Source organism: Aulostomus chinensis, chromosome 16 (assembly GCF_037954235.1).
Source record: "Aulostomus chinensis isolate RoL2024-O1b breed Wild chromosome 16, RoL_Achi_v1.0, whole genome shotgun sequence".
Lineage (NCBI taxonomy): Eukaryota > Metazoa > Chordata > Actinopteri > Syngnathiformes > Aulostomidae > Aulostomus > Aulostomus chinensis.
Window position 1 is genome coordinate 1,282,903 of NC_141335.1, and position 117,500 is coordinate 1,400,402.

Genomic DNA, 117,500 nt, shown 5'->3' on the forward strand with positions numbered 1-117,500 from the left:
ACAGCCCCTGATCAAGCCAACCATCCTGGAAGTACTGGTCCTGGAAGTACTGGTGCTGGGACTATTGGTGCTGGGACTCCTGGTCCTGGGACTCCTGGTGCTGGGACTCCTGGTGCTGGGACTATTGGTGGTGGGACTCCTGGTCCTGGAACTACTGGTGCTGGGACTATTGGTGCTGGGACTCCTGGGGCTGGGACTATTGGTGCTGGGACTATTGGTGCTGGGACTCCTGGTCCTGGGACTCCTGGTGCTGGAACTACTGGTGCTGGGACTACTGGTGCTGGGACTACTGGTGCTGGGACTATTGGTGCTGGGACTCCTGGTGCTGGGACTCCTGGTGCTGGGACTCCCGGTGCTGGGACTATTGGGCCTTGAACTATTGGGCCTGGACTACTGGTTGACTTGTTGCTCTAATTCCAATGAAAAGTGATCCAGTATTTTTCAGGATTCACCAGTTGTGAACCAGTAACCAGGAACCAGAAGTGAGATGCTGGGAGGTGAATCTGTTGTTCTGGTGACAGGAGCGCAGGATGTTGAGCGCGACATTGAGACATTGGGAGCTTTTATTTTCCTGCCTGACTAACCAGGCCTTAACCGCAGCGTTGTCAGAACCATCTCCAAATATTCACAAAGAAGAAAAGGAACGTCCAGTGTTGAGCGCCAGGTTCTCGCTGCAGGGACCAGAACACTCCTGCTGCTCGTATCAGGACGATTCTGCTGAAATGTTTTTTTTGCAAGATACAAATGTTTCAAGATGTTGAGTTTGGACTTGTTTGGTTGGGGATGAAAGTACATTTCTTTATCATACTTGCTTTTCAGTTAGTGTGTGCGTGCGTGCGTGTGTGTGTGTGTGTGCGTGCGTGTGTTTGTGCGCGTGTGTGTGTGCGTGTGTGTGCGCTGAGAGAACCTGCCTGAGGGCAGCACTCTCAGCCCTCCATCTCCACCTTGCTCTTTCTCTACAAGAATAAAAGGAATGTAAAGCAGGTTGGTGTTCAGCGGCCGTGAGAGGAATCTAAAGCAGAGAGGAGCAGGCAGTGATGCGCGACGGATCTCCACCATCACAATCACGGTGAGGAGTTGTTACTGACGGCCGGTCAATTATGATCAGGAGCATCATGTCGTTGTGTGTGTTTCAGGATCCATGTGGGAAAAATAGATCCTCACACCTCACACAACCTAAATACATCTTTTGTTTCCAGCAGACAAGCTCAGGTAACACAGAGACACCAAGACAAACGCTGAAGTGCTGGTTGTTTCACGCGAGTGTTTGCTTAGACATTTTGATGGAGCTCCATGCCTCAGGTGAACAGACACACAACCCCAGGTAACACAGGTAAAAGACACTTTCGGACCCTTAAGTCCCCGGAACCAGAGCGGGCGATCTAGCGCACAGTCACATGCCCATTTTGGAAGGTAATTTGGCCAAACAACTGCAAGAAAATCGGAGTGAACTGAATCTCGGTGCTCCAGCGGGCACAGCGAAGTTCGCCCTTAATCAGTCGAACATGTAAAGGTTCAGTTCTCGTGCCGAGGGTTGTGGGTGTTAGAATCATTTTAAAAGAGCTGTCAGTCTCTTCTAATCTTCTCCCAGCACAACACAACATTAATGGAGGATTATTCTGTTAGCATCCTGGATGCACGCGTCAGTTAAAGGCTGCTGATGCTCTTATTTGATTCCCTGAGCGTCGCCTTTCTTTGGTTAATGATTACATTTGTACATCTCAGGGGAGGACGGAGGAGGCGCTGATAAACAGGAGGTGGGGGGGGCCGGGGGTGTCCTGCTCACACAACTGAAGACATTTTAATATTAATTGTTTACTTATTTCTTCCTTCTCAACCGGCAGAACGTGTCAGCGGTGCCAACACCTCAGAACCAAGCTACAAAGTTGGAGTAACTCAACCAAGAGTAGGAGTGTCGCTGGTGAGTCCATTCAAAGACGGCACAGAAGAGAAACGAAGAGATCATGTCATGAACAGAACAGAGGAGAAAACAGACTTGAAATTGAATCACAGCCTGAAGAAGACAACAAATTCAGCCGTCTGAGTCCCAGCAGCGACGACGAGGTCGAGTCAGTGTTGACTTCGACCTCCGTCACTGTCCCTCACGCTGCTGCTGCGACAGCCACCAAGGCTCCTTCTCCAGCTCAAGATCCTGCGCTCTGATGCTCTCGTTCTCTGGTGTGATTGAGTTCATGACGTCACAAACTCAGTCTCTCTACCAGGAGAGGACAGAGGAGGGGAGCAGCTTCTTTATGGGGTCAGTAAACACAGGTGACCGTGGCTCATGGGGTGAGGGAGAGGTGTCACGTGAGCTTCAGCTCTCATCCAGCAAATTAATAGAGAGATTTCAGGTCCTGACCCGATGTGGAACCAGAACAAAAACCAGTCTGTGGCTTCACATACAACTACCTGTCTCTTCTTTCCTTTTCTGTCTTCCGCCTGAGACAAGAAAGCGGTGGCCAGAGCAGGGTGACGACAAAAACCAGGAACCAGGCCAGGAAAGAACAGTGGGACACAAGACGAGACAAGAGGAGAGCAAAGAAGGAGCGATGAGCAAGAAGGGAAGGAGCCGGGAAGTGGGAGGAAATGAGTGGGTGAGAGATGCCTTCTGGTAGCCTATTTTCTCACCCAGCAGGAGAAAGACAGCAATTAGGATCACTGTGTGTGTGTGTGAGTGTGTGTGAGTGTGTGAGTGTGTGTGTGCGTGTGAGTGAGTGTGTGTGTGAGTGTGTGTGTGTGTGAGTGAGTGTGTGAGTGAGTGTGTGTGTGTACCTTGTCACAGAGGCGGGGTTTTTTTGAGTTGTGAAAAGGTAGGGAGCAGCACCCTACCTGTGTTTTATCATCATTTAACACACACACACACACACCTGCACAGCTGGGTTTGTTGCCCAGCCGTGTTGCTGTTATTGTTGCTGTTATTGTTAGATGAGCTGCTTTAGCAGCCTGCTGCTCCGCTGCCGTCTGACCCTCAACGACACATCAGCACACACACCTGCAGTCCTACCTGCTGCAGGAACAGGCCCATTCTTCCTCTCCATCTTCCGTCAGTGTGACGGGAAGGTGGTGCTGCTGGAAGAGAGATACAGAGAGGGGGGGGGACAGCATCCACCCATCAGCTACAACATTAAAATCACTGACAACTCCAGTTGCAGTGGTGGGTGCTACTGGTACTGGTCCTGCTGGTCGTACTGGTCCCACTGCTTCCCGCGTATGTGTTTGGTGTGATATTGCCATCATACTCAGATGTTGATCCAGTGATTATTGTACCTGCAGCTGAACTTTTGCATGTTAGGCATGACTCATCACTTCCACGCTTGATTGAAATCTCATGAATGTACCAATAAAAGCGCCTGTCAGGGGAAGCCGACTGGTAAACTGCAGAACCTAAGAATGTGAGTGAGTTTGAGCTTCATAACCAACATGAAGAATAAAAACCTTTCATTGGTTGAGAGTAAAATAAAACCTGGCCTTCCATTCGAGGTGACACACAACGACAGGAGTGGACGAGCAGGACCCCTCTTACATCAGGACATGAACCAGGATGTGACTTTGTGGTCACAACACTGGCGTGACACCAACCTACAGGGAGAAACACACGAGTGGCGCCGGCCAATCAGGAGGAACAGAGCCTCAACTCTTATCCAAGATGTCATGGAGGAGACAAAAATAAGAACACTGATAAAACAGAGAAAAGAAACACTGACTTTTAAAGTACTGGCCTTTTAAAATGTCATCCTCAGCCACCCCAGTCACAGCAGCGAAGCGCTGGCATTTTACTCTTCAACCTCAGATCCAGCCAACATCGCCTCTGACAACCAAGCTCGTTGCAACAAAATCCATCAAACCAAGTCACTCCCAAATACGACGCGTCAGAGCCACGGTTGACGTGAAGTTCTGCTGTTTTCCAACTTGGACCGATTTTCTTTCACGATGTCTTTGGGTTGAAATCATGACCAAAGGAACCAAAAGCTGAGAAAAAGGCTGCAACCAGCAAATTAGAACCCTTCTGGTTCTGAGCAGAACCAGAAGGGTTCTAATTTGCTGGTTTACCTCCAGTCAAAGTGTTGGTGGATCACCGAGTACACGTGTGGATTAAGAAGACCTGGATTCTACCATTTTATGAGCTCAAGACTCCCATGAGTGAGGACCTGGAAGGAACAGTTGGGCTCATCTGCTACTGGACTGAGGAGGGAGAGCCTGAACTCAACTGATAGGGTCCAACAGTTTCCTTCCCATTCAGAGGACGTGTGATCAGTGGATCAGCCGCGTCACGCCGGACCCCCGCACACTGGCGTCCCTCGTCAGCACGCGTCCCCTCTTCTCCAGGTCTGCTGTGTCATGTTTTTGCTCTCTGTAATGCATCTGGGTGAAGATGAAACCAGAGGAACGTTCTCCTGCCAGAGCGGATCCGTCACAGAACATCAGCTTTGCTCCTGCGTGCTGCAGCGACCTCGTGTGGACGCCGCCTCCACCGCGCGCTGATGATGAATATAAGATGAACACTGATGTAACTGGCGGTCACTCACTACTTGACATTCATCACCGCTCCTCGCCGCCTCTCAGACTGCCGACTCACTGCTTTCTCTTATCTGATCCTCCACTTGAAGAGATTCAAACATTAGAAATGAGTTTAAACAAAGAGGGCATATTGTTCTGTACGTGGCGCTAACTGGCGCCTCTCAGAGCGGGATCAGCAGATTGAAGGTTATCTCAGGATAGCATGTTGGCCTTGAGTCACCTCAGCGAGGAGCGTGCAGCTACATGCATGATGCATGCGTGTACTCAGATCTTCTCCCCACGGATGCCGAGCAGAGAGGACGCCAGATGAGAGGTAAATAGGACAGGAAGTCAGAAACCACAGAGATGAGCTTCTCCTTGTTTTCTTTTCGGCGGTTGTTGTTTTGCTAAGCTGAACTTCTCTGTGTCTCTGAAACTCCGATCAGACGTGTTTGAAGGGAAAACCGTTAATCTCTCTTTTATCTCCAGAATCAGCAGCCAGCCTGCCTCACAGCCTCACCTGTCTGGAGCAGCAGCCACACACCAGAATCTTCACATAATTGCCTCATGATTTATTTATGTCTTTGTATGACGACCTGCAGCAAGCGTGCATAATTCAACAAACACACACACCCTCATGACTGCTGAGGCAACGTTACACTCGCCGCCCAGAAGCTGTCACGCAGCGCGGCGAGCTCGCGCTATTCTTAAACTTTGGACAACATCACATGAAACCTCAGGACGGCTGTGAAAGACAGACCACAAAGAACCGCCAGAGTCTGAGGGACGGAAACAAACGGCAAGAGCAAAATAATGGAACACGCAGGGTTCACCTGGACATCCAATAATAATCACAGACAGTAAAAGTGTCCTGCTGTGGGCTTGAAGTCCTCCAGGAAGCAGCAGGGTGAGAGGGATGTGATGTCATGATTTCTTCCTCCTCTCATCTGCTTCTTTCTTCTTTCTGTTGTTTTTCTTGTGTGTGTGTGTGTGTGTGTGTGTGTTGAATAATGCAGTGTGTATGAAAAGATAAGGCAACATGAGTTTGTTCAAGGGTTAAAGGAGGTGATGTCACTACAGTCACCTGCTACCCTCACGCCAGGGGGAGAAGATGAAGAGAAGAAGAGGGGACATGTCTGTCAGACACAGAGAGACAGAAAGAGAGAGAGAGACAGAGACAGAGAGAGAGGGAGACAGAGAGAGAGAGGGAGACAGAGAGAGAGAGGGAGACAGAGAGAGGGAGACAGAGAGAGAGAGGGAGACAGAGAGAGAGATGCAGACAGAGAGAGAGAGGGAGACAGGGAGAGAGGGAGACAGAGAGAGAGAGAGGGAGACAGAGAGAGAGAGAGACGCAGACAGAGAGAGAGAGAGAGAGACAGAGAGGGGGGGGTGCTGAGAAGCTGCTGCTCCTCTCCTGTTTTGCTTACATACATTATCCTACGTTACACTTCACACCCACAGCAGGCGGCTGCTCTGACCTTCCTCACAGGGACAGCGTGTGTGTGTGTGTGTGTGCGTGTGTGTGTACAGTCCTCAGCACTGCTTAAGTCGTTGTGAACCCTTCTACCAATGTTCATCCTCTAATATCAAAGCGTCATGTGACCCGGTGGCTGCGAGGGTTTGGTTTCTGTCGTGTTTCTCACTTGTTTTTTTTTTTCCGAGTACAAAAAGCACCAAAAGCGTGGCTGACAGCCGAACCTGGACACACAGACGCTCAGCTGACATGGAGCACTGATAGAAATCCACATGGGAGCTGCTGGGTTTCGTATTCGGCTGCTCGGAAGCTCGACCTGTCCACCTCCTGAGCTGCTCACAGGAGATTCCCACAAAGGAACAGACCTTTCCTTTCCAAATGTAAACTGAACCTGGGTTCGGTTCTGCATCCCTGATTCAAGTAATTACAGTTATTTCCCATGTTGCATTGCTTCTCTCCCAACATTTGTCACAACACCAACAACATTACATGGAATATAAAGATACATGGAATTGAATCTTGCTCAGGCTCGACGTTGATGCGAGTGTTTTACTCCTGTCATTGTAAAATGTAGAAAAGTGATTGAAGTCACATTTGCATTTAGGAAAACCTCCAGCCGACCCAAACTCCCTCCAGGGAACAAGAAGTTCCACGCTAGTTTGTTCGTCGACTTGTGGGAAGACAAAACGTAGCAGGAATTCCTCCCTTGAAGGAACCATCGTCCTGATGTTGTCACTTCAAGCCGTTTATCAGCGCTGAGTCCCACTGAACTCCAGTGGAGGCAGCAGGAGCAGCAGACTTGGTGCTGGAGGTCAGGATGGACCAGCGCTAACAGGTGGAGCGCGGCCTTGAACGGGCCGGCGCTCCCTAACTTCCTGTCAGATATGAAGGAATGAGTGTACAGATTCTCTCTTATCTTTCATCTCGTCAGTCTGTTAGCTTCCTCTTGTTCTTCCTCTGCAACAAATTGAGTCTGAACGAGCTCCAAATCATGTTCCGTCTCCTTCATTCTGCCTGGTAAACGATCATCAGCACAGATGCCCACGGCGCCGTCTGGCACTCGATCAAGAACTGTTGGCACTTCGTCTGCAGTGCTGTCATTATCCTGCGATGAAGAAGCTCTCCGTCACAACAGAACCGAGCCGGGGCGTTAGAGACAGAGGCGGTGATGTCACTCAGCAGGTCTCGAGTGAGTCTGAGAGGCTGCGACGCCTCTGAAGGCAACTTGAACTTGAGCTGCGTGATATCAGACACAGAAATCTAAATATAAGCCAAGAATGAGGTCACCCTCCTCACAGGGTTCCGTGGTGAGACGTTACTGCACCTTCAGACTCGTCACGCAGCGTTTAACCTGCTGTCACCGCGACACTCTTCAAACTCAAGAAAGCAAAAAGACGTAACAAAGACACTGACAGTCAGGTGCTCAGTGCTCCAGGGTCCCAGGAAACGAGGCACTCACAGAGACACCCCCTGGCTGTGCAGCACGGACGCCTGCTCAGAAGCTACGCTGCAGGCGGCCCACAGCACACCTGAACCAGCCACTTAGAGACAGCCCTCCTGGCTGGCCAGCAGCATTCCTCAGCCACACCTCCTCGCTCACGGTGACGCACACAAACACAAAACATACTTCATCTATCAAGTACAAGAAGTACCTGAGAGAGGCCAAATGGGCCGAACCATACCAGAGCTGTGGGGGGCGGCTCTGGTTCCCCAGGCCACCATCAGGGAGGAGTCCACCTCTCGGTGCAGCAGGTTTTTGTTGGCGGTGAACTGTGACGTCTCCGTTGATCCTGACACTGCAGCTCGCAGGTGCTTCTCTCACTTGGAGGCTGAGCTTGCGGAAGAGGACAGAGACTCTGACGAGGCAGAAACACCGAAGAGGTGAAAGAGAAAGAGAAGAAGCCAGTATGGCCGCCGAAGGAAGAGCACGTCTGTCTTGCTGACCTAGATGGTCTGTTTGTTCAGGTCATGTGACAGTTACCACCAATTGTACACAAGAGGAAGTAACTTTCTGATTTTCTGTGCTGTTTGAAGTACTTTCACTCCAATAAGACAGTAAACATGCAGAACCACACAGCAGTGGAACCACAAGAGGAACAGAGGACAGCTCTAAGAGGACACACGTCTGGAGGCGAGTGGCGTGTTTGTGCGGCTCACTGTGACGGATGGCGCCCACCATCACTCTGAGGCAGTGAAACGCCAAATGTCATGTTTGTCTGATTGTTTTGTGGGTTGTTGGGCAGATTTGACACTTGGAGATTGTAAACAGCTTCCAGAGACTTAATCTGCTGTTCGCCGTCAGGCTCCGTTAGCGTCTAGCTAAATGTACGTGGCTGGCTCTTTCTGCATTCGGGTCACAAAGAAGTGATGCAGGAGGGAAAATCGTCTTTCTAAGTACTTGAAAACACAATACATGCATGGTGAAGTACTGCTGAAGTACTAGGACCCAGTTAACCAACGACTTTAAATCAGTATTTGCTTTTGGAGGTTCTTTCGGAGGCTTGGTCGTCATATTTTCCTGTCCAAGTTTTACTGAGGGTAAATTCCAGTTTTCATTTCTTTGAGTGCAGACAGACAGACTAGAGAGAGACGTCCCAATAAAGGTTAGAGAGCCAGATTCAGAGACAGAAGCCGCTGGCCTTTTCATAAAACAGAGATATCAAACCACAGACGGAGAAACTCTGACACCCTCGGCTACATCATTAAATCTGAGTTATAAAAAGTTGATAATTAAAGACAGGTCTCGGAGGAAGGCGGGAGATAATTGGCTTCCTCTGCCACGACACTTCGACCCACTTAACTACCAATAACTTCATAAGGCAGCGAGTCATATGGAGAAATCACCGTTAACATCTTTGTCTTGTCATTTTCTGGAGTGTGTGTGTGTGTGTGAGAGAGAGAGAGAGAGAGAGATCGCCCGCTAAAACTGGCTTCACACACCATCCAGATCTCCACCTGCAGCAGAAACAGGTGGTGCTCTTAATAAAGCCGTCCCACGGCCTAATCTGCTGCTAAATTATGACTCAAGGGTTCCTTTCCTTTTTACTGAAGAGAGATTATTTAAGAGCCGAACTCTGAATCAATAGAGGGTGATCACGGGAAAACTAATAGCCCTTTTTTTTCCTAAATTATGAGTCATTTAAAATTTAAATGAAATTGGCAGCAACGATGCTGATTTCATTCTGAATTTGCTTTACGGCCACCAGTCTCTTTCCAGGTATGCATTTAAGTGTCAGAGCTGAGGAAGCTGAGGAGATACTAGTGTGTGTGTGTGTGTTTGGCACTGAAGCTTAACAACTGCCTGTAAAACACAGGAGAGATAAAACCAGCAGCTGGAGGCTTCACTCAGTCTGGGATTAATGCAGGAACAAAAAGGAGAAAATGGAGGCGCAAACACAGGGAAGAGGAGGGTGACGGAGGAAGGTCGCGGAGTCACGGACCAGCCGGAATCTGATGTGAACTCTTGTTATTAACAGTCAGAGTTCAGCGAACCCGTCGACGGTTCAGCAGCCCACCTCTGCTCCCCGGGCGCGCACGTGTGTGTGTGTGTGTGTGTGTGTGACAGAGATTACTGGTGTTTTTGTCTCTGTAAATCTCTGTAAATGAGCCTGTGCACTGTGTGGCTGTCTGTGTGGGGGGGCAAGGTCACTTTGGGGTGCTGTTATTGTCTTTTCTTGACACACACACACACACACACACACACTTTTCAGTCACATAACATTTGAGTGAGAGTCACATTTAATCCGTTCTTGTCAGCATCTCACTGTATCATGATGCTGCCGACTGTCACAGGAAGCAGCCTCGGATGTGTCCGGACTTCTGGGTAATGGAGTTTGGGGATTAATTTGTGTTTTTCCACGAGCAGAAATACTTTATTAAAATGTTACTACGTCATGTACTAGGGACGGGTTTTAGACACTAGGATACTTGCATCGGATGGCTGTTCTCAGCATGTCTATGGATACTGCAGCGTCCCTGTCCGAGAAACCATGAATAAATACAAATACATACAAATACAACACATGGAAGTATAAATACACAAAGGGAAAAGAACACGATTGTAGGTCAATCTGCATAAATGTACATTTGTTACTACAGGTGGATGAATATTGTCATCGTGGGTCAAACGCTGCACTGACATATTTGGGTCGGTGTGTGTGAGGGAATTCAGTTCAAACAACTTCAGTTCATCACAGGAACGTCTAGACTTGGAGATGAGGGAACCGCACGTTCTACCCTGAGACCTTATTTTGGGGTTCTAGCATTCATCCCATGAAGTACTAGCTTGTTGGGATCGGCTTGTACCTTCAAGGAAGTAATAATCATATATTTGTACCTCAGCAAGTTACTTCAGCAACAAACCAAGAGTTTAATTAAATGTCAAAGTTGGTGTTGAACTTTGGAGCACACACACACACACACACACACACACACACACACACACACACACACGAGCTTCCACTCACTCTGCCAGGAATCCTCCATTGTTCAGCTCTCTATTATTTATCTTTACAAATGAAAGTTCTTAACTTGAACAATTTACTGTCCACTGATGTGATGTCCTTCACGTCCTGTTGTCTGAATGTGGATTCGTTCCAGCCTCCCAGGGCAGCTGTCGCTCCTCCCCCTGCTCCTCCTCATGCTCCTCTTCACACTGCTCCTCCCCCTGCTCCTCCTCCCTCTGCTCCTCCTCATGCTCCTCCTCATGCTCCTCTTCACACTGCTCCTCCTCCCTCTGCTCCTCCTCATGCTCCTCTTCACACTGCTCCTCCTCCCTCTGCTCCTCCTCATGCTCCTCCTCCCTCTGCCTTGATCCATTTCTACTCCATCGGGATTGCTTACATCTATTTTCATCTCATCACTTTTCTTTAAAACAACAAAGGCTGGGATACCTGAAACAGCTCTTAGTATACTGCAGTCCAGTACTACACCGGGTACTTGAGTACTTCCTCAATGAGGAGGGGAAGTCTGAATTCTGTCACCCTGATACGACCCAGCCAGGCGGAGCCGTGGGAGCGGGGCCAAGACCTTACCTGAAACAGCTGAGAAGGAGATTTCAGTGTGTGCGTGTGTGCGTGTGTGTGTGCGTGCGTGCGTGCGTGCGTGCCTGCATGCATGCGCTTGGGTCAGTGCTGCTGTGTATTTTTAGAGCTGGCGGGCAACCATCAATAACCCCGACATTTTAAATCAGTCCTCAGCCATCGATCAGGCTTGCGTGCTGCCCAGGGCTCCAACCCACCATCCCCTCATTCGTCTTGCCACATTTCTCTGCTCTGACAGTCTGCCAACCTCCACTTACACACACACACACACACACACACGGGTTAAAGTTTACTGACCACAGGAAGCAGCAGGTGATTCACCCCAATGATCAAGTATTTTTCAGCCGTGTGACCGTCGAGAAGCGACTCGAGTGACTCGTTGAACCGACCCGTTACTTATCGATGCAACTGAATCCTGGTTTTCGACGCCACCTGCGCTTGAATCTTTGTCTGCAAAACCACTGTCAGTTTCTGATGAGGAGTTCAGACGAGTTTTCCAGTTGGACTTTTGCAAGCCTCCCACCTGGAGGTGAAGGTTCAGGCTTGTGCGTCTCCACCGCAGCAGCAGGGATGCTGACATGTGGGACTCATCGTCTTCCTTCTACTTTCCCTGACGAAGTTTTCATCTTCGATATTTAAAGCCAATTGTTTTACTTTGTAACCTGATTTCTTTCCAATGTTATAATTTTACATGATCAATTTATCTTCCATCTCAAGTTTTCCTTCAACACAGAATCTTTAATTTACTCTTTTCAAAACATTTAAATGTATTTCATGATGTCGGTCTTTTACTCCCTGCCACTGTTGCCTCTTTGTAGATAATGACTGTTATCAGAGTGTGTGTGTGTGTGTGTGTGTGTGAAGCACTTTATATTACATTGTATTTGTATTAGCGATGCAAATATTTGACTAAATGTTGTGAAATATTATGATGGAACACTTTTTGTTCAGTTCTTTGTATTAAAAGTGTTCATTTCAGTTTAATTAGTGTATCAGCAGTTAAAAATGCAGTTTTATGGAGTAAATCAGCGACAGCAGCTTGATCACGAGTGCATGAGCTCAACTTCAGGGACAAAACTTTCTTTTATCAACAAAAAATGAAGATTTCTGCGTTTGTCTACATATCAAGTGGCTTGAAATTCCATTAGCACCCCACATTTTATTTTGAAATTGCTTCAAGAAGGAACATTTTGTACAATGGCCTCTCCTGAGAGCATCATCATTAAACCGAGAGCGCTCGCAGTAATGAAAACTGCAGTTTCTCTTGTGTGTTGCAAGCGTGTCAGAGTGATCGAGGTCGTCCATGTCTTCTGTCTTTTGGTTTTTGTCGGACACTTTGAGGCAACTGTTGTACTCTGGAATGATCGCGATCGTACCGACACGTGACCATCCAGTGACCTGCTCAGAGAGGAACCTTTTTTCATGCAGATCAACAACCACGTTCTGACAGACTCACTTCAAACGTGCACTCACAAACTCACGTCTGGCCTTTTACAACGACAACAACAAACTTTAAGAATTGGCCCTTTTTCCCAAAAGATCTTTCGATGGTTTTCCACGTCCTGCCTCGATCGAAAAGAGCAGTTTTACGACCGGGATTCACTCAATAACGACCGCTGCTCCTCCTTCTCCTCTGCTCTTAGTGACATAAACAGGAACTAGAAATGAAAGTGACTTTGAACACTCACTCTCACACACACAAACTCACACTCACTCACACACACACACACACACACTCTCTCACTCACACACTCACAATCACACTCACTCACACACACACACACAATCACACTCACTCACTCTCTCACTCACAAACTCACACTCACTCTCACAATCACACACACACTCACACTCTCACAATCACACTCTCACTCACTCTCACACACACAAACTCACACACACACACTCACAATCACACTCACTCTCACACACACAAACTCACACTCACACACACAAACTCACACTCACACACACAAACTCACACTCACTCACACACACTCTCTCACACACACACACTCACACTCTCACAATCACACTCTCACTCACTCTCTCACACACAAACTCACACTCACTCACACACACTCACAATCACTCTCTCACTCACACACACTCACAATCACACTCTCACTCACTCTCTCACACACACAAACTCACACTCACTCACACACACACACACTCACAATCACACTCACTCACACACACACTCACTCTCACTCTCACAATCACACTCACTCACACACACACTCACTCTCACTCTCACAATCACACTCACTCACACACTCACTCTCACTCTCACTCACACACACACACACACACACACACACCCCTCGATCACAGCAGGGGTCACCACGTTCCTCGGGATATCAACCCTGAAACACACATCCAGTGAAAATGTAAATTCAGAGGCTCGTGGAAGGACGGCTCACATTTATCACAATTAAATGAAACGGTTGCAAAGTGAATTAATGTCTGTGCTCACATTTCCATTCCTCCTGAAAGAGAATTTAATCATCAGAGCAGGGGAGCCGTCGAGCGCTCAGTCGCTAAATAAAGAGTAAATTTCAAAGTGAATTTCAAATTTTCTTCAGCAATGATAGATGTTCTTTTAAAATGCATCACCACCTAAATCTCTCTCTCTCTCTCTCACACACCTGCCTGTGTTTGACATTTGAAGACGCAGGAGCTGTCAGACCCGGGACATTCACTGAAACTTTCATTCTGCTGTTTGTTTTCGGGCGTTTGCTAAAACCAAAGAACAATAATTCATCTTAATTTCCAATTCAGCTTCCCAGCATCACATGAAGCTCAACCACGACTCCAAGCAGACGAATCGGAGCCGTACGTCAGTGTGGCAGCTCGTTTCTGACCAGCAGGTTGTCACTGCAGCCATGCGGCTCGCCATGAATACCAACTGCTGAAGAGGTGTCGGACATTAAATTTTTAAGTGCCCCTGAGAGAGATTGCCCACTGATTTGAGTTCGTCTGGAAATAATGTGAAAAACTATATATTTTTTCTTTTAATTGATCCCAGAAGTGAGAGTCCGTAGCAGAGCTGGAGCTGATGCATGCAGATCAGCTCTCACCTGGTCCCGCTGAACCAAGTCCCAGGCGCAGCTTCTGAAATCCAAACTCAGTGCAGGGAAGAGCCTCAGATTGAAAAATTCATTCTGAGGGAATAAATTACAAATGCAAAAGAAGTCAAGAGGGTTTTAGCGTGCAGGCATCAGCCGATGCTGATGAACGAAGGAACTCAATCTCACCGACGCGATTCTGATCAGGGAAGAGAGGTGATGTCACTGCAGTGGCTAGCAGGGGTCACATGGCATTGGTGCGCCAGCGTTGAACTCGTGACCTCAGGACGCCAACACGCTAGTGAGCAGGCTAAACACCAGCGGCTAGCTAGCGTCCCACAGTTGGTGAGGGAGGCAGCACAGTTCCAATCAGACCTGTTATCAGGTGACAGGAGTTCTGGGTAACGGAGTTTGTATTCACAAGCAGAAATACTTCACTGATACCTTAAATCCACATACATTGAAATACAACACATGTAAATGTACTTCGATATCACAGCACAAAACTTGAAATACTTTCAAGTTAAACAGCGATTCAAGACATCTTCGTAGGAAAAGAGTTGCCATAAATGAGGTCGTCAGCCACACACTTCCCTTCTTTCACCACCAGGACTCACTTCTGCAGTTGTTCTGGGGACAGTAACACAAAATTAGAATAACGAGTTCAAATCTAATTTATTCTGAAAGTAACTTGTCCATCCAGTAACTCATCCCGCAGGTCTAATTCACTGGTCTTGCCAGGCTCAGACCCATCGGGTATTTAATGCTGTGTTGGTTGTTTATTACTTCAATCAGTTCATTTATTTGCAGGTAAGCAGCAGCAGAGAAGACGGATGGAACAATGGAGACCTGCGAACAATAGAAACAAACCCTCCTCATAAATTCCAATGCATTACAAATGTTTGGTAGACGAAGCTGGCTGCCTGAGCAAAGGTGTGTCAGAATACTAAACTGATCACCGCAACATCACCTGCAGCACACACACACACACACACACACACACACACACACACACAGGTGCAACACAAATCAATTAAATGAAAGCAACAACAGCAGCGGCACATCTTCTCCACACAAACACACGCAGACACACAAAAGGCCTCCATACGTCAGAGCGCTACCCTGTTAATGAATCACTGGAGGCTCCATGCCGGCACGTGGGAGCGTTGATCAATGGATCGATTCAGAAGGGAGGAGAGGAGAGACAGAGAGAGAGAGAGAGAGGGAGGGGAGAGAGAGAGATACTCATTCTCCAGGTATAATCCAGGTCTTCTTAATCCAGATGTGTGCTCAGTAATCCACCAACACTTTTAGTTTTGGACTAAAATCAAACCAGCAAGAATCCAACTAATTAGCTGGCACCATGGAGTGAGAGGCTTCATCGGAATGCTCAGCTGATCCAGACCGGCACTGCCGCAAGTGTTCTAGTTGGTTCCATCTCCAATCCAAGTGTGAGTGGGTTACTGGTCATTTGTGTGGTTAAAGTCGGGTTAGGTTTAGGTTTAGGTTTAGGCTTAAAACCACCCGGTGAGGGTTTAGGAAAGTTCATAGTTTGGGTTAAAATAAAACTAAATGATTAACGAGGGAGGCGATGTCCCGAGGAGTCGCTGACACCTGGTTACTGACTTCCTTCCTCTGTGCTGTGACATCATCAAAGTCTATGGAGACTCAATGGCCTTGGAAGCAAAAAAATGGATTGTGATGATTTGATGAATTTCTCATTCCCAGCGTCGGAGGAACCCCGAGTGGCGGAAGGTCTGACGGAGAGGTAAACAGGACACGAGGTTCTCCTGGAAGTTTTGCGTTTCAGTTTGCTGGTATCCAGGCCACACATATCCCAGAAATCTCTTCCACCACCTTGAATTCCAGTTACCTGGAAACAAACATTCACAATTTATCAAAATGTTTTTCGCTCCCTGTCACCCTCTCACTCGCTGCTGGCTTCTTTTCTTCTCTTCTGTCTTTATCCCACTTTATTGCTCCTTTCTCCACCTTGAGGTTGTTGAAGGGTTTGACGCTAAGAGGGATCAGGCTGCCAGAGGAATATGTGCCCTCTTAACTAAATCCCCAAAACATGGCGTCTGTGCTGCAGGAGAGCTCCGAATGAACGCTGTGAATGGCGAGTGTGGAAAAGGCAAAGTAACAAAAGGCACATTGTTGCTCCGCTAAATTGCCGGTGTCAAAGACCCACAGTTTTTATCTGGTAAAGAGAAGTTTTCCACGTCTGATCTTTCATCTCTTTGCTCCCGCTTGCATCATCGGGTGCAGGATTTCATGCACGACAACCAACCTCGGACGGATGCCGGCGCAGCCACGATAGCCATCGGATCAGGTTTGAACGAGTGTTAAGTGTTTCTGGGGTGTAATAAATGAGCCTGTCGCAGGTTAGAGACTCCGACTGAGGCTCCGTGAGCTTTTGTCAAATGAGCTGTTTCAGTGACAGGTGTTACGCTCTGATGCGTCATCCATCAGAATAATCCTGGCTGAGGCGCCGGGAAATGCGGCATCAAGCCAGAGAGAAATGCTACTTAAAATAGAGATTAAGGCAGAAAAACATTAACAATCATGCCCTTATTTCTTCCCTCTCCTCCCACCGCGCCTCCCTCATTGTTCCCTGCTCCTGTTGCTTCTATAATCCAGTGAGGATCAAGAAAACATGTATTTCTATGAATTATGGAGCATCTTCCATCTTTCATGCTTCCTCCCGTCACTGCTGTCCTCCCCAGTCTTCCACTCCTTAAGGAGGACGAATCGCGTTTCCTTCTGCTGCTTTTCCTCTGGTTGTGTCACAGAAACAGAAGCTCATTTGTGCCACAGGGGTTCCTTTGTCACTTACCTCCTCCGTCTCCTCTCCACTGCAACATCATCGCCGCCATCATCTAACAAGGTGAGAAATGATGACTGGAGCTCTGTAACAAACGGAGAGAAGTTTCAGGAGAGGAATGTCCGTCATTAAGACTTTAACCTCCTGCTGCCTCAGAGGCCCCACACTGCTGACCCAGCACTGTGGGAGTGTGTGTGTGTGTGTGTGTGTGTGTGTGTGTGTGTTTTGGATGATGCCCTACTGTCCGCCGCCATCCTCATATATCACTCAGTCTGATGCAACTCACACACACTTTTTGCGTACAAGATCAAACAGTCTTATCCTCACACACATCTCTTGCTCTCTCTCTCTCTCTCACACACACAGACACACACACACACACACTGATGCCAGGCAGTAAGTCAGGAATCATGTGGTTTAATTAATTACCGTCTAAAAGTGACCAAGGTCAGAGTGCTGCTCAGCTGGACGGCGTTCCACAGGTTATGGCCTTCCCGTCCGATGCCTCGGAAGCTGTCAGCTGTCGGGGAAGGTAAAGAAAGAGCACCTTAAGCCCCCAAGTACATATGGAGCCAACTGTTGAACCACTGTCACTTTGGAAAAGCCAGCAGTGAATGTGGCCGATCACGGTGGAGTTTGTTTGTGTTGAAATAAAAGCAGGAGTCACATAATGACACTGGCGCACAAAGACACGTCGCGTCGATCCTTTACAGGAGGCTCCTCTGTGCCTGCGTGCGTATTCCACTTCCTGGTCCCTTGGAGCCAGGTACTATGCTGACGACACGCTGCTCTACCTCCCTGTGAGACCCAGCAGCTCCAGAGGGTCGACTACCTGAGCGGCGTGACGCTAACAGCTCGTTGTGGGGCTGCAGGAAGAGCTGCTGATCATCTTCATCACAGCCACAAACACACTCTTCCTCAGACGTCTGCAGTGCTGTCATGTGCTCTGCTGCTGTCACGTTTCATAGCCTTCTGGTCTACTGATTGTGATCTGACTGTTTGTGCTCTATGCAGGACTGGCGGGCTAAACGTGGGTGGGGAGTGTGCAGACTGCTGAGGCGCCCTTGAGCAAGGCCCTTAACCACGACCGCTGCAGTGGAGCTGCTGAGTGGCAGCAGATCAGACTGAAGTTGCTGAGCAGCCTGGGGGCGAGCGACGGTGTTCCTCTCAGTCACAGCCCTGAATAACTAACGTCTGAATAGCTTTTCTTCCTGAACACAGCTGTGAGTCGCGAACGCCAGTGACACGAGCTTGAGGTTAATCCCTCGGTGAAACATTAATTTAGGATTTACCTGTGAGGGAAAAAACTGTAAAAGTTGATTTTACTTTTGGCTTCATGACACTGGTCATTGCGAGAGATGCATGAGTTTGGAGAATATCTGATTGTGAATGTTTTCGCTGGTGTCCAGTATGATTTCTGTTAATGTTAATGTTTACGTGATTGCACTCGTTCTCACTGGGACGATAATCGTGTGATTCACGGAGCTCCGTATCAAACAAAGATGCTGTATTAAGTGTAGTCGTAGGTGAGTACATTCTGCTGCACTTGCCTGGTAGAACGATGGTATTCTGACACAAAGTTGGGTTCTGGCAAATATTCCTGTGATTCGGACTGAGCAGAGGACCGTCATGTGACACTGAGGGAGGAGAGAGAAATCTGAGGCTTGCGACCCCTGAAGGGTTAATTTGCTGTTGTACACTTTGTTTTAAATTCAATTCAAAGTGGCTATAAAAAGTCTTCAACTGAAGGAACCTCGTCTCCACGTTTGTCTGTCCTGACGCCTGCTCGCTGATCCGTTCTCTTGTTTTTGGAGTGGAAGAAGTCAGTTGATTAATTATCATCAATCCAGCCAATCAAAGAGTCTCTGTTCAATCAAGATGGATGATTTCTCTAACGGCAGCCTGAAAGCTCACCAGTCAGGGTTCAAGTGTTTGAGATGCATGAGAGACAAATCCCGGCTGTCGTGGACGAGTGCAGCCAGACGGGCAGCGAGGCTTTAATTAGTTCAACTGTCACAAAGCCATTCGGGCCACAAAGTTCACGTAGAGGCCCACAAAGCAGAGAACCTCTTTGAGGGTCGTTAACAGCGACTCTCAGACGGAGAGAACGTTACCTTTTGACATCGGTTAGAACGAAACGGAAAAGTTCTAATTGGTTTGGATTACATCTCGAGTTCAGTGGGTCAGTTTTATTCATTTGTGCCCTTTAAGAGGAACATTTACTTCAGTTTGTCGTTCTGCGTGTACATCGCCATCCTTTCTGAAACCCGATCGTTTCGATACTTTCATCTGTACATTTATGTACGTAGATCTCTGGCACGGTCGCGCCCACCGGAGCCCCCGAATCAGGGATGTTCTGAACGGTTAAACTCTGATTGAGCTCGGTTGAGCTCTGGTACACAAAGCAGCCGTCAAGCGGTCCCCTGCTCTGACTCAGCAGTGACAGCCCCCTGCAGGTCGGCCAAAGGAGCTTCAGAATTTCTTCCTGAAGTTGAATGTCTTCAACCGGTGCAAAAAATGCAGGGAAATGAAAATCTAATTAAATTGCACAAACAACTTGCTTCATGTTGTGAACACGACTTTGGACTCGGATATTTAACAGGAGATGCTGAAACGAGACGGAGCGCCAGGGATCAAGAGCCCTGAGCTCAGGAGGAGAGACGGGGGAGCAAAGCAGCTCCTCATTTCACATTTAGAGTTTGTAAGAGCAGAGCTGTCGGTGGAGCCAACTGGAATATTTCTGCTGTTCCTCAGTTGGAGGCTTCTGAATGCCTTGGGAGTTTAAATAAAGCTGACCTCAGAGGATCCTGTGTCTCCGTGTCTTGGGTTTTTTAAAGAGGGTGCCAGGCAGTGGAATCTAATTAATATCAGCAGTTTAACAAGGTCACGCCACTATTCTGGGTATGAAAGAGTCGGAAAAGTCAAACATTGTGTGGCCAGGGGGCTTTCATTCAGATGGGCTCTACTGTGCTGCCTTTGTCAACTGTTCCAAAGTGACTATGAATATCTGCAGTATATCAAATTAATGTAATTACTGTTGAACATCTGAGCCAAAACAAACGCCCGTCAGAGGTGATCGCTGGAAGCAGGCCTCAAGCGGAGAAACATGGAGAGCTTTTCAACACATTCAATAGACTCAGGATGTCTAACAGAGAACGGCTCATGAAATGTGGCCCTCGTGCTCCGTGCAGGGGAGTTCTGGGGTCAGCGTCAGCAGACGGACCGGCCCACGAGAGCCCCTCCGCTGGGTTCTCCCTCCACAGAGGCAGAGGCCTGCTGTGAGTAAATGTAGGAAAGACACAATGGAAGCTGCTGCAGGAGTTGGAAATATTGAAAAACTTAAGCAGTGCCCAGAAACCATGAAGGAATATCAGGGCAGGCTCTCCGCCCCCGGACCCGAAGGCTCCAGGCTGAGCTGGATCCAGCCGCAGTGACCAACAGGTCTCGTACAGATTCTGCTCACATGCAGTAATTGTAAAGTTTTTATGGCCACTATTCAAAATGTCACTCAGAGAAAAGACACAGATGAGGCCGCTGGATCAAAGAAACACCCTGTCTATCGAGGGTAGACGAGGGCGTGTCCTAAAAAGTGCATTTGCTCTTCTTTTTTTTTTTGAAAAAGTAAAAACCGCCTGAAGCAAACGTAAAACTTTTTGGCAAAGAAAGAAATCGGTTTCTTCTCTTCAGCTTGCGCGTGGAACAGGCTTCCTCGTTCTGGCAGAGTAAGTTTGGTTTGGAACTTTTCATTTTTCCTGCAACTCTCCCCAGTTCCCCTCCGCCAGGAGGCAGCCTGAATGACCAGAGGAGGCGCTAGCACCAGCGCAGGACGCGGGGAACCCACACAGCGTTCTGCGTTGGTCGAGAACACGACAGACTGTTGCAGACCAGATTGGTGACATGCGCTGTTGTAGGAGGCGTGGCCGTAGCCTCCCCTGGCTGTAACACATGACTCATTCCACAGTCTGAATTCAGTATGAGAACATTTGGAAAGTCTGGACGTGTCACATGACAAAATGACTCACCCACATTCAAGTTAGCAGAGGGCTAACAGGAAGTAGGCGGCTCCACCAGTGGAGGCAGTGGGGCCAGTGCGTGTCCTCGCCACGGCACCAACGCCATCAGCTTTTACCGCTTGACTTCATTCGTGTCCTGTTTCTTCTGCGATGGTTCGGCGTGCGTTTGTCTCCAGGTCTGTGACATTTTACTGATTTCAGACTCCTCAGTTTATTCAGCCTCTTGTAAAGCACTTTGAATTTGAAAGGCTTTGTCTGAAAGGTGCTGTGTGAATGAAGCTCGACCGATTGATCCAGGAGCCACTGGAGCTTCCTCCAACATGGCCATGTTTGTCACCGCAGGAAGAGAGGGGCTGACGCCGCGACTCCACTAACTAACAAACAAAGTGTCACCGCATGTGAGCTTTGATGAGAGTGACACTGGAGTGACTGGAGTCAGACTGGAGCATCACTCCACCAGCGCGTTGGCTGTTTGATGATTGTGTACGTGACCTTTCAGAGAACTCCTCAGGGGCCAGACTGCTGCCTCATGCTGCTAAAACCCACTTTGCTGCTGTAAGATGAAAGTGCTGCTTGTTCAAAGCTGCATGAGGCGCTGCTGAAGCTGATTAAAGAACCGCAAGAACACAACAGAACCTTTGTCTACAATGTGGACATGATGGCTGGGACAGAGAGAAAGACAGACGTGTGTAGGTATGTGTGTCGATGTATAGACAGAAGAGTGGATGTAGACAGAACAGGTAGACGACATATCGAGGGCTGCTGGAGGCGGGATCGTGGTGGATCCCACCGGGGGGGCATGGCCCCGGGTCGAGGTGCTGCTCTGCTCTCAGGTTTTATCCCGGTTGCTTCATTACTCGTCTGTCTGCTCAGCAGCAGCGCGACAGAGATTCCCCAGTCAACAGCAGCAGACGTGGACTCCTCATTTCGTCACAACTGAAATCCTGCACAGCATCAACAGGAAGCTCAAGCTCAGGACAGCAACTGGTTTGAGTCCTGACAGAGTGATGACTCTGACGTACCATCGCAAAATGATGAATGCACCCGCGTCAACACAAAACTACAGTTGATTTCCTGCTGCTGGGGCTTCTTTACAGGCTGGGATTCCAAACGAAAGGACGACCACGGAGCTGACGGCGGACCGGCCGCTCCTGAGCGAACACGGAGCCACGACTTGCTCTTAAAGCTCCTAAATACTCAACAAATCCCCACCAGTCGTCCTCCGACCTTATAAAGCTGCACACACTCAGGCAGACATGAGCAAGTTGACACAAATCAATTCACGTCACAGATTTGAGAAAAATACAAACTTCTCCAATCAAACTGCAGGGCCATCTGTCAATCATCTCAACTTCACTCTCCTGTTCGCTTGAGGAGAACTCAGCAGTGGGAAAGACAAACAAGAACACTGTTGTCCTGTGGGATCCAGGTCCAGGTCAGTGTGTGTGTGTGTGTGTGTGTGTGTGTGTAGGATTCTGCATCACTGTACATGTGTGAAGAGTAAAAAGTCATCCAATATTTATGCTTTTGTGAGATCAGAGCTTGCTGAGTGTCACATTGGAATGTTTGCAACTGTGTGTTTGTAGAAGACATCTATGAGTGTGTGTGTGTGTGTGTGTGTGTGTGTGTGTGTGTGTGTGTGTGAGGTCAGTATAAGGCTGACAGGTTGTGCACTGTTGCAAGGTCACAGAGGAAATACAGCTGGGAATCAGTGGATGGATGAAGGAAGCTCAGGAGGCAGTCGTGTGTGTGTGTGTGTGTGTGTATGTGTGTGTGTGTGTGTGTGTAGAACCTCGCTGTGGACGAGGACACTTTGAAAGACGTGCAGTCACAGCAGTCGGTTGCTGCCAAAGAGGAGAGGTGCCATGTTGTTTTACATCAGCAGAACCGCGGGTGTGGAGGGAGAACGGCTGGACAAGAACATTTTATATTTCTCTCTTTGCATCGATACACATATTTTTTCTAACCATGTTTTGTTGTGAATAATACACACGTCCTGACCTGACGGCACCATATTAGATGTTTGATAATGAGTCAGATCCAGTCAGGATGGAGCCTGATGTTGTGCATCCTTGAGAAACCAGCAGAACTTTATCGGTCCCGCTGAGGACATCAGAGCTCATCCTCATCGACCACAAATCACAACAGGACCAACTGCAATTCTCAAGTCACAGGAAAGGGCCTGTGTGTGTGTGTGTGTGTGTGTGTTGAAGGCAAATTGTTGCATTGCTTTGTGCCGCAGAGACGCCAACCAGCCATCGAGAGACTTAAGACATCTATACTTGATTCACATCCACATAAACCATGAAGATGTAAAATTTAGCATTCACTCCAAGATCAGGAATCGTAGCGCAGCCTCAGTCCAGCTGAATCCCATCAGCAGGCTACAGTCCCTCACTGATGCTGCATTAGTGGGGGAGTAATCGGATTACTATTGGCTGTAATTAGTAATGTAATGTGCAAGGATTGAAAGTCCTTTAATAACGAGTTCCTCCAGAACATCAAGACCTGCTGCTTGCATGAAACCAGGCTGATTCCAGGCATCCCAGAACAGAAGCTCGCGCCACCATCGCGGCGCCAGAGTACCAGTATGTTGAACTTTGTTCATGCAGGTGATCGGGAGAGGGAGGTAATGTCGGGTGTTAGGTAGGTTGAAGACCAGCTGGCAGTGGTGCTACGGTTGTGCCGCAAATGCCTGATGGCTGTGGCGTCCAGCCAGGAGGACGCCACAGTGGTCCAGACGGGTCACGAGCACCATGTGACCCAGAGACGACAAGGGGGACGTAAGCAAAAGGAACATACTGGGTCTGTCCTTCAATGTACTTCATTGTGTGTGTGTGTGTGTGTGTGTGTGTTTGGCCTCCCTCAGGCTGTATCCATCACCTGTACAGAGAAAAAGCCTTGTCAACATGATTTATTTTTATTTGTCAAAGGTGAAACTGCCCTGTGCAGTGCCTGCGTGTGTGTGTGTGTGCCTGCGTGTGTGTGTGTGTGTGTGTGCGTGCATGCGCGCCTGTGGGTGCTTGTGCGTGTGTGTGTGGGTAAACATGTAAACATTTCGGATGCTGGAACTCTTGGTTTCTTGACTGTTTTCCCGCTCTGCTACTTTGACAGTCGTATTCTTCGGCGTCCTGACAGCTAATTTAACTGGACATAAATCCACGCCGTGATATTCTGCTGACACTGTTCTTCCAGCGGATTCTCGCCCTTTTAATCAGAAGTGAGATACATGACTTTTAATGCAGCGAAGCTGGTGACCTTTTGTTTACAGAGCGTTGTTCTCGCCACTCAGCCGTCTGGCGAGTGGCAGCGCGCTGCAGACACAAACAGGTTTTTAATTGACTTCCATGTTATCAGGACCTGAAGAAAAGCTGGTGTTTGTTCTTGTTAACGATGTAAGAATGCAATGTTTTCTTGGCTCTGAGCTCAAGACTGTTATTTCTGATGTCAAAAAGACTGAAGCTGTGAGCCTGATCCTGTAATCACACATCCTGACTGTCGTTGACTGAGCGATCGCATCAAGAAGAACGTGTTTCACTGCAGTGTCAAATCAGTTCATACTTGGATCATCAAATGATCACATCAGAGCCTTCGCCGCGCTGGCCCAGCGTCTCTACTTGGGTTCACTCTCAAACTCCACATCCGTTAACAGCACCTATGTGGGCATGTGGTCAAACACTATTTGAGCACGAGCAAATCTCAAAAATGCATTTTAGTGGCAGAATGAAAAAGGACCTTTGTCTCTGTGGTACGTGAGCAGCACGATAATGGAAGATTCTGAAACAAAGTCGGTCTCATTCAGGACGAGGTCAGTCGCCAGCATCCACGCTCACAGACGACGGCTGAGGGGAAAATCACCTCCAACAGACCAGAAAGTTCATGTAAAACTCCACTAACTTGGTCGCAGTCCCTCAAACACGACTGTGCAGGCACCTTCCTTTTTGGAGGATATTGATAATGTGCTCAAAAACGGCAGGATATTGTTTATGTGCAGGAATGTGCCTGCAGGTTATCACAAAGGCAGCATCCTGACTGTAGGTTTGCTGCATATTCAGAGCTCACGGACTTGAGAGGAAGCAGAGAATGAAAGCGGCGGTGTGGGATGAACAAAAAAGGGGGAAATGGAAAATGCAGGTGTTTGTTGCATCTGGCTCATTTCACCTCAAATGCATCAATATAACATGGACGAGTCCTCAGCTGTGAGAGACAAAGAGGGTTTACGTGAGAGGAAGTAAAAAGCGTCTGAGGCACAGCAACGTAGCTTGACAGGATTCTCGGTTTGTTGCAGCTTCGCTTTCATGCCACAGGAAAGAGACGAGGTAGTGATGTTGCTTTTCACACCACTGTTTGTTGGCAAATTATTATTTTATATATGTGGCTTGTGTGTTTTAACATTTTCCGTCTCACATTCTCTCTGCAGGCTGAAAAAATAATGATTTGATGGAGTGCAGGAGAAGCAGAAAGATGCTGTGCAAACACAAAAGAGATGTAAGACAGCTGAAGAGAAGATGGAGTTTCTGAGGGGAAGTGCTGAAACGCCCCCAGGCAAAACTTCTCCGCGCCGTCTCTCCATTCTGTCCTCTGCATCCTACATAACTTAAAAGTCATCACTCGGCGTCCGAGGCTTCGCTGTGACGACAATGTGACGAACAGCGACGACGGCCGCCGAGAGAAACCAGCGTGTGCCAGAGCTTCTGACTGGCAACAAATATCGTCACCTATCTCACACAAGGAGGATTTCTATAAAAACTTCTGTACGCTTCAAGTTTGGTTCAAAACCACGATGTTTCCCTCACCAGGGCTTCAGCCACTTCAGCTGAACAAACTGGAAAATGAACCCCTGAAATCTTGAGGCACGTTCACTGAGAACCCCTAGACAGTCAAAGTAAAGCTGTTCTGGGCCTCAAGGCATGATCAGTCCCCACTGAACGGAGGAGCAGCTGGACCACAGGGGGCGCCGCAGCATCAAGACTGGGCTGATCCAGGTTCAGGTTTCACCACAGTAACAGAGGCGATGAGTATTTGACTTGTGTGTTTTCCCATTTTGGGACTGGTTTGGAAAGTTAGGACACAGAATAAATTAAAACACAAATACATCGGTGGAAGCGTGACGGAGGCGAAGCACACGGGCAGATCAACACGGTGACACCAGGAGGTCAGACAGGATGGAAGGCAGATGGTCTTCTGTCATGTGGTTGATGTGGTTTGGAGCGCCACCTGGTGGCAGCTCCCGCAGAATGATGCAAACACACTGAAAGAAGAGAAATGAACCTCCAAGCAAGAAACTGTCTCAGGACAAAAGTGTTCACCTGCAGCTACTGTTCAGTCCTGGAAAACTACAGTACAAGAAGCAACAAGCGTGTGTGTGTGTGTGTGTGTGTGTGTGTGTGTGTGTGTGTGTGTGAGAGGGATTTAGGGTAAGTAGAGAGAGAGAGAGAAAAAATGCCAGTTTGCATGGTTGAAGGTGACTGAGACAGTTTTAGCCTCAGGACATAATTTCCCTGACGCAAAGTCTGTCCACTGCTGTGTAGAAGGTTGATGTGTTTAGTTGTAGAAGTAAACACACACACACACACACACACACACACACACACACACACACACACAGCTTTCTCTAGGGTTGTTTAAAAAGTATGAAATCAGTGTTGTCTTACACCGCTTCTGTCAAATGTCACAGGAGTCTTGTCAGTGCTGAACAGTGCATATATGTACACACACACACACACACACCAAATCAGGGTAAAACTGATGCAGAGAAGACACACCATTTCTTACGAGCGAACAATCTCATGATCAGCCACACACACACACACACACACACACACACACACACACACACGCGCGCACACACACTCTCAGCTGTGATGTGTCCCACTTTTTAGTTTAACGCTGGCGTCTCTCCAACAGACAGGAAACACACGACAGTTGCCCATGAACATGAAAGCGCTCTTCATCAAAGACACACACGACATCTTAAAGTGATACTTCACCCAGAAAGAGTATTTTTACTTCCAAGTACTCAGTAAAAGGACTCTTGAGCTCACAAAGATGTTTTTTCCCTCCTGTCACTTCGTAGTGACTCAAGAGTCACTGACGAACAACAACAGCCAAACTGTCCCAATCAGCTGCTGACAAACTCTCGTCCTCTTCATCGTCCACGAATCCACAACCTGGTTCGCTTCACGGTGAACAGAAGCTTCGCCACTCGTGTTTTACCTTCAACCGTCACTGCTGAGTCCATCCCCACCTGAGGGACACCTGGTGGCTCCACGGGTCTCCCTCCTGAGAACAGAACCATTCTTGTCTACTTTCCTCTCTCTTTTCTCTTCAGTCTTTTTGTTGTATTTTGTGTCTCCATTTGTGTCTCTCTCTCTCTCACACACACACACACACACACACTCTTGTAATTATTTCCACTACAATGATTGAGCCAGTTGATTAAAAAGGGTCATGTGGGAGCCGTTTCCCTGCTAACAGCGTCTCAGTTCTCCGCGACGAGTAAACACACACTCAGAGGCATCGCCACGCTCCTCAGACTGCTGAGAAGATCCAGCAAATTTTTGAGGAATGTCAGACATCTTTGTTCACGTAGTCTCATGACATGTGGACGTGACCTCGGCGCTGCTTCTTGTTCTGGCTTCAGACAGTTGGACGAAAGTGCCGGACGGCCGCTGAGCCTGCGAAACTGCGAGGCGAAGCTGCAGGCGACGACGCGCAACGCCTGGCAAACACAGCAGATGATCGCACCGATCCAGGGTTTTGATTCTGTGTTTTTGTGTGTAGCCTGATTATTAAGAGAGTTTATATATCTATATATATCTATATATCTAGATATATCTATATATATCTAGATATATATATCTAGATATATATATATATATCTAGATATATATATATATATATATCTACACATGCCATAGCGCCTCCTGGAGGCTCCGCTGCTGCTCAGCGATGGTGCCTCCTGATACACAAAATACTTTCGAGATATCATCAGTGCAGGCTGTTACTTCACTAGAGTACTTTTGCAGTGTGGTACTGTTACTTCAGTACAGACCCAGCCACACTGCTGGGGGTGGGGGGTTCGTTGCCAGAGCAGCGCTGATCTCAAGCATGAACAGTTCCATGCAAGTGGCGACAGCGGAGCTGAACAGCAGCAGCCTGCTCACTGACTCAGAGTCAGTTTTTCTTTACATGAGTTTCATTACATCAGTGTTTGTCTAATGCAAATTAAGCAGCATCATTTTCTCCTCCGCTGCCTTCAACTGCCGTTACACTGGTTTGGTTATTAAAACCTTTATGATTATCATGTGATCGCTGATGCAACCACACAAAGGAACCTGATGTGCAGCTGATGAGGAGATTCAGACTATGCTGCCGGGCCCGGGATCACCTGAAGACCGTGTGAGAACATCAAGATTCGGGTTCTCTTTCCCCTGCGTTGACATTTTAAAACAGGAGTCTCAGTCACAGCCCCTCCAACAACGACGTACCACAGAAAACTGGGGCTGTTCTCAAAATTCAAATCAACTTCAGTCCCGTAAAACCAAAATAACCAATATAAAGTTCTTACCAACCACTTTCAGCCAATGAGGTCCTGACTTCCGCCTGTCAATCATCTTCGGCTGTGTCAGAACAAGACTAGAGAGGAGTGTTTCTGGGGGCGGGGCCTCACTGTTTCCTGCATGGAAACACAGTGATTCAGGTTCAAATTGATCATGTCTACCAAAGCAGAACGAGGTGTCAGGCACACGCTGTGGTTGTTCTGTTGATTCTTGCCGTTGTTTGTTGTCCATGTTTTAACTTTCAAACGCGACGGTGGATGATGTTTGTGTCTGGTCATCGGTGATGTGGCACATGTTGTTCTGTCCGGCAACACAATTAAAAAAAAGGATCATATTTTACGGAGACAATACGACGATATCAGTTACAGTCAAAGTTAGACACTGTGGAAACCCTGCTGGAGGCGGCTGTAGCTCCGCTGTGGGAGCGTCACCGTAGCTCTGGCTCCCAACCAAACGCAGACTCAAGAGTATTTCCAGACTCTGTGGTGGGCTGCTGAGAACAGTCCTATGTCATTGATTGTAATATTAATACATAAGCGACCACACAGTATGAGTCAAACTGTGGTGCAATACTGTGTTAATTATATAAGCCTGCAGTAACACGCTGGGCTCAGCTCCCTGTCGCTGAGCATGTGTTGCATCTTGAATGGAGCCTCTTGCTGCTAATATTTCCACCCACTGACTGGAATATTTCAAGAGGCAGGGACTGAAGTACCATAAATAATGTACTGTGAACAACAGAAACAGGGAGCCAGGATGAAGACCGACAGAACAACAGAAGAAGAGAGACTGCCGTCAGATTCTTGTGTCCTGATGAGTGACAGTATTTGGAAGTACACAGTACCAGGAACAGCAGATGAAATGAGTTTGAAGTAGTTTTCCTGCTGTGAGTCCAAAACAGTACCACACTGATACAGACACTCGAAATATATAAGCACAGACACGCACACACTCACACACAAACCCAGAGACACATAAATTAACACACACATTAACAGAGAAACACAAACACACATTAACACACACACACACATATATTTACCACAAGAGCTGACAGCACAAAGAGAGAGGATAAGGGCTGCTGGGGAATGGACTTGGTACAATTAACAGTGTTGAATGTACTCCTACTCCTACTACTACTACTACTACTACTACTACTCAGAGTGTAAAGACTTGTGGATGATCCATGTATGTGTGATGTAACGTGGAAGACAGTCGACTCTGTCCAGAAAACTCCTGTCAGTCAAAAAACTGGACGTTAATAAAAACGAGTTTATTCATTGGAGAATGAATTCGTTGGACAGGTCGAGTGTTCTGTTGTTCTTGAGCAGAAAACAAAAGCTCGGGATGAAATCAGTCCAGGAAATTCAAATGAAATATAGAAGTTGCATTCAATTAAACATAAATAATTGATTGTTATCGATTCAGAAATCGGTTTCATTTTTAAATGAATGCTTCATAAATTCAGGGTGTATTGATTTGTAGAAGTTTGATTTGTAGAAGTTTGATTTGTAGAAGTTAGATTTTCTTTGTAGATGTACATCAGGGGCTGATTTACATAACGATCACAACAGAAATCGATGGATGCATTGCGTCTCTGACACCGAGGAGCGGCCCTCCTGCTCGGCTCGCTCTCTGACGCCAGACTGGCTCCCGTCAGCGCAAGAACGCTGCCGCCATTTTATATTTCAACCTATCTATGAGTATGATGTCACTGTTTCCCAGGAAGAATGTGATACATGACAACATGTCTGCTAGGAGCAAAGGCAGTCATACCTGTTGCGTGTCTAAACAGAGATGAAGGCCAAGCTAAGAGGCGAGCTGGAGACCGACGAGACGGCGTTTTGAGTCCTGCTAAACATTAAAACATCAACTTTGATCCACGCAGGATGTAATTAAGGTTGTTTTCCACCTAAATTTTACAAGAACTGTTGTCAAAGTATGACACATACCCGACAAGTAAATGCTAACTTTGCATCCTGGCAACTGGAGTTTTTCTCCATCAAATGTTGGAGGAAAGCAAATTAAAAGCGTCTGTGGTGAGTTTGGCTCTAAATTTGAGCACCAGCATTTTACGGCCTAGCAAATACAATCAATACAAATGTTTCCCCTGGACCTAAAAAACAGGATCTGGGTGGCATTTAATTCTGACCAAAACACATTTGCAGTCTCCAATGAGTCATAACGTGATCACGAGGAGACAGATGGTTCATCTTTCAGGCTCTCTCATTTTAGCACCCAGCAAGTGAGGCGGTGAGGATGTGAGAAGATGATGCGTCTCCCTGGCTGAGCTCACCGACTTCCCACACATCAGTGACACCAATATCATGAACTAGCTTCGCCCCCTCGGACCGCTTTGCCTCCAAACGGCGGCAATGAACAGCAGATCCTCGAGATGATGCAGCAGCCGATGCCAGTAAAAACTGAGTACTGAGTAAAGACATATCATCGAGGTAGAACTGCAATCAACTTGTATCAAGTCAACTTATAATACTTCCCCAAAAGTGTATTTTACCTTTCAAGCACTACTTAGTAGGAGTCTTGAGCTCAAAAAGATATTTTTTCCCCTCCTTCATTACTTTTAGGTGACTCCAGAATGCAGGAAGAGCCAACCACGTATATTTAGCTTGATGCTAACAGAGACTGATGGCTAACAACACTACACTGTCCAAAACAATGTCACTGAAGACACAAGGAAGTCATGCAGACAACATGTGTTTTTTGGGTAAAGTACTGCTTCAAGGTTGAGAATGTCTGAGAAAAGTTCTGGTTGAGTAGGCGTCACATGACACGACAATCTAAAAGTGAATGGAGCAGGTTATGTAGTGTGTGGTTCCGTCAGTAGGTGGCAGTATAAACAACATTATGACGTCTGTGACAGACAGAGTAGAAGAAGAAAACCAGGGCCCACAGCAGGTGGGTCTGTTCTGGTCTGCAGACGTCGAGCAGGTGAGTATGGAGGGGGTTCTGGAGGAGGGACTGTCAGTGGGACCAGTTCTCTGGTACCAGCTGGTGTTGGACGTGCTGCTCCACTGAGAGAACAACCAGGAAGAAAGGAGGTGTCTCCATCTCTGGTTTAATGATGTCGTCTTTCAAAAGGAAATAAAAACACCTCAAGTGAGTACAAAAACTTAGCTGTGAATTTGAAGAAGTTTTTGTTTCCATAAAAAACAAAATGTGCTTCAGAATCCAGATTCTATCTTGTAGCGTGTAGAGAGCTGGACGGGGGGGGGGGGGGGGGGTTGGAGTTGCATTCATCAGGAATAGAGAGTTGAGAGATGGGGGTCTGGCTTCCATCAGGGATGAAACCCTGCTGTTGACTGGGAGAGTCCTTGAGAGTCGGAGCGTGACAGAGACGGTCGGATTGCAATCGAATCCTGGTTTGACATTAACTGAATCTCTAATGAAGGAGAGAGGAGATGATTCCAGAGAGCTGTGCCATGGCGATAGTTGCCGGGGTGACCTCGGTCTCCAGAGGACAGGCTCCAACTCATCTGGCATCTCTAATTGGCTACATGGAGGGCAGCCAGATACTGTTGCCCTTATATGGATGTGACACCATACGGCGTGCACCAGGGTTAAAAGGACAAGGAATGCGGGGGGGGGTGGGGTGGGGGGGTATTTAGGAAGGCAGAGACATTCAGGTGGCAGAGAGGAAGTTAGAAAGGAAAATGCTTATTAAGATAGGAGTGAGGAAGAGAAAGGCGATGAGCTGCACTTCAGTCACAGCGAGCACGCGTTTGAACATCCTCACCTCCTTCCTTGGGTTCTTCTGTTGTTCCAAAGAGAAAAAAACTTAATTGACACCTGCACTAAAACCTTAAACAACCTTGATTTTGCTGGAATGGTGAATGACAACCATCATTTCTGCTGCAGTAGCAAATTAAAACTTCAGCAGCACTGAAGAGCCAACATCTGATGAGCTGTGCGTTCAGCTTGACGCCCTCCTGAGGACCTGGCTGTCAGCTCACTGTTGACACGACTTCCTGTCAACTTACTCTGGTATTTGCAGCCAGCCAGCCAGCCAGTCAGTCAGCCAGCCAGCCAGCCAGCCAGTCAGCCAGCCAGCCATTCATTCCTCAGACTCGTTTCTATCGCTGACGCTCCCACCCAAAATCTCATTACCAGAAGAAAAAGGATTCAATCCAGGACAACGAAGCGGCGCAGGAACGAGCGCTAAACCCTGGAAAGAAGAACGCAGAACGTTCCGTTCCCTTGTCTCCAAGCCAGTGACCTGAGACAGTGTGGAAGTCCAGATGTTCTCTGTCTGTCTCAAATGAGGTCTTGGTTTTTCTGGTTATTCTTCATTTTGCTGGCATCAGAGACTGAGAACTCTTACTGGTGTATTTGTTTGTCCCTTTTCTCTGAGGTGATGTTTCATGTTGTCTTTGTCTCCAGGAGGACGAGCCGCCAGCCTCGGCGTCGGCCCACAGACAAACTCACAATAACCCAACTACACCTTTGAGGTCACGATATCCTCGTGTAGTGGAAAGGGAGCTCCGACCAGCTGGTCCCTGGTAGAAGCCACTCCTGAATTTGTCTTCACCTCTGGGTTTCTGCCTCAAACTCAGTGTGGAGCCAATTTTCACTTCCCCCTCCACTGAGCTCTGCTCCCGCGTGGCCGGTTCCCCTCACATTAGCAGGAGAGCAGGGCCCTTTTATTCGTCCCTGACCAGCTCAAGGAGCAATTTCTCAGTTAGTAATTTGTTAACAAGAGTTGGATTAGTGGCTCATGAAGATGAAACACCGGCTCCTTCCCAAGTCTTAATAAAAGTGAGAGGATGAAAATCAACAAGCTTCGTCAAATCTTCAATTAAAAATCATTTGACTGCAGAAGAACGAAGCTGGGCATGTGACTGCCTATCCCAGCAGCCTTCCCTCCATCTTCCCCCTCTCCTCCTGTTGAGGGTGGTGGGGGTGGAGCCTATCCCAGCAGCCTTCCCTCCATCTTCCCCCTCTCCTCCTGTTCAGGGTGGTGGGGGTGGAGCCTATCCCAACAGCCTTCCCCCTGGACAGGTCACCAGTCCATGGCAGGGCCAACACATAGAGACAGACAACCATTGGCTCTCCCAGCCACGCCTACGGTCAATTTAGAGTCTGGATTAACCTGGTCCCTCTTGATGTCTTTGGACTGTGGAGGAAGCTGGAGTACCAGAGAGAACCCAGCAGGAACAGGGAGAACATGGAGACTCACCCAGAAAGACCCCGTGCTGCAGCCGGGGCTCCACCCACAACCTTCTTGATGGGGGCCACAGTGAGGACCACTGCTCCACCCACAACCTTCTTGATGGGGGCCACAGGGAGGACCACTGCTCCACCCACAACCTTCTTGATGGGGGCCACAGTGAGGACCACTGCTCCACCCACAACCTTCTTGCTGGGGGCCACAGTGAGGACCACTGCTCCACCCACAACCTTCTTGTTGGGGGCCACAGGGAGGACCACTGCTCCACCGGGCCGTCCCAATTCACAAATCGATTATTTTATTTTGTTAATGCACATTAACAGGGAATTTTTTCTATTGGTCTCTGTGTTGATGTTTCTCCTGAACGCCTCCTCGGGATTGTTAAAGTTTCATGACATCACTTCCCTCTTGTGTCACCACTTTTCTCTGCTACATTCCCTTCTGACATCACGCTGAAAACACAAGAGAGGAGCCTACATTCAAGAGTGATGGGGTGATGGCTCCCGAGGGAGCTCCCATCCCTCAAATCAGGAGAATGAACACATGAACCTCCAGTGATCGTTTAGGAAATAAAACTCCCTGATGAGCTAAAGGAGCCCAACTCCCAGGAAATTAATTATATACATGATATATTTGTCCAGCTCATGACTTCAATTACAGTAAATTATCTTGTAACATTTTTCTCTAATAAAATGAAGTTTTAAATGTTAATCTGGCCCCGACTCGACCTTTTCCTTTTAAGATTCCTTTTATTCATTCTTTCCAGAGAATTGGAAATATTCAGTGATGTCACTCACTAATATTTTAATTTCATGGTCCAAGTCACCCCAATATATTTCTAATGGGAGAAGAGGACGAGGATGGGGGGGCACAAGGGTGAGGGGAAACGGATGGGGGGGTGAGGGGAAGGGGAGAAGAAAGGAGGGTGGAGAGAGGAAATGGAGTAGGAGAGCAAGAAAGAGTGAATCGTTTCCATTAGACTTGCTTAGTTGAGCCCAAAACACTGTTAATTAATCTGGAACTTTCTTTTCAAAGTTTCTATTATTACTTCATCACCTTGTCTCCTGACATTGACAGCCCCGTTTATCCTCGACTGACCCTCGCCGCCCCCTTTAACCCAGCACCCGCCCCCCTCACCAGACCCTCTGATACACACGGACCACGGCTCCTCCTTCTCTGTTGGCCGTTGAAGTCATTTAAAGTTCCAGCTAAGCGCTGACGCTGCTGCTCAACAGGAGGCTGTCAGCCAGAACCAGCAGAAACATCCCAGGGTAACGGCTGGCGCCACGCGAAGAAATGGACAGCACAACGCCACAGCGCTTCCTATCTTGAGTTAACGAGATAAATTAATCTGTTATCGTGAGTTAATGTGAGCTTTCACACGTTATCATACAATAACGACAAACTCATCCCAAGATAACGAGCCTCGCGATGTCAGGGGGAAGAGAGAAATGCTTATCTGGCAAACTGACAGATGACATCACCAACCAGCTCCCCTGAGGAAGACAACCTTCATCCATCTTTGCTGTTTTGCCAATGAAAATCTAATTTACTGCATTCATGCAAACAAAATAATCATTTTTAATGAAGGCAGTTGAAGAGTCCAGTCGTTCAGGGGAGGGGACATGAGGAAGATCCTGTCAGTGAGACACGTCCCCAATGGCGGCAACGACACATCTGATGGTGGTCAGGAGCGCTGCGGCGGACGCCACCCGCCAACTACCACCACTATTGCTGGGTAGGAGTGACAGCAGGCGCCACACGGAGCAAACGGCGCAGAAGTAAAGTAGATGACAACAAACAAGTCAGTGACCAACAAGTCACATCAAAAAGTATCGAGGCACTAAAAGCTGAAACACACATGGAATCAGTTAACATCGAGTACCTTGACATTCATGTACTATGACATTCATGTACTATGTCATATAATGTAGTAGCGTGCACACAGGAAACTTGTAGGAACTTCTAAGTAAACCTAACCTGGCTCCAGCCCCTGAATCTGAATACTCAAATCTTCTAAAAGCGGTTCAGGGTCATGGAGACTCTCGTCAGAGCCTTCACTCTGGTTGGAATTCCAGAGAGCAGGTGAGTGTCCCTGAAAACGACGAAGCGGCTCGCACAGGTGAGAGAGTCCAAACAGCAATGGCGGCGCTGCAGAAGTGTTGCTGCTGCAGCAGCTTCAGAAGGAAGAACTCCTCTAGCAACACAAACTCAGAAGAGTTCCATCACATCTTTGGACACGCTGGCGTCACGCTACTGACCGGCATCCTGGCCAGTGATGAGATGAGGACTCCCTCTTCATCGAAACCACCAGGGAAACAGCTGCTCCAGGAGCCTGGTCAGCCGGGGTGACGGAGCGGAACCAAACGCTCCTCAGTCCGAGCGTCAGGCTCGAGTAAACCACGCTGGGGGTGTTAAGCTCCACACGGCCCAACCTTGTGCGTGTGTGTGCCTGTGTGTGTAGGTTGTCGGCATCTTAGTGTTTATGTGTGCTGAAGAGATTGAAAGAGGACGGCGGAGTTCCAATAAGTAGCGTAACAAAGTGAGAGGAAGTGAGCTGTGAGATGGGACTGAAGACAGAAGTGAGACTGAGCTGTGGATCACGGCTGAATACTGGCTGACCTGCAGTCCCCCACACACAGATGTCACTGACTCTGAAGGGACTCTGCACTCATTCAGTTCATGTCAGCTCTGTGTGTGTGTGTGTGTGTGTCTGTGTGAGAGAGAGACAGTTACAAATTATTACTACATAACATCAGGCAAGGCGACAGACTCCCCTCCCCAATACAGGGAGATCAAAAGTCCCAGGCGCGGCGGTCGAGGGCACATTCATTCTGACGGAGACTCCTCAAGTCAAGCAGACAGGAATTTCAGATTTTAAAGCTTGAGTTTGGTTTATTTGTCCCTCTGGAACGAGAAACTATGAGTATTCTCTTCTTCTTCTTCTCTTCAGAGTAGAAGAACACAGTTAAAACAACCTTTCGACAAGAATGAAGGCGTTAAAACCTACAATCCAGTCTGTGGTTGTTTATCTGGATAAAGCTTCTGATTTTCAGGCCAGCAGTTTGATTGCTGTGGACTGCGAGCTTTGACAGGCCACGGCTGCTGGGGAGAAGCGATGCTGTGCTAAATTGGCTGCGTCTGCTCACACCTCACATCTCTGACGTCGTCTCATCTTTAACGACTACAGCGACATTTCAGCCAGCGGCAAACCTCAACATGAATGATGACCCGGCAAGTGGCGAGGCCCATCGAGCACGGCCAGACGCGTTAGCTGGCGACCCCCACACACAACAGCCAAATGTCACCAAATCGTCCTGGAACTCCCAGCCAGCTCGCTCGTCCCCCAGCAGTGGAGCCCAAGAGATGCTGGAACTGGAGAGACACCAAAAACAAACGCCACTGACATTCGCACGTCCTGCTAGCAGAGGCAGCGAGCAGGTCAGCTATGGAGGCGGGAGCAGCCCTAAGAGGTACTCCAGACTTATGGCGGCATCCTCAGTCCATCGGTGTCCAAGCGTCCACCAGTATGCAGCCTGCATGTGACCATCTGTTGCATCAGCACCTGACACACCTGCCGTAGGTGGATCCAGCTAAACCTGTGGCCAGTGAACACAGACAGCAGTTCAGCTGGAACACCGGCACCTCCCTGACTGGATTCTTCCACTCCCAGTTTATCATCTGGAAAAAACTGTACAAACGATATTTTGTGACTTTTGTGATGTGCTGCCATGTGATGTTTGGTGCTGAGACGGAGCGGAGCAACGCGTCACAGTTCAGCGGCTTTTCGTCTTTGTAAATACCTTTCAGCTCCATTTCCATGTCTCTGATAGTAGCCAGGTTTAGTCAGGAGAGAGAATCAAAGCAGCAGACAGCTGGTTCTATCTGCCCCCCCCCCCCCCCCCGCTGCGTCTTTAGCATATCCAGTCTGTAAGACTTCAGAATAACACTGCAGCAGCAGCAGGTAGCCCCCCCACCCCGACTGCCAACAGGTGCTTCACGCATAGCAATAAACATGTCTCACCTTTACCACGACTGAAACTAAAGGACCTAAATCAACCTGACCTGCAGGACACGCTGTGGTGCTGATGATGTCATCCCCCCAAGCTCAGCTCATGTAATTTAAGGAGTGAAATCATTCTAGGAGCTTCTCGTTGTCCTCGTCCATGTTTCCTCCTGTGTGAGGAGGCTCCGTCCAGGTGTGGAGTCATGCAGGAAGACGGCAAAAAGGTCGAATAATCTAACTTTGGACGGCAAAGTCTGCGGCTTCGGCGAGTCACAGCCTCCTGCTCGCATGCACTTTCATGACATTCGGCGCGACGTGTGAGCGCAGCGTCAATGTAGCGGCGTGTTTACATGGACATTACATCACCTGAGAATCTTTAGTCCTCAACAGTTGAAAGTCAAAACTTTTACCCAGCAGCAGCTGTCATCCTTCCCCTTTAAACTGTTTAAAACAGGACACACACACACACACACACCAGACACTTAAGACAAAGAAAAAAAACAAAAAGATGTATAAAAGGAACTCCTCCGGTCTCATCTTACACTCTCGCTGTGAACCTCTGAGCAAATAACAAACGGAGGACGAGTATTTTCTGCCACATGCCGCTGACCTGCAGTCAGCAGGGCATTTGGATTCAAGTTAAAACAGCTTTTACTGTCGCGGCCTGTCAGACGAGAAAAATACATCTGCAACCTGCAACATCTTTTTTTCCTCTCTTCCTCTGTTTTTGTGCCTTACTTCTCCTCCTGAGGTCAGAGAGAGGGCAGTCACTTGTTTCAGTTTGAAACACCTGCCATGTTCAGCTGGTGTGTGTGTGTGTGTGTGTGTGTGTCTGTCTGTCTGTGAGAAGGCTATAACTAGTGTATCATGCGTCACGCAGGCTAGTTTATAAAGATCGATGAGGTCCATCCAGGCAGCAACATCCCTCACCAACATCTCCATCTTTCTCTCTGGAGTTGTTTCTTTTTATTGTTCCCATCTGCTTTCATGTCCTTCTGTCTCTCTGCCTGTATTTATTTCAGGATTCTGGTTCCAAACTTCAGTTTCTTGAATGAGAAGCATTCGCTGCCTCGATCAAACGGGCCGCTGGTACGACGCGGAGAGTAATGAAGGTGACATAATTAACAGTAGAGCTCGCGGCTACAGCGGCTGCTGAAAGGAAACATTCCAAAATAGGTTGACTTGCTCCATTTAAGCCTCTGTGAAATGTCATAGTTATGTGACATGCATTCTGACACGTTTTGAGAAGCACGTCTGATATGAAGCCACACAAGAGCAGCAGGACGTGGACGTAAAGCTGCCTGAGCGACTCTGGACGGGGGGAGATGAGCGGCTTCCTGGAGGCAAACTCCAGCCTCGGTGTGACCAGGGAGGAGGAACAAAGTCAACCAACACCAGTGATCAATGAGGAAATATCTGAGTCAACCGACAGCAGCCAAGGATCAATGGACAGCATGGCGGCTACAGACGGCATCAACGCAGTCTCACCACGTCCTGAGCAGGTTGATGGCTTGCACAGGAGCTCCACCGTGTGTGTGTGTGTGTGTGCGCGTCTCTTAATGAGATAATACAGTAAATTGTTTAAGCACAGCTACAGTAGAGAGTCACTGTGTAAAAACAAGTCCATTTACCACAAAAAAAAAAGATGACAGCGATTTTTGTGGACGTTTGCATCCAACAAAGCAGAAGATGAGGTGGAGGCAGGACCTCTTGAGCGCCACAGCATCCAATTCAAAGAAGGTATTTTGACACACAGTTGACAAATACAGCCTCTTCCTGCTATTTGAACAGAAGCTACATTGCAATTAATTTCAATTACAGAAAATAATGTAACACCAGGAGCTCAGACCAGAGGAGACGGTGTGGAAATGCGTAGGAGGAAATGTGGTGCTACGCAGTCACAGCTGTTGAGGAACGGCAAGAGTAGATCAAGTAAATTAGCTCTACGCAACATGCAAACACAAGTCATGACATCAGCAGGTGTAGGTGCAATAAACCATCAGTCGATTGTCAAGTCCTCCTCCTCACGAGCTCTAATTAGAGGCCCGGTGACGGAGCAGAGCCGTCTGTGGTAACTTGTGGGTATTGATTGGTGTTTACATGGGCCAAGAGCAGTGATTGAGCGGAACGCTCGCTGTGGTCGTGACACTTCAATTGATTTACACGCAGTTTTAGAGCTGCCAGGAGTTTTAGTGTAGAAACCCATTGGTAGCGTTTTCTTTTCACATGTATTTGGCATCCATGAGGAGGTACATGAACAGCTGCAGCACCTCTGGGAGCAGACGGGTCATGGAGGTTTTAAGGGACCTTTAACAGGTTTGAGTCCAGACCGAATCCACGACTCCGGGCCGCCAACTTCCCTGCATGCACCGCTAAACTAAAACAGTGTGAGCACCAACTGCCCTGAATGAGAACTGTAACAAGCAGCGGCTCATCACCTGATCTGGGAAGAAATGCTTGAGCTTTTCTCGCCTCCTGCTCCTGAGATCTGTTTCTGTCTTTCTTTGGTTGTTGTTTGTTAAGAAAGAAAGTCAAGCTCCTGAAGATCCCATCAGCCGCCGACTCCACGGACAGGCACTGGAGTGACTCGACAGAATGTGAAGTATTTTATTAGAATGCTGGCGCTCCTTCCTCATCGCAACCCGCAGGAAGCCCCTCGCAGGCGTGAATATAAACAGGCCTATTTCACATTTGAAATGGATGCGTATTTCTCCAGGTGCCCCTTGCTTTTGAGTGTTTCATCCCCATCCTGAATCGTTTCCAGCTCATCTCTGTGCCAAGAGCAGGATTTCTTTGGACTCCTCAGAGAGTGACGAAGGAAAGAAAAGAGCAAAGGACGGGATGGAGAAAGGGCTGGGGAATAATTCCTGAGGAGTGAAAGAGCGAAAGCAAGAAAGGAGAGGAGACAGAAGGAGGTACTCGCATCATATTTTGTGCAAAGCCAAAAAAGAACGAGCAAAAGTAGATGAGTTTTGGAGGGAGGGTGGAGCAGGACGGTGGGGTGATGGAGGTTTACGTCCTCACTCAGAGGTGCTCTGACTGACTGGCTCTCGTCAGTACTTCATTACCCAGCTGAATTATTCCAGCCTCGCTCTCCTCTGCCCCCTCATTCACAAGCCCTCCATCATTGTTTGCGTTATCTCTTCTGCTTTCCTCTGCAAACATTCTCAACCATTTGTATGCAGTTGAAATCCTCCGTCTCAGTCTTTAACCTTCCTGTTGTTCACCAAGCGATCTGACATTCCTCCTATTCTTTCTTTTCATATTTACCCTCTTCCTGTCCACTTCTTTATGTCTCATCACGTCTTCCTTCTTTTGCTGTCTGACAGATTCTCAACTCAAATGGAAGTCAAATGAAGGGTTTGATGTTGTGGTCCTGCTGATTGGAGGGCGTTCCTAAACTGGGGGCTGTTTTCTCAGATGATCCGAGTGTTTCCAAAGAGTTCATGTTCACCTGAGCGTGGGGGTCAAGCCTTCAGTCACAGAGCCTGACGCCAAACCACACAATCACCATCGCACTTCAATCAATGTCAGACAATTCTTTGCTCTTTTTCTCCTCAATCATGCATCACCGGTTCAGAGCAGCTCCGCTTCTTGATAGAAAAGTTGCCCAGCAGGACCCAAGACGACCGGCCAGATGGATGGAGACCATAAAACATTGGCTTCAGGACAAGAAGAAGGAATTCAAAATGATCAGAATCCAGCTATGAGTAAAGTAACGATGTTCAACGAGCAGCGTCATTTCAACGTTTCCTGTAAGAAAGGGACACCAGGTTCCTGGTTCAGTTGGCATCTCCATGGTAACAACACACTCCACCTGATACACTTGAAAGGATTGTGGGAAATGTTGGAATTGTTTTCTTCGAATAAGGGTGGATACGGGAGGACCTTGAGGAGGAGACACCATCCACCTGCTGGGGCCACATCATGGCGGATAATCACCTGGAAGATTTTCCCTTCCAGAACCAAGGCGGGCGTCGCTGTTGGGCTCTGTTCACCCACCGGGCCGTGCTGGTCGTTGCTCCACCGGCTGCAGCATCTTCTCACCTACGAGATGGAGCGTGTGGGGGGTCGAGCTACAACCCTCCATCAGATTCAGTAAATACTTGCCTCCTACTTTTTCATAATCCTGCTGATGAACTGGCATCATGACCTCTGTGGCGAAGGTAACAGGTAAAAACTTTCCAACAGAAGTTCAGCTGAATTTGAAAGTCAGGTGTGTGGAGGTCACTCACAGCTGTAGGGAACAGATTTGCTCTTCCCTCTTCAAAGTTGACCTTTTTGACCTTTTCACCTTCTCCATCTCATCAGTCGATCCTGGCTGAAATCTCATAACGTGCTCCAGTGAAGACTCGCTGCTCCCTCCATTACCGTCCTGCAGCCAGAGGACTGAAGCCAGATCCTCACCGGTACATTGATCAGCGTATTGATAGATATGCTGTGATTACACAGCAGGGTCGGCCCTGGCGGTGCTGGAGCTTGGGGCCATATTGATGCAAACAGGTACAAACAATGTTCAGGTCACGTGATGTGAAACAACATGGACAGTAAAGCTGAGGTCAGGTTGAGCTCTAAGACACATCTGAGGGAGGACGAGCTCTCCGTTTAGAGTCGGCAGATTATCACAGGAATAGATCTCTGTTGCATCTTTACCGCTGCCAAGGGTAACCTCTCCCCACGTGGCGGATCCAATTTTAATGGCTTCTACAAAGTCAAGGTTAAAGATTTAATTCCCATCGGAGCATCTGTGCTTCGAGTGTTTGTATATCAGCTGCTGAGGGGCTTTGAAGGAACCTTCTACGGTTCATCCGTCTTGCTACAAGAGTCCTCGACGTCCCCGCACGTCTTCTCTTTCCTCTGAGCCTGAGGAAGCGGAAGTGTATTTGATCAGAGAGAAAGAGGATGAGTGTGACAGCAAGAACACACACGACGCACAGAGAGCAAACGGCTCACAACAATTCTGGGCGTTTTATCATGTCTTTTTCTTTTAACTAGGGTTGCTAGTGACCTTAGTGGGTAAAAGTATCAGTCAGTCGCTGTGTCAGCAGAATTTTTGCTCCCTAGCATCAGTGTCGACACCAAGACTCCCATATCGCCAGCCTCTGGCGACATGAAGCCTTTCTTGTACACATTTCCTTCTCTGTTTCCTTGAACCTGAAAGTTCAAACCTCATCCCTGAAATGTGAGATTTAAAAGATTCCAGGAGAAGAGACTGCAAGAGATAGAGAAGTCAACAAAGCTGTCAGACCACAAGACTTGTGTGTGTGCTGATTCCTGCCATATCAAGTCACGCTTTCTGCAAATAATCACGCAAGTTAACTTCTTGCACTCACTGTCTGGATGCAGCAGAAGTGAAACGAGGAGAGGGAGACTTTCGGATTGTTTTAAATTTCTCCTCAGTCCCAGTGAGGACTGCAGGCATGAATTAATCACACCGTGTCACGTTGAGATAGGGGACCCGAAAGGTGGGGGATGATAGGATGAGTCAATTAATGTCCGATAATGATGTGGAGGGATAACATTGTTTCCCCTAACCGAAGCCACTACCCGAGAGAAATTACAGTGCAGCATATTGATAAAAAAGGACCACAAGCTGAATTTAAAACAGAGAGGGCCAGAGGGGAGGAGGGCATTCAAACAAGACTCTACAGTTTTTACACTTGATTGAACTCGACTGGGGACCGGCAGCAGACCCCGATACGCTCATTCTGTCTTTGCAACTTTTCATGACTGAGTTTGAGCCTGGCAGGGGTTAGCATGGTGTTTTTTTCCTTGTAGTTTTGCTGAGCAGCAGCGCCCTCTGCTGGTAATGGGAGGTAAACTACAGAACCCTGGAGTATCCAAATGAGATAACTGGCATGTTGAGCAGGACACTTTCGGAAGAACAGGGATGGAGAGACGAGTAAAGAGGGAAAGATGGAAATTGACTGTCTCCGCCAGTGATGAGATTTTCCAGTATTCGGTTTGTCACCAGGCGGCCCGGTGGAGCAGTGGTCCTCCCTGTGGCCCCCCAGCAAGAAGGTTGTGGGTGGAGCAGTGGTCCTCCCTGTGGCCCCCAGCAAGAAGGTTGTGGGTGGAGCCCCGGCTGCAGCACGGGGTCTTTCTGGGTGAGTCTCCATGTTCTCCCTGTTCCTGCTGGGTTCTCTCTGGTACTCCAGCTTCCTCCACAGTCCAAAGACATCAAGAGGGACCAGGTTAATCCAGACTCTAAATTGACCGTAGGCGTGGCTGGGAGAGCCAATGGTTGTCTGTCTCTATGTGTTGGCCCTGCCATGGACTGGTGACCTGTCCAGGGGGAAGGCTGCTGGGATAGGCTCCACCCCCACCACCCTGAACAGGAGAGGAGGGGGAACATGGAGGGATGGATGATGGATGGATGGGTGGATGGTTTGAAAAGCAGGTGAACAACTCTGAAAGTCTAATTAGATGGTTTGCCACCTTCAAGCAGTAGAGGGTGCTGTTGGGCCCCACGTGACAGAACGCTGCTCATGGAGGGAGAAAAACTGGCCAGCAAGAGGCTCCAGAAGCAGGACGAGTGCAAACACCTGGATGATATCATTCCTGAGAATTTAATCTAAAGTGGAACTTTTTTAAAAATAAATGAGCACTTTTTTTGTTGTCTCAGTTTTGAGGAGGCGTGATGGTCAGTTGCTAGAAAATGAATGTTTGCATTTCCTTTTCCCTCCAGATGTTTCACATCCATCTGGAACCAGAGGCAGGAACTGGACTGAGAAAACACACTCACCCTCTTCCATGTAGTGGTTTTCCTGACTATCACACACAAGTGTGTAGACATCTGAGTGTACAAACTCCAGAATGTGAACACGTCCTGGAGCAATCGAACCTAATGTGAAAACAGCCTCATAACACTGGATATAACTCAATGTACGACATTCCAATTAATTGTAATGGGAGAAGAGAAGACACAGAAGGCAAGAGGGAGAAGAAGATCTGGTAAAGGAGATTAAACGTCCCCAATTTCACTGTTAGTTTTAGTTTAATTATCAGGGATGGAGACACATATGGAGGATGAGAGAGTGATGAGGAGCAGATAGAGGGAGGAGAAGACAGGAGCATGTGAATTAATCTCAGATTAGAGAGCGAGAGGACGGGAAATGAGGAGGGGCGAGCGACAGACGAAAAATCATTGGGTGAAAAAGCTCATTATAATACATTTATAGAGGACAGAGAGAGATAGGAACACTATCAGTGTAGATAATGGGAACTTTAAACGCCATCGACGGAAAAACTCGACAGTTAAATTTCAAACTCATTTTTCTTTGCACTTTTCTATTCCAGATATCTTTAAACACAGCAGTCAAAACAGGAGGCTGCAAAACATCTTCTCCTTGAGCTGCAGCGAACATCCTCTTGACATTTGTGTTACTGTATATTAGCTGCACTTCCGAGCACATCGTTTATTTCTTTGAGGAGATAAGTCTAATGGTGTTTCTGCTCCAGCAGAGAGCAGCCGAGGAGATAAGGCAGAGGGCAAAGACGCACGGAGGCTACCAGCTTCACCTGGAGGCCCTGCAGCACCACGGCTCCCCTTCAGCCACAGGTGGTTTGCTTACTGGGCTGATCAGGTGACCAGAGCCCCAATTACACAGCATAAGACTGGGAGACCTCCGGTAAATTAATCCTTTATTAACTGATAATTAAAGCCCCGTACAGGAGCATCACGTCACCAGCTCGTGCGCCAGGGTCAGTGGCTCTGGTCTGGTAACTGACACCTCCAGCTGGGCCGGAGGAGCAGAGACGAGTGTGTCCAGCTCAAACAGCAGGTTTTAATTCCAGGATGAACGTGCTGTGACGGAGTGAACAGCACTTTGAACATTTCTTGATTCTAAGATTCATCACACGTGGGAGATGATGATCGTTCACCCACAATTGTTTTTTCTATTAATTTTTGAACTGTGGGTGTTGGAGGCATCGCTAGGCTTTTTAGAGATGACGGTCACATTGACAGGATGGGTGTGTTTGAGGGCGTGGCTATCATGTGACTGACATGTGGTTACCACCAGTTCATCTGTCGCTCAACCAGATCTTCATCTCACTACTTTCTGAGTTCACCAAAGCATCAAATCTTGTTCCAATGTCAGATCCGGCTCTCTGCTAAGACCAGGTCTCCCCGGTTCACCTGAGGACCCACATCTGCCTCCTCTCACCTCAGATTTATAAGGGAAGTCCTGGCAGAAAGCTTTGGGACATCCCAATGATGAAATCCATCTCTCCTTTGATGGCGCCCTGCTGTGGGATGTCATGTTGTCTCTTCCATAGATGTGAGTGAAGCCTCTAGCAGGGCTGAAGATGGATTCAAGTCCACCTCACACAATCACTCAGTCTCTCATACAGGAACCTGTTGATGTGACCAATCACAGTTCAGCTCCAGGACGCTGCAGTCGAGGGGACAGAACGGAGAGAATGCAGGCAGGAACCTGACCTGCTGATACTCCTCCCATCCATGTCATGACTGACAGGCTGAAAGGCTTCATTTTGAGCAAACTATTTGATCTGAACATCCTTACTCTGCCACACAGAGACAGATCGATCGATAGCTAGATAGCTACATAGATGGATAGATAGCTACATCGATAGATAGATAGCTACATCGATAGATAGATAGCTACATCGATAGCTAGCTAGCTAGATAGATAGATAGATAGATGGATAGATAGATAGATAGATGGATAGATAGATAGATAGATGGATAGATAGATAGCTAGATGCAGGATCTTCCAAAATGTACATTAAAACAACAGTGTCATGGTCTGCATGTTATTAGTGCAGCGATCGATCCTCCGTGACACCGAACTCATCAGCTCGGCTCTGATTGGCATCGACAGGAACACAAAACTCAGGTGAATGTTTTCTTTGCAGCCAACAGTCTGAAGTTCACCATCAACATGCATAGAGGAATGAAGTCGTCACTTTTATATCATCTCAGACACAAATTCACAGCGACGCACCAGCAGTGGTGAACGTGACGCACCGGGGAAAATAAAAGAGACAGAAAAGCAGCTCCTGGTCTCCTGGCAGTGGGAACAGGATCAGTCAGCTCCATCAGTGAGTTCAAACACGTGTAAAAACAGGCATGTATGTGGGTTATCATCAGCACACACACACGCGTGCGCGCTCCTAAATCTATTAGCCAACATCTTGGCAGGTTGTACAACCAGATGGAAGCAGCCTGAACTCACTAGTCAATGTCTCGCTGTCCCTTCAGACCTGCTCCTGCTTTCAGGGAGCTGCAGTGTCCAAAGTGACCATGGACACCAGTCAGAGACGCCAGCCACTCACCTCCCTAGCCTCTGGTGTCTGTGCAGCGTCGTCCGAGCGTCTTCGTCTTCTGTCACTGTTAGACGGGAGCTCGTGTCGGTCCAAAGTTGTCTCTCTCCCCCTGGGACTCTGCAGGTCGATGATATGCCAGAACCTGAACATAAAAAGAACAGCGACAATAAAATAAACTGTGGCGTTAACAGTGAAACTCTCTGACCGATGCGCTGATGCCGCTTTCCACAGGCCACTCCACTGTTTGGTTGACAGGCTGACTTGTCATCAACCTCACACGTGTAATAACTGATGCGAGCTCCACATCCAGACATTTGTGTGTATGAAAAATAAAAATATAAGACAAAAATCAAGGGATGCAAGGACCTGTTCTAAAACTGAGCAGCTGATTTCAGCAGGGGACATCTGGACTCTCCGCTAGTGAGACACAGCCAGGAAACATCTGACAAGTCCTCATACAATGAGTGTGTGTGGGTGTGTGTGTCATTGTATAAGTGTGTGTGTGTGTGTGTGTGTGTGCGTGCGTGTGGATGGACGTCTCTCTCACTAACAAACAAAACGTATCCATCTTGTTTTCCCTCCGTGTGAGTTGAGAATTAACTAACACGGAGATTTGTAAACAGAAGAAGATGGATCGCAGCCGCGGAGGAGATTTACACACCAGCCAGAATCAATACACCACCAGAGGACAGATGTTGGAAAACTGACTTTTACTCATTCGCTGCAGTGATGACATCATCTCACTCTACCACTTGTGAAGTGAGAACAAGCTTTTGAGATTCTACAGATTTCATTGTGTTACCTTGTAAGTTTTGTTAACTGGACTGTCGGTCCCCGCGAGCTCAGACGGCACCCACCGCTGACAGCAGGGTTGGGTTTGGAATTCTCTTCTTTTTTCATGTGTATATTTTAGATCTATAAATATCAAATGCATACAAATATAAAGTACAAACTAAAGAGTCCAGATGTTCTGTACGACTGCACTGTCACAATCATATTGTTACACTCACTGTGTGTGTGTGTGTGTGTGTGTCCTGGTCTCACAAATTCATACACACTCAACCTCTCCTGTTTGCAGCCGTCCCGTGTCCAACACACACACACACACACACACACACACACACACACACACACACACACACACACACACACACACACACCAGTAAATGGAGTATCAATGGGAGCATGAATAGCAGATTTGACAGCTGCTTCTGAAGTTGTTCTCCATCTCCGCCGCTGGCTGCCGGCAACAATAATACACATGTCCAGCTTTGTTTTCAGCAGCCATCTTTCACAGGCAATTGGCCCGATCTGGCAAGCCACCACTTCTTCTACCACCCGGTAACAGCTTTCCCAGGCTTCTGATAGGCCCAAATGCCAGATGGCTAACGATGATGGATAGTTTATTTACTGAGCTGAAACAAGGTTGTGAAGGAACGTGGCGAGGGAGAGAAAAACGATTTCTCCAGGCACGACACTGCCCTCACTTTTCTTCTCTTGCTTCGATTTCTTTATTTTGGTTTTGTTTCTTTCTTGTTTAATTCATTTTACCTTTAAGTCTCTTTCATACTGTCTGCCCCCCACACACCCTCTCAAAATTGCTTTTATTGCTCCGCTTCGCTTCTCAAGTAAATAAAAAACATCACATGTAGCGGCTCAAACCAGAAAAATACAAATCCCGCATGTCTATAAGAAATATCTAACATACATCAACAACACAAAGAGCTGTCAAACTTTCAAACGATTGCATCCAGAGGCTGCAAACCGTCTCACGATGAAGCAGTTGGATTCGCTCGGCGCTCGTTTGGTTACACAAAAACCACCTGACAATTTTGATTCGTGCAAATGCAGATTTGGGGGTGGAGTTGAAGGGTGAGACTTTTTTGGACATTAATGTCTCATAAGTTGTGACATGGACTTTCATACGTTTAAGATATTTCCAGACGATGGTGTTGTTGAGTGTCGTCCTGGTTGTGGCGCAGTGATGCTTCTTCAGACTGTCAAACAAGATTACAAAATAACTGGCAAGGAGCCCAGACAAACCGTAATATATCATGAGTAATACTAGTAGTAGTAGTGGTAGCTGTCGTAGTAGTAGAGTACTAATGAGTTTTGTTGGTTCAAAAACTGACAATATAGGTACAAGTAGGATGTATCTCATTTCTAGTACCTCATCACAATCTTTGCTCCTCAGTTTTGGTTTGGCATTTTTCAGGGATGAGAGTGAACCTCTCAGTGTGAACGTTCACATGTCAGCGTTATCACTTCATTTATTTTCCGTCAGCTCAAAAAGATGTTTCACCCTCACTGCTATGAGAATTGAGAATGCAGGAAGAGCCAGCCACGATTGTTTAGCTTGAAGCTAATTGACACCGACAGCTAACAGCAGCTTACCTGGCCAGAAACGTTTCAGGTAAAACTGAACAAGAAAACGTCCAGTTTGGCGCTCAGTCGTTGTCGCGTCACTAAAAGTCTGTCAGGCGACAGTTTTCCGATCTGGCGGCAGTGTGGAGCTGTGAGACTACACACAGGGCGTGAGGGGGGAGGGGCCGGGACGAGAGAGGCCTGGGACCACACGTGTGATCCCGTCTGATAGCTTATCACGTCTGTTCTTTTCCTGATAAGTTATCTAGCTGCAGCTGGGATGTTGGCCCGCTGTATTTGGGGTATGGAGGAACTGCCTGGCGGTGATGTGAAAGGAAAACCTTAAAGAAACAAATGGAGGAGGACCACTGCTGTGCTGCCGCTGCCAAGGTAGCAGGAAGGAAACATGGTGACCACGCTCCACACACACACACACACACACACACACACACACGGTATGTTGACAAAACACCAGTACAAATCTGCTTACAGTCTGCTGGGAGCCGGGTGCAGCTCGACCGTGCCGCGCCTCTCTCTCTCCGTCCTCCAGCAGAACCTGTCCATGGGATTTAATTGGGTCCTTTCAGTTCACCGCTGAGTTGACGGCTCAAAGCAATTACAGACACAGACAGTCGCCAGCCTGCCGCCGAGGAGCGCTTCATTCTCCGACAGCCACACCTGAGGGGGACTTGTCATCTCAGCAGCGGAGGGGTGCCTGTTTTCTTGAACCATGTTGTTCTAAACACTCTGCGAGGGACGCTTGTTTCTTACAAGACACCCCTGACGAGCATTTGTTCTCCCTGCAGTCCAGTAGGTGTGAACATTTTTAAACTGGTTTGATATCAAGCTGACTGGTGATCTCTTGACTACAGTGGCGACTCGTGCACTTAGTGGGACGAATCCAGCTCAAAGCCACAATCAAAGAAAACAAGCAAGAGGCTTCAAACGATTCAAATCTTAATGTTGCCTGATCAGTTTGAGCGTTCCTCAACACCTGAACCAGTCCAGACGTCTCCCAGAACTCTGTGACCTTGATGTCATGTTAGTTTGTCCGACTAAAACTGGACACGCACAAGACCCGTTAGTCTGACTGACTTGATATGAAGTCAAATATCCCCAAGTGGAATGAACCCACCTGAATGATGGGGTTGGGATTCTCAGGTGGTTTAGAAATCAGGCTTCTTCCTTTACATCGTGGTTTTGCTACAAATGAGTGCCCAGTGAACAAAGCAGGGTTTCTCATCAGTCCATCAGAAATATTCACCGTATCAGAATAAATCTGATTCCTGAGCTCAAAAATCCCATACAAGTCCAACCTACATTCACTCGTCTGATTTGAAAAGCAAGGACAGCACGGTGGTGCCGGGGTCAGCAAAACAATGGGTTCACATGAGTTTAACCAGGTTGAAGTGCATTGCTTCTGGAAATGTATCCAATTTTTGTGTGTAATCGTAATCTGCAGGGTTCAGGTCTCAGGTCAACGCGAGATGTTGTTCAGTAGAGAAAAGCAAGAGAAGAATTCAGAGTAAATGTCACCGTGTCCTGGGACTCGTCCATTCTCGTCAACGTCGTCGTGTGTTAACACTGTAGAATTAGCAGTTGGGACAACACTACTACCCACCTGGATGATGTATCAGTGGTGTTGAACTCTGGGTGAGCAGTGGATGGATTGAGTGTAGGGGGGATATCTGGTTTCCTGCAGAGGTGCGACTGTAATAACCACAGAAACAGAAAGAGACGGCACCGTTAAAGTGAAATATCACCGTAATCTCAGGACAGTGTGAGTGAGGGAGCACTTCAGAGTCACTCCAGCCCCGAGAGCCACTGAGGAGCACTTGTTTCCTTACATCACAGCCCCTGAGAGGTGCTTCAGTTTTACACTGCTGAGGGGCACTGTTGTACACAATCACCGGTGGGGGGGCAGCGTTCGTGCCCACGGCACTGAGGGGCCCTTTAACTTCTATCTGCAGCGTATCAGCTCCTCCAACCAGGCTGGTTTGATTTTTGAACTCTGAAGGACGCTCATCGCCTGAAAGCTCCGTACAGTGGAGCGCTTGTTTTGTTGACAGGCACCACTCAGGAGCACTCGCGCAGAGAACAAACAGGTGAGAGGAGCATGTTTTGGGGACGGCTCCTGCAAAGGTGTGGTGTAAATACTAGGAGTAGCTAGTTTCATTTGAGGCGCAGCTGCCAACAGCGACCAGAGGTTTGTGTGGAAAATCACCAGCAAGACAATTCATTTGTTTCAATTTCATTGTTGTTTTTGTGTTACATTAATAAAATGGCCCCACTGTATAACTACTCGTCGCTCTCCTCATGGCCATCAGCCTCCCTCTCATCCCTGGCAGCTCCTGTCTGAACTCTTCATGCCCAGATACATTCACGCTTTGGCAGCAGCACTGATCACATTACTGGTTTGACTGGAAACCAGACCAGTAGAACCATATACAGTCACTTGCCAAGCGGGCTGGAGCCCTGCCATGTAAACATGGCTTTAACAACATCGCCATATGAGATGAGATTATCAGTTCTGTCCATGATGTCATGCTGACGACGTTTTATACTCCAAGCCTCCGTGACTTCAGGTTCACTGGCTCTCACTGGTTTGACAGGACCAGACTTTTCACTTCATGGGTTTCTATTCTCATCATGCTGCGCACACACACACACACACACACACACACACACACACACACACACACACACACACACGGTTTCCAGGCAAATGAGGGGGACCATTAGTTCTTCCATCCATGTCACACTGTTCTGAAAGGGTCAAAGTTCAGGTGGCGACCCAGCGCGGTGCACAGCTTAAATACTAAAGCTTCCCCGCTAAGCGCTGTCCTCTGACTTCCTCTACACAGATGCTGGTAATTGAATTAAATTATTGAGCAGCTGGGGTCAGCAGAGTGATCTCTCTTTGTCTCCCCAGGATGAGCAGAATAGACATTCACACACAAGCATCCTCGTCACACAAACACAAGGTGTAGGAGAAAAGGAGGGAATACAGTTAGCAACCATCGAGGAAGGAAGCATCGACTATTTAAGGGACGCGCGGCGCAGGCTGAGGCACACAACACCTCCAGTCTACTCAAATTAACAAGACATGATCTGCACGCAAAGTCCAGCTCTTAATGTGGAAAGGTCGGAATAATGGTGTCATTTCCTTTACAAACCAGGTGCTCTTGCAATGTGGCCCATTCAGTAAGTTGAGCAGCTCTTTTGCGGAGGACTGTCTGACTCATGAAGAATATTTCACCCGTTGAATTTCCTGGAGTTTCCTCGGTGCAGTTATACAAGGACGTTACCGTACAAGGTGAGGGCCATTTTAAATTCATAGAGAATATCAAATAACATGCCAAGTTTTAAACACTAATATTCTTGAAACCGCGACTGAAAGTCCAGATGAATGTTTAATCTCCAGGAATTCATCATCATGCTGACCATCAGGGTCCTGACAGGTCCTGGGTTTTTACTGTGAGCAGTTTTCACCTGACACCGTCCTCAGGAGGGATGTCTGCTCAGCTCTCTCCATCTCCCTCTCTCTCTATTTTCTCCCTCTTCAGGGGTCGTTTCTTCATCTTGACCTCTCAGCCAGTTAATCGCAGGTCATTAGACGGCCATTTGTCACCGCCCAGACAAGGAGGAGCAGAAGGTCGGCTGGTATCTGCCGGCCTCGATCTCAGTGCTGCTGGATTTGTTCTCACTCTCCTTTCCTGTGGGCGGGCCTCAAGGCCCTGCACTTGCCTCCTCTCATCTTTCTCCTCTCTCGTTTTCCCAAAAGTGCTGACGGACAGAAAACTACAAGCTAGGCCTGAGGGAAGGCTGCGAGGCAGGAGAGAGGGAGCCAGGAGGGAAGGTATAGGAAGAGCAAGGGAGGAGAGCAGTGAGAGTAAAAGATGGATGAAGGGCAGGGAGCTGGAGACACCGAGAGAGAAAGAGTAGGGAAGACAACTAGAAAAATGGAAAATATGGAGGGATAAGAATGAGAGAGAGACGACCAAGAGAGCAAGACACAGAAAATGACAAAAGGGTTTTCACGGCAGGGTTGGAGGGCAGCTTCAGGGAGCCACGACCACCGTGACCTCTGTCCGCAGCCTTGTGTGGTGGAACAAAGCCAAAGTACGTGGATTCACCAACACCAGCAGGAGTTTATAACGCAACCTTTTAACCAAACCAGGGTTTTTCTAACCTGGACTGCATCGCTCCAAACCTTCACCGGGCTGAGTGACATTTGCAGCGCTGGGAGTCAAGCCTGACTGGAGCCTTAAACACCTGTACTTTCAAAAGTCATGAGACTCTCAAGTACCACACTTTTAAAAGGGCTCATGACTGTGTTCAGCATCACAACCACCCCGTTTAGACAAAGTACAGCAAGCATTCTTCTGCAGTGCCAGTCCTGATATGCTGTGTGCACAATGGCAGTCATTCTGGCTCCAGTCACATGATCAGGGTAACCAGCACTACAGTTGGGAACCATCATGGCGGCTGCAGGGAAGCCTGTTGCACGAGAGGTTCAATGAAGGCTTTCAATGCACAATCAAACCCAGCACAAAGTCCAAGGGGCTTTGTAAGAACAAGAATAATCTTAATTAATGTTGCACCTTTCATGTAGAGGACGCAGCTCCAAGTGCTTTACATGCAGTAAAAGAGGAACACTCACAATACGGTACACAGGATGCACAAGTAAAAAGAGCTGTGCAAGGTTTACATGGCGTGTCACATTTTCACAAGCATAGGAAGAGAAAACAGGCGTTATTCTGGACGATCCCTCGCCAGAGAAGGGCTGAGCCTCTGTCAGTGTCTATTTGTGTTAATTGTAATATATCTATAGACATCTACAGATATCTATAGATATCTGTAGATGTCTATAGATAGATATCTACAGATATCTATCTATAGATATCTACAGATGTCTATCTATAGATATCTACAGATATCTATCTATAGATATCTACAGATATCTATCTATAGATATCTACAGATATCTATCTATAGATATCTACAGATATCTATCTATAGATATCTACAGATATCTATCTATAGATATCTACAGATATCTATCTATAGATATCTACAGATATCTACAGATATCTATCTATAGATATCTACAGATATCTATCTATAGATATCTACAGATATCTATCTATAGATATCTACAGATATATCTATAGATAGATATCTGTAGATATCTATCTATAGATATCTACAGATATATCTATAGATAGATATCTGTAGATATCTATAGATAGATATCTGTAGATATCTGTAGATATCTATAGATAGATATCTGTAGATATCTATAGATAGATATCTGTAGATATCTGTAGATATCTATAGATAGATATCTGTAGATATCTATAGATAGATATCTGTAGATATCTATAGATAGATATCTGTAGATATCTATAGATAGATATCTGTAGATATCTATAGATAGATATCTGTAGATATCTATAGATAGATATCTGTAGATATCTATAGATAGATATCTGTAGATATCTATAGATATCTATATATATATCTATAGACATCTACAGATATCTCTAGATATCTATCTAGATATATCTCTAGATAGATATCTCTAGATATCTATCTAGATATATCTCTAGATAGATATCTCTAGATAGATATATAGAGATATCTATAGATATCTCTATAGATATCTCTAGATAGATTTCTATAGATATCTATATAGATATCTATAGATATATATATAGATATCTATAGATATATATATAGATATCTATAGATATATATATAGATATCTATAGATATATATATAGATATCTATAGATATATATATAGATATCTATAGATATATATATAGATATCTATAGATATATATATAGATATCTATAGATATATATATAGATATCTATAGATATATATATAGATATCTATAGATATATATATATAGATATCTATAGATAGATATCTATAGATATCTCTATATATCTATCTAGAGATATCTATCTAGAGATAGATATATATATACATAGAATATCTATCTATCTATCTATCTATCTATCTATCTATCTATCTATCCACATACACACACACACACACACACACACACCTGTAGCAACTTCAGATCAACTCTTTGATTTGGCGCCAAGCGAAGCTCCACCCATTCAGCACAGAGCTTCCAACGATGGAGAACTGCTGATGGAAATATGAGCCAACAAACCGACGACACCTTAGCTTGCTTAGCGTTCGGCTGTGTCAGTTTTCCTCACCTCTGAACCTCATGGTCTCTCACCTTCTCACCGGCCCGGAGGCGTCCTTCTTAATGAGATTCTGAGACCGTTTCTATTCTCCTTTTCTATTTTCCATACAGTGCTTACTAAACCGGTGTGTATAAATTTGCTAGAAATTACCATGAGATCACACAGCGCTGCATAAGATCTCTCCAGCTGTGATGGGATTCTCCGGGTTATTTGTTCACTCTCTCAAAGTGATGCAGGAGCTTCGGCATTGTGTCTCACACTCCAGCTTTTAGAGGGCTGCACTTTCCCAGCACAGAGAAGTCACTGCACTTTGAAGTGTTGCATCAATGGCGTGCCGAAGTGGGAAAGATGAAGGGAAGAAGAGATGGAGGGGAAAAGGAGGGAGGAGAGGGAAGTGGAAAAGGCAGTTAAAAATGGGAGGTGGAATCAAAAGAGGGGGGTGAGTTCAGACAATCTATAAGAGGTCACACCGCCATCTTTCTTTCCATCTCCTTAAAGACGGACACGAACTGGAAGATGAATGGAGAGACATCCGTAAACGAGTGTGACAAATAGAGCACTGTCTCTCTGTGTTGAGATAGCCTATCTGGAGTGACTCATCTGTTCGCTACAATCTCTGATGGATTGATTGTGTGTGTGTGTGTGTGTGTGTGTGTGTGTGTGTGTGAATGACAGGGGGGAACGGTAGTTAGTGTGTGTTTGTGGCTGAGGACTCACAAGTGGTGTCCTCTTAGAAAGAAGCGCACACACACACACACACACACACACACAGGCTGATGTATTGAGGTGTTATGAGTCCTTGGTTTGACGTGGCATCCGGCCTCAATTTTCACCCTGCAGCTCAGGCGTCCGTCATTGCAACACCCTGGAGTGTGTGTTGGTGGCGTTGCGCGGCTGTGTGGACGTGTGTTTGTGATGGTCGAGGTGGAATGAGGGCAGTGAGGAGACGAGGACAAGGAGCTGACGGGAGCTTGACAGACAAAAAACACATTCTGAAGGTGAGAGACAATTTTTTTCCTGAAGCTCATAAGTCATTTCCAAGCGTTCTGTGTGGTCGTTTCCTCCTACAGGAAGCTAGCATGCCAGGTGGGATGTATATTTGTAGTCTGTCCCTGTCTGTCTGTCATTCTCCCCCCTTCTTTCTCTCTCTGTGTGTCTCTTCCTCTTTTAGTGTTTCCGTATCAGGCCCATTCTTTTATCCATCTTTGTCTCTGCCACTGTTTTCTGTCTCCTCCCCCCACCCAGTCAACCCAGATGCCGCTTCCATAAAGCCTGGATCCGCGCCACATTCCTGCCTGTTCAAAGAAAGGTTTCTGTTGCCGCTGTCACAAGATGTGCTTGTCTGGGAGTAAATCGATTCAAGGACTGAGATTCTAGACCTGCTCCACTAATAAAGAGTCAGGAGAGCACACTTCTGGTGGTTTGGAGCTGTACAAATAAATTGACTTGAACAGTCCAGCAGGAAGTGGTCATCTCCTGGTTCCTCCACCAACAGGAAGTCATCATCTCCTGGCTCCTCCCCCAGCAGCCAATAGGATCGCTCCATGTGATTGTGGTGATTGAATCAGTAAATCAGCTCTGGTGAACAAAAGTTGATGCTGGAAGCCTGGATGCTACGGTTAGCAGTGCTAAACTAACCTTAGCCTACAGTATGAAGGAGCTACACCAGGGTCACATGACTTCAACGTCACCACCACTAAGCTTCAGGCTTCTTGTGTTCCCCCTGATGACCTTTAATGACCTCCATGACCTCTGTAGGCTCCTCTAGACTCTTGTTAGCAACCCAGGTTTTTAAGACTCCAACCTCCACCAGTCTGGTGTTTACTGGTGGATCTGATGTAGAACTGAACCTCCACCACCCACCAGTCTGGTGTTTACTGGTGGATCTGATGTAGAACTGAACCTCCACCACCCACCAGTCTGGTGTTTACTGGTGGATCTGATGTAGAACTGAACCTCAACCATCCACCAGTCTGGTGTTTACTGGTGGATCTGATGTAGAACTGAACCTCCACCATCCACCAGTCTGGTGTTTACTGGTGGATCTGATGTAGAACTGAACCTCCACCATCCACCAGTCTGGTGTTTACTGGTGGATCTGATGTAGAACTGAACCTCCACCATCCACCAGTCTGGTGTTTACTGGTGGATCTGATGTAGAACTGAACCTCCACCATCCACCAGTCTGGTGTTTACTGGTGGATCTGATGTAGAACTGAACCTCCACCATCCACCAGTCTGGTGTTTACTGGTGGATCTGATGTAGAACTGAACCTCCACCATCCACCAGTCTGGTGTTCACTGCTGGATCTGATGTAGAACTGAACCTCCACCATCCACCGGTCTGGTGTTTACTGGTGGATCTGATGTAGAACTGAACCTCCACCATCCACCAGTCTGGTGTTTACTGGTGGATCTGATGTAGAACTGAACCTCCACCATCCACCAGTCTGGTGTTTACTGCTGGATCCGATGTAGACCTGAACCTCCACCATCCACCAGTCTGGTGTTTACTGCTGGATCTGATGTAGACCTGAACCTCCACCATCCACCAGTCTGGTGTTTACTGCTGGATCTGATGTAGACCTGAACCTCCACCATCCACCAGTCTGGTGTTTACTGCTGGATCCGATGTAGACCTGAACCTCCACCATCCACCAGTCTTGTGTTTACTGCTGGATCTGATGTAGACCTGAACCTGCTGATATCTCCAGCTGCTAAGAACCACACACCTGATTCCAGGTCACTCACATGGAGACCAGGGAACTGGATCTTCATCAATGAGAACTCAATCAATAGTTTCAGGACTCATTCCTGCACTGCTGTGTTGACCAGATTATTATTTCAACCATGAGTAGCAGAATCCCTGGAGTTCACAATTTCTGCATCCCTACTGGGTTTCCACCTTCAGGGTTGTGTGTAAAAGCACTTCCTGAATAATGGCAGTTGGAGCCTCAACACAAGCAGCAGAGACTGGTGCCGCATTCTGATCGCCGCTGCCGCCACCTCGCTCTGCTCCTCAGCACCTGAGCTAGAATGCAGCACCGTGGCGCATAAACATGAAAGACAACGCCTTCGCACCCGCCGCATTGCCCTCGTAAGAGAGCGTTAAATCAAGCAAGCAGACAGAGCTCATTCCATTTACATCGCAGGGTGGAAGTGTGTGTGTGCTGAGAGATCAGACTGGAGAATACATGCAGTTTGTCTTGAGCTCATATCTCTCAGTTACTCTTTTTATGAAGCAAAGCTGATGCAAGGGTACACCACCCGGCACAGCTGGGTGTTGTTAGGTCTAATGAAAAGCCTTCCTCTCTCTTTCGCTTAACTACCTCTTTTTTTTTTTTTTACTCACACCTTCTATTTTGTGTCTCCTTCCATTTCTCTCACATTGATTCAATCTTCCTCGTCTCCTCAGAGCCTCCCAGGCCGCCCCCGCATCTCACTGATGCTAATCTCCCTGTAGTATAGTATTGTCAGACTTTGATCAGGAGCCAGCCTCTCTCATTCACGCCGCTGCTCTCAGACCTCTCTGTGCCTTCCCTAATACTCGGTAGACTTAATGAGTACTATGGGCCTCTTTTGATAGGCTGCTGCACACATTTCACAGACAAGCTCCCCTCTCACACATTTATAGGAGACATGATTGTGCACACCGAGTCTGCGTGGAGAGAGTGATGCAAGCTAAAATGCTGACTTTCCTTTCAAGGAGAATGAGGCAACAATTAGCAGCCACTTGCTGCTTTGATGGAGGATGATGTAGCCGCGCATCATCCGTCCTCCACAGTCTTCAGAAACCTCAAAACCTGGGTTTGATTTATGATACAATCTGAATTGTGAATATATAAATGTACACATGTACGCTCATTTGTTGCCACACACTTTTGCAAGCTCTGGTTTGGTTTCGGCAGTAAAACACGTGGTTAGGTGTGTCGGTGCGTATCAGGAAAAACAGTTTATATTTGCTGGTGTGGAAAAATCACGTCAGCTAATAAAAACTGATGTTCATCCAATTGGTCCGGAATGCTGATGACAAAGTTTTCACTCGACTTTCCAAACGACTGAATGCTGTAGTCACTCTGTTCTGAAGTCACGATAGACAGAATGAGTGCTGCGGTGCTGCGGGTCATCCCAGCCTCTCAAAGATCCGCACCATCACTTCAAGACAGTTTTCAGTTCAAATGTCAATGTGGACTCCAGAGTCATGATCCTGTCTGATGTCCTGACTCATAACAGCTGCAATCCCACAAAATCAGGCCAAAACAAAATGATATGAGCTGGAGCTGGCCACTTAAGCAAGAACTTGGTTGATACTTGACTCTAATACTGTCGTTCAGACTATTTACAGGACAGAGAAGTATTTGTACTTACAAATGCGCCATTAGGGATGAAGAGTTGCCAAAATGACAGAACTGATTTATACACATTACCTCAGATTTTACCTCTAAATTCACTCTTTTCTTTACCTACCATTAATCCATTCCTGAGTGTGTATTGATTTTGTAGGAGGTGCCACACACACACACACACACACACACACACACGAGTGCACCAACGACCTTTTCTTTCCCCTTTGGGTTTCTCTGAGAAATTGGGTTTCTTTCTTTCCGTTTCCCCCATTCACCCTTTTTTGTCTCTTATCAGCGAGAGAAGTCACTTACAGTTGACACTGAGCCACGAGGACACACAACAACCTCAACTGCTGTTTGTTTGCAGTTGTTAGACTTTCTTCCTCCGGTAAGTAGAGGGGAGCCGTTGTCTTCCGTAATAATGTTGTAACATGAAACCAGGTAGAAAATTGGTAATGCCTTTTTATTCATTTTCACCCCCTCCCATTTATCCAGGAAATATTGGTGGTTTGGCTTGCATAAATCCTCAGTGCTCCCCTTTGGCTGGCCACTGAGCCTGAGGCTGTTTGTAAAATTCACCGAGGCCGCCGCCATGGCTTCGCTCAGGCAGCGTGGTCTCCGCCTGGCCACATATCTGGATGACCGGCTGCAGCTGGCGCTCCACTGAGGAGGCGCGGATGGACGCTGCTTCACGTGCCCGACCAGGGTTTTGTAGTGAACAGGGAGACCTTTCTGGGTCCGTGCTTGTATTCGCTCACCTTTTCAGCCGAGAGCGTGGACACACTCAGGTGAAGCGGGGTGCACGTCGTTCCAGGAAAACAGACCAGGCACGTCTCTGTTTGAGGCTGCTGGACCTGTCACCACTGTGGGAGGTGAGTCTGGACTGAATTGAGTAGCGTCTCTCCGACCCGACCTCACCAAAGGCCCTGGTGTAAACAGCCCCTGAGGGGGGCGTCGCTGTGCTAGGAGGACACAGACAACAGCCGCAGACCCAAGGCTTCAGGTGCTGTTGTCCATCAATGTCCCCTACCATCGTAAATGCGATATTTTTGGGATGCCTTGATGGGATCTTGCGTGACACTCATTTCATTAAGTGGTTTCAAACAAGGACACACAGCAGAACATCAACACAACCTTCATTTGTCTTGTGCAGTCTGCAGTTTCGTATCGTCAACATGGCACTGAACCACCGCTCCAGCTAGCGTTTCTCCTGCTTTCCTTTCTGGGAGTTCTATCACATACAACATAGAAGTGCAATGATCCACTGGGACCCAAGGACGAGCTAAAAAATTTGGCGGTCAAAGGTCAAACTCACTGTCCCAGAAGCCCAGAACTTTGATACAGTATGTCAAATCAAATTTGCACCTTCTTGCCCATAACTGCAAAAGTAAGAACACACCCAGAGTGTTGCTCAGAGCAGCACCGCGCACCATGGAAGGTCTGGCAAACACAACTTGTTGTTGGATCACTGCCAGGAGAGACCTTCGAAAAAGGAGCTGCCACCATGTTGATCTGGAACTTTCCAGAGGAGAAGTGTGCATTTCTTAGCATATTTTAGTTTTATAGACATGGAAGGATGAGTCAGATTAAGAGAAATAAAGTTCATGAGCCCATTACGTCACCCAAAGCTGGATGTGGCAATGGAATTTATTCCCATTTTTAACTCACTCTGACAGAGATATTCTTTCTTCTCTCCCACCGTAGAATGACTCACATTATCGTGTGCGTCTGGCATAGAAATGACCCTCCAGACCTGCTAAATTCTATTAGCAATTCTCTCTTCTATTCCTTTGTATCAGGACAAGGCGATCTAAAACGAGGGAAGGTCGGTGAATAAAACATTCCATATTTTAAGCCTGAGAAAGTCTGTCACTGGGTTCAGACCAACAGAACAAAGCTCCTTTTGACACTCTGAAGTCTGGAAGTCATGCATGTGATACATGGTAATGCTACCTTTTTATGCTGTCAATTCCTGTCACACTTCCTGTGGCATCCCTCTCAGGCAGCACCTGCTGTCCCAGCACCTCCTACCTGTGATCAAATAAATCAGATCGATATTTTGTGTGTAGTGATGAAGCTTTACTGAAGAACTGGTGAAGAAATCCTTTCTACCAACGTGTGCCGCATAAGAACAACCTCAATGGCGACTGGAGGGGCACATGTGAGCCAGGCCAGGGGAGACGGAGACACCTGCTGACATTCTCAAGCTCAGGTAGTGCCAACTGTGCGCCAAAACCACAATATAAAATACCATAGCAGTCTAACATGTAATTTGAAAACAAAGCAGTAAACATTTCAGATGTTTTATGGTCTTTTCCAAACTATATTTTTAACATTCACAATGTTTACATGTGTTTTTCAATGTGTAGATGTCATATAAACTTGTTTCAGAGAGATTTTATTGAAAATAATGCTATCAGCTACTGGCAAAATAATTTGTTTAAATATTACAAAGAAAAACAAATTTCATTGTGAACTTCACAAGAAAAAATCCACATTTCGTGGCTTTAGATAGCTGGTTGTCCACGTCTCCCTCCAGCATGCATGACAGCGTACATCCTGTGTTTAGAGAATTTACTTTGCCTTTAATTCAGAGGATTGTTGCAACACACACACACACACACACACACACACACACACACACACACACACACCTTCAGCTGCTGGCTGCCATCCGAGTTTGAGAGGAAAAGTTAAAGACTGTTGGCACCAAACACAGTTTGTCCTCTGCTACATAAACACTCAAAAACACACAGAGTTGGCATCTGGTGGGACGCTGTCATGTGACATAAGGGTAAAGAGTTAAGCAAGCATCCTCAGTACTGACAGCACACACACACACACACACACACACACCTCTGATTCAATTGCAATCTGCCGGCAGGTCTGAAGCAGAACATACAGGAACACTGCTGCAAGCAGCGTCTTTAACAGACACACGTGTGTGTTAAACACACACCCTCAAGCCTGTTAAATACCTGTCAAAATACCTAAAGAACACACCTGCATACCTATATCACACACACACACAGACACACACACACCTCCTCTCCCTATCTGTGTGTGTGTGTCTGTGTGTCGCACTGGAGATCACATACACACAAACCCGACAATAACCAGAGCAGAGCCATCTGAAATGCAATCCCCATGGTCTTATAAACACACACACACACACACACACACACACCCCAGCAGCAGTCCCTGATTTCTCATTATCGCAGATGGATAGAAAGGTGGAGGGAGGGAGTGAAGGAGGATAGAAGCAAAGGAGGTTAGGAACTAAAGGACAGGAGAAGAGGAGGAAAAGAAATGGACAAGGAAGGAGGGAAGGAGGTGAGCAAGCAAGAGGAGAGTGAGGAAGGAGAAGTCTTCGTCCGGGATGTGCCGATGATAGAGAGAACGAGGGAGGAGAAGATAATGTGAGATTGTGTTGAGAGCTATATTAGATGGAGCAGGGTGTCCCACTATATGGCAGGGGAAATTGAAGTGTGTGTGTGTGTGTTTGTGTGTGAATGTGTGTCTCTCTGGTGGTAGAAATTGGTGTCGGCAGGACCCCAAATGGCTGTTTTCCTGCCTGACAGGAGATAAGAGAGAAAAAAATATATAAACAAGGTGGAAAGATAGCAGGAGAGAGGGAGGGAGGAAGCGGAGGTGAAGAAGTCAAGGAACCAACTGGGAGGAGAGATGAGCAGAGATACATTCTAATGTTGGAGAAAAACTGAAATGCAATTAACATGAAAAACTTAACTCCAAACAGAGGCAGCGTCCTCAGTCAGCCAGCGCCCTCTGGGTTGTTTCCTGTCATCCAGATCAGTCGATGAGTTTCAAAACTGTCACCAGAAACCACATACAAACATTCCCTGAGGGGTCAAACGTGTCCAGGCTGGCGCCCACAAGCACAAGGTCGTAGGCAACCATTTCTGTTGGTAGATGTTACATAGTAAAGGAAATGTGGTTCCTAATTTGGTGCACTGCTGGCTCCTGGGTGTACTATGAGTGAGCTAGTAATAGCAGTAATACTACATTTCCCAAAGCTGGTGTTCTGACCCACTGCTCATTTCTATGTCACAAGCCGCTACTCTGAGAGCTTTCATGCTCTTCGCGATCAAGGCAGCCGATCTGGTCCAGTAGCACTCCTGAAACAAACCTGACTGATCAAGGCGAGAACTGTAGCTGCACCAACCATCATCCCGAGACCCAGACAAAAGGGTGGAGAAACTTCTCTCCTCCGCAATGACCCGATCACAGCTAGTTAGCTTAGCACCTTGGCTGGTGGTGGGTGGGAAGTGTCAGCATCAGCTAGCTCAGGCTAGTTAGCTTAGCACCTTGGCTGGTGGTGGGTGGGAAGTGTTAGCACCAGCTAGCTCAGGTCCAGGCTACTTAGCTTAGCCCAATGGCTGGTAGTGGGTGGAAGTGTTAGCATCAACTAGCTCAGGTTCAGGCTAGTTAGCTTAGCCCAATGGCTGGTAGTGGGTGGCAGTGTTAGCGTCAGCTAGCTCAGGTCCAGGCTACTTAGCTTAGCCCAATGGCTGGTAGTGGATGGGAAGTGTTAACATCAGCTAGTTCAGGTCCAGGCTAGTTAGCTTAGCCCAATGGCTGGTAGTGGGTGGGAAGTGTTAGCATCAGCTAGCTCAGGTCCAGGATGCTGGTGTGTCCAGCAGGAGTCCTCCTCCTCATCATCATCAGTAGCAGCAGTCGCTCTTCTAGTCCTCAACAAACCTTTGGTTCTGTTGACCCAAGTTCCAGTGGAGCTTTGGAGGTGCTGCGTCAAATCACTGCGCCCAATCAGGAAAGTAGTTCCGGCTACGTGTCTGATTCTACCACTACAATGTCTCCCATGTTACCCATTCACCTTGAAAATTAAAACATCCATGTCATGTGATTGATTCTTCAGAGGCTACGCTGCCTTCATCAAGGTTAATCGCCACATCAAATGATTGTCTAGGCTTGTATACCTTGCTACACGGGTACAGGTGTAACCTGACCCACCCCAACAACTTGTAAGAAAGACAAACTAACCACACACAAGTTGGCTTCCCAAAGGGTGAGCGAGCAGGAGCCTGATGTGAGGACGTCCTGTGCCGGATGTCATAGGTCAGATCCACAAGTGGGATTTTTAAAAAAGCTGCCTTTTATTTGTGGATTGGTTGGCTTCAGTCTTCCAGAGCCACCATGGTGAGAAAAGTCTCACACAGATCCAATGTCTGGCTCAGTGGAGTATTTCACCTCGAAAAACACGTGGCCCTTCAGCAGCGCCGGCAGTTTGCATGTTCCTCAGTTTTTTTCAAAACCCTGATTTAATTACAAGACTGTAGACCAAGCAGAGCAGGATTCATATCAATATTAGTTATTATAAGGTAAAACAGCCACATTCCCTACAGGCGTCCACATGCTACGTGTGCGAGCCAGGGAGGTAGATGAAACTGGCGCCTTCTCAGGGCCTCTGCAGCGGGCAGATTGCCCTTCACAGTCTAATAAGTTCTGAAAGAGTTGAGCATAAAATGGAGGCAGAGACATTCACAGGCCAGCAGGCTGACTCATAAATAACACACCTGAGAGGCGAGAGGGAGGGCGGCGCGCAGATAGGAAACCTTTAAAAGTCGTGAAATACAGACATCAGTGGACACAAAAGTAAAAGGCTGCTGCAGAGTGCGGAGAGACGAGCGGTTAACAAAAGGGAGAAAAGAGAAACCTGCACTTTTATTCAAACGCACACGAGTGAAAGCAACAGAGTGAAATAACTCTGACTGACGGAGATATAGATTTCACTGTCCGACTATCACACTGGTGCTTTTAAAAGCTGCGAATTATTTTGTTGGCTACTATGAGTCTGCCCATCTGAAAAACGTAATTTTTAATCTTTCATCTTGGTTTTGGTCTCCAACTCGAGGTCCTCACACCACCACCTGACCTGCAGGACGCCAGACTAGGGCTCCTGTGGACGTCGCTGCACAGCTCCTCGCCTCCTGCTGTATCATTCAGAGGACTGACATCAACAGAGCAGCACCTGGAGCACTAGGGCACTTTGGTTTGAAAGACAAACCAGGAATCAAGTATAAAAGCAGGGATGTACATCGACTAGATGACCCAGTTGGTACATAGAGAGTTATGATTTCAGCTCCATCTTGAAGTTTTCCATCAATCCCATCCCAGCAGAGGTCAGACTTGTCTTGGAGGACACAGGTGATAGCAGACTGGTGCTACCAACATTAGCAGTTGTGGTAACGATGGAGTGATTGTTCAAAAAAAGAGAAAAATACCATGTAGTTGAACTGGTTTCCGGCTCAGTTTTGATTTCTGAAAACAGCAGCTAGAAAAGGGACTGATAAGAGTGGTGAGGGAACTAAAAAGATCCAGAAACCTGCCACACAGGATGGAAATTCTCTGCAGGCTTGACTGTCGGCGTTGGGATTATTTTCAAAAATCATACTGAGGAATCATATTGGAGAGGGATTATGATTTTTCCTCACAAAGGGACATTTAGGAGCCACGAGGCTCTGAGGTGCGAAGCTGCATGATGCTGCATACAAACTGAGTGAGGAAGTGGACAGAAGAGCTCAGACATGTTTATGCACATTCCTCGATCGCTCAGGAAAATTCTTCCTGACCACAGCCTCGGCGTCTGCTGCAGCACAGCTGGCGTTTTAAATGCCCGTCACATTGTTTCCTACTTCAACGCCGTCACACTCACTCTGGATTTGTTTACATACAGACTAACTAAATCCAATCAGTTTTTCCATTCAGCGTGTTGTGTTGTGATCGTCTTGACAGCGAACATCTAAACTTGTTTGCATGCATGTCGAGAATTCAGATAAGCACACTGCCTCGTCTGTAAACACAGGATTAAACTGGAAGGGCACCGAGGAGCGGGGGTGTCTGCCAAGGCCACATTAAACTTTCACTTCTTCAAAATCCTACACATCAATAGATATCATCACTGACAACGTACCCATTTGTCACGGACGTGTCTGTGTAATATTGAGTGAGAAAGAAGATGCTGAAAAAATGCCCCCTGGCATTGTTGAAGGGACAATTTGTAGCCAATCAACAGCATATCAATCTAGGTTGTGATCCTCCATCTTAGCGAATCTGTTTGCCACTCCTTTGTTCTGACGAGGATTTAGTCCACGCCGGTGGTTCGAGTCCCTCTTTCTGTGCTTTATCTATAAATCACTTTTCATCCAACTGAAGCACGAGGTGCTTGGCACAACACAACAAAGACGGCTTGATTGATTGATTCCCGGTACATCTGCTTTACAACCCAGCCCCACCTCCCTGAACATCATTTTCCATCTCACGATGTCACGTACCATTGATGGCCTCCTACTTCGGTGGGTAGGTCTAAGTTTGGGAATCAGACTTCGATTCCTTTCTTTCTTTTATGGTGTTTTAAGAGGCCACTGTTGTCCACACCGTTACCATGCAGTTTTGTTCTAATTAAAAATGTTTTAAAATGAGCTTCACACTAAAAGCTTTGATGATAAGTAAAAAAAAAAAAAAAAAAAAAAGGCTACGGCTGGTGGAAAAAACTGATATTCCAAATGGAAGCTGGGATGAGTGTCACTACACCTGAATGACTGCCGGTAAAGATCCACCTGCCCCCACCATGACCCTCCTTTTCAGTCCTCTTGAACGACAGAAAGCAGTTAATGACCTCTCCAGCTCCTCTCCATCTACTCCTTTTCTTTGTTGTCGCAGTCACACAAAAAGACCAGACGAATGGAGAGAACCCGCACTCACATTTCTTCTTCCTCTCCCAACATCAGCACAAAGGGGCTGTGTGACATGAATGAGGGCCAGAATCGAGAGGAAAAGGTTTACTCCGGAAAAAAGGGGGAGCGACAGAGAAAAGAGATGATCAGGTGCTTGTTCAGGGTCGCATTTAAAAGTGAAGATGATACATTTGATGTTGATAGTGTCTGATGAGGTTCAGTGAACTGAAGCTTGTTGTTAGAGGGTCAGGGGTGACATTGCTGTTGTCTCTGGTCGCGCCACGATCCTGCTGTCACAGGCACGCAGCCATAACCTCTTCTTACACCTTCTTCATAACTCTCAATGGAAATAAACCAACTTGCCTTATGATCCAAATCTCATTGCAGTATTTTCAGCCAGAAGGTTACAACTAGCTTGAAGTTTGTGGTTGTTTTATGTAGCTAGGAGGACGCCAAATAGTAGAGGGGGCGGAGAACGCCATCTGAAATCATCGCCAAAGTGGAAGCTTACACCCCGAATGTTCCGAGAGACGAGACTTTGACCTTTAAATAACAAAACCGACATTTCTGGTCATTAACCGTTGCGACCCAGGAATCACCTGATTAGTTCAAGTCACATCAAGGACCCCGACTGGGAGAGCCATGTTAACAGCAGCAGGACTTTAAGGGTTTCAGGTCAGGCGGTGTGACAGCCAGGCCGAGTGTGTGTGAACACCTGGTTTTTGCTACCTACTGGAGACCTTTCCTGGTACAAACACCCACCTCATCAGGACCTCGAGTCCTCCTGGGAACAAAACCCTCCTGATGCAGCACAACGCCTTTTCTGAGTTCCTGGTTAAAGTTAGAGTGAAAGTGTGAATTGAGGTTAGGTCCAAGTTAGGATTAGGATTAGGCTGTCCACAGGAATGGAAGTCAATGGAATGTCCTAATGAGGATTGCTGCACAAACCCGTGTGTGTGTGTGTGTGTGTGTGTGTGTGTGTGTGTGTGTGTGTGAGATGACCAGCTACCTGAAGACAAGGCATGGAAAGAGCAAAGATTAGAGATTGAGGGAGCAGGAGGGTTTGCAGGGATTTACTGTAAGTGGGTCATGAAACGAGGTAGATTGACAGGAGGAGGTGGTGGTGGAGAAGAGGAGGTAAAAGAGAGTGAGGGGAGGGAAGGTGAAGTGACAGCCAGAGGTTTTCCAGAAAGGGGGGCTTCAATAGGGACGAGGGGAGAGGTTGACAGAAAAGGATTTGAGGGGTGAGAGCAGGAGGCGGGGCTGCTGAGACAGAGAGGTGACCGGAGATCTTGGACTTGATGAGTTAATGAAAGTGAGGAGGGGGAAATGACAGAGAGGGGCAACGGGGGTGTAGCTGACAGAGACGGAGAGAGAGGCAGGTGGGGGATTACAGGAGGTCAGGAGAAAAGGTCACAGGAAAGGGTCGGGTAGGGAAACGTAACCAATGACACAGAGGCTGATGGGGGAGCAGAGAAAGCAAGGTGAGGAGGGATGTTTCATCTCCAGCTGAGCCATGGTCCACCCCCGTCATCTCCGCCTCCCTCAGACGAGAGGAGCATCCAGGAGGAGGGACAGCCTCCCAGGATGCTCGCCCTATTGTAGCGTTGGTTGTTTTCAGGGTGTTTCAGGCTCAGAGGGCTCTGCCAGCACGACAGGCCTCCAGAGCAGCCGTTCCACCAGGCCCTGTCAGTCACCGTTGCCCACTGACACCCACAGGGAGAAGAACTGAACCGTCAGCTTCCTTCTAGGTTCCAGGATGGCGTGTAAAATTAAGACCGCACCACATTGGGAAAAACTGACACTGCAGCTTCTGCTCCGCTGTTTTCGGTGATATATAACGTGGGTATGATGAAAATAATAGACCTGCACCGTTCTGAAAGAACTTTTTTTCCCCACAAAACACAGGAAAGGACAATCACGTGGTACCAATGCACTGAATGGAAAGAAAAAATCCACAAATGCAAACATACACATGGGGCATTGAATGCGTATCAGTTCAATGTAGAATAGAGTCATCTGAACATAATCAATCGTGCCGGGTGATTAATGGGTTCATTAATTTCCTTTTTTTTTTTTTTTAATTTACCTGTGGGACTGCGATGGTTCCTGTTTGCTAATAAAATGTTCTGGTCCTGAATGCATCGCAGCACCTCCAGAGACTCAAGAGAAAATTAATACATGTCATCATCTGTGCTGTGCGATAGGTCATAAAGGGCTGGTTTGCAGTTTCACACTGATCTGATAACAGCGATGCTGCAGTCTCAGGTGTGAGTTTTCCTCTCTGGCTGGGCTCCTGAACACCAAACATACACACACACACACACACACACACACACACACACACACACACACACACACGCAACCTCCCTTTACAACCTCATCTATTTCAGCTGGTTTCCTTCCTCCTCCTCAACTTTACTCCCCTCTCATGAATTGTGCAGTTTTTATGATTATTTTTATTTCTCCATTTGGTCTTTACCTGTTCATTTGAGACTTCTCTCCTACACAAAGGTTAGGGGGACTTTCAGGGACCATTCTGGATCTTCCAGTCATGCAAAGGAAATATGTCAGAGGCACTTGTACAGGAGGTTCCCTCACACAGAAAGATCCTGCAGTGTTACTTTAAAGTTGTGCAATTACTCTCGGAAGGTGATGCAGCAGCCTCAGTGGAACATTAGTGGTTGTTCTCCTCAAGGTTCCAGTAATTTCACAATAATTTCCACAATGCTCTGAACATACATTACAAACCCAGAGGAAACATAGACACTCTTCTAGAATCGCCTGAACTGAGCAGCACAGAAATGAGACCTGAAACCCAGCAAATCAGCTCTCCTAGTAGAGCGTCTGGTTCTTTGGTCTGCAGGTCAGTGACCTGAAATCAAGGGTGTGGTTCCCAGTAGAGATACTAGCAGGTTCAGTTCTTCATTAGATCCACCAGTAAACACCAGACCGGTGGATGGTGGAGGTTCAGTTCTACATCAGATCCACCAGTAAACACCAGACCGGTGGATGGTGGAGGTTCAGTTCTACATCAGATCCTCCAGTAAACACCAGACCAGTGGATGGTGGAGGTTCAGTTCTACATCAGATCCACCAGTAAACACCAGACCGGTGGATGTTGGAGGTTCAGGTCTACATCAGATCCACCAGTAAACACCAGACCGGTGGATGTTGGAGGTTCAGTTCTACATCAGATCCACCAGTAAACACCAGACCGGTGGATGGTGGAGGTTCAGTTCTACATCAGATCCACCAGTAAACACCAGACTGGTGGATGGTGGAGGTTCAGTTCTACATCAGATCCTCCAGTAAACACCAGACTGGTGGATGGTGGAGGTTCAGTTCTACATCAGATCCACCAGTAAACACCAGACCGGTGGATGGTGGAGGTTCAGTTCTACATCAGATCCACCAGTAAACACCAGACCGGTGGATGGTGGAGGTTCAGTTCTACATCAGATCCACCAGTAAACACCAGACCGGTGGATGGTGGAGGTTCAGTTCTACATCAGATCCACCAGTAAACACCAGACCGGTGGATGTTGGAGTGGTGGAGTCTTAAAAACCTGGGTTGCTAACAAGAGTCTAGAGGAGCCTACAGAGGTCCTGGAGGTCATTAAAGGTCATCAGGGGAAACACAAGAAGCTTGAAGCTTAGAGGTGGGGACCTTGAAGTCATGTGACCCTGATGTAGTTCCTTCCTAGGCTAACATTAGCTTAGCACTGCTAGCCGTAGCATCCAGGCTTCTACAATTCTACAATTTCATTTAGCAGACGCTTTTGTCCAAAGCGATGTACAACACAAGCAAGAATTCAGACCCTCTGCTGATGCTGGTGAAGATGATCTTGATGAACTAAACCTGGAAGATCAACTTTTGTTCACCAGAGCCGATTTACTGGTTCAATCACCACAATCACATGGAGCGATCCTATTGGCTGCTGGGGGAGGAACGAGGAGATGACCACTTCCTGTTGGACTACAAACAGGCCAGGCCTGAGAGGGTTAACATAGGAATGTGTCAAACGTTGGTTGCAGGATGGTCAAATCCAGAGTTTGTATTTTGGTCTTTTTTAAATGTCTGTTGTAGGGAGTTCAGCTGCTGCATGGTCACTGTTTTATGGTGTGTGAGAGCTGGTACTGTCGTCCACATGAAAATGTACAAATGCAACATATTTGCTTGTGTGATCCAAGCATGCGCGTCATCGGTATTCTCTGCAGGTGCAAGTGTGTGTGTGTTTGCTTCTATACACACAGTGTGTCAGTAAGCAGACAGACAACTGCAGCATACAAATGACGGTAAAGGCCACAGAACATGCCAAGCAATGTTGATTATAGCTGATGCTACAGAGATAATCTTGATTACTTCTGCCACGTACTGCAGGTTGTCAGCCGATCAGATACGTGGGGTTCATTATGAAACGCTGCCAGGGGGAAAACTCTCACCACTGATCCATATTTGATTAATTCCACTCGGATTGTTTGCTTTTGTGGTGTAGATTCCTGGTAAAACTGCCTGACAAAGCTGAACAGTCGTCATTTGGAGTTTAACGTCCAGCATGTGCAGTGAGACCTGAGCCACCAAGCTGGAGCCAGCGGCAGCAGAAGGGCCTCCGCCGACACACCGAGCACTGAGAGTTTGTCTAAAAAGCAGAACCACCTCATTCTGAAATTCAGTTTTAAGCAACCTGTTTTTCTCAGGTAGATTTGACCATGACTTAACATTGCTCAGAGAAATTCCACCGGGACAAGACCAAGACGCAAACAAGCAAATCAGTTCTCAGGGCTTCATTGAGTACAGAGCGGAGCTTCTGTGTTTACTTGTGGCAAACAACACACACATTCCTGCCAATGGTTTCACAATTCCAGAGACGCACACGTGGCTGTGAACGTGCCCAGCCAGCTGGCAGCGCACATCTGACAGACATCTACCTCAGCGCTGCACAGACAGTAAATTCAGCTGATAATGAAATTTAGGTTGATGTTAAAATCAAATGTTGGACGAATGAACAATAACATAAAAAGACATTTGGCAGACACCAGCAAGAACCCAGGAACAGAGCAAGTGACTAGAATAAGCAGACAGACTTGCTGGTCTTACTGGTGAGGAGGGCAGAACGACATCCAAGAAATCAATTCATCTTTGTCGAGTACATCAAAAGCTACAGCTGTTGACATCATGAGACGCCGCGTTATGTTTTTCTGCACCAGCATGAAGGCAAACTTACAGCAAACCAGGAGCCAAAGACTGAGGCTGCAAAGCTCTGACCACATCACCTCAAACAGGAAAGAGGGCCTTTGACTAATGGACACTAAAGTCCAGTGGTCAGAAGAAACCGCAGACCTTCAGGCATCATTGCATTTCTGAGAAAATAATTCAGACATAATTATGAGCCTGTGCACGTCACACAGGTCAGCGTGTGGCGTTCCTCACCATGTCACCGTGGGTTCTCAACCTTGATAATCTTGATTTTAGCTCCGCTTTGTAGTCTGAGTGTGCAAGTTCACATCCTGATAGGCCAGGGATGAAAAACAAGGGGCCGCAATACCAGGTCACGCTACACCTTTCCAAGGAATAAGTATCAATATTCATGGTGTTATCAGGGTGACACGATGATTTTTACGTGACTAATTTATATTTAGTTCACTTGTATGGACACAATGCACATTAATCAACATTTCGGTAGATGTACTTGTTTTGGCTCTGTGGCTAATTTGCTAATTTGCAGACGCTGGGCAAGATGTCAGCTGCCCATGAACATTTTATGCTCATTGTTCACGTCTGACAGTTGCAGTTATTTTGGTTATTGGATTTTTTTTGTAATAACAGTTTATCATGACGTTCCATAGATTTCTTTGTACGGTTTCATCCAGATTGGATTTGTAGCTCAGGGAGTTTGAAAAAGTGGTTCTTCATGCTGCACATACGCTTGGCTTCTCCTGTCCCTTGAAGCCTCTGGCACTGTGTGATCACAAGGGGGCACTACCAGATTTGTGTTAACACTGTACATCGTTTACTAAGATATGCAACATCAAGTGTGCGAGCCGCAGCAAATTCCAGCGAGGGCACCATTTCCGTATTCTTTTGGTTAAAATATGCGATACGCTTGAATGGAATTGTTATAAGGAATAAACTAAACTCAGAGAAATGAGGTCACAGACTTAATAAACCAGAATATTCCTTTAGTGGTCTGGGACAGAACTAATAAAGGAGAGGAGCCACTGGCAGCAGCAGAGCCTCTTAGGCAAACATTTCTCTCTGAAATAGACTCGAACTCAAACTGAACACAGTGAACATTCACCTGAAGTGAACTCCGTCTCAGCGTGGGCTGGATTGTTAATACGTGATGTCATGGTACCACAGACACCAAAACCCCACAGGTTCATTCTCACCTGCTTGAAGGAATCAAACCCAGAACGCGCCTTCACCCCTGATCCCCGAGTTCATCCCCACCAGCCCTGAATTATAAAGCATCCTGGTACTGCTGCAGGTATCACAGGGCCGACGCTGCTCTCCCACTCTGAGGACTCGCACCCACGGCCAGATGTGCAGCGTGAACCTTCACCCGCTGATCCACTCTGCCCCCACGCGCGCACACAGCTGAATGTGGGCCACTTTTTAATAAAGCCGCCTTACAGCTCCACAGGTACCAGAGGCCCGGAGGTAAACAGTTAATGAAATCCCTCTCTGCCTCTCAGACTAAATCATCCAAATAGCAAGCAGCACCTCCAGCACAAAGGCAGACGGATGGCAGAGAACCAGGAGAGACGGGGGGCTTGGAGAGGATGCAGGGTTGGGTCAGGCTCCTTTGAACGTGACAGCAAACAGCGTGGCTTTTTTCAAACGTCAAATGAAGAACTGCTATTCTGTCAGAACTCGTGTTTCTGTCTATGTGTTCTGATACATTCAAGAATCACAATAGAAAAAATATTGATTCAGTTCAGTTCCCTAGCTCCTCCGAAGTAGTTTTACCGTTTTGAGAAGGACACAGTAGGTGTGCTCAACAGGAGGTGGAGACTTTGTTCCATCAGCTCTGAAGTGGCGAATCTCGAGCTCACGTGTCTGACCAGCTGTGGCCATCACCGGCCATTGTACGTCCCGGTTATTCCCAAACTTTGTTTCCGTCTCTGGCCGGTAGCAACATGTGCCATAATAGCTGGAACTCAACAATTACACCTTGTTGAACTGAGGGTTGGGAGGAAGCGGCCTGAGTCTATAGTTGGTCCGGGTTTCCAGGGAACATCTTTACCGGCGGACAGGCGGATGAAATGCTGTTTATAAAAACTGTTATTAACGTCGCCATACAACTGTACTTCTCAATCTGTTATGTTTATATGGTCTGTCCTTTAGAATCAGGCTTGATATGAAGCTAATGATGCTAACAGTCACATAGCAACATTAATGCTGTGGATTCACTGTCCCTCTGAGGCTGCTAAACCAAATTAAGCTAGCGCCGCTAGCACTCCTCGCCACTCCTCGATAACGGCAGCTTGAATGGTCGAGTGCATGACGGCTGTTCCAAGATATTTAGCAAAGATTCAGGTTCGTTTCAAGCAGGAGAGAATAAATGCAGCCTATGAAACTCCTTCATTCCTTGGAAATGTTTATCGGCCATCCAGTCGTCATTGGAGAAAACGATGGCGATCCATCCATTCAATCATTGATCAAGAGTCTGATCACCAATCAGAACAGCTCCGATCTCGAGCCTCCAAGACCGTCGATGCTGCCATCATCTGGCCAAAGTTCTAAATATTTGCAAATTAAACAAAAGTAATTCCAAACGGGGGCTCGCCAGATGGTCGAGGTGCTTTTCACTCTGCGTGCATCTGCTACTGACACCTTTGTTGGTCAACTCTTAGTGGTCGTTTAGCAGAATAACGATGAGCAGTTGCAGTAGAGCCCAGCGGACACGGACTGACACCCACCCCCCATACACATGCATTCCTGGGATGATTTTATTCCTTCAAACGAATCCACAGGGTCACCCTGAGAGGGTTCCCTCTTTTTAAATGGTCTCTAGTCAGCTTCAGATAACAAAACCTGGAGGGACGGTGTGGCTCAGAGGTGGAGTGGCCGTCCACTTAAGGGTCACTGGTTCGACCTCCACTTCCCCCGGTGACCATGTCCAAGTGTCCTTGAGCAAGATACTGAACCCCTAATTGCTCCCTATGGCCCTGCCATGGACTGGTGACCCGTCCAGGGTGAACCCCGCCTCTCATCCAATGACAGCTTGGATAGGCTCCACCCCACCCCCCGCGACCCTTAATGGATAAACAGTATAGAAAATGGATGGAACAAAACCTGGCAGTGTAGTTTTGTTCAGGATAATAATGGTTCAGGTTAATAAAATTCAATCCTTTAACCATGTAGTTGGATTTCTGGCAGAACGCCTTGTTTCAGTTCAGCTGCTGATGCAGTTCGCTGGTCGCCCTTCGGCTGCAGGTTGAGGTCATTCTTATTATGAGTGCGCGCCCCTCTCTATATCCTGCCCCAATAACCACTTCATCTGAAGAACAAACACGCTGGAGCTGGACTCTTTGCGGTGGACATACAGCAATGCATTTTCATTTGTTTTCAGCAGGGCTGGCAGTTTCCACGCTGTGGTTTGAATACAGTTAAATCCCATCAGCACCACATTGTTCAGCAGTTAAAGGTTCATTGAAGTAGAACAAAAAGCTGGCAGGACCTCCAGCTCAGGGAGCAGAGAGTTGGAACGGCACCAGAAACCAGCCCTTTATTTGAAGCTTCGTTGCGTCTCTTATTACCGCCGACTGTGTTTCTGCCCAACAAATCCTCCACGGCCAGTCGTGATCTGACCCTTCGAGCAGACTGGTGGATTCACTGGTTCTCTGGTTTGTTTTGTGTTTTGCTTGGCATGAGGCTGCGGCCAAAACTAGCACAGAGGCAAATCATTATGTTGTTAGTCAGAAGCAGGATTTTGAACGGGAACCAAACAAAAATGTTTGACATCGATTTAAGCCGCACAGTTTATCAAAGAATGTTTCCTTTACCCACATCGGTTACATCACCGAGGAGGTCATGCTTTTGGTCAGATTTATTTATTTGGAGTTTGAGAAGACAACTTCAGAGAACGTCCAATTAAATGCAATCGAAAGTTAAGCCTCTTGCCAGGAAACAAGTGATCCATTTCTATTGTGGTTCTCGAAATTCATCATGTTGTAAAAGAAGGGTTTTTATGTCTCCACGCCAGCAGCAGCTGCAGCCAGAGGCCTTGTGTTCCGTCTGTCCATCCGACCCGTGTGGTTAGGGTTAGGGTTCTGGCCATAACTCTGGAGTTCAAATAGTAGACATGACAATTCTGGCCTTGATTCCACAGCATCCTACTTGATGACAAGGAGACTGAGCAAGGAAAGTCGTGCAGCTCCAGTTCTACATCAAGCCCTCTTTATCTGGTAGGTACACCGATGGACTCAAAGGCAGTAGCCTGAGGTGAGTTACTGAAGTTATTTCATACAAAGTTACGCAGGCATGGTGGTGTAGGAGCTGATAACTGGGAGCTGGGTGGTGGAAGGATCAGGAGGGAGCTGCATGATGGCGTGGGCAGTGGACACGGTGAGACGGCGAGGGAGGCTCAGAGGACAAAACACTGCAAGCAGCTGTTTACATCACTGTGGTAGGAAAACCAATCCCCGGTTTAGACGCTGGAGGTGGAGGGGTAAAGCTAGTAGACTGATATGGAACTTCTGGGATGAGTCACTGGGGAACATCCCGTATATCAGGTGAAGAAGCAAAACCCTCCAGGGCGAGGTGGGTTGGGTGAGATAACAGCAGCAGCCCTGTGATGTTCAACAGGACAACAGAAGCCACGGATGGAGGCGAGTGTTCAGGCGACGCCATATCTGAATAAGTAGTTAATAGAAGCGCAGCGTGTGGAAGTGCAGCAGAGGAAGTAGAATCAACATGAGCAAGATCTTCCTTTTTACCACATTTGCTGGGTTTACAAGCTTATTCTAGCAAATAATGAAAGTGGGACGGATAAAATATGTCTGCCTTGATGAAATATTTAAATACTGTGAATGCAGCATTTATAATTGTAAAATGTGCCAAAAAACAAACACTGAAAGCTTAATAGTTCGATGCTTGCAGGAATGAAAAATCTCATTTTAAATGTATTTTGTCGACAACGCTACAGTGTTAGTTCCTTGGCCAAGTCCAGCATTGAAAACATGAGAATGTAAACCATGGCGTTGGCCTCAGATTTGGAATGTAAAGAAACAGAAAGAACTGTGTCAGAGATGAGATTCCCCCCCCCCCCCCCCCCCCCCCGTTGTTTGATAACTCGGAAGAGAGGGGAAGCTTTTTTCCCCCTTCAAAGCAATTTAAGCAGCAGTATCCCCACTGCCGCCATGTTGGGACCACTTCTTGTTCATAATCCATTCTGTTTACTGACCCAGAGAGTGAGAACCGACCGAGCGGAGGGGACCTTGAACACAACACTGGCAGCCAACCAGGGAGGAAGGCGTCCCATTAATTGACACTTGTTATTGCCGACTCCGTCTGCTCTCATCCCAGTTTGTCAATTAGCAAAGCCTCATCACACTCCTCAGCGTGTGATACCACCACGTGTGAGACAACATGAGTGAAAACTCTCCGCTGTGGTTTGGGACGCTCAAGCAACACGCAGCCGAGCACGCACGGCCTGACAGGAGCGGCTACTTTAACCCTTGAGCCCAGCAATCCACCGCTAGCACATCTTAAATAAAGTCACTTCAAACCAGGCTGTTCTTAGTAGAAGCCTGTAGAAATCATCCCATTTCAATACATTTTTCAATTCAAATGCAATATTAGACCAAATAATTCAAATTTGACGTTTCTCCTCAAATTATTCTGCCCTTCTTATCCACAGTCTTTCGAGTTGACCTTCTAATGGAAAACTGAAGCACTGTCAGAGATCACATGACCTCCCTCAGCCACAGTCTGAAACAACAACACTCCACAACTTTCAAGCCCAGAGCTAAAAATCAGCAGTCCAAACGAGATGGGGGGTCAGGGGTCAACACCCAGAACAAAAGCAAGCAAACAAAAAAAAATACATTTCGCTGCCCTCTTTTCTGAACCACGAACACATGGGATGTTTTCTTTTGGAACTGTAAGCGTCACTTAGTCTCCCAACAACTCAAAACATTTTGTTCACCGTGAATCATTTTGATCCAAATACCCTGGAAAACAAAGGGCAGATGCTGGAAACTGGCAGGCACCTGTACCATTACCTGGCAGTGGGGACACAGGTGCCTCATACCAGCAGACAAGTCACTTGACCTCTGCAGCACAGTGATGACATAAGAGTGACGTCTTGCGTTTGTGGGGCCATGAAGGCTAAAGCTGCCCCACTGCCTGTGAGAGTAACGCTGTAAACTCATAGAAGAACCAGGCTGCTGCATGAGCTCACCCGTCCGCTGCTGCAGAGCATAAACCAGGAGAGCACCAATTTAGATCTCCTCCAGGAACCAGACACAGCAGCAGAAGTGAAAACCTCCAGGAAGAGTCCACTCCCAGGAACGCCGCCTGCAGCATGAATGTGCAAGTGTGTGAAAGTTGCCCTGCAGCACTGCTCTCAAATGCCAGCAAGTAATGTGCCACCTGTTAAAAGCTGCAGATTCGAAGTTGGCGAGCTGCAGCCAAAGCCTTCATCCGCAGGAACCCAGCAGCTTAATGGGGAAGACCAGCCACCGAGGACTGGCCGGCCTCCCTTCCTCTCTCCTAACCACCAGTTCCTTCTCCTCCATCAGATCTGCTCTTCCAGCTGTGCACAAGCCAGCACACAGCTGGGGTTAAAGGAATTACCTGCATCACCTCACCAGGTGAAGTCCAGCTTGCTAAAATGAATAAGCAGTCACATCCTTAGCGCCACCCCATTCCTTCTCCCTCCACACCTCATGTCACTGTACCTTCAATCCTCCGTCCAATGATCCCAGCAAACATCCTGTCCATCACGCGTCGTCCTCCTCTTTGCTGCTGTGATACGAGTGTGACAAGGAAGCAACCTGTGTCCTTGTATGCTTCCTCCTCTCTCGCTTGTCTCCTTTCCTCATCTCCTGCAGGGGTGCCCCTCACCCTCCCCTCCCCTCCCCTCTCCTCAGTAGGATGACTCCTGGCAAATTGAGTGCGGCAGGATTAATTGCAATTCAATGTCTATTACAGTCAGTCTCCTTAGTTCAGGCCAGCGCTTGTGGTGAGGAAGAAAGAAACAGGGGAGGGAGGTGGAGGTGCAGATACAGATGGAGAATGTGAATTAGGGATGAAAGAGAAGAGAGGAAACAGGCGAGAGGAGAGACATGACGAGTACCAAAATCTGACTGCACCCCGCTGTCAGCCAGGATGTCCAGACTGTCCGTGCCCCTGACATTTCCCCCTTGTCTCAGCACAATCTCAGGCCTCCTGCTGCACATCTCCTCCTCCTCCCCTTCACACACTGAATCCCAAAACAGCAGGAGCACAATTCCACACCAAGGGCGAAGCCTCCACAACCAGAGGGGATTGGTACCAAGCACGAGTCAAGACTCACACTTCTCTTTATATGCATGGAAACGTCAAACCCTGAAACCTCCGTCAACACTGATCCTGTTTGTGTTAACAACAGAGGCTGCAGACAGAACCTTGGACACCCGCTGATGAGAGGACGCCATCCAATGATGCGCTGTCAGCGTAATAAAAATAAATAAAACAAATTTGTAAACATCAATGCCACTGAACCCAAAAGTCAATAACATGCATCCTGCTAGCAGGTCAGTGATATGCAAGCATGAGTGGCGTCGGCGACTAACGATTGATTTACAGTCAAATTCTTTTCAGGCTCTCAAAAGAGCTCTGACAAAATTATAGAAGTAATAAACCTTTCAAGTGGGCAACTGATCCAGCACAACACAACACAAGTGAGTTCTGATCACTGCGACGCAGAGGAACCGCCTGGTCTGTGGCGATGAGTTAAACGTAGGTGTGTTTAGGTGGGGGGGTGAGGGGCGTCTGTCCTAACAGGCTACATCAGGTCACGGCTGGAAACACCTTCATGCACTGCTGTGTTCTTCAGCCGAGACCTGGGGGAGATATAATAATAATAATGAAGAACGACTGCTGCCCCCCCCCCCACAATGGTCCTCTAGATGAGCGTGGAAGAAGACGGCACCCAAAGTAATCATAAACCAGAGAAACCGCTGGAAATGGAAAACAAAATTGGCTGTTGTGTGGACGCGGGCCGCCCTGCTGAGCGTCCTGGAGCAACAGGATTTGAACAGAATCGTTATCCTCACTCTGCATCCGACATTGTCGTCTCTATGTCAGTATTTCTAACACTCAGACATAAATCGAACTGCAGCAACTGCTGGTCAGACTGACCGGGCCGCTCTGGCTGGCTACATGACCATCGGCGTGCTGGAAGAAAAAAAAACAAAAAAACAAAAAAGGCTCAGAAACCACAGCGAGCTCAGCCTGAGGAGGCAGGAGGGGTTGGCATGATGCAGCCGCCAGCAGCAGCGAGAGCAAACACATCAACAAACACGACCGGAAACAGCACTGGAGCTGAGGGGAACCTGACCAGAGGTGAAGACACTCACAGGTGCCTCAGTCTGGCTGCACCTCCTCACGTCCTTGTGTCTCAATACGCCATTTCCCTTCTCTAATTCCAAAGGATTCTGCTTGAAGTGACACCTCACCTCCTCACCAGTAGCTGTCCTGAGTTGACAAGGAGGATTTTTCCCTCCTGCGTGATGCCTTTGTGTCTCCAGAATGCAGAGAGAACCAGTCATGTATATTTAGCTTGAAGCTAACAGAGACTGACCGCTAACAACAACTCAACTGTCCGGAAGCTTCTGTTTACAAACCGCCATAATCCAGGTCTTCTTTATCCAGGCATGAACTCAGTAATCCAAACACTTGGATGAGAGATGAATATCAACCAACTACAACACTTCTGGTTTGGTCCACCGGCAAGTAGTGAGTTGGTTCACATAAACTCGCCAGCTGGTTGTGCTCGGCGCTACCCTGGCAAAGTTTGGCTTCTAAGTTTTTCTCTTTTTACCTTTATTCCTATAGAGGTGGGGGATATAGATTTAAAACTTTTTGCAGCGACAAAAAAAAAATTTGGAGCCACCAGTCCTGATATTATATACACACAAAACAAAGACGGAGGATAAAAACAGCTGAATTTGAGTCACAGACCTGAATTCCAGCCAGCATGCAAACACCAACAATCCCAGAATTCATAGTCTGACTCAGAACAAAGAAACTTATCCTGTAAAAGAGCAAATAACACGGCCATAACGCAAGTACATCTGGAGCACCATGATACCATGATGGCGTGGTAAGATATCTGCAGCATGTTCCTTTGTCTCTAGGGGGTTACATGTTGTAGGTGTCCATCAGTCACACCTCCACACCAGCCTGGGGGGCGCCTCCCAAGGAGCAGAAAACATCAGACAGCAACTTTACAACACAAGCACAAGTGGAGCATCGCTCCACTGCTAGTTGTGTAGCACAAACACGGTCACTGCTCACACACACAAGTAACTAACTTTACAGTAAACTGAGGGACACAGATATCACCCAGTGGGGTGCTGGTGCCAGCAGCAAGCTAACTGGCTGTTCCAAGCTAGCGTTAGCTAGCTAGCCTTAAAGCAGCAACTGAGAAACGCAAAGAAGCGAGCGAGCGAGCGCGCGCACACACACACACACACACACACACACACACACACACTAAAGCAGTAGAACACTCACTTCCAACCCAGTTAGCATCAGAGATCCGGTCCAACCTGTCAAGGGTGCTGACCAGGTGAATGTGTGACGTCACCTCAACCAGCACTGGCAGCGACTTCCGCGGTTATTTCCTCCTGAAAAAGGTGATGGAGCAGGGCGGCGTGCGGACGGCAGGTGTGTGAGCACCTGCAGGTAGTTGGTTCAAATATTACTCCTGAATTCACACGCAGCTGTGATTGGTGGAAGCAGCACTAGTCACGGCTAATTGGGTGAACTCACGCTGCATTCAGGTGCTGCTGGGATGACGTCAAGCGGGTCATGATATTTGATTAAATCTTGTATGAGAAGTAGATGCACCTGAGGGGTTCGGCAGTTTGTTAGCAAAAAGGTGGGGGGGGGGCAAACTCTTGTGACGAAATGGCGTCCAATTTGAGCTCAAATTGAATCTCAGGTTCCAATTGCGTGCGAGAACAAACAGAGGATGTTGGAGTGAGAGCAGGAGGTTTGAGGGGCAGGAGGGGGCAGCTAGGAGGCAAGAGGAGGGAGGGATCGTGGAGGAGCGGGGGGAGATGTAGAAGAAGAAATTGAAAGACAGCGTGGGAGAGAAATGTGGAGAGATAAAGAGAAAAGGTGTATTGAGGCTTTGCAGGCACGGCTGCCCCGGTCTGAAGTTTGTTAAATAGCTTTCTGATGGGATTGGTAAAGCAGTGAAGCTTGTGACACCGTGAGAGAGAGACAGAGAGAGAGAGCGAGAGAGAGATGTGTGTGTGCCGAGAGAGAGAGATGTGTGTATGCCGTTAGAGAGAGAGAGATGTGTGTGTGCCGAGAGAGAGAGAGAGAGATGTGTGTATGCCGTTAGAGAGAGAGAGATGTGTGTGTGCCGAGAGAGAGAGAGAGATGTGTGTGTGCCGAGAGAGAGAGAGATGTGTGTATGCCGTTAGAGAGAGAGAGATGTGTGTGTGTGCCGAGAGAGAGAGAGAGATGTGTGTGTGTGCCAAGAGAGAGAGAGAGAGAGATGTGTGTATGCCGTTAGAGAGAGAGAGAGAGAGAGATGTGTGTATGCCGTTAGAGAGAGAGAGAGATGTGTGTACTGTGAGAGAGAGAGAGAGATGTGTGTACTGTGAGAGAGAGAGATGCGTGTGTGCCGTTAGAGAGAGAGATGTGTGTGTGCCGTTAGAGAGAGATGTGTGTGCCGTTAGAGAGAGAAGAGATGTGTGTGTGCCGTTAGAGAGAGAGAGATGTGTGTGTGCCGTTCGAGAGAGAGAGATGTGTGTGTGCCGTTCGAGAGAGAGAGAGAATGAACCCAAGAAAAAGAGGGAGGGTGACAGAGAAAAAGGGAGTAAACAAAAAAATCAAGACATGAAAGTAAAGGAGATTTAGATGTTGATTTATTATTTTATTATGGAGTAATTCTGCCCCCCAGTGGCGATCAGTGTTACAGCAGCAGTTTAGCTGCACCCAGAGGGAGTGATGCTGGTACTTGGTCCAGTGGTGGAAAGTAGTTTTATTCAGCTACTGCACCAAAGTACAACATCAAGATATCTGTACTTTACTGACTGCTTGCATGTAAGGGAACTTTCAGTCTCATTCTGCTGTTCAACGGCGATGGCAGCATGACACCACATTTATCTGAGCCCTTTAATAACGAGTTACTCGGAAAAAGAAATATTGCAAAACCTGACGGATGGAGGCAACGATCAGCTCGGTGCTGCTGACACACACCAACCTCACATTACTCACATCGCACACAAGGAGCGTCAGCTCGTTTCTGCTCTGACGGGTAAACTTTGATTTTCCCCCAAAACACTAAAGAAATGACGCATCACAGCATCAAAAAGCTATAAAGAAAGTCTATTTTTGTGATTTTGCCACCCCCGCCCCACCCCAGATCGATTTCTTTCTTTGAAGACGGATTGTTAGAAGAAAACACCACAGTTCAATCCATCATTCTGTCTGCCGGAGGCCCTGTTCTATAAACAATACATTACTGGTGGTATCTGAACGCCCCCGTAGGAACCCGGCACAGTTCAAAGCCAGAACCACAAACAAACACAATGGAGCCACTCAGCTTCTTCAGATCATTCCTACTAAAACTTCCTCCTCCTCAAACCCCGTAGGATCGCGCTGGAGAGGCTGCAGCTCATGTATTTATACAACACTCGTAGTGTAGTCTTTGTTTACCCGTGAATCCCACAATGTGTGGCGTTCTGCGACCAGAGGCGGGACACGGGTGGCTAAAGAGAGCTTTTCCTTTTACACAGACTTCAACTCAGCCTCTGCACCGCCATCACAGCGAGGAGTTACAGCAGCGTGATGCTGCCGCTGTGACCAGGCTGCGTGCAAGCGGCTGGACGCAGGCCTGCACTGGGTTCTGAACCATTATTGGACAAGGAAGCAGCGAGCGACGGCAATAGAGAGGCTGTCTGGTAACCAGAGGGTCACGGGTTCGAGCTTCACCTCCCCTGATGACAGTGCTGAAGGGTTGGGCGGTACGACAGTATACCAAGGTATTAGAACACCTGGACGGTATCACAATGCTGCACTTTTCTATGAAACGTGTACTGTAGTGTGCTGCAGGATCTACTGATGGGATCTACCAACAGGATCTACTGGCTACCAGTTTTATGAACTCAGATTCTGTTGATGTGGTGGTTGTTGCTTGGGTTCCATGTCTGTGTCGTGTTAAGAGAGCATTCATGGTGTCCCTTTCTGTTAGTTTTAGCTCATTAGCTGTACAAATACTGCAAACAAGCACTTTCTAACATGAAGGCGTACTCTGTTAGCCTCCGTTAGCTTCAAGCTAGATAGAAGCGACTGAGACTTGCTGCAGTCTGGAGTCACAAAGAAGTGACGGAGGAGGGGAAAACATATCGGTGAGCTCAAGCCTCGCATTCGTGAGTACTTGAAAGGCCATTTTTGGGTGAGGTATGACTTTAGGAGTCAGTGGAGGAGATGTTCTGGGTTCAGATCAGTTCACTGGAGTGTAATCGTTCAAGCCGAGCAAGCAGTGCAGCTCACTCAAGGACGAGAGCAAAACAAACACAGAAGTTAATTCCAAAACTTTCACAAACAATGCTTTTGAGAAATATTTCTCCTGTTCAGCACCGTGTTCTCACACATAAAGTCACAGGACAAATATTCCTGCCAGTAGAAAAAAAAAGTTTGCTTTTAATGAATTCTGAACGTGGTTCCTGTGAAACTGCTGAGATATTCAGCTCAACGATGTCGTGGAGCCACTTGCTCTGGTGCTCAGCTCATCAAACCAGCTGAAGTCACCCGCTGGAGCACAGAGAAGATCCCAGACCCAACAAGCACTCCTTCAGTGCCTCTGTGCGCTGACCAACACACACCCAGGCTCTTCACTGCACATCGGCTTACAAAGGACAAAGTTTTGAGTAAAGCTGGTTTCATTTTTCTGATACTTTTTCATCAGGTGTCTTCTTGAGTTTCTGTGGTCCTCCAGCATCCTGCCATTATTCTGTCCTCACTTGCTGTCACTTGTCTTTACGGCGTCTTGGATGCGTTTTGATGAATGGACAAACTCCTTTTGGTACCAGTTGTTCTTTTCTGTTCATGGAGTTCTTTCTGACATCATGTAACTTCATGTCTCTGTTCATGTGCTTGCCCTTCTAACGACATTTGCTCCAAACGAATCGCTGGCTCCCCCTAGGGAATGGGATGAGGTTGATTGAAGACACTCCCCCTGATCATTAGACACGCCCCTATCACCGGACACGCCTCTTAATTGCTAAATACACCCCCTGATCATTCAACACTCCTGATCACTGGACACGCCCCTAATCACTAGACACGCCCCCTGATTGCAGACATACCTGTGTCTGATTTCCTACATATGTTTGTTGAGCGCTTGCGTCTCTCACCAGCCTGAGGAACGTCGCCCCATGGATCTTCAGGATGAACTGTTGGTAACTGAATATTTTTTCCAATTTTTGGCTAAAATTGCGTAACATTTTGTCTTCAAGTTGAACAAATCTGACAGATTGTACCCACCTGCGTCAGCCCAGCCCACCTAGATGATGTCATAGCCACAATCCATCCAGGTGTTTGTCACCGCTGATGCCTGGTTCTCTTTCTGTTGCATGACTCCTCATTTTTGACGTTTCCATTTGTTAAATTTTGTTTTGTTTTGCCGAGGTCACTTTTTTTTTTAGGGGGAAAATTTTGGAATTTTTAACCTCAGCACCTCTAACAAATCTATATGCAATAATGTGAAGCACAAAAATACGTGACATTTAAACTCCCAAACTGCAGTATTTGATCCCAAGGCCATCAGAGCATAAAAACATGCATTATGTTACTTCTGGGTTTCACCTTGAAGTTTATAGCTTTATTAATGTTCCTCCATGATGCATTTTTTTCTGAGTTTGGCCTCTGGAGCAAATACCTGCTTACCTGCAGAGCACATGCCTCTGTGTGTGTGTGTGTGTGTGTGTGTGTGTTTATTGAGGCCTTCATTATCGCGTCACGTCGAGAGAACCAGGAGGGAACCGCCACTCCGACTTACATTAAGGAACCATCGACAACGCCACAGCAGATGCTACCACTTACAGGGCCGCTGTGTCTCCACAGTATGGAGGCAAACTAAAGGCTGCCTCCCTCCAGCTGTGATAGGAAAGGTCCCTGAAGGTGGCGGTCTCCCTCCTGTCTGGTCCACATTCTGGTCCCTGGTGGGCTCTCTGGCCGGTCAGCCAGCACACACAGAGGCTGGTAGCTGGAGGTGTAAACAGAGGCTCGCTGCTTCAAAGGCAGTCAGAATGACAATAATATTGTTTGACATTTCCTGAGACAAACAACCTAAAATGATGTCTGCTTCTCTCTCACAAAGACTGAAAACACGCTGCTGCTTTCAAGGCCCAAAGCAGAGAAATCTGCCGTTTGTTCCTGGTACAAGACACTCACGACGTGCTTCCCTTCAACTAACAGACAGCCTGGTTTTCCGCAGGCAAAAATAACATGTTGCTGTTTACTTTAACACAAGCTTTCATCGCCAAAGAGCGGCGACTGACGAGTGAAGAGTGACAACAGAGCCAGTCACAAACGGCTGCTGATGTCCCTGGGCTCGCCGGTCCTCTCTCTCCATCCTCATGTACAAACACACTCACACCAGAACAGATGCGTCTGTGCACCGCAGTGTGTGTGTTTGTGTGTGTGTGTGTGTGTGCAGGATCACTACACCTGTCAAGGTAAACGGGACGAGACCCCCGATCTTTCTCACAAGACGGCAGTGAAGACTCCCACAGCTCGGGAACAGCAGAGTGCAGGCTGGGAGAACGTTTGTGTCTCGTGACCACTCTCAGTCTCTCTGTCCTGGCACAGGTCACAGTCCTCCTTCATGGTCCTCCTTCACGGTCCTCCTTCACAGTCCTCCTTCACGGTCCTCCTCCTTCATGGTCCTCCTTCACGGTCCTCCTCCTTCACGGTCCTCCTCCTTCACGGTCCTCCTTCACAGTCCTCCTCCTTCACGGTCCTCCTTCACGGTCCTCCTTCACAGTCTTCCTTCATGGTCCTCCTTCACAGTCCTCCTTCACGGTCCTCCTTCACAGTCTTCCTTCATGGTCCTCCTTCACAGTCCTCCTCCTTCACGGTCCTCCTCCTTCACGGTCCTCCTTCACAGTCCTCCTTCACGGTCCTCCTTCACGGTCCTCCTTCACAGTCTTCCTTCATGGTCCTCCTTCACAGTCCTCCTTCACGGTCCTCCTTCACAGTCTTCCTTCATGGTCCTCCTTCACAGTCCTCCTCCTTCACGGTCCTCCTCCTTCACGGTCCTCCTTCACAGTCCTCCTTCACGGTCCTCCTTCACGGTCCTCCTTCACAGTCTTCCTTCATGGTCCTCCTTCACAGTCCTCCTCCTTCACGGTCCTCCTTCATGGTCCTCCTTCACGGTCCTCCTCCTTCACGGTCCTCCTTCATGGTCCTCCTCCTTCACGGTCCTCCTCCTTCACGGTCCTCCTTCACGGTCCTCCTCCTTCACGGTCCTCCTTCACGGTCCTCCTCCTTCACGGTCCTCCTTCACGGTCCTCCTCCTTCACGGTCCTCCTCCTTCATGGTCCTCCTTCACGGTCCTCCTTCATGGTCCTCCTTCACGGTCCTTGTAGATACATTTATTCATATATTTACTTAAGCTAGAGTGCAGGAAACACAGGCAGTGAAGCACAGACCAGACTGTATCAGAGTGGACAGGTGAAAAGGTCACAGCAGGGACTAGCAGGAGTGTAGCTCATGCTAGCATCACTCCCTCAAGCTAATCAGGTCAGAACAGTCCACAGAATTTCTACAGTAGCAGGAAGTGGTGGGAGTCAGAAGTAGACAAGAGCAAGGTGGTGGATCAGGAGAGAGGTTTTGATCTTCACAGCTGCAACAAGAAGTCTACGATGGAACAGAGGGTGCTGGCACGCAGTCAGACGGAAGATTCTGCAAAATAACACAAAATCAAAAATACACACTCGCACGCAGAAGCGATCCCATCAGCACCTCCCTGTAACACATAAAACTGGAGAGAGAGTGAGATCGTTGGACTTCCTGCCCCAACGCCAGGGACGACACATCTGCGTATGCTGACTCCAGGACAGGGAGACCATCTCCAGAGCTCTGGATTCTTTCCTGTTAATCTGAATAAATTCTTTTGAACCAACTGGAAGGTGTCCTCTCCAGATTTGGAACAGCGCAATATAGACTCTGTGGGTCCTTCTGATTGATTAATGATGACTTGTTGAAAAATTCCTACATCCTCCTTCATGGTCCTCCTCCTTCACGGTCCTCCTTCATGGTCCTCCTACACAGTCCTCCTTCATGGTCCTCCTCCACGGTCCTCCTTCATGGTCCTCCTCTACGGTCCTCCTTCACGGTCCTCCTTCACGGTCCTCCTCCTTCATGGTCCTCCTTCATGGTCCTCCTCCACGGTCCTCCTTCATGGTCCTCCACCTTCATGGTCCACCTTCATGGTCCTCCTCCTTCACAGTTCTCCTTCACGGTCCTCCTCCTTCATGGTCCTCCTTCATGGTCCTCCTCCTTCACGGTCCTCCTTCATGGTCCTCCTCCTTCATGGTCCTCCTTCATGGTCCTCCTCCTTCACGGTCCTCCTCCTTCACAGTTCTCCTCCACGGTCCTCCTTCATGGTCCTCCTCCTTCACGGTCCTCCTTCATGGTCCTCCTGCTGTTGTTTGGTCAGTTTTCTGCACTTCAGAAGAGAGACACTCTTTCCCATAAAGTGTGAACAACAGAGTGAATTTCAGGAGCAGTTTGGGTTTCATCATTATTTCAATGTGCCCGTGTGGAGTGTGTTCATATCAGAGAGTGGACGAAGTTCGGCTGTGTGTCAATCACCTGACACCCACAGAGACATGAGGATTATCCCTCAAAACCATACAGAACCAGGCACGCACTGATAATGAGCTCAGAGAGCCTAAACCAGTGTAGATTATTCTAATTCCTCCTTTGACAGCCATCGCTTACGTTCATCCTTTTTGTAGCTCTTATGTTGGCTGATCATTTCACTCAGGTTTCATTGTCTCCGGTGTAAACCAGAGGCTGACAGTCGGTGGGAAATCTGTCCGATAGCATCGCGTTCTCCTCAGGTACCGTCGGGCTCGTAACGCTGCACGCCTTCGTCAGCTGGGAAGTATTTTAGGAAAGATTCTAGATCAGTGCTCACCACCCCTCCCAACTAACCCTCAATTTCTAGGAAACTACAAATTCCTCATCCCTGCCACATGAAACCTTACCACAAACAAGAATATCAGCCCCTTTTGAAACAATTCCTCTCATACTTCAACTTTAATTGTATCATAAAATAGTATGGATCCTTTGAAGTTGTTAGCTTTTCAAAATAAGAGCACTCCTATACCTTTCTCTCACGCATCAGCAAACTGAAGACGATGATTCTCTGCCAAAGCAGTCAAGTAATCCTCCACGACTGTTGGTCTCATTAGCATGCAACAATGACACTGAGGAACATGTTTACACTTCCCCACAGACTCTATAGAGTGTAATTCTAATTGAACATTTCTTTCGAGTTCTGCAGTTGTAATCTGGATCTTGTTGAGTGGCGCTGGGTGAGCTAATTGTTGCCTCTCGGGGAATATAAAAATGTAATTGAATGAGTTTAGTGGGGGCTCATTTCACAGATTCAGTTAGAACCAATCTATCCTCACCACTTGAAACTGATGAAAGGAACTTTTGCTAAATTGATACACACTCGTGTTTCCTCCCACACACACAGGCAACGCCACCATCAGGCAATCAGGCAGATGGGGGGGCAAGTTTTTGTTTTTTTTGGGGGGGGGGGCAAGTTAGTGCTTTAGCCCCTCCCCCTTTCGCTCCTTTAAAATGAAAAAAAATGTTCATCTAGCATAATTAATAGAACTAACATCGGCTGCTTTTAGACTGCTGAGTTTGCTCCACCAACTCAACTCAACACTCCAGTCAGCACTCATGTAAAAGTCTGCACCGCTCAGGCAGCGCGGAAAGACGACATCACGCGTGGAAGCCTTTCTGACCAAGACAGGCCGCCACAGCAGAACTCATGAGAAGTTTCAACTTTACACCAGAATCCCACCACGTCAGATTCGTTCCCCGGTCAAATCCAGACTCCAGCGTTTGTTTGTAATTTTATACAGAGAGTAGAAAAAACTTCTTGATACCAAAACACAACTGTTCTCAGTTATTTTGTGGCCACAAAATACATGATTTGTTCCCTCAATGTTGTCATTTCAAGACCCAGAAACTGTTGTTTTCTCATGAGCTTGCGCCACTAAATTAATCAATTATTGGCAACAACAGGGATCCTCCCAGTGCTGTCCATGGCCCTCCTCCTCTGGCCGGGGGACCAGCAGCACAGGTGCTGCTCATCGCCAATCAGCCAGGCCTGCGGCCAATTACAGGCCCGGCAACAAGAGGAAGCCTGGACCCCTAAGAACTGAACCCCCGTGGTAACGACACCCACAGGCTCTCGTTGGAGTTTGCTGCCTTTTGCCAACACTCCAGTTTTTGCTCTGCAGATTTACTCACATGTTATTTTTCCCTTCCCCAAGAGTTCCTCTGTGACTCCAACGCCTCTCCAGAACCGCTCCATGACTCCAGTACCTCCTGAGTCCTCCTCCGTGATCCCTCTGCCTCCCAAGACTCCTCCGTGGCTACACAACCACCCTGCTATAACCCCCTTTGTCTCCTGGACCCCAACAGTCTCCTTCCTGGTCTACCTTCAGTTGCTCTGGGACCTCTAACCCCCAGTGTTAGGTATTCCCCACCCTGGACTGGTTAGTGCATGTGCACACACGCACGCGCACACACGCACACACCCAGACGTACTTGCACATCCCATACCATTCATATAAAGCTTAAGCACCACAGCCCCCTCCCTCCATTCTAGCCTCCCTACTGCAGAGTAGGTTTGTTCCCTGTTTTTAATAAATAGCCTTCAATCATCCCTGGTGTCCTGGTGTCCTGTCTGTGTTTCCACTCCTGGGGTCCAAACCCAGTTGGAGGTTTTTCATAAATAGTTTGAGCTCAATGATAAGATTTTTGTCTTCCTCTCAGTACACAGTTTGGTGCCCATGGTTGTACAACTGTAAAATATTAATGTTATGTTTCTTTGAGGGGGCATTAATCACGTACAGTGGAAGGAAATACAAAGAGGAAACCCTCTCACAGTTTTGTTGCGCCTCTTCCAGAGACAGGAAGTGATGCGAGGTTGTAGAAGTCAGTAGTTCTCTTTTGCTCAGAGTGGAGGAGAGAGATGATTCATCTCTCTTAAACAGACATCAAGAGAAAAGTAAAGAGCAATGAAGCGTCGTCAGTGATTCTGCCTTCACGCTGCTGAGAGCTGGAGGGAGTGAACAAAGGAAGACGTATTTCATCCTTGTCATTAGTGTCAGAGTGAAGCTGAGGACAGAGCTGGAGGTCTGGGGCTGTTTGTGCTTTGGAGTCACATAGGAACCCAAATACTTCCATCTGTGGTCTACAGCCTGGTGGTCGGCAGATACGTGTGTGTGTGTGTGTGACAGAGAGAGAGAGAGAGAGAGACTCACCAACACTGCACAGAGCAGTTCTTTTGTTTAGGCTCTGTTGTTTCTCTCAGATCACGGATCCTGGTTTCGTGGGAAGGAGAGCTTGATGTTTGTTGACTGTGTGTTTGCATGGACTCACATGTTGTTATATTCATTTATTTTGTGTCAGTTTATTGAGTGAGTGTGCATATGTCAAGTTAAAAAGTTATGTTACCTCCCAGAACTTCTGCTGCTGCTCGAGGACGACCACTATTTGTTACTATTAATGGTACTGCATGGCTTTATTAGTATTTTATTAGTATTATTTTTTAGTATTGAATGAAATATACTGTATATGATGTTGAAATGTTAAAAAAGGTCTTGAAATCAAAAACATGTAATGACATTAAATAGCCACAAAGAGGCAGCAGAGAACAGTGTTCAGGTAGATCTTAATTCCAGGGGTTTTCAGCGTGAGGTCCGGGGTCCTTGAGGGTCTCCCAGGAGGCCCTGGGCAAAACAGGAATGATTCAGTCTATCCTAATTCAGATTACTTTCGTTAAAATTATTTTATTGTTAAAGGTTGCATTCAGAAACCTCTCACGTGAATTTAAACTCTTAATATTTTACTTTAATGTCATTTTCACCTCCTACTTTTTTCTGCAACAATTAAAAACATGGCAAGTATCGAAATTATATTGTTATATACAAAATCTAGGCACTTTTAATTTGGAGTATTTTTTGACTGTGTGTGAGAGAAAGAGAATGGGAGGGTAAATAAAAAAAAAACAAATATTAAAAACTTCAGTGACTTTTAATATGAGACTGAGCCATTAACTAACAGGTACTGCACCACAGGGGATCGTGAGCTCATTAGAAATGTATCAAAGTACAAGCAGATGAACATTTATATTTACAGACAGCATCCTTTTCAAGCATTATTGCCAAAATAATGAAATGCGACAAATACAAGTGTCACATTTTTCAGTATAAAGCGATTCGGAGAATTGGCCTGCAGTACCTTCGCTGTCCTCTGCGGGCGGTAGAGCGCGTTAGGCTCATTGCTACCGCCAAAGACCGAGTAGAAGAAGGTCTACCAGTGGAGGGAACTTTGACAGGGAGGTAAACACTTATTACACTTCATTTAATCTTCTGTCGTGATTTAACGGAGTAACTCCGTCACAGGCCGCTGGATGTGGAAGTTGTTGGAACGCTCGACCGCCGCTAACGCACTGAGCTTCGAGCTAGCAAGCTAACTCTGAAATTCAAAACATCAGAATCCACGTCGAGAGGCGCTTGTCTAAGCAAGTTCGTCGTTATCGCACGTTAATTACAATCATTATTATGTGCTTGTTTAAAATGATTGAGCGACATGAAGTGGAACATTTATCGCGTAGCTAAACCAAGTTACCAGCTCTGTGGCTGGGATCGAATCCCCTCATATCGAATGTAGCCGGGGAATGTAGGACTGGAGCAGCACCAACGACCCAGACAGCATCGCTCCATGTAGTCTGTCTTAGCCCTTAAGTTATATCATCAATCATTCTTTCAGTTTATGGAACATTTTAATGATAATGAGGAAAAAGGCAGTTGGCCAAAGAAGAAAATAAAAAAGCAAAACCAACTGAAATAGATAAACATGAAAAAACAGATGAAGAAACAAGGATTGAGACACTCAGATAATGCTGATCATGTTCCAGGGGGTTAGAGGAAGTTTGGAACTTGCCTTAAGCCTTCATACGATCACGTACTAATTCTACACATGCAACCTTCAGTTGCCGTCAGAAACCTTTGACTCATCTGTCAGGGTACAAATGATCCCACTCCTAAAACACACAGTGTAACTATTAACACTAAATATTGTCTATTTATTCCTGTGCTAGATCACTTTAATCATGAGAAAAATGCTATTTGTAATCAAGTAGAATCATTTGAAGAAAATCAATGACAATCATGAAATTGTTGAAGAAATCCTATTTAATTTTTTAACCCCTGTTTCTTGCATTTAAAAAGAAATCATACTTCGTCCTTTTTGGAAATGTTCTCTGGAGTCCAGTGAGTCTCGCAGGTGAACAACAACAACAACAACTCATTGCATCCTTCTTCTTCTGGTAAACATCGATAAGGATTCTCATTGACATGAAAACACTCAGGTTTCAGATATGACCACCAAAGTGCCTCCTTGTTCCCCCCAGGAATGAGTGGAGAGGAGTCTAGAAGAGGCGCGTGGAGGGGTGGGAACAGGGGACGGAGAGGTGGAGGAACAGGTGGTGGAGGATGGAGAGGAGGTGGTGGAGGATGGAGTGGAGGTGGTGGAGGATGGAGAGGAGGAGGTGGTGGAGGATGGAGAGGAGGTGGCAGAGGATGGAGAGGAGGAGGTGATGGAGGATGGAGAGGAGGTGGCGGAGGATGGAGAAGTAGAGGATCAGCAGGTGGGGGAAGAGGTGCAGGACAAGGGAGGGGAGGAGGTGATGGTGGTGGAGCAGCAAACCAAAACTTCAGCACCCAGAGAGGTTAGTTTCATTAGCACACATCCAATCTATCAAGTAGATGGTGTCGGGGGGGGGGGGGTCCTGTCTACTAGTCCTGCTCTGGGACGATGGACCAGTATTTCCTTAAACGTGGGTTTGTTCTTCCAGAGTTGGTCTCAACTTATTGTCCCAAATGTCCCCTCAGTCCTCCGTCAGGGCTCCCTGGACGCGCTGTGCCCCTATAAAGGATGGCCACTGTACTTCAGTGAAGGTACGGCAGCGTGACAACCATGCAAAGCGTTGACTGACAGATAAATACCACCTGAGTGACGCTGGAAGTCTTCTATGTGCAGGATTCATCAAGAGCTCGCCCAGTGTGGAGAAGACCAAAGTGTTTGAGAAATATTTTTCTTCCAAGATTCACCTCTATGACAAGGTCAGCGGGTTGCTGGAGGGTCCCACTGGCGCTCTCTCTTGTGGGTGATAGAGTTGTGTATCAGATGTCGCCCTGCGTTTGTGCTGGCAGGATGAGATCGAGCGCCATGGCAGCGTGCTGGTGGACTACGCGGACTTGACTGGAGACAAGACTGTGAGAGACGCACTCCCTGAACTCGCCAGCGACCTGAAGGAGCAGCCAGAGCTGATGCTCAACTGTTTGGGTGTGGCCATCCACCAGGTGAGGCCCTACGCAGCATGTTGTGTGTGTCGACATCTACAAGTTACGAACTATGTATGTTTTTAAAATCATAATTTTTTTCATAAATAGAATTTAAAAGTTCAGTTAGGAAGTGAACGGCTGCAGCAGCATTCATGCAGGTGTGTGGTGGGAAAATATCTGTGTGTTCATGTCTTTTCAGGTGTTGACTGTAGATTTGGAGAAACAGGCTGCTGAGCTCCAAGGGGAGGAGCTTTCTGTAACCACACCCATCATCAACATTCCTCACATCAGTGCCAGGTAAGAGCACCATCTCACACCTGTGACAACCCTGAGATCACAAATGAAGATAACAAGAGTGTGTGTGTGTGTGTGTGTGTGTGTGTGTGTGTGTGTGTGTGTGCTTGTGTTTGTGTTTGTGTTTGTGTGTGTGTGTGTGTGTAATGTTTCCCCAGGCTGTACAACTACGAGCCAGTGACTGCACTGCGGAAGTTGCGTGCCAGTGTGTTTGGACGTCTGGTGTGTGTGAAGGGGACGGTGGTCAGAGTGAGCAACATTCGACCTCTGTGTACCCGCCTGGCCTTCAGGTGCCTGGTGTGCTCACACACACTGTCGCTGCCACTGCAGCATGGAAAATATGCAATGCCCACCAAGGTATACACACACACACACACACAGAACATTTCCTTCAGCATATATAGATAATAACCTTGCAGACGTGTGTGTGTGTGTTGTCTCATAGTGTATGCAGCCGGACTGTTCCAGTCGCTCTTTTACTGCCAGCCGGAGTTCTTCCCTAACACAAACTGTGGACTGGCAGATCATCAAGTATGCTCATGAACACACATCTGTGTGTAGTTGTGTACTTTTGTGTGTCAAATTGTGACCTACAATCTTTTGTTTATCAGTCGTTGAATAAAACTAGAGATCCTAATGTTGCTGTGGAAACAGGGATGACTATTTTTTTAATTCGTCTTCATCAAACTGCCACTCCATTCTGTGTAAAGTAGAGCAGGTAGAGGTGTGAGTGGTTCATCAGGCTGATTAAAGCCTTACGTCATCCCAGAGGTGCTCACAAATCAGGTTTGTTGACTCAAAGAAGTTTTATTCTTCTGGTACCATCGCTGAGTGACTCCAGAATGCAGAAGGAACCAGCCATGTATATTTAGCTTGATGCTAACACAGACTGATGGCTAACAACAGTTGTTCATGTGAGTGTTCATGTGAGTGTTCATGTGAGTGTTCATGTCAGTGTTCATGTGAGTGTTCGTGTCAGTGTTCATGTCAGTGTTCGTGTCAGTGTTCGTGTCAGTGTTCATGTGAGTGTTCGTGTCAGTGTTCATGTCAGTGTTCATGTGAGTGTTCATGTGAGTGTTCGTGTCAGTGTTCGTGTCAGTGTTCGTGTCAGTGTTCATGTGAGTGTTCATGTGAGTGTTCGTGTCAGTGTTCATGTGAGTGTTCGTGTGAGTGTTCGTGTGAGTGTTCGTGTGAGTGTTCATGTGAGTGTTCATGTGAGTGTTCATGTCAGTGTCCATGTGAGTGTTCATGTGAGTGTTCGTGTGAGTGTTCGTGTGAGTGTTCATGTCAGTGTCCATGTGAGTGTTCATGTCAGTGGAGGCGTTGACATTCGTGAGTCAGAGTTCTGTCGAGGGTCTGAGTGTTATAGAGTCAGCAGAGATGTGGAGGTGGAGAGCAGCAATGTAGTAAAGCATCCCCACATTTCTGTTGTGTCAAAAGTGTGTGTGTGTGTGTGTGTGTGTTCATTCCTGCAGGGTGCAGGAGTTGATGGGTGGAGAGCAGAGGGAGGCTGGACGAATCCCACGTACTGTTGAGTGTCACCTGACCTCTGACCTCTGTGACAGTTGCGTCCCTGGAGACACTGTAACTGTTACAGGAATAGTTAGAGTTACAAATGATGGTACACACACACACACACACACATGAACTATGTTCGTCTATGTACGTGTTCTAAACATGATTGGAGCGGGTATGTTTTTGTTCAGGCAGCTCCAGAGGGAACAAGGATCAGTGTATGTTCCTCCTCTACATCGAAGCCACCTCAGTCAGCAACACTAAAGGTATCTCCTTTTCCTTTGTTCTTTCTGAACTTCCATGGCAGCAGTCAGTGAGATGGAACTTCTTGAATGTTTAGGTCAGGAGTCCAAGTCAGGAGGTCAAGGGTCAAGAGGGTCACTTGAGGAGAATTGTGGAGGTGAGGAGTTCAGTCTGAAGGAGCTGTATGCCATCCAGGAGATCCAGTCACAGGCGGACCTGCTGAGACTCATAGTACAGTAAGATACTCCAGCAGTCACAGGTCTCGTAAATCTGATGTCATCTTATACCAGCTGTTGGCGAGACCACGTTTGTCACGTAATCAGAACAAGGGCTTTGCGATTAGACTGAAAACATGGAATATGCTACATAACCAGATGTTGCTGTTGCACTCTCTAGAAATATCAGAAACATAGTTCTGAGTTCCTAACCGTCTCCAGCAGCTGGAGGTTTGCTGCAACGCGGTCTACTCATTGCTCCTTAATGTTTACAGTTCACTTGAAGTATTTACATGTCAGAAGATATGCGGCTCTCTGAGTTTTGTAATTTTTGTGCACAGTTTCTTCTTCACTACCTCCACACCAAACCATTAGCTCTGCAGGAAGCAGAATCTATGACTTGAAACAAAGCAGCTAGCACAGATGTATGACTCCACACCTTCACTGTCTTTATGTCCTCCAGCTCCTTGTGTCCAGCCATCTATGGCCATCTGGTGAGTTCAGCCCCGCTGCACTTTTACCTCCAGCAAACAGGTGTGTTTGATTCTTGATGAGGTGAATATTTGCCTGTGTAACGTCTTGTGTGTAGCTGGTGAAAGCTGCGTTAGCATTGACATTGTTTGGAGGCAGACAGAAGCACACGGGGAAGAACAGCGTCCCCGTCAGAGGAGACCCTCACATCCTGATGGTGGGAGACCCCGGGCTCGGAAAGAGCCAGATGTTACAGGTAACACCAGGGTGGCACCTGGCCAATGTGTGTAAAATCAGTGATGAGTTCTGTCAGATTGTGGCCTGTTGATCTGAAGCAGTAATTCATCTTTGCCTGGGAAACACATTAGTAACCAATGTGTGTGTGTTTGTAGGCAGTGTGCAATGTGGCTCCCAGAGGAATTTATGTTTGTGGCAACAGTACCAGCTCTGCAGGTGAAGTGACTTAGTTGTCTCATGTATTATTTACATGATAATCTTTGGAGGTTAATATTTAATGCTTCTCTCCTCAGGACTAACGGTGAGTTTATACCGAGATCCAGGATCAGGGGATTATGCTCTGGAGGCTGGGGCCCTGGTTCTCGCTGACCAAGGTAGGAAAGAGTGGAAACAGGGTTATTTCTGATTAAAAGTGGTTCAAAGGTGAATTCAAGGAAGTTTGTAGTAGTAGGATGATGATGATGATAAACTGTGGTCTCAGGCTTTAGACTTTCGACTTTCTACCTCCGACTCTCAACGAGACTCTGGTCCTTAGCATTTCTCAGCTGCAGCATGCTGCTGGTTCCTCCAGTTCAAGAGGCTAGTGGAGTCAAACACCCACACCTGAGAAGTCAGCAGGAGGGAAATGCAGCTCTGCCTTCCTGTTGGGGCTTCAACATGTTTCTCCTGCTTGCTCTCTTAAGGTCTGTGCTGCATCGATGAGTTCGATAAGTTGGGCAACCAACAGCAGGCTCTGTTGGAGGCGATGGAGCAGCAGTCGGTGAGTCTGGCTAAGGCTGGAATCGTCTCCTCTCTGCCTGCCAGAACCTCGGTTGTAGCTGCTGCCAACCCTGTCGGGGGTCACTACAACAGGGGCAAGACGGTCTCTGAAAATTTAAAGTGAGTTAGTAACAGTCGTCAAGTTGTGACACAGAGAAACAAACTCTCTGGGTTTCGCTACGAAGTCCCTCAGTTCCCCGATTGTGTCCCGTTCAACCTTGTTTGGTCACGACTTTCTGACGTCCTGGTTCGACCAGAACCAAAATCCCAGGTTTCACAGGCATTCTTGCTCGTATTCATTCATGTTTTTATTATTTTCATCTGCCACTCTTATTCTTTAGAGGTGACATGATCATCAGAACAGTCCAAACCCCAAAGACTCAGTTATTCATCAGGAAAATAAGAGGAAATAAAGCTAAAAATATAGTTGTTCATTTCTCAATAAAAGTGTTTACTCGTTTATTTAACTCTGCTACCTTCAAATGTCATTTTTGCTTGGAAAGAGACTGAAATGATTAATTGTGTCATTGTATTGTAAGTCTGTTTTTATTGGAACGAATTCAAAATTTTGCTCAAAAAGAAGGAAATAACTAAATCTTTTCCACCATTTACTGACGCCGCTGCCTACATGGAGAATTGATGTGTCAGGAGAAACAGAAGACTTGGACAGCAGCATCGCCAGAACATGTGGCAGATGGACCAGAGGGGTTCCTGACAGTGTAAAAGGGGAAGGTTTTACTGGTTCTCTTGTCTTTAGAATGGGTTCCCCTCTACTCTCTCGCTTCGACGTTGTCTTCCTCCTCTTGGACATCCCTGATGAGTCACATGACCGCCACCTCTCAGAGCATGTCATGGCAAACCGGGCAGGAAGAGGCAAAAACAGCAGTGCCGTAGTAACCAGGACCAACAGTGCTACAGAGACCTCCATCTTACTGGAGCACTCAGACATGCCACTGTCTGAACGCTTGCAGGTACATTTGGACAAACATTAATTCCCTCCACCGCATGTGTATCTGGCAGTTCATCATTTCTTTTTCCAGATCCCTGCAGGTGAGATCTCTGACCCCATCCCTGCGTGCTTGTTGAGGAAGTACATCAGCTACGCTCGTCAGTACGTTCACCCCTCGCTGTCCCCCGAAGCCGCACAAACCCTCCAGAACTTCTACCTGTCGCTGAGATCTCAGTCCCACTCCGCCGACACCACGCCCATCACCACCCGCCAACTGGAGTCTTTGATCCGACTGACAGAGGTTCTCGAGTCTTCATGTTCTGATGTGCTTTCAGGCTACAATGAGCTGCACTTCTGAGCTTCAATGTTTTTCTGCAGGCAAGAGCCAGGCTGGAGCTCCGAGAAACAGCCACCAGGGGTGATGCTGAGGATGTGGTGGAGATCATGAAACACAGGTAGCAGTGCAGCTTCTATTAGCTTCTAGTCACGTACCTTCAAGAAATATACAGAGAAGATGGCCGTCGACTGTGTCAGAAGGTTTCTCCTCTCACTGCTAGTGTGCGTTTGTGGCTGTGTTTTGTAGCCTCGTCGACACGTACTCGGATGGTCTGGGCAATCTGGATTTCGAGCGCTCTCAGCTCGGGGCTGGCATGAGTCAACGCAGCGCTGCAAAACGATTAGTCAACGCACTGCACGCTCACTCTCAGAGGACCAATCAGAAACAGTTTGACCTCCAGATGATCCGGTCTGTGGCAGACAGACTCAACATAAAGGTAGGAGGCCGGCGAGAGAAGTTAAAAGCTGTTTGACTTGGCAAACATTCTCACGACCACTCCTTCTTACAAATAAAGTATTTAGATTAAATCAGGAACTCCTGCGACTGCCTGTGTCACCATGGAGATAAATCAGCTCGTGTAGTAACAAACAACATGACCGTTTAATGAAACTGTTCAGCTCACAGGAGCCTCTGGTAAATAGTACTGTCGTGTATCGCAGTATATGACAGAATCAGTACTGCATATGAACTGCATAGATATCTACATACGTGCGATTACACGATGTAGTGTAACATCTCCATGGTTTCATCCTTGGTTCTCAGAGGAACAAAGCTCTGTGGATCGTGGTCACGCCGGTGACTGCTGGCAGTTTCAGTCATTGATTGTCAGCCTCTGGAGCTCAGACATTTGCTGATGTTTATATTTACAAAAATCCAGATGTTGAGTGATGAATCCACAAGCAACGCTGGGCAGCAGGAGTTCACCTCTCAGGGCGAAATGAGAGGGAATAACTCCAGAATCGGAGCTCACCGGCCGCATGTTTCAGCTGGAAGTGAGTGGACACCAACAACAGCAAAAATGTCCAAAAGCCTCCGTCCACAAACTCGCAAAGGCGTCCTTGTTTTGGACAGTTTTGCCGTCGCGAGCTGTCAGGCTCCGTTAGCTTCAGGCTGAAGTAGGTGGCTGGTGTACTCTCAGTGTGGGACTCACAAAGGAGTCACGCGGGGGAAAAAATGTCTAACAATGAGCCGTTGAAAGGCAAATGTCTCAGGAGTGAGATGTTCTTTGAATCCATGATCATCATGATACATGTAGGAACGTCAGAGCTCTTCAGCGAGGTCAGCAGCTGAGGAGAGGAGCTCCAGCCAGCTGAAGCTTGCGTCTGGACTCGTGTGGAGACCTGCTGTAGTTGTAGCGTCTCAGACCATGATGATGAGTTCAGGGCCTTAAAACAGTCAGGTTCAGTCTGATAGGTTTTGGAAGCAGCACTTTGGATTCAGAAGGAACCTTTGGGTTCAGGTTCCAGGCAGCCACACTGGTCCTTGATGAGTAACTGGTCGCTTGGTTTCTTCCAGGTGATGGACTTTGAAGGTCTGGTGAGTTCCCTGAATGAGCAGGGTTTCCTGTTGAAAAAGGGGGCCCGGCTGTACCAGCTCCAGACCGTCTAACACCCCCCCCCCACCCCCCAAGACTGCAGACTGCAGACCGAGGTCAGTGTTCAGGTTTAGTTGAGTCCGGGGGTGACAGGAGGATGTGATCAGACTACAGTGAGACTGGACTGACGTGTCATGTGACACGAGTCACTGTAGTTTGCCGTCTCTGTGTGTAGTTCGTTGATGTGTCAATCATATTTGATCTCTTCTAAAGAGAAGTGCTTTCATGTTGTGTTTATTAAAGAATGCTTGGCCAGTTTGAGTCCAGTGTTGCCAGGACCGCACTTCAGGGTCCAGCATCACTCCTTCAGAAAAGATTCTGGTTCCTTCCTCTCCTTTTTGTGAGTTGCTGTGTTTGTGTTGCTCCCGGATGAAATCCGTTTTATTCTTTGATCAAAATATTGGGTTCATGGAATGTTTTATTCTCATAAAATGCCAACATCTGTCAGATGTCAAAGCTCCCTCCTGCCCCAGGAAGATGTGGAAATGTAAAAAGTTGAGTTTTCATTCAAGTTTGGCGTTGAGCGATGGTTTTACTTGTCTGCTGTTTTCTTGACACTCGTATTGGTTTCCTGTAGATGTTTTGTAATAAAGTGTAACGTAGCAGAAAAGCGTTTTATGTGTTTTTGTTTTTCTGTGTATTTCTGTTAGGTTTGTTTGTAGTGTTTTGTTCAGTTCGTTTATTTTCAAAATAAAAGCATGACGGGTGCTTTTACGACAGTCCGCCATATCAGTTTACGGCAACATGGCAGCCTGCTGGCTCGAGCTGTGAGTGTCTGCTGTAACTCGGGAACTTCACGATGGTACCGGGGACAGGCTGCGCGAGTCCAGCCGTTCGGTAACGGAGGGCTCGTGACGATGATGCTGTTGACGTGTTTGCGGAGGTTTCCCGCGCCGCTGCGCGTGTCTAGCGGGTGGTGCGCGGGTGCGTGCTGGCCGGGGCGAGCCCCATGGCGGCATGGACGCACACCTGCCACCGGTGGCACCGGGTTAACGGTGCTGCCGGTAAGCGGCTCCTGGACCGTAAGACTCAAAGGGACGGATAGCCGCGGCGCGTGCTGGCCCGGAACATCACGCGGGGTCACGCCTTGGCGCCCTTGTCGTGTCGTTCTTCTCTACCGGGGGGGTCACGGCAGGTCATCGATGGATTTCCGGTCTTGTCAGCACACAGGAGCTCGAGGGCTTTGCAGCAAGGAGCCACCGGACGGTCCACCGGCTGCGGGGGACCGGAAAGAGGCCGCTGTGGTTCCGGGACATGGACTGTTCAAGTTTAAAGAGCTGGTGAGTGCAGGTGAACACCCTTCCCACACACACACACACACACACACACACACTTGAGGGTGCGCGTGCACGAGAAAGAGCTCAGTTCCTGGTAGAATTTTTCAGTCTTAGTGATGAGGTCATAACCCTAAACGTCCAGGTAGGCGGGTGTGACGTCACTGGGTCAGTCGCCTGCCGTCTGTAGCAGTAAACCAGGATAGGAGAGCTGCCGAGACCCCCGCCCAGTAGGTAGAGAAGTACTTGACAATACTTGTACTTGTCAAGGGTCAGAAGTAAAAGTACACATTCTAATAGATGTTTGTGTATTCCAGTGTTCCAAAGGATGCAGGGGTAGAGCCACTGACCGCTGAGGGTCGTGTGTGTGTGTGTGTGTGTGTGTGTGTGTGTGTCTGTACATCACCCTCCCCAGGTTTAGTTCATTAAAAGTAACTTGTCCAACTAATTAGTAACTAACCAGTTACTCTTACAAGTATCTAGTGACTAATGGATTCAGATACAGGCAGAAAGCAACGACTGAACGAACAGCTACTTTGATGTACGTGTTGTACTACAGTGTCACCTCCCTCCACGCGTCTGACTGCAGCATCCAGCACCGCTGATATTGAACTCCTGACGGTTTAGTTTTCTCTGAACAGAACGCCTGCTGTTAGTCTTGTGACTCTGGGGTAAAACACCCTGGTACGATGAAGTACTCTTACTGTTACCATTATGCTGGTGAAGTCTCCGGTCAGTACTATTGTGTGCTGCTGTGTAAGAAGTGTATTTTATGTGTGTGCAGTATGAGAACCCCTGGACCGTCCCCAACCTGTTGTGTATGTGCCGGATCCTATTGGCTCCGTTCCTGGGTCACCTGATAATCCAGCAGCACTTCCACCTCAGCCTGGCGCTCTTCACACTGGCCGGCGCCACCGACCTGGTGAGGGGCCACTGGAACCACAACAGTCCACATTGCTGGTTTCACGGGTCTGAAACCTGTTTGATAAAGTTCTAACATCCAGATTTGCTCAGCAGTTTGAAGAGATTCTGTGCAACAGGAAGCTTTATTACCCTTGAAAACATTTCAGTTGACATTCAGTCAACTTTCAGACAGCCATATTTGTAGTTCTTTAAAGGATAGCTATAGAGGGGGGATCAGTGATGCTTTGTCAGATTTCTTGTGTTCTGTCATGTTCATGAAAGCCCGAGAACCCTGGACCGGATGACCAGCCAGCGCTGTGACCCACTGTCGTCTGGTTGTGTGTCTGTCGGTGTCGTTAATGCTCTGTTGTCGTCTCTCTTCTGTCCTCGTCTCCTCCACCCAGTTGGATGGTTACATCGCCAGAACGTGGCCCACGCAGAAGTCGGCGCTGGGAAGTGCTCTGGACCCGCTGGCTGATAAGATTCTCATCAGTATTTTATATGTCAGTCTCACCTGCGCTGAACTTATACCAGGTACGTTGGGGGGAGCCTGTCGTTGTTGGTCATTTTCCAGCTCTTCACCCTCCTCTTCCTCCTGTGTTGCAGCTCCTCTCACAGCCCTGGTGATTCTGAGAGACATTGGTCTCATCGCTGCTGTCTTCTGGGTCCGATACAAGACTGTCCCCCCCCCTGTGAGACTCTTGACACCCTCCAGTTCGAGTGTCCTTCCATAGAAAATAAGAGAGTAATGGAGTTCTCTTTTCCTGCAGGTTACCCTTAGTAAGTTTTTTAACCCCTGCTACACCACCGCTCAGCTCAAGCCCACACTCTTCAGCAAGGTGACACACACACACACACACACACCCCAAGCTCTGAACATTTTTCTGGAACCTAAGCAGTGAATCATCAGGAAGGTTTCATGGTTTCAGGTCAACTGAGCCTGGAAACCCAGAGGTCTGAGGCCAGCGAGATTCAGCTCATTGATTTATTTTGGCCACAAACGTTCTTTTATTCCTGGAAACATTTTCAACAGGAACAAGTTCACCTGGAAATAGTTCACGTTTTGTTTGTCAGAGAAACAAATCATCTGGAGCGTTTTAATTGATGTTGCTCAGTCGATCTAGTGTCAGGCTGTGACTTTATATGACCGCACAAAAGCGTTGTAATTTTGAACAATTCTGCACAGAAGTTGCAGAATTGTTCCATTTTTGGAGCAGTTTAATTTATTGCTACTGATACAGAGGGACACACGGGTTTTTGAAAACGACTGCATGAATGGATTTGTTTGGTATTTCATGTTTTCTTAAGTTAGCAGGTTTCCTGTATCACAAACACCAACATTATACACTTGAAGCTGTGTAGCACTCATCTTGGTGGGTGTGTGTGTGTGTGTGTGTGTGTGTGTGTGTGTGTGTGTGTGTGTGTGTGTGTGTGTGTGTGTGTGTTGTCCCTCCAGGTGAACACAGCCATCCAGCTGGTTCTGGTTGCAGCGTCTCTGGCTGCGCCGGTCTTCCAGTATACAGACAGTGTCCTACTGCAGTGTTTATGGTAAACCATTCTCACACACACGCTCTGTCTCTCTCTCACACACACACTCTGTCTCACACACACTGTCTCTGTCTCTCACACACACACACACTCTGTCTCTCTCACACACACACACTCTGTCTCTCTCACACACACACACTGTCTCACACACACACTGTCTCTCTCACTCTCACACACTGACACACACACTCTGTCACACACACACACACACTCTCTGTCTCTCACACACACACACACTCTCTGTCACACACACAAACACACTCTCTGTCTCTTACACACACACTGCCTCTCTCACACACACATTGTCTCTCTCACTCTCAGATACTGACACACACTCTCTGTCTCACACACTCACACACTCTCTGTCTCTCACACACACACACTCTCTGTCACACACACAAACACACTCTGTCTCTTACACACACACTGCCTCTCTCACACACACATTGTCTCTCTCACTCTCAGATACTGACACACACACACTCTGTCTCACACACACTCTGTCTCTCTCACACACACACACTCTGTCTGTCTCACACACACACTGTCTCTCTCACTCTCACACACTGACACACACACTCTCTGTCACACACACACACACACTCTCTGTCTCTCACACACACACTCTCTGTCACACACACAAACACACTCTCTGTCTCTTACACACACACTGCCTCTCTCACACACACATTGTCTCTCTCACTCTCAGATACTGACACACACACTCTCTGTCTCACACACTCACACACACACTCACGCACACACTCTGTCTCTCTCACACACACAAGCACTGTCTCACATACACACTCTCACACACTCACACACACGCTCTGTCTCTCACACTCTCTCTCTCTCTCACACACACACACACTCTCTCTCTCTCACACACACACACTCTGTCTCTCTCTCACACACACTCTCTCTCTCACACACACACACTCTCTCTCTCACACACACACACTCTGTCTCTCTCTCACACACACTCTCTCTCTCTCACACACACACACTCTCTCTCTCACACACACACACACTCTGTCTCTCTCTCACACACACTCTCTCTCTCACACACACACACTCTGTCTCTCTCTCACACACACTCTCTCTCTCACACACACACACTCTGTCTCTCTCTCACACACACTCTCTCTCTCTCACACACACACACTCTCTCTCTCACACACACACACTCTGTCTCTCTCTCACACACACTCTCTCTCTCACACACACACACTCTCTCTCACACACACACTCTGTCTCTCTCTCACACACACTCTCTCTCTCACACACACACACACACTCTCTCTCACACACACTCTCTCTCACACACACACACACACTCTCTCACACACACACACTCTCTCTCTCACACACACACACTCTGTCTCTCTCTCACACACACTCTCTCTCACACACACACACACACTCTCTCTCACACACACACACTCTCTCTCTCTCACACACACACTCTGTCTCTCTCTCACACACACTCTCTCTCACACACGCACACACACTCTCTCTCACACACACACACTCACTTGACGTTAATATCCATCATTTCCTGCCATCTTGGTGTCGTTGTTACAACACAGCCGTGTTGTTCTGAGTGAGTTTAATGTCAAGCACATAAACGGCGCTCCAGCGGCTCGTTCAGGTGAAGAGTTCTGACTCATGTGATTCTACGAGTGCCAGCGAGCTGGAACTCACATCACACGCTTCATTGTGTCGCTCTGACCCAAATTTAGAGCACAAAAGTGCTTCTAGCTGACAAACACTGAACTGCAAATATTATGGGGCACTGTCTCCTATTGTTTTGAATTTGAAGTGCACTCCAACATACCTGCTGCTCACTCAGGTGTGCAGACGTCGTCTGATGTCCGTGTTCAGGTTCGTCTGCTCGCATGTACGCGGTGCATCTCCACCTCCCACTCACGGAGGCTTTCCTTCAAATTTGGCACCAACGTCCACATGGACTCAAGGATGGTCAGAGGTCGATGGGAGGCTTTTAAAAGAAACAGCAGCAACTACAACAACAGCAGTGGCGACAAAAGTAGATGAGAGGAACTGAAGCACTGGTTAACGATGACGGGACAGCAGCCAACGGCGCTCACGCCAGGAGAACACAGCGACATCAGCAAGATGAACTGTAATCTGTCATCTCTGCAGGTACGTCACAGCAGTGACCACGGCGGCGTCGGGCTACAGCTACTGGCACTACGGGCGTAAGACTGTCCAGGTGCTAAACCACCGATCACCATGACGACGAGGACACCAGGAGCCACCTGAGAGCCGAGCAAAGCAGCGGTCAGCTTCTGTAGAGACAATAATCTGCTGCAGCAGAGGCCAGACGCACATGTGACTGGCCAGGAGCACTGCAACCAAGTCGCCGGGACAACCAACAATTCGCCGTGGCGATGATGCCACACATGGTAACACTACAGAAACAGCAGATGTACCACAGGACCAGTGTAGCAACACACACATCAAATCTATGTCAGGTGATCCGGCCAGAGCTTCTATTTTTTCTTAGTTTTTCAATCAGACTGTTGAACAATGACCTCACCGTGGTCACATGATTGTCCGTTTTGTAAACCGATGATTTGTGATTAAAAACAAAATCTGCTTTGATGTTTGTTCACGTGTGTGTTTCTGTAGACGAGGGTTGTTTTTTTTAATTCAGTAAAGAACAATCTGAAGAGTGAGAAACCTTAATATTCATCCGGGAGGGCGAGTGACGGATTCAAAGGAGCGGCGTCTCTGCGGTGCGGCTGCTGGTCGACTCCTTGTGAGGCTTGTTGCTCCGCTGTGGTCTGTCAGCGTTCAGCGAACATTCGTGGATCAAAATCAACAATGTTGGAGTGTAGAAGAGGAGGAGGAGGATTCCTGCTGGACACACCAGCAGCCTGGGCCTGAGCTAGCTGATGCTAACGCCTCCCACCCACTACCAGTGGATGTGCTAAGCTAACTAGCCTGGGTCTCAGAAGACTCGAGTGGGCTGTGGGGATGATGGACAGTCGGATGATTTTAATTCAAGTAGTTGTGCTTCCTTTTAACGATGTTCCAATGGAAGAAAGCTGCTAAGCATGAGAGTGGTGAGCCAGAGAGCGCTCGGCGAGCACAGCTGGGGGGAGTGCTGAGGGTTCCTGTGCTGTTCCTCCTGGGTGCACCGCTCGTCTTATTTACCGTTGGTTTTCCGTACTTAGAGTCTCAGGATCAAGCAGCCAGAGGTGATGTGAAGAACTTCCTCCTCCAGATCGCTGCTTCGCTGAGGGAGGGAATACGCAGCTCTGTGACCTTTTAACCTCTTCCACTCGTTTGTTGGTTATTTCCAGCCGCGCTTGTGTGACGCTGCTTCATTACCGACGGCGTGCCGGTGGCTGCCGGGCTGGAGCCAGTTGTTTTGGTGACCTTGTGTGCGATGCCTGCTCATTATCTCCTCACTGAATAATTTAAAGTGTGTTTTTGGACAAATTGATACCTGCACTGGTTTAATGACCATCTCAAGAAGTTGTGATGTTTCGTGAGGGAGGGAAAACTGAAGTCCACGTCTGAAGACTCGAGCTGAAAGTGTGAGATGTAGAAGTGCGGCATGACACCTCTCGTAGAGTGAATAAACTACTAGTACTTGTACCTACATCAGAATTATTTGAACGTGTACTTTTAAAAGGACTGATAGGAGGAACATTATGTGTAACCTGGAATTTGTACACACAAGCACAAGTCTGAAGGAGGTTCAGTTGGTCAGCATGTAAAACCTTAACCATCCAAATACGTGAACATTTAAAGACGGTTTTTGTGTCACTTGAAAAGAATTTTGTACATTCGTGGTTGTGGTGAGCCTCAGTTATTATATACATACATATTTATATATATAAAAGAGAGCAAATATAAAAGTACAGTATTAAGATAGAAGAAGGGAGGGAGCTGTAAGTAATTTACAAGTACAACATGGAGTAACAGCAGAAATATCGGTCCTACTTGTCTGAAGTAGCATCACAAGGAGCCGTTTGTGGGAGTTTGTCTCGTGTCTTTGTTGCTTGTGAGCCTTTAATATCCATGAAGGCAGGAACAACAGTTTGTTGTCAAAGGGCTGCTGATGTGCAGAGTCGCCGTTGTGCGCTGTGATTGGTCAGGTGTGTCCAGGTAGGGGGTCCAACCAGATTGAGCCAAAAAACCCACCATGAACTGGCAGCGATGCGAGCTAATGCTAACAGTCTCCATTAGCAGGGAGCGCTTGCTCAGAGAGCCTTTGAGTTCTCTGACAGTGAATTATGGGTAATGTCATGGTTGAGCTGGTCCTGAGTTTAAGGCGGTTTGCCATCAGAAGCCTGTCGGTGCCACAACCCATCCAGAGGTCGCCGCAGAGACCCGATTCTGAAGGGTAGCAAAGTAGAAGTATATATATAAGTATATATATATATATATAAAATGCAAAGACTCAAAGTGTACTTGTAAATGGAGTTCGATGAGTAAATGGAGTTCAATGTCAAGTGGAAAACAGGTTCTTTAAAATGTCCCCCAGCGACCGCGGGGAACTCTGAGGGCTTTTCTGAGCAGAGGGCTGTAATTACAAGGTGGCGCTGAAAGGCTCTCATCAGAGCGGTGAGAGACGGGAGGCTGCTCCCACAACATCCAGCTGCACTTGACACGTCTGCGGCTACAAGTAAACATGTAGGCGCTTCCCAGTCGACACGCAGCCCTGTGGGCTTGCTGCCTTTGAACAGCGACAGCTCCGAGGTGTGCCTGAACGCATCGTAGGCACAGAGACTCAGAGCCAAAGTAAACTTCAAACTTGACTGGTTATGAAACCCACTGAATCAGAGTCCTTACAGTCCGTACAACAATCCTACACAGCAGCACCCAGCAGATCCATATGGGTACTATTGCCTCTCACACACACACACACACACACACACACACACACACACTCTTTCTCTCATGTCTCCTCTGGTCCTGAAATAGCTCCCAGCCTCCCACTCGCCCTTATATAAGCTTCCAGCACGGAGATTTGCTGGTGAAGATGCTGGTGTGTGTCAGTGCCTGTTTGTGTGTGTGCACGTGTGTGCAGCAGTGTGTGGGCAGTCTTAAATTGTGTGTGTGTGTGTGAGATAGAGAGAGAAACATTTGTGTTTCTGTCAGCAGGTTTCTGCTTGTAATGCAGCAAATTTCAGAAGTTGTTTCCTGTGTAAAACTAGAATGTGCCTGTTGTGGTTGTTCCTGTCGTACAATGATGATTCCAATACCAACAGTTTTTGTTCTTTTGATCGGGGTGGGGTATCGACGAGGACCTCGGGAACATACATGTCACGTTACCCGTGTCACAGTTTCATCAGGAATGCGGGGGAATGATGCAGTTTTTTGCCGCTACTCTGATTTTCCAGTGCCTGTTTTGGCCGACGGCTGATGTGAACTGATCATTGGTATGAAAGCGACGTTAAACGACCGTCACAGGAGTAAAACTGAAAAGTTCACAATGCACTGAATTTGTCATGGTAGCATTTTTTCTTTATTCCCGAAACATCGGAAAAAGCCAGGAGGTCATCAGGGAGGGTCAGAAGAGACGATAGCTAACATCGGCCCGCTCACGTTACCGGTGACAGGACCTGCCAGTATCAATGATGTGCCATTAGTATTTTTACTTCACATGATTGATTATAGTACATATTCTTCATATATGACACCAGACTTGTTTGACTTCCTGGTTTGAATTTTAAAACCAAAGGAACCGACACGTCGATGCTCAGGCTTGAGTTCCTGGCAGTGGCGGAGGCGACCGGCTGCCTGCGTGACGTTATGATGTCAGTGGCTAGCATGTTCATCCAGCCTCCCGGAGGAAGATTGAGTGCTTGATTTTATCACACAGGCCTGCTCATAATTGGATGTGATGACATCACCAGTGTGGAGTCAGTCAGAGCGATGGCGATCCAGCCAGATCCGGTCCAGTGGTCCGGTTTTGAAGGTGAAATAGAAGTGTCAGAACTGGAAACTTTCCCCTTAATTTCAAAGTTTATTTCAGTTTTTCCTTAGCAGAGGGGCTCACATGCAGCACCAGCACCAGCACCAGCACCACCAGCACCAGCACCAGCACCAGCACCACCAGCACCACCACCCTGCTTCCAACACGGGGAGCCTTCTTGGATGTCGTCTTGTCAGGGCAACATTTCAGAGTCTGAGTCACAGTTTAGCGAAGGGCCTCAGGTTCTCAAACAAGATTTAAGAGACTTGGTCCTAAACTACGAGTCCAGAGGCGAAGCCAGAACGAGGAGGATCTGCTCCGCCTCCGCCGTGCACAGGCAGAGCGTATCCACCGGTGGGATGATGCGGGTGATGTGTTCTGTGTGCTGATTCAGCTGGAAGATCCTGAGCGGAGACGACACCTCCCACCCCGCTGTGGGAGCGCCGTGATGCCTCCGTCTCATCTCGCTGAGGTGCAACAGCGAACACTCCAACTGCTCGTTTGTGCTGACAGGCATGAAAGTGAAGCAACAACTGTCCTCATGTGGTCTCTCTCTCTCTCTCTCTCTCTCTCTCTCTGGATTTAACCCTTTTGATTCTTTTGTGCTGGAGTAAGAACTGTGGTCACATTCTTGTCTTTTCTATTCTGAACTTCCATCCCATTGATTTTAAACAACATGCTAATGTGCCTCAGACCAAGAGGGTCGTGTCAGCTGGGGTCTCTGCTCAGGCTCTACATTGCCAGTGTGTCGGAGGCGGGTGGATGCGAACGTGTGTATCACATGTCTAACGGTAGCGTGTTGTATGTTCTTGGTCCTGGGTGTAAATCAATATTTACCACATGCACTGAGGCCAAAGTCTAGCATTGAAACTCACTACTTTCAAATTAGCGTCGCACAGTTAGTGACTTAAGATGCAACAGTGCTTCATTAAAGTCTAAACTCAGCTGAGGATGTTTGTTGAGGTCAGATATGAGTGAATCATCGCACACACAAACACTCCCCCTCTCTCCCTCTCCCTCTACCTCTCCCCCTCTCTCCCTCTCCCTCTCCCTCTCCCTCTACCTCTCCCCCTCTCTCCCTCTCCCTCTCCCTCTCCCTCTACCTCTCTCCCTCTCCCTCTCCCTCTACCTCTCCCCCTCCCTCTCCCTCTACCTCTCCCCCTCTCTCCCTCTCTACCTCCCCCTCTCCCTCTAGGACAACCTGCCAGCTACTGATTTTTCACGTCATCGTTTCTTTCAGCCTGATTGTCCTCGGCTGTATTTTTCTTTCAAAATCATTCCAGTATTGAGTTGTTTCTCCTCCAGAGTCTCGCCCACTCTCCTTCCTCCTCCGTTATAATTAGTTGTGTTGGTAAACATGAAAGATCCAAAGACAGATGGTTAAATAAAAGATGCTCGAACATAAATGGACACATTTTAACTTGTAGTTGTCGTACGTTGGAACAGCGAAGCCTCGTAGTGCCGAAAAATAGTGATGTCATCCCGTCTGTAAGGTAAAGGTCTTCATTGCCCAACATCAGGCTGAACTGCGGGTTGTTGACTGATTGATTCATGAATCAATCACATTTGAATGACAGCAATCTGATCACATTTATGTTCTTGGGTTGCATCAAATCTTGAAAATTGTTTTTTTTTTTTAATGGATGAAAGCAAGGATTTTAAAATCCTTGAAAATGACCTGATTCAAACCTCCGGTACCCCTATGAGATGTTCAGAGCATTTCCAAGCTAGTTAGCTTAGCCCAATGGCTGGTGGTGGGTGAGAAGTGTCAGCATCAGCTAGCTCAGGTCCAGGCTAGTTAGCTTAGCCCAATGGCTGGTGGTGGGTTGGGAAGTGTCAGCATCAGCTAGCTAAGGTCCAGGCTAGTTAGCTTAGCCCAATGGCTGGTAGTGGATGGGAAGTGTTAGCATCAGCTAGCTCAGGTCCAGAATAGTTAGCTTAGCCCAATGGCTGGTTGTGGGTGGGAAGTGTTAGCATCAGCTAGCTCAGGTCCAGGATGCTGGTGTGTCCAGCAGGAATCCTTTGGTTCTGTTGACCCAAGTTCCAGTGGAGCTTTGGAGGTGCTGCGTCAAATCACTGCTCCCAGTCAGGAAAGTAGTTCCGGCTACGTGTCTGATTCTACCACTACAACGTCTCCTCATGTTAAACTGGTATTCATCACCAAGGTTACACACAACCCTCCTGATATTAATGCAGGCAGAGACGGAGCTACGCTAATACTTCCCACCCACTACCATTCATTGTGCTAAGCTAACTAGCCTGGGTCTCAGCTCCCTAGAGAAGCGTCTCTATCCTCTTGTCTTACCTTTCCTTTAAATCCTAAATGCGTTTATCTGGACTGACACAAATCAATTGATGTATCAGTAAATTCGAGCAGCAGTCGTCTGGCTTTATTTCCTTTAAAGTTTGAATGATTGATTGTCTGGATCTGAGTGATCCAATCCAGTGTTTCTAAAATGGATTTCCTGATCCTGGATCATGTTTAAAGCACCATGTTCACATACTTTTGACTGTGTATGTTGGAAACTGGCCTCATTTGGCCGTAATCTCTCTCTGGCTTGATTCCCCTTGAATGTTTCCTGTTTCTCCCACCACTTCCTCTCTTCCTCTTCTTCTCCCTTCATCTCTCCCACTCTTCTCTTTCTCTCCATCCCTGTCGCTCTCCCTCTCTCATCCCTCCTCCATTTGTGGGAAGCTGCCGCTGTGCGCATGTCGTCGATGAGTCAATTTGTGAGCGCGCGCACACACACACACACACACACACACACACTCTCTCTCTCTCTCTCTCTCTCTCTCTCTCTCTCTCCTGTCTCCCACAAAGGCATCTGCTTCAGTCTGTCTCTCTAAGAGATGCGGCACCAACAGAGAGGAGAGGGGGAGATGAGGAGAGGGAGGGAGGAAGAGGAGAGGACAGAGGAATAGGAGAGGAAGGAGACCAAAGAAGAAGTAAAAAATTTGAAGAACAGAAAGCGAGGGCAGCCAGGGGGGACGTGTGAGGATGGTCTGGAGCCCCTCTGCCTGACTTCTGAGGAGTTTGGGCTCGGAGATGCAGCATCCCAGCGTCCGAGCCTGAAGGTCTGTTGCTTGTGAGTGGAGCCATGGCGAGCGCCCAGCCGGGGGTCCACGCTTTAAAACTCCAGCCCCCCACCGTCTCTCTCACCCTGAGGAACGGAAGCAACTTCATTAAATGGGACGAGGTAGGCAGATTTGTCCTTCGTGCCCAAAAGAAAAAATCTTAAATCCATTCTGCTTTTGATCTTCTTCTCTTTTTTTTTTGTTATTCTTGAGACAAACGCGTGGAAGTGTCTAATCATGTGATTGAATCAACTCCAGGTGATGGACTGAACGCAGGATGAGGAGGAGGAGTGGGAACGTGTCAGATGTGTTTACTATTCTGCTGTTGATTGAGCTTTGGCAGTAAACACCTGTTGATGAGACGCCAGCAGAGACGTGTGTGTGTGTGTGTGTGTGTGTGTGTGTGTGTGTGTGTGTGTGTGTGTGTGTGTGTGTGTGTGTGTCAGATTGGCCACCTGTTGATATTAAATCTGCCTCTCCTGCTGTGTGTGTCCATTTAAATGTCTTCATGAGCAGTCTTATTTGTGGTGTGCGTGCGTGAGTGCGTGCGTGCTTGTGTGCTGGTACGCTGAAGTACGGAGCCCTGACAATGGAAAATGTTCTATTGGGTTTCCATGGTAACTGACATGGTTACCACCACCTAAACAGATTGGATGTATGCAAGTCCAAATGTGTGTGTGTGTGTGTGTGTGTGTGTGTGTGTGTGTGTGTGTGTGTGTGTGTGTGTGTTGGTATTTGACTTTCTCCAACATGTAGAGCTGAGCTTTATGAAAAATAGAGTTGGTTGCCATGCCAACGAGTGACAGGGATCTAGTTAACCGTCCTCTGAGCTTTTTCTTGTAGTTTGGATCCTTCTGGATGTTGGAGCTGCTCAGGCTAGAAAATGTTCAAAATGTGCAATAAAAAAACCCACCTTGACATCCAGTACGTCCAGTATTTAAAAAACTGGTTTCTCCGGGATGTTTCCAGAACAACCTGAGTCCCAGGACTGGTCCAGAATGCGTCACCAGATGCATCAGACTGATCACTCTGTCAGTCACCTGATCAATACAGGACCAGCAGGTCACACTGAGGATAAAATCCAAACTCATTGAGGAAAAAAGCATTTCTACAGCTTGTTTTTTGATTCGTGTATGACATTAAATCCAAGTTGAGCGGCGGCCATCATTCCTTGCGAGGTCATGAGTGATGCTCACCGTGTGACCTCACATCACCTTTACTGCCACTCAGCCGTGCTCTCGCTCCCGCTTTGATTCAGGTGGTGGGTTTTGACCCTGACAGAAACCTGACCCGGGTTCTGTAAGAGATTCTGCTACCAGGTTTGCTGCAGCTCCTCTTCACATCAGCAAAAGTGGGTCCGCCATCTTGGTTGGCTACTAGCTAAGTGAGTGCAGCAGCACTGCCAGATCATCTCTAATGCGTGCTGGCTAACAGCTAACTGCTAGCATGTGATGTTTGAGTTGATTTTTCGTCATGGAATTACAATAACATGCTCTACAATGAAATTATGGTGATTATGGGATGAAATAAATATTACAGCTGTTAGAATATGATGTTTTACAACCCATCAACTACCAGCGATTAGCACAGCATGAGCTAATCAGTCACAAATACAAACAGAATGATATGAAGACCGCTGAAGGAAATGGGAACTGTTTGTCATAAAATGATGACGTTTGTGTCAGGTATGTTAACGGTGACATCACCTCCCTCAGAAACAGTGTTTTCTTCTTATTGTATTTTGTGTTTTCCAGGTGAGTTTCAGTGGAAATCGTGTGTTGGACTTGTAAAGTTCAAGTACAAAAACAAAGCCGTTTTCTTCCGATGTTCTAATGGTTCCTGCTGCTGGTTTCAGGATCTGTCTACTGTGACTCCTGTGACGCTGTACGTGGATCCACATGGACTTTACCTGTACTGGACCGACCAGAACAAGGTTTAACACACACACACACACACACACACACACACACACACACACACACACACACACACACACACACACACAATCTCTCTCTCCAGGGGAGTTTAGATCCTCAGGAAACAGGAAGAAGCCTCCCCCTCCTCAATAACCGCTGGTTGTTGTTTGTCCTCCAGGAGACGGAGCTCTTGGACTTGACCCACATCAAAGATGTCCGAACGGGTCGAAGCACCAAACCACCCAAGGTAGCGACTCCTCTCCTCTTCACCTCCTCTCCGCCCCTCACTTCACCTCTTGTAGAAAAGTCTACGCTCTCTTGCAGCTCCACAGAGACTCTTTCTACTGTGTCACTGCGTCTTGGTGACCTCGGTGTGACCCCTCACTCAGAAGACGCTTCTCTAACCCAGAGAAGCAACGGTTATTAGTTCTCCGCTGATGGTTCTGTTGCAGGTTTACCACTTGGGTGCTGCAGCGCTGCTGTTTCCAGGTCTCTCACCCTGAATACTCTTTCAACCCCTGAAGCACTATTTCAGAAAATTGTTCCTCAGAAAACAAACACTCAGGCAGTCATAGTACCTCCTGATTTCAGCTCACGACTGTATCCTTCCTCCGGTTCACGCATGGACGCCGCAGGAAAAGCTTCTTAAGGCTTCATGACTGACTGGATCCCAGTTTAGGCAGAAGAGGAATTAAAGTTCTTGTTAACATTCAGCAGATTATTCAAATTAAATCAACCAAACGTTAGGATCGTGTAA

The 117,500-nt window shown here is 47.5% G+C and overlaps 4 protein-coding genes and 1 long non-coding RNA gene across 15 annotated transcripts in view; 4 read left to right on the top strand and 1 right to left on the bottom strand.

Moving 5' to 3' along the window:
* Positions 1 to 13,946: 13,946 nt before the first annotated feature.
* Positions 13,947 to 82,488, bottom strand: LOC147247082 (uncharacterized). 9 transcript variants are annotated; one of them, XR_015109423.1, is made up of 9 exons: positions 82,349 to 82,488; positions 50,951 to 51,039; positions 49,820 to 49,885; positions 46,975 to 47,107; positions 28,496 to 28,599; positions 17,338 to 17,428; positions 16,921 to 16,993; positions 14,274 to 15,957; positions 13,947 to 14,180 (listed from the first exon to the last, which is right to left on the bottom strand). XR_015109423.1 is itself a non-coding variant. In XM_086180422.1 (5 exons), the coding sequence occupies exons 1-5, from the start codon at positions 82,364 to 82,366 to the stop codon at positions 42,472 to 42,474; spliced, it is 372 nt and encodes a 123-aa protein (XP_086036548.1). In that variant the 5' UTR covers positions 82,367 to 82,488; the 3' UTR covers positions 41,544 to 42,471. The 9 variants fall into 9 exon arrangements, 2 of the variants coding, with proteins under 2 accessions (XP_086036548.1, XP_086036549.1); XR_015109422.1 differs by having other exon boundaries at positions 28,492 to 28,599; XR_015109421.1 differs by lacking the exon at positions 28,496 to 28,599 and having other exon boundaries at positions 14,274 to 14,933.
* A 3,631-nt stretch (positions 82,489 to 86,119) lies between these two features.
* Positions 86,120 to 91,710, top strand: LOC147247083 (uncharacterized). Its single transcript, XR_015109614.1, has 3 exons — positions 86,120 to 86,253; positions 91,127 to 91,275; positions 91,378 to 91,710. It is a non-coding gene; the product is annotated as an uncharacterized LOC147247083 (long non-coding RNA).
* A 2,899-nt stretch (positions 91,711 to 94,609) lies between these two features.
* mcm8 (minichromosome maintenance 8 homologous recombination repair factor) lies at positions 94,610 to 102,729 on the top strand (the record flags this gene model as incomplete). The annotated part of the gene is made up of 20 exons (XM_086180525.1): positions 94,610 to 94,844; positions 95,008 to 95,073; positions 95,156 to 95,238; positions 95,329 to 95,478; positions 95,660 to 95,757; positions 95,913 to 96,111; positions 96,200 to 96,285; positions 97,230 to 97,375; positions 97,461 to 97,535; positions 97,610 to 97,748; positions 98,191 to 98,221; positions 98,317 to 98,454; positions 98,591 to 98,651; positions 98,729 to 98,809; positions 99,119 to 99,314; positions 99,952 to 100,165; positions 100,235 to 100,444; positions 100,522 to 100,598; positions 100,727 to 100,916; positions 101,996 to 102,729. Coding segments are annotated over 20 exons (2,568 nt in total), but the record flags the coding sequence as incomplete, so codon positions are not given.
* Positions 102,730 to 102,775: 46 nt separating this feature from the next.
* crls1 (cardiolipin synthase 1) lies at positions 102,776 to 108,424 on the top strand. Its single transcript, XM_086180526.1, has 7 exons — positions 102,776 to 103,354; positions 104,133 to 104,270; positions 104,656 to 104,785; positions 104,858 to 104,943; positions 105,022 to 105,090; positions 105,708 to 105,799; positions 107,963 to 108,424. The coding sequence occupies exons 1-7, from the start codon at positions 102,932 to 102,934 to the stop codon at positions 108,054 to 108,056; spliced, it is 1,032 nt and encodes a 343-aa protein (XP_086036652.1). The 5' UTR covers positions 102,776 to 102,931; the 3' UTR covers positions 108,057 to 108,424.
* Positions 108,425 to 114,527: 6,103 nt separating this feature from the next.
* Positions 114,528 to 117,500, top strand: part of plcb1 (phospholipase C beta 1) — a 22,596-nt gene continuing 19,623 nt past the window's right edge. For 2 of the 3 annotated variants that reach the window (XM_086179538.1, XM_086179539.1), the window contains exons 1-3: positions 114,864 to 114,949; positions 116,582 to 116,760; positions 116,922 to 116,990. In XM_086179538.1, the coding sequence (XP_086035664.1) occupies positions 114,940 to 114,949; positions 116,582 to 116,760; positions 116,922 to 116,990 (258 nt within the window). In that variant the 5' untranslated portion in view covers positions 114,864 to 114,939. Of the gene's footprint in view, positions 114,950 to 116,581; positions 116,761 to 116,921; positions 116,991 to 117,500 lie in introns of all 3 variants that reach the window. The other variant, XM_086179540.1, reaches the window with a different exon arrangement.

Excerpts from the sequence above, each read along its gene's own strand:
- LOC147247082 (XM_086180422.1), bottom strand. Across the intron at positions 47,108-49,819 it reads CACCCGGCTCCCAGCAGACT|GTTCTGGCATATCATCGACC; the intron begins GTAAGCAGATTT and ends TTTTATGTTCAG. Across the intron at positions 42,538-46,974 it reads AGACACCAGAGGCTAGGGAG|GCTCAGAGGAAAGAGAAGAC; the intron begins GTGAGTGGCTGG and ends CCGCTTCCTCAG.
- crls1 (XM_086180526.1), top strand. The coding sequence starts at position 102,932 with ATGATGCTGTTGACGTGTTTGCGGAGGTTTCCCGCGCCGCTGCGCGTG. Across the intron at positions 104,786-104,857 it reads CTGCGCTGAACTTATACCAG|CTCCTCTCACAGCCCTGGTG; the intron begins GTACGTTGGGGG and ends CCTGTGTTGCAG. Across the intron at positions 105,091-105,707 it reads AGCCCACACTCTTCAGCAAG|GTGAACACAGCCATCCAGCT; the intron begins GTGACACACACA and ends TTGTCCCTCCAG.